We start from the raw sequence: 144,179 nt of genomic DNA, 5'->3' as shown, positions 1-144,179 counted from the left end.
GAATTCATTAGCAGAGGAATTCAGTAACTATTTAAGAGTTGTTCTATTAAAATCATGGTCTAATATTTTAGAACAGTGGAGTCACAACAGTGCTCAGTTTCCAAATGTAGGAAAGCTTGCTAAAAGGTATCTGTGTACCTGCCACATCTGTACCTGCTGGACAGGTGTTCTCTGTAGTAGGGGAACTAATCAACAACTAGTGGTCTAGCTTAAAGCCTAAAATCGTTGACATGATCATTTTTTTGAATTAAAAAAATCTGCTAGGTTCTGCTACAAAGAACACCTGTTCAAGAACTCAGGAGTTTGATTTTGTGATTTTGTTTATTTTATGATATTGTTTAAGTGTGTTTGTGACTACAAACTTTGTAAGTTTGTATGTACTAATGTCAGCAATAATGACTCAGTATTTTATTATGCTTTGAAAAGATTGGAATAACTATCCACAGTTTGTTATACACTTAATTTACTTTCAAATACTACAATTTATATTAATTTCAAAGTTGCTGTTACAGAATGGGCTAAAGAAGAGATAAAGATATTACAGTGGTAGCCGGCATTCCTGTGGTCTGAGGGTACAAGAGAGCTGTGCGATACCACATTAAGTTTGCATATCACAATACCATATTGGGTATCACAATTATACTCTAGGCATCAATACTACATAAGATATGACCTAATGTGCATAGTATAATTTAGCCTGTGGCACATAGACGCAAACTTTATATCATATTAATTCAAAAGTTTGACTCAAACTGTGACCAATTGGAAATAAGATTCAACATTATCAACCATCTGGTTAATATATCATACAGTACAATAGTACTGTATAGTAGGGACCACAGAGGAGTAGGCATCGCCCACGAAATAACATCACCCAAAAACCAGCCTCAATTTTCCCTGACAACGATGAGGCAGTATTGGTGAGGTAAGCACAAACAAGCTTTCAGATCGACTCAAAATGCTTTCAACAAGTTGCTACAGAATTTTTTTTAAAATTATTTAACAGAATTTTCTAGTCACTGACTGACTGACTGACTGAGTAATTGACTGATGCCTTCAGATAAACGTAACTAAGGCTGTGGGCTTGATTTTTTCACTGTTTGACGCCGCTTCGGTCCAACAGGTGCCTTTTGGCACACAGCAGTACATACAATACATTCTTCATGGACTTACCAGTGTCCTCCTTTGTGTCCCATTCATCTTTGCTTACAGCGAAAAGTGTCGATTTGGCGGTAGCACGTGATGGCTTCCTTTCATAACGGAAATCATCTGTATTTTCATAGTGGCTATTTTGATAGCAGCAGTGGCGCACGTGCCCACCCAAATTTCCCTAGGAGAGCGGCACCCGCTCGCTTTTGTTATTACGAACAAGAGACAAATGGTGCATACCTTGGTAGTGCAATATTTTCGTTGTAAATCAGCATTTGCATGATATTAAATAAGTTCAATAATTACATCACGTGATCCGTGTAGTTTCAGTGTTTTCTATTTAATGCACATCATCATGTGATCCAAAATTTAGGCGGGGAAGAGAGGAACACGGGGAAGTATATTTTTTCACATCTGGAATATTGAATTGTGAGCAACAGCACAGATGTTCTTTTGTTGGCGTCCTAAAGTGATACTGATAGACTAAAATGGTATATAGTCGGTTGGAGGAGAATAATTGCAATTGGTGGCTGAATTAAGCCATACGATTATCTCAAGAGTCAGGCTGGAGTATAAAGAGTTGTGTACAACTACAAATGAATTAAAGGAGTCCAGACAAGGAGGTGTAATAAGTTAGTTATATTTCCAGCTTCTATATCATTCATGCAGTAGCATTAGACTAGTGAAATAAGCTGCAGGAACAGCAGTGTAGCGTATTATTAGCTAGCTAGATACATTTATGCACTTTTGAAACAGTTTTTAAACCAAATGTATGAAGAGTCCACTAAGTATGGACTCGCATTTTATGCTAGTTGCATGGGGTGAGTGTGCCCACCCATCCGTGGAGGCTTGGCTACGCCACTGGATAGCAGAGGTGCTTTTCAAACAGTTTTTGATTCGTACTGCTGTGTATCAACGGGTTGAACATAGCCGACAACGAAGTGTAATGTATATTTCACTTTTCAGACTATAATTGATATAACTGGGGTGTGTGGCATCATTTCTTTTGGTATGTGTGGATTGCAGAGGTGCTTTTCAAACAGTTCTTGATTCAAAATGCAGCCTAACAGGTTGAACATAGCTGACAATGAAGCATAATGGATACTTCACTTCTCAGACAATAATTGGGGCGCGCAGCACCAATTCAGATACGGTATGCGTGGGTTCACCAGTCATAATTATTTACAAAAAAAAGTTAACAGACTACACAGAAAAATTTGGAATTTTCAACTAGAGTAGGGACCATAGCACATCGATAAAAAGTACTGAAACAAGCTGGAGTAGTGCATGATATCAAATCACAGTAAAACAATAAGAAGTCATGATGGGGTTGGCTTTTTTTCAGCCCTTCTAGGTATTTGTCCCGTTTCACTTTAGGATATTTAGTTCAAAGATCTTTGCTTAGGCTCCTAGGCTATAGGTAAACACCTTGAACAGGCTCTGCCTTCTGTGTACACCCTCCAGTGCCTAACTGGTAAAGTAGACAACAACAACAAGTGTTATATCTCTACTGTGCATTTCCATTATGGTATCTTGAGCACAGTAGGGATAACACTTTGTATTGTTTTACTGTGATTTAATATCGTGCACTACTCCAACTTGTTTCAGTACTTTTTATTGATGTGCTATGGTCCCTACTCTAGTTGAAAATTCCAAATTTTTCTGTGTACTTGTTTGGCTTTTTTGTAAATAATTATTATGACTGATGAACCCCCGCATCTGAAATGGCACCGTGCGCCCCAATTATCGTCTGAAAAGTGAAGTATCCATTACGCTTTGTTGTCAGCTACTGTTAGGCAGCATTTTGAATCAAAAACTGTTCGAAAAGCACCTCCACGATCCACGCATACTGAAAGAAAGAAATGGTGCCGTGTGCCCCTGTAATATCAATTATCGTCTGAAAAGTGAAATATCCATTACACTTTGTTGTCGGCTATGGTCAACCCTTTAATACACAGCAGTATGAATCAAGAACTGTTTGAAAAGCACCTCTGCTATCAAAATAGCCACTATAAAAAATACGGACGATTTCCATTACGAAGGGAAGCCATCACGTGCTACCGCCAAATCGACACTTTTCGCTGTCAGCAAAGATGAATGGGACACAAAGGAGGACACTGGTAAGTCCATGAAGAATGCATTGTATGTACTGCTGTATGCCAAAAGGCACCTGTCGGGCTGAAGTGACATCAAACAGTGAAAAAATCAAGCCCACAGCCTTAGCCGTTATCGAGTTACGCTTGTCTGAAGGCATCAGTCAGTCGGTCAGATCACTAGAAAATTTTGTTAATTTTTTTAAAAATTCTGTAGCAACTTGTTGAAAGCGCTTCGGGTCGATCTGAAAGCTTGTTTGGGCTTAGTTGTACCTAACCAATACTGCCTCATTGTTGTCAGGGAAAATTGAGGCTACTTTTTGGATGATGTTATTTCATGGGCCACGTCTACTCCTTTGTGGTCCCAACAATACAGTACTATCGTACTGTATGATACTATTGTATTGTATGATATATATATATATATTCGTATATTATATGCAAAATCGATACCTACAATACCAAATCTTGAAGTAGAGTCTTGGTACCAGGTAGTATCAAGGGGACAACCAGTCATCATTGTGAAAGCCTCGACTAAAGTTGTTCAGAAATAATAAGGATAGAAGGCATCCATAAACTTTGTGACCAGGAAACTGGCTCAATGAAAATAGTGCCAGAGACAGACTCATGCACATACTCCAAGAGGAACCTATCTGTTCAAATTTCTCTACATTTCCATGGGTAGCTACCAAAACCAAAACTCAGGAATAAGTGCAACAACCTACATATTCATAACATGAAGAAGTTTGAAGAGATTTGCTCCAGCTGCACTGATTTGTTTCACTATAAAATGAATAGTTTCTATTGTATTGACACTTTGTACTCATATATTTTTTCTATATTACAGATATTTGCAAGTACCTTGAGAAAGAGCAGCTCTTGGTAAACAGGATGATATCAAATGAAGCGTGGTTTGCATAATGTCCTCTTGTCATTATTTCAATACAAGATCTCAATCATCCGCAATACATTTCCTTTATATAGAGCATGCTGATGATCTTATATGTTCATTTATATATCATTACCTGTTGGAGCCATTCTTAAGAGATTTTAACAAGCCATAGTGAGAGCACTGATAACATAAACTATAGCTCGTCAAAATAATGCTGAAGTCAATGGTTGAATATGTGGGCAATTCTAGTGAGATTAATGCTGTGTTTTGGCATGGATTCTATCTGGCTTGATTTGATGAGTCATGCACAGCAATGCTTTAACCATAAATAACTCCCCAGAATTAATCCAGAGCTTTGTTGAGATTTTATTAAAGGAATTCTGTATGCATACAAAGGTTCAATACTCCAATGCACTTGTCATCAATTTTTACTATGCAACATAGCTAGTGTTTGGGTGATGATTCTGACATCATATCAGAAACATCCCAAAACCTAAAATAACAAAAAAATCAGCAACAGTAGTGCAAGTTAAATTATTTGCAGCTGCTTAACTGCTTTGATCTTAATTGGACTAACCACCTGATTTGTCCCTCAAATTTCCGATTTTGAACCAGACTTCCTGATATGACTACTTGCAGAGTCAAGAGAGATGACCATCCTTTACAGTATTATAGACAATGCAGTGGTAGCATTCATTAATATTATTGGGAGGATTAGTCTCCAAGGACATAGTAAATATCTCGAATGTATGCGTATAGAAACAGACACATCATGATCAATCATAATTCAACAATTTCCAAAGAGCACAGAACAAAATAGTCAATATGGAGTCTTGGCTATTGGTATATATACAAGACTGACTGGAAACCGAGTCCTGTAATATTTTAGTTTTTAGCTTATGATCAGTACCCAACTTAGCCATAGGCACTGCTATATCTCGGGATGAAATACTGAGATCAACAACTTTCAGATGATGCTACAACACTCCTCCAATACAGAGGAAACCCCCTTTTGGGAAATGATATCAAGCGTGCGGCCAAGTACAGCTAGTGCGGGTGCGCGACAGACAAGTGTGTATTTTTTTTTTTTTGCAGTGCATAGCAACGTAATTAAAAATAATTATGGACATAACACACGTACATACTGAAAACTACACCATACTACTACTTATTACCTAATTATGTACTTATTACTACCTACATACTTAACTTAACCAATGTCAAAGTCAGGAAATTCGTCCTTAGCAGTGTGTATTTTACAGGAGCCAAGAAAACGCCGTTTTCACGCATCCGTAGCTTGATAAGACCACTCCAAATAAATTCTCTGTTTCCCGTCCACCACCCGCATCTGGTTATTGCCAGCTCTAAATATTCCATTATTCTGTATTCTTCCATTATTTCCGGTTATTCTTGCATATTTATAGATTCAGTAAAAGCTATCTTGAAACAGTGTCAGCTCACGTGTCAGCAGTGCTATCAAGTCAGCAGAAACTTCACATTTGTGTTATTTTTGTGCAACTTACAAGGAAGGAACAAGCTTAAGCATGCTTTTATGCAGCCTTTTTGGCTGTGCCAGGTAAATAATGGCTTGAAAAGCTAGCCAATTTTATAATGAAATAATGGAAATGGACCACCCGCCCGCATGCAAATATGCCTGAGTCCAGGACGGGAAACAGAGAATTTATTTGGAGTGGCCTAAGGCCCCTATTTGGTGATTATTAGTTTCTCATCCACCGCCCGCATCCTTCTTAAGCTACCGCATGGTAAGCCATTATTTACTCTGCACATGCTCGGAAGAACACGTGATACCAAACTGTTATAATTTTTGTTGATGAACGCTACAATGCGCTATATATCACCAGGAGAACTGTTGTTTTCCTTAGCAAATTGCTGCAGTGCCAGTTGCAATCATGCTCTATCGACTTCATCAAAGCAGGCTTTCAGTTGACTGTCGAAAAACAGTTGGCGATCACGAAAAGTAGAATCAGCTGGTGAAGGAAATGTTTGTAGTAAGAAAGAAAGACAATTTGGACAAGGTCTGTACATCAGTGTGTTAATATTATAAAATAATGGCATAATGGTAATACCCTCCCGCCCGCATCATAATAATTAGAAAGGCTGGATGAGAAACTAATAATCACCGAATAAGGGCCTAATGGCTTGGACGGAAATTAACCATTTTTGCTGTGGAAACTTCCACAGGGTGGGGTACCTCCCATTTCAAATTTGAGCTGAATCCGCCAAGCCATTACTGAGATATTCACCTTCAAAGTTCGTCTCAGTTTCTTTTATCTTATTCTTCTTCTTCTTTTCGCACCACTTAGAAAAATTACTATAACTCGCGCATGCTTTAGTCGATTTTCTTCAAATTTGGAAGGCTTTAAGAACGTAATTAAGCACGTTTAGAGTCCAACTTTTGTACACTTTGGATAAGGAACAAGAGAGTTACACGCGATTTTCGAAAAATTCTATAGAGATTTTCGAAACTGAAATTTGATAGTGATTTTTTGTCACGGCCACAGGGTAAACCGTTTGAAGGAATGACTTGAAAATCAGTCTGTACATGGAGTAACCATCGTAGTGCAAACCTGTTGTGGTTTGAAAGAAATCATACTAACAGTCATGGAGTTATAACGAAAACGCCAACCATATGTAAAATGCGCACAATCGAGTTTTGTTAATTAAAAAAAAGCCAAAAAGTAATACTTGCCACACCTACCAGACAAACCAGTTAACGGAATCAGCTGAAACCAGGTAGAGAGGTAGATAAATCATTTTAGAGTGATCTTACAGTGGTTTACAAGGAATCAGATTAAAATCCACTGAGCTACATTATGAAAGTGAGCTAGGTGTATTTTTTTAAAGAAGTGCACGATCGAGATACTCTAATAGTGCAGTCACCCTAATAGAACATTCAGCTCACTCTATTAGAACGTTCAGCTACAATCAAGTCACCATTCAGCTAACAACATAGGTTCAAGTCACCCTTCAACTAGTAGAGAGTTCAGTTACAAACAAGTCACCCTGTAAAGAGTTCAACTACAAACAAGTCACCCTGAAGACAGTTCAGCAGCAAACAAATCACTCTGTAGAGAGTTCAGCTACACTTCAAGTCACCCCGTAAAGAGCTCAGTAGAGATCAGCTAGAAACATATCACCCTGTAGAGAGTTCAGCTGGAAACAAGCCACCCATAGAGAGACCAGCTAGAAACAAGTCATCCTATACAGAATTCAGCTACATTTCGTAGAGTGTTTCAGCTAGAAATAAACAACCATGTGGAGAGTTCAGCTACATTGAAATCACCTTGTAGAGAAGACAGCTAGAAACAAGTACAGCCTTGTAAAGAGATAAGCTACATTTCAAATCACCCTGTAGAGAGATCAGCTCAAAACAAATCACCCTGTAGATCTGGTAGAAACAAGTCAGCCTGTAGAGAGTTCAACCAGCAAGAAGTCGCCCGTAGAGAAATCAGCTAGAAAACTATCCCCTGTAGAAAGATGGCTGTAGGACCAGGTGTCCTACAGACCTTCAGCACTTGTGCTGTAAAGCATTAATAAATAAATAAAAAAAATAAAATAAAGATCAGCTAGAAGCAAGTCACCCTGCAGCGAGATTAGCTACATTTCAATCACCCTGTAGAAAGATCAGCTTGAAACAAATCACCCTATAGAAGGATCAGTTAGAAACAAGTCACCCTGTAGAGAGATCAGCTAGAAATAAATCACCCTGTAGAAAGATCAGCTTGAAACAAACCACACTGTTGAAAGATTAGTCGGAAACAAGTCACCCTGTAGAAAGATCAGATAGAATGAAGTTACCAGAGAACAGTTCCATGAAACACCTATGGACAGTAAAATAATCCCAATTAAGTGCCATGAAAGTCATTTCATTGATATTTCATTGTAATATCCATGCCATGAAATACTCATGATTTCATGGTAATTTTATAGCACTGAAAAATTATTTCATGGCACAAGAAAATCTCATGATTGCAGTGGCCATGAATTGTCAAATTTTCATAGGCAGTGCCCATGGATGGCAGTGTCCTTGAAAACTACATGGAATTTCATGGTTTACCATCACATTTTCATAGGCTTTTCTCTGGGTGTGTAGCTAGAAATATATTAGATCAGCTAGAAAAAAATCACGCTGTAGAGAGATCAACTAGAAAAATCACTCTATAGAGAGATCAGCTGGAAACAAGGCACCCTGTAGAGTGAGGCTGGGGAGGTCAGCGTGATCAAGTCACCCTATAAGAGCCCAACTACTTTTCAAATCACCTAATGGAGAATCCAGCTATGAACAAATCTCTCAGTAGAAAGATCAGCTAGAAATAAATCACCCTGCACAGTATTCAGTTAGAAACAAATTCCCCTGTAGAGAGATCAGTTAGGTAAGTTACCCTGTTGCCTGCAAAGAGTTCAACTATTTTTCAAGTCACCCTGTAGAGAGCTCAGTAGAAACAAGCAGCCCTGTAGAGAGATCAGCTAGAAACAAATAACCTGTGTAGAGAGATCAGCCAGAAGCAAATCACCCTGTAGAGAAATCAGCTGGATCAAGTCACCCAGTAGGGTGTTCAACTACATTTCAAGTCACCCTGTAGAGAGTGTAGCTAGAAGTCACCCTGTAGAGAGTTCAGCTGGAAACAAGTCACCCTGTAGAAAAATCAGCTAGAAACAATTCACCCTGTAGAGATCGGCTAGAAGCAAATCACCCTGTAGAGAGATCAACTGGAAACTGGAGAGAATTCAGCTACATTTTGTAGAGTGTTTCAGCTAGAAATAAGCCACCGTGTGGTGTGTTCAACTACAAACCATTCACCATGTAGTCAAAGAGTACAGTTACATTATGAGGCTCCCTGTAGAAAAGAACTACATACACATTTCCCTGTAGCTGCAAACAGCTTTAACCTGTGTGACTTATTTTTATGATCTATCAACAAAATTAAAAACTATTATTGCCTAAAGAACATGTTGCTAAACAAATCATTAAAATCTTCTTCATAATAATCTTCTCTCTAGATCTGTGCATAGTAAAGAAAAAGACAAGTTAAAAGAAATACCTATAGGCTGGCTTTAGGTGTGAAATTACAAAAAGAAGTGATATCTAATCAAAAACAGCCAAGCTGTAAAACAGGGTGCGGCCTCCAAAAAATCCAGGGTGAAATAGATGTGAAATCAAAGGTGACAGCCAAGTAATGGCTGTGATGGTAGGTTAATGGCAAAAATTTTAATAACAACAATTCAGGTGAATTTGGTGCCGAATCCTAGTGGAGGAGGCAACACAAATTCACCTGAATTGTCATTATTAAAATTTTTTCCGTTAATCTACCATCACAACCATTTCTTGGCTGCCACCTTTGATTTCACATCTTTGTCACCCTGCAGCTGGAGGCTGCACCCTTTTTTTACAGCTTGGCTGTTTTTAATTAGATAAGTGGTTTCCCTAAGGCAAACCTGAATCCTTTTTGGATCCATAGTAAATGTGGCAAATGTTTTGCACTGCTACGATGATGCACAATTAACACCTGCATTTCCAGACAGTTTCAACTACCTTGGCGGGGGAGACAGCCAATGGTGGACCTTTATTACAACCCAATATATCACAATACAGAGACATAGTCTGTTTCCAGTCCAATATCCCCGCCAAGCAATTCAAACTACGTTCATGTGGCCTTGCACCAAATTTCTACTCTTCATGTGTATGAAGAGGGAACGAAATGCTTAAATCCTTGATACACGCTCAGACATGCCTTATCATTCAATGTTCTGAATGCTGGCATAACCACAAATGACATTCTGAAGACATGCAGCCAACTAGCCCTCACGGTAAGTGCTCCACTGGTTTATTGTAAACCATCAAATGACTCAGTCTATTCTCACATCTGGCTGTGGTTACAAACCTTGGATACTAGTATGACCAATCATCCAAGCCAGTGTAGGCTAAAAGCCCACGCCATGGTGGGTGACCACTCACCCCAGCCAGTAAGACTAGGTTCATTTAATAGACATACTTCATGACTTTAATGATGGGTGGCAGCTGGTAACATTGCTCCTATATTTGTTGATATAAACGGACAAGACATTTGGAAATAAAGTCCCACAATCGATTGTGTGTTGTGAACAAACTCAATCACTAGAGGAAGCCTACAAACAACTCTACTATGTCAAACTATACGTGAGTTCCTTTGTTAAGTTAGTTTGTGTGCGTATGGTATGTTAGTGTTTCATGCAGTGTGTGTTAATTACTAGCCATACTAGTCCATGGCTACTTCAGTGTACTGCACGACCCCTCATCCAGAAATTCACTGTTGCAAGCCGAAAAGTAAGTAAACACAAAAGCTATATACAATGCACAAAGTTTCAAGGAGACAACACACAATATATGTAACACTTACTAGTGAAGTTGTTTCCAGGTGTATATCTGTTACCTATATCACTAATATCAACAGCAAACGGCACAGCTCCAGTAGTAGCCATATTGGCAACTGAAATATGCCGAGGTGTAATGTTAGTTCCATCCTCACATGCTTGAATTGGAGCACCAGGAGGATATGCCATTGCAACAGCAGTTGATGTGGTTATCAGCAACACTGTCAGCAGTATTGTGTTCTGTAACAATAGAAGAAACCACAGAATCTATCTATCTATACCAAATTACCAATGCAGCTTTAAGTATGTATAATAATACTAACACTGGTATAGTACTTCTCTGAAGTGTGCAAGGACTTGCCCTATATTGGCCTTGTTATGAGCCAATGGGGATACCCACTGATTGATCTCCTGTGAGGAAGATAAATCAATAATGACCTTGTGGCTTTTTGAGGTCTTTGACATCATGTGAATTTACATGACTGCATTCATAGTTGTCACATGTTCATAACATCTTGTTTATGTAGCAAGTTACATCAACTTTTGTCATGCAGACTAGTAAACTATCAACCATTTCTATAGCATGGGTAAAGTGATTGATGAAAACATAACCAGTTACTATTGATTTCACTTAAATTGCTTGATAATCTAACGTCTAAGTTTTGTGAATTGTTATGTTTGCAAGTTAGCTACGTGTGTAGCTAGCCAGTATTTCATCACTCCTACAAATTAAGAATTCTAGTTGATTGTGCTTGATTTAATTGGATAAATTAAAACTCTACGTATCATTTTAATGTGTTTTACATTATTGGAGAGTGTCACAAGGCCCAAGAAAACCATGGTAATACCAACTTTGGCATTAGTAAATTCCTTTCATCAAACTGTATGTTTTTTAAAAGTTTTAAGGCATTACAACAATGACCTAATAAAATGCTTCTTCCTCTGGAGCACATCAGGGCAAGCAGAGCAGCAACTGTGCCATGGGTCAGCAATGACCAGTACTAGTTGAAGTACCTGCATATGGAGTATCTATGGCTGTAATTGAAACTTGTTAGCCATTTGGCTGAGCCATCTGGCTGAGCCATCTATGTGTTGAAATTCGGACAAACTATGTGATTTTTGCAAACAAATATCACAATGGGTGATGCATCAGTGAAACAGTCTCCAATAGCAAAGATACAATGCTTATATATACTTAACAATGCAGGCATCTCGCCAGAGCAATCCAATCATGAAATCAGCACTTACATGATCAAACCATTGCAAAATATGTATGTATAAGTCCATTCCAATGAAAGACAGCAAGTTTACATTCATTAGATTCCGCATTTCAATTAGCTAAGCACAGCCTATGATTCAGCCAATGATGCCATTACGTATAGCTACAACACACCTGTGATGGTCCAACAGTAACACCGATATTTACAAAAGGAGTGTGCTGCAAAGTTCTTTTTCAAAAATGAAAACGTATAATTTGTTCTGGTTTGAATTTCAATCACATGAGTACCAATTTCATGCATTGGATTGTTCTGTACATTTACTGGGTGACATAGCCGTATTGTTAGGTATTTATAAGGATAGAAGGCAACTAATAGGAAATAGGTAAATTATCACTATCGTTTTACTATCGTCTATCGTGAACAGTATCTTGATATCGTTCGGACAGTGAAAATTTCACTATTGCTCAGCCCTAAATGAATGTGACCAGATTTTGGAAAATCTTCCTTAATGTGACATTTTACAACTGGAATATTTATAATTAAAATAAGAGATTACAAACATCTACTCAGCTTTACAGTGATTAGATCAGTAGTCTGTACCATGAATTACAAGAAATTCTGTGAAATATTCTACTAGGTGGATAAGTGCTTTAGTGGTGACACATATAAGTGTGGATTTCTATACATTTCAAATGTGACATTAAGACTAATTTTCCAAAATTGGGTCATACATGAAAAGGGATTTTCTAGCCTGAGGACAATGCAAATCTTTGAATACTCTATGTAACAGTACAAGCGACTTGTAGGCTTCAGAGGAAATCATTTCATAATGCTTTCTCCACAATAATGAATTAGTGAAAATAATCCCTAGATCTTTGCAACTGGAGGATTCATTAATTATGTGGTCATTTATGATGTACTGAGAGTTGAATTTATGATGCAAGTTCACAAGGACATATACTCACATTGGAATGCATTCAATGCAGGGCAATGAAATTCATATTAAATCATTTAGATACAAATTTAGAGAGGTTAAACAACAGATGATTGTTAATAGTCCAGTTAAATAAAAAGTTAAGATCTTCTTGAAGTTGCTGAATGTCCAGTATAGAAATGATTTGCCAAAAGCACTTAGTATCATCTGCAAATAAATTCAAGTAGTTAAGATATAATGGTAGATGGCAGATCATTTATAAAGATCAGGAAAAGCAAAGGACCTCCCTTGGGAACCCCAGAGATTACAGGTAGGCAATTTGACAGGCAGTTTTCAATAGAGACACACTGGGATCTGTTACTTAAATAGCTGTTAAACCAATTCCATAGTGTGCCTGTGATTCCTGTGATTCCTATGTTCCATAATTTAACCAATAATTCATTGTGTGACACACTATCAAAGGCTTTCCTGAAGTCAATGTAGATGGTGTCTATTTCTTCCCTTGAAGTGATTAGCTGATGAAAGTATAGATGAGAAATTGTTGTGTTGAAGTGTTTCTTTGAAAACCAAATTGATGTGGAGTGACTCGGAGGTAGCTATTGTATCACTTTGTCATAAACTAATCTTTCTAGCACTTTAGAGATGACACAAAGGAGTAAAATTGGTTGATAGTTGGTAACAGAAGTTTTGTCTCCATATTTGAACACAGGAATTATTTTGTGTGTTTTCCATTCAGAGGATAAGTTTCCGCTACGTATGCTGGTTGTGAAGAGGTGGTGGATGGGTAAAGCAAGGGCAAAAGCACGGTTCTTTAAGATGACAGGTGCGATGTTGTCAATTCCTCTAGCCTTGTTCGGGTTGAGGTTGTTGACAGTGTCTATCACTTCTTGCTCTGCGAAGTAAATCGAGTCCAGATGAATTGGAACAAATAGTTGAGTTGTATCAGGTAGACAGTAGTCCCTTGAGGTAAAAATGGAATAAAAGTATTGATTTAAAAGTTTAGCTTTATCAAAGTCAGCATCACTGTAGTAGTGTTATTGTGAAGTTGAGGAGGAAGGACGTGTGACTTGGTGAACTCTCTAATAAATCAAGGATCCTTATTGGTAGAATAAGATCATGTTCATATCTAGACTTGGCTGCAATGCTGGCAGATTAGAAGGATTGTTGAGCTTTTGTTAATCGTTGAAAGTTATTAGATGTTGAATGTTTAGTATATTTGCGCTGAATTGTACCAAGACACTTGAGAGAGTGATGTATCTGAGGAGTAAAACAGGATGGAAATTGACAGGTACGTATCCTTGTCTTAGGGATAAATAGATCCATACCAGACATGATATAACTCCTGAGGGTGTGCCATATTTCTTCAACATCAGATGAATTGTAAAGTGGATTCAGGTCACAGTTAAGTAAGTATTCATTAAATCCGTGATAGTCACCTCTGTTAAAGTTTAATACTTCCTTGATGGTTGAGGATGACACAGGAAGCTTGAAACTAGCCGTGAATATTGTTAAGCTGTAGTCAGATGCCATGCATTGTAAGTCTTGGGGGTGCACTGTCAGTAGTGTCACATATTCAGGACTGTTTTTTAGAACAAAAAGGTCAAGTATGTTGCCACAAGTGTGGGTTAATGATTCCACTAGCTGTGTTAAGTTAGACTCAAACACAAACTCACAAAAGTTATTGCAAACTAATGAGTCACCGGTGAGAGTTGGCCAGTTGATGTCTGGCAAGTTAAAATCTCCAAGGATTAGGACTGGAGTGGACAAGGCAGTAATTGTTGTAAGTAATTGACAAGATCAGTGTGGTGTTCTGGAGCCCAAATAAAACAACATTGAATTTTCTGGCTGAGTCGTGATCAGGCTTGGTACTTGCTACAGGCAATGAAGTACTAGAGTGTGAATAGTTAGAAGGAGCTGCTGCAGCAAAGGAAACACTGTTGCCTGAGGTCAGGGTGTTTGATGTTTTGTGACCTCAGTTGGGAACTGGTTTAGTTTTGATTCAAGTGTGCTGATTTGATCTTTCAGCTCAGCAATGATATTACCATAATGGTTTTGTAAACAAAACAGACAATAAAATGGATCGTCTGACTAGCTTGTTTGGTTGTAGGCACGCTTGGAGAGTCCCACACATTTCCTATGGTACTAGGCCTTGCATTTGCCCTCACAGAAAAGTGCTTTGTCACTGGGATCTTTGCCGTCTTCAGAGGGTCTTTGATAATTTGTTCACAGACGAGACAAGCTACTGGTTCTTCCTGAGAATCTGCTACTGAGTCACTGTTGCTTATAGAGGAGTTATTTTGCATACTTTTGGTATAGGGTTTACCCTTCGTGTGGGGTTTACGCGTTTTTTGTGCATGCTTGGGAATTGCTAGTCTGGCGATGACCTCCAGCATAGATGACGACTCCGCTGCACCGTGGGCAAAGAATCCAGCAAAGAATAAAACACAAACTGAAGCTTTCCCCTGCAAATCAGGAAAGAGCTAATGGCTTTTTAGAGGGCCATTCATGCACTACCCAATTACTTCATGTTATGGATATTTTAACAAAATCACTTGATCGTGGAGTACCTGTTGATGTTATTTACATGGATCTGCAGAAAGCTTTTGATAGTGTGCCACATAAACGTTTATTGTATAAGATTGAACACTATGGAATTACAGGCAACCTTCTTAGATGGATTGATGGATTTCTATCCAATAGGAGACAGCGCGTTGTTTTAAACGGGGAAAAATCATGTTGGCAAGATGTGAAGAGTGGTGTTCCACAAGGATCAATTCTAGGACCTCTTCTCTTCCTTATTTATGTTAATGATATGCCGAAATCCATCTCAAGTCATGTGTTTTTATTTGCAGATGATACCAAGCTTATACAAACCATTTCTACATTGGCAGACCATGTACAACTCCAAACTGATTTAGATAATCTAGCCAAATGGTGTGATGTGTGGCAACTGAAGTTCAATGTTACTAAATGTAAAGTGATTCACTTTGGTCGAGCCACACATAGCTTTGGAGGCTACTATCTTAATGGTGTCTCATTGGACTCAGTTAATTGTCATAAGGACTTGAGTATTATATTTGATGCGAATTTAAAGTTCCACCAACATGCTTCTGAAGTAGCTATGAAAGCGAACAGGGTATTGGCTTGTATGAAAAGAAGCTTTATCGATTTGAATGAATTTGTACTATCACGGTTGTACAAATCAATGGTTCGACCAATATTAGAATACGGAAATGTAATTTGGGGACCCCATTATATATTAGATCAACGTAAACTTGAGGGTGTGCAATGGCGTGCTACAAAACTAGTACCATCTTTAAGAGACAAGTCTTACATAGATCGACTGACATCAATGAATTTACCATCTCTTTTGTACAGGCACAGACGTTGTGACTTAATATTTCTTTTCAAGATGTTGAACGATTACTTCAATCTGGATCACTCCAACTTTTTTACTTTCTCCCACAATACACAAACTAGAGGTCACGCATATAAATTACTTAAGCCCCCTGCCCACCTTTCATGTCGGGTCAACTATTTTGGTACTAGAGTAATTAATGATTGGAACAATCTTACGAGTGATATTGTAGGAAATTCTTTATTAAATAATTTTAAATCAGCTATAGATAATTACTTTTATGACTATAGATTTATGTTAATGTAATAATTATATTCATAGTTAATTTTTGTTCATTGCATCTAATTTATGTATGTGTATGTATGTAATTGAATGGGTGTACAGGCTTCTAAGCCTCAACCCAAATCACATCATAATCATAATCATAATAACGATAGTTCTTTAGTGTTTTTAGGAGCTACGAACACAATCTAACATGTTTACTCTTTATCCAGACAGCTATTTTAGCCTCATATTCCTACCTACTTTCAATCAATCAGGCTGATATTTGGCATGCAAAGTCAGGGGCGGATCCAGACTTTTGGAAAGGGGACTCAAAATGAAATGGCATTACATTGTCTGTAAGGTGAAGACAAAGAAAAGGCCACAGCCAGCTGAAAATAGCTGCCCACCTTGCCATTATACACATTTATCACTGATAAACTACATAAAAATCCTTACATAGTTCACTACACACTGTTCTAATACTGTGACTGCTTTATTAGAGTGACTGCTCTATTAGAGTATCTCGATCTTGGTATACCAAAAATTTTTGGAGGGGGGTCAAGAGCCCGCCTCCCCCCTTCCCTTTATCCGCCACTGTGAAAATTAAGTAGTTTCCTATGCTGCAAATATTAGACTCAGCGGTTCATTCATTTGGCAACTACAGGTGTCCGGAAAAAGAATCATCTGATAATTGATTTATTATTACTTAGTACTGGTCACTGTAAAGCTCTAATAACAATAAATGCTTAGGTTTAAAGGAAGAAAATCCATCCCTCCTGGAGGAGGCTGAGTGTGGTGCCTGACTAGACATTGGGTGGCCTGCAGTTCGAATCCTGGAGTAGGAGGGATTTTTTTTCTTTCCTTTCTTTGTCCCATTTTCTGTTTCACCTTATTGTAGCTACTGTAGGTTAAGTAATGTTTAAGTCTATAGTTCCAGTTTGTTAGGTTAGGTAATCCAAAGGCTGCAGCACATGTTGCTGTCAGACTATGATTATGATTATGATAATTGGAAAGGCAGCACAATGCTGATTACATCCAATAAAAAAAAGTAAAAATAAAAAGAGATTAGGGGAAGTAAAACATAAGGGGGGTAGTTCGTTCCATTTTTTAACAGTTCTGTAAAAATAGCTCTTTTGGTAATTGGAGGTATTAGCTGTTGGCAGTATAAATCTAAGTGGGTGGTATTGATGGATTGTGGCAAAAAATAATTTGGCATTTGTAAAGCTGGTTCCTGGTGGTGGACAATTCTGCTTCAGTGCTGGTCACTGTAAAGCTCTAATAACAATAGCAATCAGGGGCGGTGGAGCAGGCCAAAGAGTGAGGGGGCCAGGCCAGCTGTAAGTTGAAGACCAAAAAAAAAGGTTACAGCCTGCCGACAATAGCTGCTCTCCACCGCTTATTTATAACTACACACACGTAGCTAAGTAACTTGCTACACTGCTTCTCTGAATACTGTGACTGCTCTATCAGAGTATCCAGATCCTGACAGAGAGAACCAACATTATTAAATGAGGAAACGTCTAAATACATTACAGTATGATGAGCACTCGGTCTTGTGCGACCACAGCCAGACTCTTAAAAGAGATCTGTGTGGGCACGGGCCGCACGGCAAGGTTAAACAAACAACCCTAAACCTACATTAGGGTCCGCAATGCGAAAAATCGATATCCTCCAATCAACTACCTAACTATTGTCGTGTGTTAGGCTAAGTGTAACTTGAATAACACCAGCGTGGCAGCCAAGTTTGTCACTTTCTTCTGGTAGAAAACGATACAAATGTCTTAAAATCACGTGATTTTTCGTTGCAGCAGTTCGTAGAGTTATTCGTATGCCACGATATTCACTCTCAACATTGTTCAAGTAGTCTATCATCAACTCAAAGTATTGGTGGTTTGATTTTATTGGTCAGTTTCCGGTGGCAGCACGATCTGTGCAGCTTTTTGGCAACAGACAAAATGTTTCTTGCTCTGGAGCACAGGACAAGCAGAGCAGCAACTGCGCCGTGGGTCAGCAATGACCAGTACTAGGTAAAGTATCTACATGCGGAGTATGGTTATAATTGAAGCTTGTTAGCCATCTGGCTGAGCCATCTATATGCTGAAATTCGGCCAAAATGACGAGATTTTTGCAAACAAATACCAGAATGGTTGATACATCAGTGAGACAATCTCCAACAGCAAGGATACGAAGCTTATAAACACTTAACAATACAGCTATCTCGCCCAGTAAACGCATAGAGCAATCCAATGCATGAAATAGGCACTCACGTGATTGAAATTCAAATCGCGGAAATACCTATGAAATTGCTTTCATTTCTGAATAGGAACCATGCACTGTGCTCATTTTGTAAATAATTGTGTTAATTGTTCACTCAGGCTTGGTCTGGGCCAGTGCAGGTGTGTTTTATGCTCTGATGGAATCATAGGGAGAGTCTCAGACTGCTGGGCATAGGCGGCAGAAAGGGGGGGGGGCTAGGGGGCTTAGCCCCCCTCAGAATGATATCACAACGAAATTATCTTTCTTGGAGTGGGGCTGAAAACCGTGATAAAGATCGAGATACTCTAATAGAGCAATCACTGTAATAAAGTAGTCAGTGTATAGCGAGCTATGTAAGGATTTTTATGTAGTTTATCAGCTAGAAATGGTAGCTGGTGAGGTGGAAAGCTCTTGTCAGTTGGTTGTGACCTTTTTTTTTTTTGGTCTCACCTTACCAAACTATAGAAATAAGTCTGGGTTAGCCCAGCCCCCCCCTCATATCAACTACTTCCTCCGCTGCTGAGCTAGACTGCATATTTTGCCAAACTATTTTTCCTGAAGTTGGCAATAAGGTTCTGACACTCCCTATAGCTATTTAACAAACATTTTATTCATTAGCCTCCTCCTATTAGGATATGACTGTTTGCTGCTAACTTAATACTGTGTAACTACCATATTATACTGACTCTTCCACAAAAAGCAATTCTTGCAGCTACATAAAGAAATAATCCTGCATGAAGCTAAGGATAGGGAGAATGCTAATCATTATGTTTAAAATATTAATTAGCTGTTAGTGACATCAAGAATCCATAATAAAGAGTATTATGGATGCTTGGTAACATCAAATTCGCTATGTGATTAAACCAACCAATACTACTAAAGCATGCACACATGCTTTTTGAGAGGTGGAACGTAAATTCAGTACTGTTAAGGTTAGGTCATCATGACACCATCTGATGTTGATGATTGGGTTACTTTGAGCTCTGACATGATTCTGGTGCCATCAAAATAAACTATCATATAGTTGTGCAGTCTAGGTATTCTTGAGTGAATATTACTACTAATTTCTGCAACCAAGAGTTCATTATTTTTACTATTGTGAACTCTTGCTGCCACTGACAGTACTATTTTTACATAGTGATGTATTCTGCTCTAGTAGTGATCCTCGTTATAGTAGTGAATGTAACTGCATAGTAGTGACGGTCAAGTGACAGTCACTAGAGTTCGAATTGACCATCACATAAAAATAGTGAGTATTGTAGCAGAAATTAAAACTGACTTTCACTGTGACTTACAGTGTGGGAGAGTATATGGGACAATCCATCTGGCTTAGGGGTAGCTATTATGCAGTTTGATAGTTTTCATTGACTAGACCACAAAACTGAGTCTTAATAATTGGGATGACTGATGTGTGAATTACATGTACCATTTCTGCATGTAACACTGTAATGTGTTGACCACAAATTATGCCACACAGAAACAATATTAATCTTTAAGAAGGCTACCATTGCAGCAAATAGTGACCCAATGTTATTGTTATTATTAAATAGTGTGCAAAACCTCTAAAGAGTGTGAGTGCACAACACAAATTACAATGATGCAGTGCATGGTGAGTGCAAAAATACAAAAGTGTAGTGCAGGGGTGTACGCAGGAATTTTGAAAAGGAGTTTCCACTACAGCTAAGTGACTGTTATATTAGAATGGTTTATATTATCTGACTGCTCTATTAGAGTATCTCAATCTTCTCACCAAAATCATAATTCAGAACAATGCCATAAGTGTTGCTATCGTCTTACAAACTATTATTTAACTGAGATAAAAGTTTAAAATGTGTCCTGCTCCGTGACAGATTCCAGATTCTGGAAACCTGAAGTTTCAATTTCTTAATGTTTCAAGTAGTGTGTAAAATCCAAAGGGATTTCCTGAAACCCCCCTCGGTACGCCCCTGTAATGTGTGATATTTAAAATACAATTGCAGTGCATGGTCATGTAGCATAGTCTTAAACTGTTGTAAAGAAGATTCATTAACTAATTCATGATCTAAGCTGTTCCAAAGTCGAATTGTTGATGGAAAAAATGAGTGTAGTTTCTGATTATTGCAGCATATACTGAACTACTTTCCAGTGATTAATATTCATGCAAAATCTGCCAAGCTGTATAAGGCCACTCCAAGAAAATTCCTTGTTTCCCATTTCACTGACCTAAAAAAATACATGCGGGCGGGCGGTTCATTATCCATTATAGAGATTTCCACTTATTTTCGAAATTCATAACTAACTTACAGGTAGCTATATAAGAATACATTAGAAATATTTAAACTAAGAACCTGAACAGTGAAAAGCTAGCTAAATGAGCTTTCTGAATGCTAAACTAGTTACTGCTATGCAATCAAAGGATAAATAATGAATACAATGTTCAGCTGACATATACAGCAATAGTTAATGAATGACAATGCGGGAAGAGAATCCGCATGCGGGCAGGAAATAATGAATTTTCTTGGAGTGGCCTAAAAAGTGCAGCCTTCAAAAAGCCTTGGTAAACCAAGTTGTGAAATCAAAGGTGGCGGCCATGATCTAACTGGTCTCAAGAAATTTCATGCAAGGATGTTTGAGGATTAGTATAAGGGACTTAGGAGACAAATAAATCATTCATTGATTTGTTTCCTTAACTACTTTCCTTTCTTGACATTAACATAGGTGTTAACTGTACACCATATACAGGGGATTAGCCATGATTTTGTTAAGGGGGTCCGGATTTAAAGTGGAATGTCTTAGGGGGAAGGCCTGGGTGCTTCTCCTAGACCATGCATGTTTGAATGAAAATGATGCACACAAAATGTTCCCTTAGGCAATAATATAAAAATGTGCTGTTTGTGCATCTAACTAGCTAAAACCTACACACTGCTGTTTATGCAGCTTATAGAAACTATAAACCTATTGTAAAACTAACTAATCTTCACTTTCAGACAGCATACTGACAACCAACTTCAATTTCCTAGCACATGGAAGCCCTCCACACTCGAGTCCCTTACCGCCCCCGGGCAACACTTCTTTCCAGGTATACATTATTCTCGGCCAGTCCTCCTGTTGATGGTCAATAACTTCACACTTGGCATGTACTCCAATATGTTCAAGACATCACATGCCCACAACATGTAACAAACAAACAAACCATTTACTGAGGATTTCCAAATCTTTGCAACACCAAAGCGCAATGTGTTCACGTGCACGCCTATCATGTGAAATTTAAAATTCTCATAACACGCCATGAGACCAGTGAAACACTGACACACATATCAACAAACAACTTGAATGAATCATTGCCGTTGGTCCAGTCTAAAGGGTCTAAACCGCCGAATGTAGGAAGTGACGTACTGGATCACGTTTTTCCGCTTTGCGTTTCAGACGTGTTGCAAAGATTTGGAAATCTCCAGTACTGTAGATTGTGTGACCATTGTCAAAAAAATTTTTGAGGTCAATGATACCACGTGAAAAGTAACCAATCGCAAGCCATTATAGACTCAGTTTAAAATTAAGTTGCAGCCATCTATCTGATTCACAGTTACTTTTTTTTCCTGGGCTGGATATACTGCCCTTGCCTACCACCCCCAGCACCAAAGAGCAAGTGTGCTGGACAACTGAAAGGGGGACAACTAAAAGTCCCTAGGACCAGCAATATGGCCCATTTCCAGGGAAGCATTGTTGGAATGATGAAGGATGGATCGTGTTCCCCGGATTCACAGATACTCATGCCTGTATCAGTAGACCTGAGGCGGCGAATTGTTTGGCAACACATCAACTTTAATAGCAAAGCCTGCTGAAGAAGCCGGTAGCAAGTATGCTATTCGTCAGTGAAAGAACCATCCATCACAACCTCGAGTCTACTGAATAAGATACAGGCATTATTTATTTAATTTAAAAGCTTTACAGTGCTGCAAGAGCAGCACTGATGGTCCACTGGTATCATGTACCAGTGGCCAGGAGTTACAAGTAATAAAGTAATTACTTAATTAGATAAGTACAATAGAAATTGGTTGTTGCTATAAAAGAAAGTCAAAGTTGGGAGTTCTTGGGTGCTTGTTACAGTTGACACAAGGACACAAGGAGTAGCTACAGTTGTTATCTGAATTGAAGTTTGATAAAAAGTGATTCCAAAGGTGAGTACGTAATTTTTGTTTGATTGTAACAACATTGAGATCTATCTAAATCAATAATGGGGAGGAGATTCCAAACTCTTGGCAGTCTGTTGAAATAGAAATTTTTAGTGATGTTGTCTAAAGATCTGGTTTGATTCAATTTTTGATGAGTGGCAAGTCGAGTGTTTCCAGTAGCAAATGTGATGTAGTTTGTGATGTTGAAGCCTGGATGAGGTGATTTCTAACTCTTGATGAAGAACATAATGTCACTTAAGTCAAATAATTCACATGCAAGTAGTCATGAGTAACTACTTGCATGTTAATCGGATAGACTAGCTGTAACTTAATTTTAAACTCAGTCTATAATGGTTACTTTTCACGTGATAGCTATCACTGACCTAAAAAGCTTATTGATGATGGTCATGCAATCTGCGATATCAGGTAAATATACACAGTTTGTGCTAACCTGACACATGTATAACGCAACCACTCAGTTCCTCCCTTGTAACATGTCTCAACCGACCACTGTACAGTCCTTCGCCATTTCACTCGCTCCATTTCAACCATGTATCACGTGCACAATCGATCACGTGATGCAATAGATATGATTTGCAATGGTTCAGCATTAATGTGATGTGACCCTCAAGAGTAGTACAGAGGAGCGCCAGTGGGCAAGTAGCTACCGGAGAGCTCCAGGGCTGTAAGATTAGGTGTGATTATTAATTTCAAAAAATTCTGCCTGCAACCCTGCATGCCTACGCCCTTGATATTATAAAGTAGACCACTCTCAGTTAAATTGAGTATGCATGCATGTACTATTGCTATATAGCTAGCGAACTATCAAGACTGTCAACTCTATTAAATAGTACTCTATTAGAACATCACTTTTTTTGTAGAGTGCTGAAAGGATAGTATATGCATACTTATAAGCATGCAGCTATATAGCTTAAGATTTATTAATTAATTAATTTATTATTATTACTGTGTCAACTTCGCAAGCGAAGACTTTACACAGGAAGGAGGGGGGGTTATGCAATTACAATTGATTAATTTGATTCTTAAATTGTTCAACAGAGATAAATTCTTTGATGTGATTTAGGTAAGTTATTCCAGATATTACAAGCATTAGGTCCGAACGAGTGCTGATAAGTGTCTGTTCTTGCAAATGAAACTAATATTATTCGCGTGAGATCTTCTTGTGATGGTGGATTCTGCTGTTGTTGTGGTATTAGATGAAATGATGTCACTGAGTGGGACACATGTCAAGTTATGAATGATCTTAAAGGGGAAGCACAAACGGAAGTTATGTCTACGAGTATCTAGTTGTTGCCACCCAAATCATACTTGATACACTGCTAGTATGATAAAAATTGTTTGTAACAAACCTTGCAGCTCTTCGATTAATCTTCTCTAACTTCTCTATGTCTCTTCTTTGCCATGGCGACCAAATGATACTTGCATATTCTAATTGTGGTCGGACTAAGGAATAATAGGCAGTTTCTTTAAGGTGTTGATTATTTAATTTAAGATTTCTTCTTAGGAAGGACAAGGTACGGCTGGCTTTAACAGTAATATTGTGTATATGTTTGGACCACTTAAGGGTGCACTGTACAGTCCGTTTATATGGCTTCCCATGAAATTTAATTTGTTCTATAACTTACAAATGGTTTTAGCAAATGTTCTGTACTTTTTACTGGATATAAACTAACACTAGTACACAGTTTAATCCAAACCCAACTGCTAAATTTGCTTTAGAACATGAGTTACAATTTTTTTATACTAGAACTAGTCATACAGTTTACGCACAAGAGCCTTGATACTTTTATGATACACTATGCAGTGTTGGGAGTAATGCGTTACAAAAGTAACGCGTTACGTAATATTATTACTTTTGTGCTAACTAAGTAATATAACGAAATACGCTATAAAAACAAGTAATATAACTCAAGTTACTTTACTTACAAATGTAATGCGTTACCTAAGTAATATAGTTACTGTAACGAATTTAATATTACGTAATATTATTACTACAAGTAACGAAGTTACTAATCTCGTTTGTAATCCACTGAGTAACGCCTAGCCACAACGAAGTAATGAAGCCTACTGAATGAGGCTTATTCACCAGCTTCTTACTTATAATCAAGATAAGCACATTGTCCAACGACGCAATCATGTCACGTGATAAGGTGGTAGTTTCACACGTGACAGCTTAAGGCTGTGGACACAAAGTAATATAATATGTAATATTATTACAGTTACATTATTTTATGGGTAATATGTAACTGTAACTAAATAGTTCAGCTGCAAGTAATATGTAATATGTAACTAGTTACTTTTAAAATGTAACTAGTTACTTTTAAAAGTAACTTGCCCAACACTGACACTATGCTAAACAACACAAACCATTGTGCATTTTTATTTTTGTCTTTTAGCTTCTCATTCATCACATATTTATCTTTCGGGTTGACACTCCCAGAAATCCTTTTCTTTACTTCCATGTTATTCGTCATCTAAACTTGCTATTTAAAAATGGCAAATGCTCTTCTTTGGCAAAATTACTAAAGTAGCTTGTGTGAAAATTTCATGTCCATTGGATTAAAAATGATGGAGTAGTTCTAATTTAAGTGAGAGGGTGTAGAATAGCAAGATGCGTGCGCTTGTTGCTATGGGATACCTAATTTATGGGTCACAGACTAATTAAGTGACCATAATATTTCTTTTAGTGCAAAACAGACTATGTCTTGGGAAGCCTTGTATGAACTGTACAAAGCACCCTTAAGATCTGATTGTATAGTAATGCCCAGGTACTTACAATTCTCAACTATTTGTAACGGAGTGTCGTGCAGGTAATAGTCAGATATTATCTTGTGCTTTGTGGCTCTAGTGACTTTTAGGACATGACATTTAGGTATGCTAAATTTAAGTAGCCAGATACTTTCCCATAATTGTAAGGATTGCAAGTCTTCTTGGAGTTGTTGTACATCATTTACTGACATGATCTCCTTATATAATATAATGTCATCCGCAAAGAGGCGGATTTTACTGTGCTATGTATTGTCAACAACATCATTCATGTTGATTATAAATAGTATAGGGCCCAATACAGTTCCCTGAGTTACACCAGATGTTACAGCTACCAGATCAGATGAAACATTATCAATAGTCACTCGTTGGTAACGATCTCTTAAAAAAGAAGAAATCTATTAATAGATATTGCCAACAATACCGTACCATTGTAGTTTGTGCCTTAATCTGTTGTAGGGTACTGCATCAAAAGCTTTAGCAATATCCATTAATATAACATCAGTCTGCTTTCCACTATCATAGCTTTTGGCTAGGTCATTAACAAATGACACTAACTGTGTTTCACAGGATCTGTTGTGTCGGAAGCCATGTTGGGACTCATGAAGTAAATTGTTACTTTCTAAATGTTTCATTAGATGAGAAGATATGTTGTGTTCTAGGACTTTACTACCTGTAGACGTGAGCAAGATTGGACGGTAGTTTTGAGGAGCTGATCATTCCCCCTTCTTGTAAATAGTTGCCATGTTAGCCACTCTCCAATATCCCTCCACTTAAAATTAAAAGTAATTGTTACAAAGCGATGGTAAAGCCTATATTAGATTATGCAGCCATTATTTGGTCACCACACACACAAAAGGATATCAATATGATAGAAAGAAGTCAGGCAAGCAGCAAGATTTGTGATGAATAACTTCTCCCATTATGCCAGTGTACACAAATGCTAACAAACCTTAACTGGCCGACCCTTGCTGAATGTAGAGAAGAACAGAAAGCTATTATGATGTTTAAGATCACTAATCACCTCATTGACATCTCAGCAAATTCTTACCTAACACCTGTACCAATGTTACATGATATAAGAGGCCATAGCAAGAGATTTATACAACCAATGACACAAATTGATTCTTATCTATATTCCTTCTTTCCCTCCGCTATCAAACTCTGGAATTCTCTACCCCAACACGTGATTGACTCTAAGGACATTGATCAATTTAAGCAAAGACTAGCTGGTCCAGCAACAATTATTAATATTGAATAAGCTATTTGTTTGATGTTTGTTTGTGATCTGTGTATCATACTCTTTTCCGAGGTCTGCACAGTAATAATATAATAATAATAATCATAGGGGACCTCACCTGTGTCCAGTGATTTCTCAAATATTAACTTTAAGACATGGGCTGTGACTTCCGCAGTTCCCTTTAAAAGTCTTGTACTTATTTCATCTGGACCTGAAACTTTGTGAACATCCAAGTTTTGAAGTAATTTAATTATACCAGAAGTGATTATATTGATATCCTCCATGACTGGATGTGGGCTGGGACCTTGTACATGCTTTCTCTTTTAAAAGCTGTAACTGAAGGGGGAAGGGGAGAAATGGATCTGTCCATGACTGATGCAATACAAGATCACTGAAGAGTAAGCTTGTGGGTATCCCATGCACTATATAGTGGCCATATAATTTAATAAATAGCTCCTAAACGTCAAAAATTCATGACCTCCTTAATAATACCATCTCATTGTAGCGGCCATGTGAGGTAGTTCCCAAACATAGCTAAGGTTTACTTCATGACCTCATTAATAAGACCACCTCATTATAGTGACCATGTGAAGTAGGTCCCAAACAACAAGTTATAATAACCAGAACCAGAAATGGAACGGTCACTCTGATAACTCCACTATCAAGCACACTAGTTGTATGAAGGTAAGTTTTTGGTGAGTTCGAGGTGACCTAGGGTTGGAGCGAGTGTCCTGGCAAAGCTGGGCCAACTCTAGCTTGCCTCGAACTCACCAAAAACTTACCTTCATACAGACAGTGAAAGACATCATTACGCTTAAAAGGCAAACCTCAGGTTAGTGTTAGGTTCAGCTTTGGTTCCTGGTTTAGTCATTCTGTTCTGTTCCATTTCTGATTCCAGTTCCAGTTATTATAACTTGCCGTCCCAAACATAGCTAAGGTTTATTTCATGATCTCATTAATAAGACCACCTCACTATAGTGACCATGTCAAGTAGGTCCCAAACATAGCTAAGGTGTACTTCATGACCTCATTAATAAGACCACCTCATTATAGTGACCATGTCAAGTAGGTCCCAAACATAGCTAAGGTGTACTTCATGACCTCATTAATAAGACCACCTCATTATAGTGACCATGTCAAGTAGGTCCCAAACATAGCTAAGGTGTACTTCATGACCTCACCACCTCATTATAGTGACCATGTCAAGTAGGTCCCAAACATAGCTAAGGTGTACTTCATGACCTCATTAATAAGACCACCTCATTATAGTGACCGTGTCAAGCATAGCTAAGGTGTACTTCATGACCTCACCACCTCATTATAGTGACCATGTCAAGTAGGTCCCAAACATAGCTAAGGTGTACTTCATGACCTCATTAATAAGACCACCTCATTATAGTGACCGTGTCAAGTAGGTCCCAAACATAGCTAAGGTGTACTTCATGACCTCACCACCTCACTATAGTGACCATGTCAAGTAGGTCCCAAACATAGCTAAGGTGTACTTCATGACCTCATTAATAAGACCACCTCATTGTTGAGGTCATATTATCATGGCCCTATTAATGTGACATAACTGTATGAAGTCATGAAGAGTGACTTATATGGAACAGTCACACACACACACATACACATTATATGGAATAGTGTATAATTTTCATAATCTCATCAACTGTAATGATACTGTAGTCACAGGAAGGCCTAGCAAGTATATACTACTAATTTCTAAATCTACATTGGTCAAAATGTTCACAGATCAACATCAGATCAACAACATCAGTAGAGTGGTCAAGATCACCACTAATACGATGGGGGCTATATTGTATTACATCACATGACATTACACAATATTATGATGGTTCTTACCTGTAGCACCATGGCCTGCACCTAAAGGAAAAGGAAACAATATAATTAAATTTTGGAAGCTGTCATAACTTTATGATACTCTGGTAACATATACACAAACGCTCTCTACAAGTACAAGTGGAGCGTGCGTGCGTGCGTGTGTGTGTTAGGGGTGAGAAATATTTCAATAATATCGAGAAATTCAATGTTTACTGATATCAATGTGCAAAAATGATATCAAGATACACTGCAACGAGCACAATGTATTTTAGTTGCTGTTACCTTGGTAAGTATGATGCAACATCTTGTACATACTAGGTATTGACAATCAACTACCATGCAATAAGTCAGCATTCTTGGAATTTGAAAACAAATAGGACAGGCAGGTCAGTTGACATGGAATAGTTATAATTTATTCAAGAGACATATTGCAATACTAGTAGTAGCTATCAAGATAATGTGTCAAAAAAAAAGATATTTGTTTTTGAAGATATTGCCCACCCCTAGTGTGTGTGTGTGTGTGTGTGTGTGTGTGTGTGTGTGTGTGTGTGTGTGTGTGTGTGTGTGTGTGTGTGTGTGTGTGTGTGTGTGTGTGTGTGTGTGTGTGTGCATGTATTTGTTGTGTGCCACACACATGCACATACAGCTAGCTCCAATACAACTTCACCTAACAGCCACCTTCAGTTCATAAAAGATTGTCTTGTTATGATTGACACAGCAAGTATGTCCCAAGTACATGCCACAAGTCATCCTTACCACTTTCCATCACACTGTTGGTATTCAAGTTGGCCCAGTACATGTTCATGTTGTTTGTTGGCTCATATCGATCAACAAATGCATATCTGTTTTTTTCATATGAATAACATTCCCCAACAAGCAGCATACAGTACCTGAAATAAATTGCACCAGTTCCACTAGCTGGAGCGATCCACAATAGCTCTACCATAGTCTTCTCCTCTCTACCAGTATGAGTAGCCGCTGTCTAATTAAAATTTCAAAATTTTTATACGGAAACATGTTCAACTAATTAGTTAGCTAATTAGCCCTTTCACTGCTGAATATCCCAGAACACTATTATATACACAACCCTTACTGTACTAATAAACACTATTGCAGGGGCGGATCCAGGGGGGGGGCTTTGGGGGCTGAAGCCCCCCCCCTTCACATTTAGGCTTTACTTGATCAATATGCTGAGTATTATAATGAAATTTTGTCTTAGCATAATTATATGATCACTAATAATACAAATACTCATAAAACCACCTTATAAACATCTTTCCAAGGTATTATCAGTGGATTTATACTAAAGTTTATGCAACAAGGACCCAGATCAACATTGGAAGTGTACAAGATCGAGGTACTCTAATAGAGCAGTCACCTAACTACTCTAATAGAACATTCACTAGAAACATGTAGTTGGTTCTGTTATGGAATTTTTCCAAATCTGCCTGCACCTATACATACAATGAAGTGCATTGGTCTGTTTAAAGGGCTTCATTCATCTACTTGTGTAGTTAATATGTATGGCAATACTTAATTCAGGTACACAATTTCCATTGAAAATGCTCTCAGATTCAATCTTGTATTGTTAAATTTCAAAATTTTCCACTTTCAACATTATTATTCTAACATGCACCTATTCAGTGTTGTGCAATTGTGAGAGGGTGCATCATGTACTTGGTTGTCTGTACCTATAATCTAAAGGCAGTATATAAAATATCTACAGGTATGAATTTTATATGGAAATGTCTCCAAATTGCAGTATTTTAGCATCTATGTTTCAAAATTATCCTGAGGGGGCATGCCCCGAGACCCACCTATAGTTCCAGCATGCTTCGCATACTGGGAAGTGTGCTTTGCACACCTCTACCCAAGAGATTAGTACCTTGAGTTAGCCCCCCTTTTATAAATCCTAGATCCGCCCCTGTATGCATCCTTTCTTGTGATAGCGTTAAGTTGATGATAGTCAACACAAAAACGGCTAGTGCCATCTTTTTTCTTAACTAAAACTATTGGTGAGGCCCATGGACTATTTGATGGTGAATAATCTTCTTTTCCAACATATCATTTAGAAGTGTGCGCATTGTTGCTTTCTTTTGTGGTGACAATCTATGGGATCTACGAATAGGTGCAACATTTTTGGTAATAATCAAGAGCAGACAATTCATTGCCAAAATCATGTGACACAGTGGAGACAGATATTCCATTATCTAAATTAATATCATTCACCGACTTGTGATTATCAACAATTCCAACAGCTTCAGACAATGTGGCCACGTTGGCTCCTGAATATAAAGTGATAGGCTTCCCGGTTGGATTTAACAGACATATAAATACAGAACTACCATCTTTGATCAGTGCTCTTGCCACAAACAAATCAGAATTCCTTAAATTACTCTCTAACACATAACAACTGTTGAGATTCTGGGTGCACCAATTAACACAAGCTAAAATTTTCATTTCACTGTAGCTAGGAATTCTAACATTATCTTGCACCTTAATAGAGAAGACACACGAAGGCTTCCCAGATTGATCATCCACTTCCTGATTGTGGCAGGTTAAACTATCTTGTTGAAACAACTCGACATCACTCCCTGTTGGGGTGACTCAATGTGTTGGGATGACTCACATTATTACACATAAATCAGGGGCTTCCCTATAGAGTGGTGCAGCACCGCTCTACTTTTCTCAAAATTCTTTTGATGTGGTAAAAAGAATGTATATAATTAACAAATTGACTTTGATGTTAGTAGTAATCTAACAGTTTTACTGCTCTACTTTATTTTTCTGGGGAAAGCTCTGTAAATGATGCTGCATCAATACCACCAGGGTCAGCTTCAATCTGATACACATCAACAAGGTCAGCTGTCAGTTTCATGTTCTGTTGTTGAGAGTGTAAGGTGACAACATGTCCAATACCTGTAATTAATTGTTTATGTAACAGATCAACAGTACATTGTGACAGCATATCAAATCAAGGATGGCCTCTGCTATTAAAGGTTCAATAACTATAACTGACAGCTGGAATTTCTCATCCTGAATATCCAGTCACTTCAGCAGATCCAAGTACCTGCAACTGACTACCCTCAGCATCCACAAGCCTCTTCTGATTCCATGGACTTGAATTCTGTCCAGATTCTTTACACTTCTCCCAAGTGTATCTACCAAAAACACCACTGCACTACCATTTATTGTGGCTGCAACTGAAAGATGTGCTAGGATTAACAATTGACACAGCAAAGTTAAACAAATCAAATGCCCTTGTCATTTCCCTTGGGGCCAGGGCGGCCTCCCCAAGGGTTGTCAGTTTCGGACTTCTTGGGCTGGGCACAGCCCCTAGCAAAATTCCCTTCCTATCCACATCTATAACACACCACTACTCTTTGCTTTGCTGTTGTCTCCAGGGGTTCCTGTACCCTCCTCTTTGGAGCCGAGATGATTGCTCCTCCAGCTTATCCAATCGTGCCATTAACTGTGTCATCATTTCCAACAAAGTGCTATCATTTGATTCAACACGCACTGGTGCCACTGCTCCGGCACTCGCAGGAGTGGACTTAATTAACACACATTCTAAAGTAATATTAATAGCAACCTTAATAGTTTTTGGCTTCCTCTGTTTCACACTAAAAGCCACCTGTTCGTTATCTAGCTGAGACAAATATCTCTGAAGTGCTAGCTGTTGCCGAGCTTCATCATCCAATGAAGGATATGCCTTGTCTACCAGAACTCTCAAGTCCTCACCAAAGTCTGGCCAACTCTCAGTCTTCGCCTTATATCGTGTCTGAAACTCTGCAAGATACAGATCCTTACAACTTTCAGGTTCAAACCTTTCCTGTAAAGCTTCCTTAGCATTCTTAAATGTTGCACGAGCAGTTACAGAAAATTGTAAGCCATCAAAGCCCTCCCCTTAAGACGAACCTTCAGCCACTTCAACTTCTGTTCATCATCCCAGCAGTTTATCTCCGCAATACTCTTGAACTGGTCCATCCAATCTTCATACGACTCTTCTCCCGAGAAACAGTCCGGAACTATTATTGGCCTACTTTCAGGTTTGCTCTCTAACTTTGATATTGCTCTCTAGTTCTCGCTGTCCTGCTAACTACACCATTTGTAACAAGGTTAACCTGCGCCGGACAGCGACCTTCAACAATCATCAATTAAAGCAAAAGTAAAGCGAGTAATGAATACAAAACTAGACAGAGTGAACCACACTCAACTTGGCCTTATATACTAAAAGATTACATCATAGTTATTATGTCACAGTCTATTAATCATCATTACATGGCATTTAGTTTAATGCGCTGGGACAAAGTACCGTTGAGATATGGCCGATCAAAGTGGTTGGTGTAGAGTAATGGCAGATGATAATGGAAAAGCTACTTTGTTTTGGGGGCCTAGCAGTAGAGATTTTCTTCAAATGAAGCAATGCTTAGTACGACTTTGCCAGAAATTTCATGGTGAGTATTGTGGTGTTAGTGAATTCTTTTTACTCTGTTCGGATACAGAGTTATAAAGGTTTCATGTGCTTGCATCCAATACATTGGGCTTTGGTTGTTAATTAAGCAGCTGTGATGGGTAGACTATCCACACACTGATTTTCAACTAGGTCCCTAATGCAATTTATCCTATAGGAACATGGCAAACAATATTGATCTTATGTTTACAAATCTAAATTGCTCACTCATCACCAATGTTTCACATTATTACTCCATGGCCGTTCCTTCAATTACATCCAAACTACAAAAGGTTTGAGCTCCTGTGGTATATCCTATTCATACAGACATATTTTTCAGCTTATTCATATATGCAATTTACCCTGTAGGCATGACAACTGGTCTTTTGCGTGAATAATCAATAATAACTCCATAATTGTTTATTGTATTCAAACTAAAGTTTGTACTGAGCTAATTCACTTTTAAACTCTTCACATATGTCATTTCAAGACAATTGGATATCGCGTTTCTGCTTTATACGGCAAGTGCACAAAAAGGGGAAAAACTACTTGAAGCTTCTACATCATCAATGCCTTGGGTGGTTAAACTCCAGGCTACAAACGAGTGTGGCCTTTAAAAATGCCTAAGATGTGATACCAATCAAGAATTTATTCTGCTATTGATAAAACAATATCACTGCATTGAGTGCCATTAGCCATTTAGTTGAAGCCTGCACCTTTTAAACAGTTTTAATTAGAAGGCTTTAGCTTTCAGGTAACTAATTTCTTCACTATACACAGCACTACCATGTGTCAGATAAGAGTTGAGATGACTATACATTGTACTAACAAAAGACTTACTGCTTGGTTACATCGTATTTGGTAGTCAGGGGCACTTTCATCATCATCAAATGTACCAGCTGGTGAGTCATCAGCCATTACTCTACCTTGTATCATGAACCCTCTGAAGTTAGTGTTGGTGGTCCCTCCTCGTAGTACAACTACATACAAGACATTATATACTAGGATAGCTACAGGAATGGATACTATGAAAACATCATGAAATTTTATCATACGATGTCCTTCAATCAGGTATTAACAATACTACATTGACTGTTTCGAACACTTATTCAGCAATGCTGTTCCACACTGTCTTTGTGAGTTGAATTCCTTATAGTGTCTATTTTGCACATGTGATACACAAATACAAGTGAACGTTATTATAGGGGTTGGAAATATACTGATATAGTTGCGGTGTTAAATATTTATCAATACAGCGTACTGACATACTGAAAATTTATCAGTGTTAAAATTATTTATTCAAACAGTATTATGGCAGAACTTGTTAACAAGAGTGGAGCAAAGAACGTAGCTTGGGAGCACTTAGTAGTAAGGTGCTAATGGGATATGGGAGTGCTATTTGTCACCTTTGTCAACAAAGTTTGTTGGCTAACACTTCCAATTTGTTTTCCTGCTTGAATAGTAAGCATTGTGTAGTCTACAATGAGGTTATTGGTGCAGTGGAAGCTTATACGTGCATATTAATTTAGTGGGTATTTAGTAACACCACAATAGTTATAATTAAAATACCATGGTATGATATTGATCACCTATATGTTATAGACTGTAACATGACCAGAGGACAGTACGGTAGTACTGTTTAAGTAGTCTTTCCTTTTATCATACAGTACAATAGTACTGTATAGTAGAGACCACAAAGGAGTAGGTGTGGCCCACGAAATAATATCACCTAAAATCCAGCCTCAATTTTCCCAGACGTTGATGAGGTAGTATTGGTTAGGTAAAACTAAGCCCAAACAAGCTTTCAGATCGATCCGAAACACTTTCAATAAGTTGCTACGGAATTCTAAAAAAAATTATTTAACGGAATTTTCTACTGACTGACTGAGTAAGTAAGTAACTCACTGATGCCTTCAGATAAGTGTAACTCGATAACAGCTAAGCTACGGGTTTGATTTTTTCACTGTTCAACGTCGCTTTGGCTGGAGAGGTGCCTTTTGGCATACCGCAGTACGTACAATGCATTCTTCATGGATTTACCAGTGTCCTCCTTTGTGTCCCATTCATCTTTGCTGAAGTATTGATTTGGCGGTAGCATGTGATGGCTTCTCTTCGAAATGGAAATTGTCCGTATGTTTCATAGTGGCTACTCTGATTGCAGAGGTGCTTCTCGAACAGTTCTTGATTGATGCTGCTGTGTAACGGGTTGAACATAGCCGACAACGAAGTATAATGGATACTTCACTTTTCAGACGATAATTGATATAACTGGGGCGTGCGGCACCATTTCTTTCTTTCGGTATGCACGGATTGCAGAGGTGCTTTTTGAACAGTTCTTGATCCGAAATGTTGTGTAACAGGTTGGAAATAGCTGACAACGAAGTGTAATGGATACTTCACTTTCCAGATGATAATTGGGGCACGCAGCACCATCATGCATGGGTTCACCAAGTTATAATAATTATTTCCAAAAAAAGTTAACACAAGTACACAGAAAAATTTGGCATTTTCAACTAGAGTAGGGACCATAACACATTGATAAAAAGTACTGAAACAAGTTGGAGTAGTGCACGATATTAATTACAGTAAAACAATAAGAAGTGTAATATCCCTACTGTGCTCAAGATACCATAATGGAAATGCACAGTAGGGATATAACACTTCTTATTGTTTTACTGTGATTTAATATCGTACACTACTCCAACTTGTTTCAGTACTTTTTTATTGATGTGTATGGTCCCTACTCTAGTTGAAAATTCCAAAATCTTTTGTGTACTTGTTTGTTAACTTTGTTTTGTAGAATAAAATTATTATGACTGGTGAACCTATGCATACCGCATCAAAAGAAAAAATTGCGCCATGTACCCCAGCTATCAATTACTGTCTGAAAAGTGGAGTATCCATTACGTTTCATTGTCAGCTATGTTCAACCTGTTACACAGCATTACGAATCAAGAACTATTTGAAAGCACCTCTATAATCAAAATAGCCACTATGAAAAATATGGACGATTTCCATTATAAAGGGAAGCCATCATGTGTTACTGACATTTTGCTGTTAGCAAACATGATTGGGACACAAAGGAGGACACTGGTAAGTCCATGAAGAATGCATTGTATGTATTGTGGTATGCCAAAAGGCATGTGTCCAACTGAAGCAACGTGAAAAAATCAAGCCCGTAGCCTTACCCGTTATCGAGTTATGCTCATCAGTCAGTCAGTCACTAGAAATTCTGTTTATTAAATTTAAAAAAAATCCCATAGCAACTTGTTGAAAGTATTTCAGGTCGATCTGAAGGCTTGTTTGGGCTTAGTTTTACCTAACTAATACTGTCTCATCATCATCATCAGAGAAAACTGAGGCTGGTAATGTTTTCTCATGTGCCACACCCAAACCTTTCTGGTCCCTACTACACAGTACGATAGTACTGTATGATTAATAATTTTTAAATATGTTAGTCTGATGTAGACATTAATGTGGCACTGAACCAATTAAGGGCAGCCATACAAAGTTAATTGGACAGCACATTTGTTATAATACGCAAACAAGTGTGGAAATTCAGACACCTCAATTTTCACGCATTACATTTGAGACACATGCATCGGATTGTCTCACACATGGTTTTCCATCTTATATGCATTGCAATTCCTAATACTCACAAGTACACAAAAAAAATTACTAGAGTAGGGACCATAGCACATCAATAAAAAGTACTGAAACAAGTTGGAGTAGTGCACGATATTAAATCACTGTAAAACAATAAGAAGTGTTATATCCCTACTGTAAGGAATCAGTCAGTTAGTCACTAGAAAATTCCGTTAAATAAATTTTTATTTTAAATTCTGTAGCAACTTGTTGAAAGCATTTTGGGTCAATCTGAACACTTGTTTGGCTTAGTTTTACCTAACCAATACTGCCTCATCGTGTCGTCAGGGAAAATTGAGGCTGGTTTTTGGGTGATGTTACTTCGTGGGCCACGCCTACTCCTTTGTGGTCCCTACTATACAGTACCATCGCATAATGTATGATACTATCATACTGTATGATTAAATCTCTTTGAGACCTGAAAAGTGTTTAAAATAATTTTTGGTTTTGTGGTATTCACTGTATGGTCTAAACACTTCTCCCCAGACACAAGGAAACTTTATAAAGTCAATCTATACATAATGGCTGACTTCTACAATGATTATCAGGTGAATTGTAGGAGTAGAACATGCCATTCAATCCTTAGCCTTTCTTCCAGACTCTACATTGCAATTTTTGACACTTGTTTTGTAAGCATCCATATCTCGGTGATGGTAACTCCCACAATCAAAACCAAAGGACCATTATGTGCAGAATCATGTGGCAAATCCAATGAAGTTTATTTCAAGTCTGTACACTGAACTATGCTTAAGCTCTTACATAATTTAATTTCACTTCAGACCTCTCGGCAAAGCACTAAACAGTGTTCTAATGGGTACAAATGGAAATATATGAAAATAGCCAAAGAAAGTGGCAAATTTTGCAATTTTTATACTACTAAGGTGAGAGCTAGCTCACTTGTAAGTAAGCACATCTCACTCATTTTAACCTCAGGTGGTCTCATTGCACCTTACAGGTTGAAGTCTCTGGGAAATCCATAGAACACAGCAAAGCATCTCAGTGGTCTAACAGAACAAGCTCTTTCAGACTGCCCAGCTACTGTTGATACAAGTAATGTTATTCTCACTTTGCATCGGGTATGCATTACTCTACAATAATATGCTTCGAGTTTTGTGATTCAGGCTTGATGGAGTTGTTGGCCAATTTTGTAGTCCACAGGTGAGCATTTTCACTACCTTCCATGCTATCAGTAGAAAGGAAAGCGTAGAAATAATCTACAAGTTGGGAAATGGTTGCAACCAAAGTGGTTTATGCAAGGTTGTTCGTTGGCCAGGTTATTAAATAAACTTGAAACTTCAGAGTTATATAGGCATGAAATGAAGTGTGCTTTTCATGAAACTTTGTGTGCTAAACTAAAGCATCACAGGCTACCAAACAGCATGTAGGTGTTAAGTTGTACAATAGCAAGATTTTGGGTCACCCTGAAATAGCTCATTAAGTGTGGGGGTTGAAGTAATTTGCTTTGCGTGGCTGAACTTAAGTAAATACATACGTACACTACAACACACAAAGTTCTTTACATATAACACTCACTAGTATAATTGATGCCAGGTCTATAACTGTTTCCTACATCACTAATATCAACAGTGAATGGCACAGCTCCAGTAGCCGTATTGTTGAGTCTATTATGTAGAGGTACAATGTTACTTCCTCCCTCACATGCACCCACAGGGGCTCCATCAGGAAGTGCCAGAACAACAGTAGTTGTCATAGTTATCAGCAACACTGACAGTAGCATTGTGTTCTGTGAGAACAAAAGAAATCATGGGAGTTACAGGTTTGCATTTCTCCAGCTAAAATTATTGACCTAACACCTTATTTATTTCATGACTACATTGTCTAGCTCTAATGTGCCTTCAGGTTAACTGGAAATGCTTCGACAAATTTCTGTGAAATTTTATGAATTAAAAATTTTATGAATTAAATTCATGGCTGAATTTTCTGGTGGATTATATATATATATATATACATATGTCCCTTTTACCACTAAATTTTCTGAGGGAACATACATTCTGCAGTCAGGTATTAAGGAGGTGCTATGTGCACTCGTGCACCTTTTCCAGCTAATAATCTTAACCCACCAGACCAATTTAGAGTATTCAAAAACACAACTATCAACTCAAAGAAACATTTAGCTTTTCAGCGGACTGTAATACGGGTGTGGCGACTTTCCTCAGACTTTGTAAACTACCTTCCCTTTGAGGTTTTCAGGCATTTAACAACTGAAAAACAATGGTGCAGGCCTCATACACTACCAGGAATAGCCTATTGCTTCGAGTTGAAAGGGGGTGTATCCCTTACGTACATAAACAAAAATGAAGCGCAGCTTTGTAATTGTAAATTTTGGATAGAGGCGTATCCTGTACATCCAAATCACACACACAATAAAGTAGCTATACCCATTAAAAATCATACATTTTATTACTATAGTGTCTGTCCAGCAGATTCTTAAATTGATTAGGGGAGTTGGAGTCAATCACTGATTGGGGTAAAGAATTCCAATCATTAATCACTCTAACTGAAAAGAAGGATGATCTTGATAAGCAATTTGTATGTGGCTTGAATAATTTCATGTTGTGTCCTCTTCTTGTTGTGATTGTGGAGAATGACAATAAGTTCTCTGTATTTATGTTATAGAAATTGTTGATAAGTTGGTACAAAAGTAGTAGATCTCCTCTAAGCCTTCGGTACTGTAAGATGGTAAATGTAGATAGTGTAATTGATCAACAAATCACGACAGGTGGTAATCATTCTAGTGGCTCTTCGTTGTATAGCTTCTATCTTATGTTTATCCATGATGTAATATGGCCCCCAAATTGCATTATTATACTCAAGCAGTGGGTGCACTAGGGATTTGTATAGTTCAAGCATAATATCTGAGTCTTTACATTCAAATACTTTAGAAATGAGACCTAAAATACAGTTAGCATTATTTGCAGTAAAATCTGTGTGAGTGTGGAACTTAAGTTTAGAGTCCATGCAAATTCCCAGATCACGTATGTCCTCAAAAAGTTCAAACATAACAACATGTGAATCATCAATATGTAAGATTTTACACTTAGTGACATTAAAAGACAAAAGCCATGTTTCAGACCACTGTTCAAGAACATCTATATCGTGTTGTAACTGCAAACAGTCCTCAGCAGAGCGTAAGCTTAATGTCATCAGCAAACATTAAAAGGGAACTGGAAGCTAGAAATGGCAATTCATTCACATACAGGGCAAACATAAGAGGGCCAAGCACTGATCCATGTGGGACACCACTATTTACTCTTGCCCATGATGACAAAAATCCATTAACATGGACACACGTTGGTGCCTGCCAACAAGGAAACATTGAAACCATTCAAGCAATTGGCCATCCACACCGTATCTTTTGAGCTTGCTCAAGAGTCTACTATGAGGCACACTATCGAAGGCCTTAGAAAAATCAAAATATATGACAGGGAGTCCCTGATCCAAAGCAGAAGTCTAATCATTTAAAACATATAAAAGTTGAGTACAGCATGATCTATGAGCCCATGTTGTTTGTCTGATAATAAATTATGATCGAAGAGGTGAGATAATAGAGTGTCTTTGACTATCGATTCTAATAATTTAATAATTACTGAAGTTAAGACACACAGGGCGATAGTTAATTATTAACTTTAACTTTGCTCCCTTTCTTAGAAATCGGTGTGATGTGTCCAATCCTCCAATCGTTTGGCAACAATCCACTATCAAGGGATCTGGTACACAACATAGCCAAAGGAATACATTACTGGTCAGCACAGTTTTTCAGAATTATAGGAGGCCATCCATCAGGTTCAGGTGATTTGTCACACTTCAGAGACTGCAATTTCTCAGACACTATAGATGGGGTGACTTCAACAGAAGACAAAGAGGGAAGGTCATCTCTGGATGTAGCAAAAGTTGGAACAGTATTAGGATCTTCATCAATAAACACACTAGAAAAGAAACCATTGAAAGTGTTAGCTTTAGTACAGTCAGAATGATGAAGTTGACCATCAATTCCTTCCACGCACCCAATACTTGCGTGAGTTTTAACCCTGCTTTTAACATAACTCCAAAATACCTTAGGATTCTGCTTGACATTGTTGACAATCCTATGTTCAAAGTTCCTACGGAGGATACATGTTAAAGTACACAAAGCATTGCGAGTGCTAGTATATGCAGCATAGTCTGATTGAGAGCGGGATCTAGTGTATTTCCTTCATAAGCAGTTTCTTTTGTTTTTAAGAGATTTGGCCTCATATGTGATATAAATGTTGTTATTTTTGTGCTTAGCAGTAGTTACAGGAACAGTGTCATGCAAGAAACTTTTGAAGGTACAGAGAAATAATCCTATTGCATCATTCCAGTCAATATTACTCATAAGAATCTTGAGTTTGTCATAGTCAACATGGTGGATATTGTATCTAGAGATAAGGTTGTTGGACACACTAGTATAACAAGTGTAGGTGAACTGGATGCAAGTGTGGTCATTAAGAGCAAGCCCAGGTGGTGAAAAATGATCAATCATATGTTCCTCATTAGTTATGACCAGATAGAGAGTATTAGATACTTGACCATGTCTGTATCTGGTTGGTAAATTGATGTGTTGATACAAGAACAGATCTTGTAAGGTGTCAAGAAACTGCTGGGCACAAGGCTCAGAGGTGTGCCCATAACCAGTAGTCCAATCAATGCTTGGGTAATTGAAATCACCACAAACCAAAAGATGTGTACATGAAGAGGCAGCTGATTTAAGTAACTCATTTAGTTGACTAGTGCTAGTTGACATCTGATGATGGGCTATGATAAATGCAGCCCACCGTAAGTGAGTCATTTCCTATAAGTGGGATTGAGAGCCACAATTGTTCATGAAACGGTTCTGGATAATGTATTTCATAAGCATTAATGCTGCTGGAGATAAATATTGCAATACCGCAAGAGCCTGAACTACCAAGATTAGGTAAGCTAGGATCGAAGTTATAATATGCGATGAAACCTGGAAGAGATAATCTAGCTTGATCGATTGGGACAATTTGTGCCTTAGGAATAACTTCTACTAACGTAATAATATCTGTGGGATCATCATATCACGTTTATTTAGAAACTGATGACAATTAGTGTAAAAAATCTTAAGGTTTCTTAAAGTACAAAGATTTGTGCTACCATTAACATGTTTACTGGAATTTAGGAGTGTAACATTAGAAGGGTAATTATCTACAAGTTCTGTATTACTGTATAGTAAAAACTTTGGCAGTAAAAAAGTGTGACGAAACCCCTCTGTTGAAAAAATTGGCAGAAAAAACTTTGGCAATTGAAATAATATTCGCCAAAGCTTTTTACTGTATGATACGTAAGGACAACAACAAGGTGTCAACTCATCAGTTAAGTAGTGTAGTAAGTGTATAGGTAGCTAATGTTGTTTTTGTAGCAGTATTTTTGTAGCTACTAATCTAACAATTTGCTAGCAAAGGTGTGCTTCGCTATCTCCTGCAATGCCGAGAGCAACTGTATTTTACTTTTTTAGTAGCAGAGGTTATCATGTATATCAATTTGGTCAAATCCATCGTGAGACAATGAACTAGCTGACGCACGAATGGGAAGCCAGTTGGAAATGCTATCCCAAGGAGTGCTTACAACTGTGGGACACATTTCGAAGATATCCAAAGTCAGCTCGATCTTTATTGCGTAAGCTGACCTTCATCTTAAGTTCTAGTTACTCAATGTGCTCAGTCGTGTGATCATCTAAAATAATTGGCGAAAAAAACTTTGGTGAATTGAACACTGTTCGCCAAATTTGCCGAAGATTTTTACCACCAAAGTTTTTTACCATACGGTACCTAGTCATTGATGGGAAGCAGTTTCAGTGGATGATTTATCAGAATTTTGTTGGTTTCTAGTAGAGGTTCGTTTGTTATCTTTCCATGTTTAATCATCAGATCCTTTTCACATTTCTCCCTGCGACTTTTAATTCAAGATTGTTTGCTTGTCTTTCTTTTAAAGTTAAATCAGTAAACGTTACAAAATTTTGAGTCATTCCTAAGTTTGGGGGCCTGTTTTAGACATTTCCATTTTGATGTTTCGTCTGCCATCATCACCAGTAAAAGCCTTGGGGAATCTTCATCACGTTTACCCAATCTGGTCACCTTATTGACTTCATCACCAGAGATCGATAAATTGTTTTTAACAAGGCTTTTGATTGTTTTAGTATCAGCACCAGTGTAACGGACCTATCAAATTATTTATTTTTGTATTATAAACACCTTTTGTATAAGCTATTTACATAGTTAAGTATTAATTGGTCCTTGTACATTTGAGTCAGTCTTGTTGTGAATAGTGTATGAGTGGTAGCTTGAATAGTGCTCGTAATCTGCTTTGTTACATTGGCGTAGTTGGCAGGATTCAGCTGGGGCCACACCAGAAGACTCGTGCCTAGACTGACCCGTGACGTTTCATTTGAACCTAAAGTGAAAAACCTGTGGTACCGTGGCATATCAACTCCTTACGTTGAACGGTACCCCGGAAGGTCGAGTCTTGTATTGTAGTGGCCTGTTGTTTTTGTTGTTTGTTGCAGTTCACGTCACGGCTGAGCGATGAACCACCAGATTAATCGGGTGTCTGATGAGGACAGTACTCAGCCGATGGGAAGGCCAATTATTCTTCCTGAGGTGTTTAGCGGTGAGGAGGACTTCTGCGAGTGGATCCAACACTTTGAAAGTGTGGCAGTGGTCAACTGGTGGGACGACATTACAAAATTGCAATGGTTGCACGTGCGCGCAACCGGAAAGGCACGTGTGGCGCTAAGCAGAGCTAAGAGTGAGTCTTACAAACAGGCCAGAGAAGCCCTTCAGGAACATTTCGAGCCCAGTAGTAAAACAGAACATTATAAGAATGAACTGCGGCATAGTACAAAACGAGCAACTAAAAGTTGGAGTGATTTCACGGACAGACTCGGTGTTTTAACAGACAAGGCATATCCAGAGCTTCAAGAGGAAGCCAGAGAATACATAGCTCTGAGTCGTTACTTTGATCAACTGGAAGATCCCAGAATAGCTCTCAGTATGAGACAACGCCGCCCGAAGACCATGTCAGAAGCTGTCTTGAGTACTATAGACCTTGAGTCCTACGTGCTCAGAGAAGCGGCCATACAGGCTGAGCATCAAGGGCCACAGGAATGTACAGTTTCCTCCACACAGCCTAATCTGGTAGCAATGTTAAATACATTAATGGAAAAGCTCAAGAATCTGGAAGATGAGATAAATGAGAGACAAGTAACAACTAAAATGAGGAAACAATACCACCAGCAAAGACAGAAGAGGAGGAAACATCGAGCAATAATTTGTTACAAGTGTGAGCAGCCAGGACATTATGCTAGTGGATGTGCTAATATCCCACCTACAACGTGTGGAGAAGTGTCTTTACCCATGTGTCAGGTATGTAACAGTAACTGTGCCTTGCCTGATAACGACATGTGCACAATTGCTACAAATAGTGTATCAAATTATACTGTGTGTGCACGTGTATTTAGTAATGAGGTATCATTCCTGGTAGACACTGGGGCAGCTGTATCGCTTGTATCTAGTGAGGTATGGGAACGCATTAAGTCACCCACTGCCCCGAGAATGAACCCAGTTGGTTGGTATTGATGGTGCACCTTTGCAGATTCAAGGATCGGTAACTGTTGAGCTAGAGATCTCAGGGAAAACATTTAAACAAGAACTAATTGTTGTTAATGCCCTAACATCAGAAGGAATCCTTGGATTGAATTTCTTGGAGGCTAATGATTGTGTCTTAGACCTGGCACGAGGGGAACTTTGTTCTGGTGGGACCCGAATATCTCTGAATGCAAAGCAGCTACCAGAGAATAGTACAGGGCATGTAGAGGTGGTCATACCAGAAACACTGACCATCGCTGCTGCCAGTGAAATTGAGGTTATGGGAACGATGCCCCTGAACTGTGAAGGGACTTGGATGGTGGAGGACAAGCCAGTTAAGAAACAGCTTGTTCACATAGCAAGAGCCATTGTGGTGCCTCAAAATGGGCTTGTACCACTCCAGATAATTAACCTAGATTATAAGCCAACTACCATTTACAAGGGGACCAAATGGCAAGTGCAGAAGCTATCAGTAATATAGAGGAGATATTATCAGTAGGCAAAACTATTGATTCTGCTTGTACCGACCAGGAATGGAAGAAAGTGGTAGATGATGTACTCAGCACAATGTCGGATACTTTTTCAGACCACCAGCTCACTCAGTTTAGTGCTCTGCTTACTTCTTATGCACACATATTTGCTTATAAGCCTGGTTACCTTGGTCGAACGAATGTGTTGAATCATCGGATTGAAACCAATGGAAACCCTGTCCGTCAAGCAGTAAGGAGAGTTCCTCTACCCCAAAGAGATGAAATTAAGATACTTCTAACTGAAATGCAAGAAAAATACATCATTGCCCCATCAAAAAGCCCTTGGGCATCCCCTATTGTTCTTGTACCAAAGAAGGACGGTTCTCTTCACTTTTGCGTAGATTACTGCAAAGGTGAACGAAATAACTCACAAGGATGCTTATCCCATACCCAGGATTGATGACACTCTGGATACCCTGGCAGGCTCGATGTACTTTTTCACATTAGACTTGAAGAGTGGGTACTAGTTGACCCACAGCACAGAGAAAAGACAGCGTTTTGCACACACGAGAGCCTGTTCCAGTTTAATGTTATGCCGTTTGGAATATGCAACGCTCCTGCAACTTTTCAATGGTTTAATATGGTACTGTTGGGCCTCCAATGGAGTAGTTGCATAGTCTACATTGATGACATAATTGTGGTGGGCAGGAGTTTTGATGAGCACCTTCGCAATTTGAAAAATGCTATACCAGTAAAACTTGGGTTGCAACAGGCTGGAAATAGTGTTGAGCGTTATTCTAGCATAAAAGTTGCAAGATTTGCTTTCTTAAACATTGAACAACTGCTCCTTACTATGTTTGTATGAAAAAGATCAAAATACTCTAATAGAACAGTCACTGTACAATAAAATATTCTAATAGAGCAGTCACACATAGCTACAGTACTGCCCAGAGGTAACGTTACACTCGCAAGCAGTTGACACTCGTGTAGCCAATTTTCGACCCACGATTTCTTTGGCATCTGTGTGCTAACTAACTCACCACGTGTAGCCACGACACGCGAGCTCCCTCAGGTGGCTGCTCCAGTAACCGCGTGCCTTCGCACGTGATGTATTCCAGTCGTGCGTCATGTCGAGTCGTGGCCTGGATTTGAGCACTCGCGAAAGATTGTAACATTTCCTCTGGGCAGTACTGTAACTCGAGAGGTGTGTAAATTGTAAGGAAATTATCGGTATCTGTATCAGTGAAATTTACTGCTAGACATTAGATCATCATTATTATTATTTATCAATACTGTACAAATACTCAACATAAGTATCATGTACATATTAGGGATGCAACAATACGGGTAAATACCATATTGCGTATTGTCTTAAAAAAATATTGCAATATTTGGATTAGGGCCTTTGGTGACGTTAAAATGCTATACTTGTGTAAATAACTCATGGATTTAAGCTTCATAAGATACAACAAATAGCATTAGTCATGTGGTGTACACCCACCAGTCAAAAGCTGCTCATAATGGCCAACAGTTATTAAATAATTACAGTACAGGTAAGCAGTACTACAACCAGTACTGTTTGTTAGGATATGTGGCTTCTAAAACATCAACAATTACATTCTGGTGGCTTTGATTCCCGCCCTCCAGGAGAGTGACAGCTGAATAGGCTAATTATCCACAAGCCACAGCCCATTACAACCCTGCAATATTATGCAATATATTGTAAATTATGCAATATATTGTAACACAGCAATATTATATAGTTATACAACGGCCACGAGTGCTCTGCCTGATATAAACGCACGAGCCTGAGGGCCGTCAGGCCCGAAGGCAAGTGCGTTTATACAGGCAGAGCACGAGTGCACGTTGTATAACTGTTATGTACCATTCACCTAATAGGTGGGGAGAGTCTCACAAGACAGCTGTAACACTTATAAAGGCCAGGTTTCTAACATCGATTGTGGGTAACCAAGCCTGATGTTGCGATGACGTTCCCCTGCAGTACTGCAGCCACCTGAGATATTGAAAACTAGTACGCTATGGGTTATATCACTAACCTGCATTCGCTGTTCGACTCTCATCATGTAGTGCTCAGCATGCCAGCGTGCCATATAGACTAAGCACCAGACTAATCACCATAGTGATTCTCTCAAGCGAAAAAAAGCAGCTAAATAGACGGTTTAAGTAAACAAAACCTAACTACTAAACGATACTAGTCTAATTCTTACTATTTACACTGGCTAAACTCTAATCTGGTGGCATGACAAAACTGGTTACCACAATCGAACGTATAAAGGTTAGTATTATTTAGAATATATTTGTTTTATTGAGTCATTGTCGAAGTGGACTACAGTTTAATCTGGGCTAAGATGGCACCAGACTAGTAAGGTGTATAAGTACGTTTATATATATATGTAGACTAGAGTTGTGGCCACCCGCGTTGGCTTTTTCGATTGCCATTGGCTGCTTGTAAACATTATACGTATTGGTGACGTTATGGCCCACAATCGACCTTTACATGTCAGGCTATAAAAGAATTCGAGTGATCTGTGAAGTGTCTTTCCACCTATTCGGTGAGGTGTCGTAGTGGTCTTCGCCACCGGCACTTGTGCTATGCTGCACAAAACCGCAGCCAGTGCAATATCTGTATATTGCACTGCGGTCGGTGCATTATAACTTATAATGCACTCGTTGTGGTCTACAAAACCGCAACCAGTGCGTTATAAGTTATAATGCACTCGCTGCGGTCTGCAGCAGTGCAATATACAAATTATGGCACTGGCGGTGCCTTTGAACTGCCCACGCAGAGTGGTACATATTGCAATACGCAATATATCAATATGTTTCATCACACATATTGCATTGTATTGTGATAGAAAATATTGCAATATATATTGTTGCACCCCTAGTACATATTGCAATATATATTGTTGCACCCCTAGTACATATTGCAATATATATTGTTGCACCCCTAGTACATATTACAATATATATTGTTGCACCCCTAGTACATATTGCAATATATATTGTTGCACCCCTAGTACATATTACAATATATATTGTTGCACCCCTAGTACATATTACAATATATATTGTTGCACCCCTAGTACATATTACAATAATAATTACAGTTGACCTCTTTTATGTAGTAAATGCAAAATAATGATGATTTAGTCTGTCTTGGAAAATTTCAATGTCAGGTGATAAAACAATGTCTGTTGGTAAACCATTCCACACGACAGTTTGTATGTTTGTAATCTGGCTGATAGAACTTTGAAGTGATGAGTACGGTGGCTATGCATACTACAATTAAGATACACATGTTGTAGTTACTGTTTTTCTTTCTTTAGCTGGTGGTGATTCTCCAGGATGCTGTTTTTATTTAGACATAGAATTTCAAGGCACAAAGTTTCATATGGTGCACGCCAATAGTCAAATTAAATGAAAAACCGAGGGGTTGGTAACAACCTGAAATTTCATAGATCACCTCTGAAATTATTTCTGAAAAATGAAATATTGCCTTAAATTTGTGCAGTTTGAAAGATGAAATTTGACGATCGAAAAGATGTAACAAAAAATTACAGAATTTTACGGAGTCTGAAATTTACGGATTTACTAATTTTAAAATTACTGAATTTTACGGAGATATTTTAACCGAAATTAGTCTTGAAAGATGAAATATGGTCAGTAATATTTCTGAAAGATGAAATATGTGCAGTCATCTTTGAAATTTCGTAGACGATTTGGCTCGTTACTTACCCCTCGTGAAAAACAACAGTAACATACAGCAAATTAGACAAGTATGAGAAAAAATTAGGAATTTAAAAATCAGAGTAGGGACAGTGTATAATGCTGCAATAAAAAGTACCGACACAAGCTGGATCGGAGTAGTACGTAATGTCCAAATAAAACAATAAGAAGTAAATATCCCTACTGTGCTTTTAGTTTATTGTTCTATCACATTACGTACTAGCTACTCTGATCCAGCTTGTTTCAGTACTTTTTATTGCAGTACTATACATTGTCCCTACTCTATTTTAAAATTCCTAATTTTTCTTATACTTCTTTGTGAACTTTTTTTTGCAAGCTCATGACTACTAAATACCCTGGAAACCAGTCACAATATTATTATAGAGTTAATCACAGCTCTAGCTGTATATTATGCAAGCAATCAACTATCATAACACATGTGCACCACGTACTATATAAATTTCTAAACTGTAGTAAGTTGTATTCACGTAACTAAACATAGTGTGAAATGCATTTAGCTTGGCGTTTAGAAACACAAGCAATTTTGCCATTTGTACGATAACTAGCTACCACTCGAATGCAACATCGCTATGTGCAAGCGATTAAGACTTGTCAATTAAGGAGTGTGGAAGCCATTTCCATTGCGAGTCATCATCCCTTACTGTGAGGGATAAAGACTCGCAAACAAAATGGCTGCCATGCCCCTTAATTGGCGAGTTGTTTACTTGCGTGTATACAGTATGTGGTATAGCTACACTCTATCATAGATTATAAAAAAATTCAGGTGAAGCGCTGTTCGCCAAAGTTTTTTTTGCCAATTTTGCAATAGTGGGTTTTTGCCAAAGTTTTTTATTATACAGTATCAACTGCCAACTTCAAAACCACTGAGCCACGTGTGTTCAAATAGTTTGGTGCAACGCCACATGTATTCAAATAGTTTGATGCAGCCATAGATGGAAGCCCTACTGTAGTCTATTAACACTATCAGGAGAGAACCTTGACTGATGGCCATGGTAAAGAAGGATGAAAGGTAATACAATAGCACACTCATTGTATGTTTATCAATATACGAAAGAAACTTTTCTGTGAAAGAATTAGGGCTGTAGCTGTAGCCAGTTTTCTGCTATGCTTGACTGAAGGCGTCAGGCAGGCAGGCAGGCAGGCAGGCAGGCAGGCAGGCAGGCAGGCAGGCAGGCAGGCAGGCAGGCAGGCAGGCAGGCAGGCAGGCAGGCAGGCAGGCAGGCAGGCAGGCAGGCAGGCAGGCAGGCAGGCAGGCAGGCAGGCAGGCAGGCAGGCAGGCAGGCAGGCAGGCAGGCAGGCAGGCAGGCAGGCAGGCAGGCAGGCAGGCAGGCAGTAGAAAATTCTGTTCAATAATTTAAAAAAAAATTCTGTAGCAACTTGACATAAACGTTTCGGGTCGATCTAAAGACACTTTTGGGCTTAATTTTACCCGACCAACACTGTCATGATGTGAGGAAAAATTGAGGCAGGTTTTTGGGTTATATTTTATCACGGCCACACCCACACCTTCGCTGTCTCTATTATACAGTACTATCGTACTGTATGATAACTGGCTTATAGTAGAGCTGCTTCACAGTAGAGTACCAACGTTCTATATTACCGTAAATCAAAAAAATCCATTGTCAAAATTTTTTGTCGCTGGTTGTATCAACGAAAATTAAAATGACGAATTATTTTTAACTATACGAATAATTTGCACATACAAATATTAATGTATAGTTATTTCCGTCAAAATTTTTTTGTCGATTATGCCAGTGACGAAATTATATTGCACCAAAATTTTCCTGATCTAGCTATAGACCCTAGAATTTTACCAACTAAAAACCACAATCACAATTTTCGGTAGGTACTTTTCTGTATTGGTGGAACACTAGAGTACACAACTTCATTGTTTTTCAAAAGCACGCTATGATGATCAGCCTATGTACACCAAATTTCAAGTTATTCCAATATCTGTTTTACCCTGTAAAAGTTTGAGAATAAACAGTCTATATATCTACATATAAAGCTGAAATGCTGTCTGTCTGTCCGTGGTCCAGCTAACTCCCAAACAGTAGCACCGATTGACCTCGGATTTGCTGCATATTAATCACCATCAAGCCAGCACCAAGGAGTTTATTAATAGAAATTTCTAGCATGTCCCGTTTGCTGTACAGTGCTGAAAAATCGCCATTACAGCAATTTTGTAAACAGGTATTTGGAACACAGCTGCTTCCCACTACATGGAATGGCAATCGCAGTCCTATGCTGTTGATCTACGTTATAATACACACCCTTTGGTGGTAGTTACATGGTGAATTCTACCACTACCGTGTCACTATGGAATAAAAGTCTTGAACATTTTCTGACAAGTGCCACGCCCACATTCCCTCAGTAATTAACTTCGAATCTGCAAGCCTACTCTTTACCGCAAATTGTTTATCCAATGGTGGAATTCATGCCTACAACTAATGAACCAACCTTACAATTCAGCAAGAAAGCAAACAGACAGGAAAGTCGAAGTATAATATAACGTGAATTTACGGAAACACGCTTACCTTGAAATCCCTTTGCTAAGTCAATAGTAATGACGTCAGACACGTGTGACGTGTTGAACAATTCTAAACAATGCGCAGTGAAGAAAAGCAAGTTTCTATGCTTCTAGAATGGTAGATAGGTGGATCACAGCGAAGTAGTAGAGTTACAATGAGGCATCTATGCCTGGAGTGACAATTTTACAAAATCCATGCAGAACACTCACGGCTGAAGAGGAAAGATAGTGGCCACCTGGAATATGAACGGTCTGGTGAAGAGTACAAACAGCACAGGACTAAACTGAATGGGATAGGAATACAGTCAAAGTCAAACGGAAGCTAACGGGAGTGGCTGAGGTAACGAGTGAGCCGAGAGACTGGAGTTACCGTAAGTAATCAACTGAGCAACTTCCAAGTGAGTAAGCCATGATGGAAATTATAGTTTGTACTTGGCTGGTAAAGCAGATGGATAACAGTTGTTGACTATGGGTATTTGCAGGCCGGCCTTTAGTCTAGCTTTAATGATCAGCTGGCAACTTTAATCCAACTTCAGTGTGTATTCACTAACTGATCAATCATATGTGTTTGTTTTATTTTTTTACAACGTGTGTGTGTGTGTGTGTGTGTGTGTGTGGTGTGTGTGGTGTGTGTGTGTGTGTGTGTGTGTGTGTGTGGTGTGTGTGGTGTGTGTGTGTGTGTGTGTGTGTGGTGTGTGTGTGTGTGTGTGTGTGTGTGTGGTGTGTGTAGTGTGTGTGTATGTGTGTGTGTGTGTGTGTGTGTGTGGTGTGTGTGGTGTGTGTGTGTGTGTGTGTGTGTGTGTGGTGTGTGTGTGTGTGTGTGTGTGTGGTGTGTGTGTGTGTGTGTGTGTGTGTGTGTGTGGTGTGTGTGTGTGTGTGTGTGTGTGTGTGTGTGTGTGTGTGTGGTGTGTGTGTGTGTGTGTGTGTGTGTGTGTGTGCGTGTGTGTGCGTGTGTGTGCATGTGTGTGCGTGTGTGTGTGTGAATGTCAGAAAGATTACACAAAACTTGAATGTTTGCTGCATCAATAATATTAGTGTTACAGTTGGTGAGCTAAATGTATCACAGACATTTTGATTTTACAACAGTACATGTATGGTGGTTAAGTACAAGCAATACAATATTAGAAGGACAGGCACAATATTATATAATCATTTAGCTCAACCTGCATGAAGGGCAGGTACCGCAGCTAGTATATATATATATATCTAATAGCAAACTAAGACATGAAATTTACCCTTTACACACTGTCTTAGTTAGACCAAAGTTCAACACAACTGAGCTACATATTTGTGTTTTATAGCGTGTGAAAAGAAATCTAAGACCCCATAAGGGTCTTAAACCTTAAAAAAGAGAGGGAAATATGACAAAAGTAACAAAATTTTGAATGCCCATATCTCGCAAATGGCTAGCGCAAATTTGCTGTGTTGCTTGCCCAACAGCTATAATGCAAAAATGGTGCGCTTTGGACAAGGGGCCAAGGAGCTATTCATGTGAGAAAACCATGTTTTATTTCCTTCCTGTCAATATACAATGGTATGGTGCACCGGTTTTCTTGACTGTGTAATAGATGGAACTTGTTAACTTGTACATGCACACATATTATGCCATTGTAATAGGTCACGTGAGTGTAAGATATATAAGTAACTATTCTGTACTTGATAGCCAGTTGTGTTTCTGTGTGGTTGTATGATATATTACATTGCTGCTGTGGTCTAGTATTGTTGCACGTCATGTCAGCTTACCTACAAGGTGCATTACAGTGGTAGCAGAGGATGGTTGAATCGAAGCATATAAGTGTACCGAGGCCTTTCCAATCTGGCGATATAACAGAGTGGTTATTATGTTTTGACATTTGTAGCAAAGCAAATGGCTGGGACGCTGGCAAGAAGGCATTAGAACTTCCTACGCTACTAGAAGGAGAAGCTTTAGCAGCATGAACTGAATTGACAGAGGAACAACAAGCAGATCACACAGTGACTAAGAAAGAACTCAAGAAAAAACTTTTGCTGCTGGAATTCTCATCTTTAGAAGCATTCCACAAACGAAAATTATGGCCAGGAGAGGCATTGTCGATGTTCCTACAGGACTTGAAACAAATGCTACTTCACGCTATGCCAAACATTGATGGAACCTCTAGAAACCAACTCCTGTTGCAGTACTTTTTGGCTGGCCCACTAGTTTCAGTGGTAAACAACTCCATGCAACAGCTGATATTACTAAGGCTCTGGAACGAGCTCGATTGTTGATGGTCATCGACGCTGAACTACAGGAACCTGCTAAAGGGTCGTGCTCTGCAATTGTTCTAGCAGCCAGTAACCAAGAATTTCAGCAGCTCGCTGAGCGAGTTGAAGAACTAACGCTACAAGTTGCAACACTAACCAAACGCCGTTCGCGACAACCACAATCGTTTGCTGCAAGACAATGTTTCTGTTGTAACCAGCTAGGACACTTCCAGTGTAACTGCCAACAGCGATTCCAAGATGAATATGAACAGTGTCATTATTTGTGTGCGGCCAGTGGGGTCATGTGGAACAATATTGTCAGATGCAGTTAAATGACAACGGGGTGCCCAAGTCAGGCCATGGACGCCCCAGGCAGCCATAGGCCCAGATCAGACTATTACAGTAGCTGCAGTTAGAACATGTGCAGCCATCATCACAGGTGAACTAGCTGGTAGACAGGTGGAAATGATGCTAGATTCAGGATCAGCTGTGTCATTAATAATGAGAAATGAAATCATCACCAGTCCACTGCCAATTAGTTGTTGTGTAAGGCTTCCAGTCAAAATTAACCAACTACAAGTAATTCATAACCCTGTATGTGAACGAATTTCCATCCCTAGTTTCCAGTTCCTTTTTAATGTTTGCCGATGACATTAAGCTTTATCGGATTATTCACTCTCCTGAGGACTGTTTGCAGTTACAAAACGATATAGATGTTCTTGAACAGTGGTCTGAAACATGGCTTTTGTCTTTTAATGTCACTAAGTGTAAAATCTTACATATTGATGATTCACATGTTGTTATGTTTGAACTTTTTGAGGACATACGTGATCTGGGAATTTGCATGGACTCTAAACTTAAGTTCCACACTCACACAGATTTTACTGCAAATAATGCTAACTGTATTTTAGGTCTCATTTCTAAAGTATTTGAATGTAAAGACTCAGATATTATGCTTGAACTATACAAATCCCTAGTGCACCCACTGCTTGAGTATAATAATGCAATTTGGGGGCCATATTACATCATGGATAAACATAAGATAGAAGCTATACAACGAAGAGCCACTAGAATGATTACCACCTGTCGTGATTTGTTGATCAATTACACTATCTACATTTACCATCTTTATACAGTACCGAAGGCTTAGAGGAGATCTACTACTTTTGTACCAAATGATCAACAATTTCTATAACATAAATACAGAGAACTTATTGTCATTCTCCACAATCACAACAAGAGGACACAACATGAAATTATTCAAGCCACATACAAATTGCTTATCAAGATCATCCTTCTTTTCAGTTAGAGTGATTAATGATTGGAATTCTTTACCCCAATCAGTGATTGACTCCAACTCCCCTAATCAATTTAAAAATCTGCTGGACAGACACTATAGTAATATAATTTATGATTTTTAATGGGTATAGCTACTTTAATGTGCGTATGATAGGCTATGCCTCTATCCAAAATTTACAATTACAATTATAACTTCATTGTTGTAGACAGGTTAGTTGCCCCAGTAATCTTGGGTTTAGATTTCTTACAGCTACATAATCTTGTACTTAATTTTGCTTTCAGCCCAGTCATGATACAGCCATTTAGAGATGATACTGAACCAGCTGAAACAACACCAACTATGCCAGAGGAACTGCACCCCATATGGGTAGATATCACAAAGGCTAAGATCAAGCTATGTGCAGCCAGCATTGTGAAAGAACCAGGTATTGATGTCATTAATGAGTGTGCAATACCATGTTTTGCCAGTACGACAGCTTACAACATGCCTGAGAGCAGTAGACCATGCTTGCAATCTGTTGTTCAACAGTTTAAGCAACTTTTGTCACCAAGCCAGGCAAGGCTAATGGCACATACCACTACATTACAACCAGCGGCACTCCTGTGAAAGCTCCTCCCAGATGCATTCCTGCACATTATAGAGCTGAGATTGAAGCCCAGCTGCAGCAAATGTTGGATAATCACATTATCAAAGAAAGCAGCAGTCCATGGATGGCCCCTACAGTCTTAGTCAAAAAGAAGTCAGGAGAACTCCGCCTCTGCGTGGACTATAGGGAGCTCAATAAATGCACTTCCTGTAATGTTTATCCCCTCCCATTACCAGACGAGGTTCAAGACTGTTTAGCTGGCTCTTCCATCTTTTCAACATTAGATCTACAAAGTGGATATTGGCAGCTTCAGGTCAACCCAGCAGATAAGGAAGAGACAGCATTTTGTCCTGGTCCGGGAATGGGCTATTCCAGTTTTGCAGGGTGCCATTTGGGTTAACAGGAGCACCAGGATCCTTTCAGCATTTAATGGACACTATCTTTCGAGGTTTGTCATATGTCACTATTTATCTGGATGATATTCTTATTCACTCTGCAACTGAGTAGGCACATCAAGAACATCTATCTGACCACAGTTTTTCAGAGGCTACATGATGCTGGTCTTACCTTGCGTGGTAGAAAGTGCCGAATTGGTATGACTAGTGTAACATATTTGGGGCATGTTTTTTCAGCCAATAGTATGTCAACAGATCCAACTAAGGTTCAGGCAGTTCAAGCTTGGCCAGCTCCTACAGATGTTAAGGGTCTGCGGCAATTTCTAGGCCTTTCATCATATTATCGTCGTTACATTCAGGATTTTTCTAAGGTAGCAGCTCCCTTGCATGCAGTGACACAGAAAAATGCATGCTTGTTAAACAGCATTTTTGACCCTCAAGCAGAAATTGATACAACCACCTGTTTTAACTTATCCCCAGTTCCACACTTCAGCTAGTCCATTTGCTGTCTACACTGATGCTAGCAATGCAATGTTGGTTTAGGTGCAGTGCTGGAGCAAGACCACCATGTTATAGCTTATGCCAGCCGCACACTGTCCAAGTCTGAACAAAATTACAGCGTTCTTCAGAAAGAGTGTCTTGCCATTGTTTACGCCACCAAGCAATTTAGACATTACTTGTTGGGCAGCCAGTTTACTATACACACTGATCATGCACCATTACAATGGCTGTCTGGCCAGGCCTTTTAGCTAGATGGGCACTGGCACTCCAAGCACAAACTTCACATTTCTGTTATTTTTGCAACTTAATTAAAGAAAAGAACAAGCTAAGCATTATTGTATGCAGCTTTTATGATTGTGCCGGGCAAACAATGGTTTGAAAAGCTGCAAGATAATGGAAATGGACCGCCCACCCACAAGAAAATATGCTTGAGTCCAGGATGGGAAACAGAGAATTATTTGGAGATACTACAAGCCATCATTATATTTAATGTATCCAGGAACCATGGTGACAGTCACTGTACAGACAACAGATGGATAGACAGATTAATTAGTATAAATGTTGTTTATTAGTTTATTTACCATTCTGTTGACATGGCAACACACTCGTCACAAAGTGTACTAGCAGAACAGATAAGACTGGTTTCCATATAGCTGCAAACCACCTACTGTATTACTGGGAACTTGATGGGGGCACTTTAATAAACAATATGGGAACATGCCTCGCTGGTATCGCAACATCTGTGCCGCAGCCACTGTAAAAGTTGGGAGAGATTCTATCTTTCTGGCTCTTCCGGCATCACAATTTGTTAATGAAAACAAACACTGCAGGCAAATGCTGACAATGTTCAACACAAAGAAGCCAAGCTGGCCCAAGCATGACGCCTACGAGCATACAATGCTTCGTAGAGTGTTGCTAAACAAGGGGGTGACACACAAGCACTTACAGTAGGTAGATCTGCGACCACAGTCAAAGTCTAAGTCAAAGGTCAAGGACATAAAATTCATGCCAAGTCAACAGTCAAGGGTAAAAATTTCCCACCCAAATCAAAAAGTACTGAAATATTACCACTAAGTCACCAGTCAAAGATTTAAAAAAAGGCATTTAGTCGCGGGTCAAGACTTTGACCTGTATTTTACTTCAGACCCATGGTTGTAGATCTACCTACAGTGCGTATCTACATGACACCCCCTTGGCTAAAACACCTGTAACGTGCCATATTGTAACAAATTAAGGCCACTCCAAGAAAATTCCTTGTTTCCCATTTCATTGACCTTAAAAATACATGCGGGCGGGCGGTTCAATATCTATTATTCATTATAACTATTTTTATGACTTTCTGAATGCTAAACTAGTTACTGCTATGCAATCACAGGATAAATAATGAATAAAATGTTTAGTTGACAGCAATAACGAATGACCATGCAGGAAGAGAATTTGCATGCAGGCGGGAAATGGGAAACAATGAATTTTCTTGGAGTGGCCTAAGGCACACCTTTGTTGCCAGTGCTAAACTTATAAAATACAGAAAAATACCGACGTGTAGTGAACTGTTAATCCATCTATAGCGTTTACAGATAAAACCATTGCTGGCGAGAAGTCGATGTTTAAGTATAGGTTGAATATGCAGAGAAGATCACAGATCCCGGTTGTTGTGACTCCTTTGGCGCATGCCTAGACTGCATGTTGCTGGGGATCAAGTCACCACTGGGTAGCCTTCTCACAGGTCCCTAGTGGTTATCCATTAAGTGGCAGATCTCAGCTACGGTCGCAGGCCAACCGCAGGAAGTCGTAGGCTAACACTCTGATTCAGGAAATAATGCAGGCAGTTTGCGAATAGAGGTTATCTGTTAATATCAAGCTGCGTTATTTTAGGTTAGTAATGATTACTAGACACCATGTTTTTGAGGTAAAAATCAATGGGACCCATGTGAGAAAATAAACTTTTTTTGGGCAATTTTGCACAATTGAAAAAAGACTTGGGGGAATCGCTACACCAAGTGAGTTGCTTATAGAAATAGCCAATTGAAGAGCGGGAATAAAGGGAACCGGGTTAATTCAGCAAGTCAGCGAGCAGCTGGAGTTTAATGGCCCTGTTTCTTCCAGCTGTGACGCAATATTACTAAGCAACGAATAAAACATAACAAATGCACCACAGCTTTCTTATTTTCACTAGCATTCTTCGGCTTGTAACTCACTCTTGCTTTATGCATTCACAAAGATAACCTGTATTTATACACACAAAATATTTAGCATGACGTCAAATGGATAACCTCTATAGACAGTACATGCTGGAATTATGGGTCAGGGGTATTGTGGGTCACATAGCTTAAAATGAATTTAATAGGTTGAATCATGCAGATTGAAAGCTAACACAGATCCAATTAAGAGGTTACACAGGACTTTAAACTATGTCCCTATAGAAATACCATTCCAGAATAGCTATCTGTACCCCTTACCATGTGGTAAGCAGGAAAAAGACATGAAGTCTACGTACTAAGTTAACTAAGGTGTTTTGACAATCTTTAGAGTTGCTGCAAATGTTTCCATAACATTTACCATAATTCGACATGAAATGATGACCTTATGAACGCAGTGACTCATAATACCCCATATGACTCATAATACCCACATATGACTCATAATACCCCCATATGACTCATAATACCCACATATGACTCATAATACCCCCATATGACTCGTAATACCAACACTTACAAGGTTTCAGTGAAAGATCAAACTCCTAATACATGGCAAGTAAATGTTTTGAAATTTTAGGATAATGTAGCATATCGTTACAATGGCGGATCCAGGATGCGGCATTTGGGGCAAATGCCCCCCCCCCCCCAGTGACCTTGTGGAGGAGCCATAGCTACTTCTCATACTATTACAACTTTATGTCAGGCCAAGATCAGCTTATATAACTCATGAAAATATGCACATTTATTACAAATTCACCTGAAACCAAAGCGAACCAAACTAAAACTAGCTATGAAATTGTCACCCTGCACCTTCGTGCGTACTAAGCACCTCTAAAAATAATTATTGTGTTGCTGTTGTTTAAGGTGGCACTGAAGTAATCAAATGAAGCCTTACAAGGTTAATGGGACATCACGTTTGTGGTCATGCACAAAAAAACACGGAAAACTAACACAACAAAGCGAAGCGCTTCGAAATATTGAAAGAACCAGCTCTATCAGACTGTCAGGCTACTATTGCTGATACAAGTAATGATATTCACATACTAACTTCGTCACCTTGTCAAAACTCTGGTAACTTCATAGCGAACAACACCAGCTGTCATCGCATGATTACTGCTTTACGGAGCGCACCCTGTCCAGTTAACTGTCTCACAATTAGTGAAATAACTCCTTATTTACTTACCATAGACTCTCAAAATTTGGCAGAGGCACTGGTGAAGTGTTTCTTTACAGGGCTATGGAAAGATTTTTCGCGATTCGCTGTTGACGGGCGTGATAGCACTTGTTGAAAAATGTGGGTTTGCATTTTAACCAGTTTCCACGTTGTTATCGTTAAAAAGGATTCCATAGAGTTGTTCTACAAGGTGAGAAACCATAAGAGCCAAGGCGGCTTAGCGCTAGGTTGTTTCTGAGGTGAGTTATTTTTAAAATCGGCTCGTAAGTTCAGAGTTTAATAGCCACGAAATTAAAGTGGGTGATTTCACAGAACTTGGCATGCTAAGCTACAACATTAAAGACTATCATAAGAACCCTTTAAATGTAGACTACATGGTTCACAAGTGGAGTTCTCCACCACCCTAAAATAGCTAATTAAGCACGTGGGCTAATTTTAAGTGACAAATGGGCATTGTACGGCTTCACATAATTACATCAGCGCCACCTTAAGACATTCAGAGCTATTTAAATAGTTTTTAAGACTTCACAAAGGCCAAAATGGTAAAAATCAACAGTGAGATACTACTAGGAGGTGTATTATTTGCTGCACAAAAATGCAGCAACTAACAACAGAATCTGACTCTCCCTAACCACCTACAACTTGGCCTGTCTGTGCCCCTCCGGTCCTGGATCCGCCCCTGCGTTACACCTTTCCTTACAAGTAGTGTGAAATAGTGGGGTCACTGTATTAGGTGGTAGCGGTGTTTTTAACTTAATGAATAAGTTTTAACTAGCCAGTCTAGTTACACTTGTGGTCGGAAACGCATTATACGCCAAATACAGTAATAATTTTCAAAAAGGCAGTTCCCTGTAGCAAAGCCTTTCTCCTTTCCCTGTAGTTGTTCTTTCTTTGTTGTTCCCCTTTCCCCGTAGCTAGTTGTATTTTATTCGTTGTGGCTATATGGTTTGTTTTGCAGTACTCCAGCAGTCATATAATAGCCATGGCTAGCAAAGCGGTCTATTGCACCATCTATCGCTCCTCCAAGCATGCGTTCCTCGATCTCTATATGTATATTCAATATTTTGGCCACTCTGAATAATTACGCGCCACTTTGTCACAACTAAAACTGGTTGGCTGGTTTACATCTATACCGGTAGTCTACTGCCTGAAACAGACTAAGGATCGGCGGCCATCTATACAAGCAAAAGAGTACAATTAAATACGTCCCATGACAATAATAAGTAGCTACGCTTCCATGCATGCACAATGCAACGTACCATCGTGGACAGGTTCGTTGACCAGTAGTATCACAGTCTTTACCAACGCTCCAGCTGCAGCTACTTCTCAGTATTGCGGTTTCACGTGATCTTAAATTAGCTCTTAATTATGAAAGACGTGTGGCGGCACACCTGCATACGGAGGGGCGGGCGATCGACGCCAGACTAACTTTAGGACTTTTAAAAGTTAAATATTTGATTATTTCTGTCATTTCAGCTAGGTTTGTGATTTGACTCTGATTTGATTTATGTATAAAATAATTCAACTGCATGGTTTGCAAAGAACTGGTATCGTAATGTTGGTGTAGTCTCGCGTAGCCAGGCCCTTTTCTTTCTTTTGTGTGGGGGCGGGGAAAGAAAAGGGTCTGGTGAACATAGTATAGCATCGTCGTTGGGCTATCCCGAGATTGTGGGGATTCTACTGAGCAGCTTCCGGATTGTTGATTGGCACGAATGACGTGTTTTGCTAATATTTGCGTCATTTGCATCCTGTTACCATAGCTACTACTGAAATATTAGAACACAAATGCAGCAGATTACGTCATTTGCACCAAACAACAATCTGGAAGCTGCGCAGTAGAATCCCCACAATCTCGGGATAGCCCAACGACGATGCTATACTATGTTCACCAGACCCTATTTTCTTTCCCGCCCCCACACCAAAGAAAGAAAAGGGTCTGGCTACGCGAGACTAATGTTGGTGTGTATTTCCAAACTTAACTGGTAGCTCCAAGGGTATACCCCTATAAGCTGATAGTATAATTGACATTTTGCACACAGAGCTGGAAATATGTATAGCTAAATGCTGGTAGTGATCAATTACTTTCTATAGTCACTGTTAGCTATAATGACATGGAAAGAGTTTCAATTTGTCGTGTTTCTGAAAGAATTAGCAGGAATTGTAAGGAATGGACAGTTAGCCTCCAGATTAACTCCTTATTATATAGCTTCACACGTGCATAGGCTTCTATAGCAATAGTGTCATGCTCACTATAGCCCTACAACTGTAGGTCTGTTTGGTGGTCACATGTTGTCCGAGGAATTCACATGCTGTTTTTTTTGTACTCATCTGCATGATGGTCTTAATAAGTTGTGCTAGATTTAAAACTTTCACTTAGTAGATTGTATGCCAACAAACATTAGAATGGTTATCATGATGATGTGTGCTGACAATGATGAAACGGTACAAATCTATTGCAACAAAAATTATAAATAAAGATTTTATTTGTTCCGGCTTTATGTTTTAGAAGAGATGTGAAGCAATGACAGTTAACAGAGCAGATGCTAGCAGAAATACTGGCACCTGGATACCTACATCAGCGTTGAAACCGGGTCGGGTCATCCGGGTCATCCGGGTCATCCGGGTCACATTTTCTCCGGGTCATCCGGGTCTGACCCGGTTTACAATTTATCCGGGTCTGACCCGGATTGGATCACGTGAGAAACGAAATTGTTCGTTTGACGACGTGGAAACTTCTAAACGCTATCGCGTAGCTCTTTCGTGAGCCACGCCCACTTATCACATTACCAACATACGCGAGGGTAGCTATTGTCAGTAGATGAAGACCTTTTTTTTTTTTTTTTTTTTTTTTTTGGTCTTCAACCTACAGATAGGCTGAAGTTGCAATATTTACTCAACACGAATCGAACGCTCAAAATGTAGACTCGTTCGCTCGCTCGAGACTAGCCGAAACACGTCTCGGCTTTAATTAATCCGGGTCAATCCGGGTCACATCCGGGTCTGATCCGGATTGCTATCCGGGTCAGTGGGTCATCCGGGTCAGCAGTAGTGACCCGGTTTCAACGTTGACCTACATGTAACAGAGGGCAGTAAATAAATGCTGTAACCAGTATGCATAATGTTCTCACCTGCAGCAGATCCATTACCATTGTCTGGTATCTGATTATTTATATCATCATCTGGTATCTGATTATTATCATCATCTGGTATCTGATTATTATCATCATCTGGTATCTGATTATCACCACCCACTATACATCACATCATAGATAACACACATGCAGCTATAACTATTGTAAACCTTCTAGTAGAGGCATTGTGCTGATGTCTGCCCAGAATGTGCTGAACCTCCACACAAAAGCATGTCTATTATATAGAGATATACGCTAACAGTAGTTGGACTTAATGGATAACCAACTCACCCAAAGTAGATGGGTCCAGTTCCACTTGATGGTGACATCCAGTAGATAGTGATGTTCTCCTTACCAACGCCACTGTTGTGGGTCACTGAGCCCTATTGCAAGATATCACCACTTTGATCCCACAAATAATAATACTCACATCACTCCTAGCACAACTACTTAGTCGGTACAAGGCTCCAAGTGGGGGTGCCATGAAGGTCCCTACAACTGTATCATCTGCATATGTTCTACCTTGCAACAGAAATCCTCGGAACACATCTGAAAACATTCCCTCGCCAGTTGCTACAAGAGTGACTAAACAGAAAGGCCATTATTGTAATGCATGAAGTATTTAGAATACAACCAAACTTACTGGCATACATGGTGTCTGGAGTATAGTAGATAGTCAAGTTGCCATCCTCATCTTTGGTGATATTGAAGTCAGACAGATCAACCACATGAGGTGAAGGAGTCATTTGTGGCAGATTTCCACCATGTTGAGGGGTTAGTGTGACACAAGCTTCTAGTGGGGCACCTCCACTGCGACCACTAACTCTGTGGACTGCAGCCACTGACAACAAAATGGCCAATACCAAGACCTATAGATACACAGAAAGATGACAGATGTACCTGCTCTAAGACTAATACAGCTGTACTATGGGGCCCACAAGCACTCAGTGCAAGGTGGCACTTTTGGGCTCCTGGTATAGTTACAATGAACACTTTTTTTGTGGTCCAATTACTTTCTAGTGATACCACTTACAAAACACATTAATGTCTGCTCCATAACACACGTACAGACATTACACCAGCTCACCTTCATAACGTATGAACACAAGTACAATGTATACTACTCAAGCAGTAGATGCCAATGGCACTTGGATCATGATAAGTTCTCTTATATGCTGACCAATCAATGAGGGAAGCCAGCTGTGATGATCTCCATATTAGCATTGGTTTAGTGTGATGAATTGCAGATATTCATGAGAACTCAATTCATAGTTAATTCTCTGCTAGTGAGTTCAACTGGTTTTTTCATGACATTAAATAACAACAGCAGCATCACTAAAAGTGCTCTAGTCATGCACAGGATCACCTTGTATGGCATACACAGTGGAACTCAATACCATAGGACCATGTGGCCTTATTAGTAAGGTAACCCATTTCTGGAGGACACAAATGCATCCCACAAAGGGTCTTCGGTGTAGTACAGTAGTTGGTGAATGGACTACCCAACTTCTTGCCATATGCAATTACATGTTTGATAATACACTGTGCATCACAACTTGTTTTAATAATTTTTATAGACAAAAGAACACTTTAGTGTTATTGAAAGGGTAGAGTATTAACCCTGTGACAAATAGTTTGTGTGTGTGTGTGTGTGTGTGTGTGTGTGTGTGTGTGTGTGTGTGTGTGTGTGTGTGTGTGTGTGTGTGTGTGTGTGTGTGTGTGTGTGTGTGTGTGTGTGTGTGTGTCATGTAGTTGAGTTGTGCTGTAAAGTGTGTTCACTAATGAAGGTAGCAACAAGTTCAGGTGATAGAGTCTTAACTGCTCTTCAGTATATACAATTTGCCAACATTAGACAGGTCTCCTCCTGGCAAACTTATCTCACACTCCATGCACCTCAGCCATGTTCCTGCAACAGATTACATGACAATGAACACCTTATGGCCTGCTGTACTGAAGGAACATGATCTGTAGGGGGCTGGGCACATGTAATATGTCTTGAGGGCTCACACTAATGTACCTTAGCTTTCTGTGGCATTCACAAGTATTATCATATCACATGCAGTGGCGGATCCGGGAGGGGGGGCACGTGCCCCCCTCCTTCAATAAAAATTGCATACAAGATCGAGATACTCTAATAAAGCAGTCACTCTAATAAAGCAGTCACTCTAATAAAGCAGTCACAGTGTTCATGAGGCAGTGTAGCTTAACTATGAAGTTATAAATAAGGATCCGATCTCTATATACTTTATAGTAAATATATTTGGTAAAGGGCAGCCATTATTCGGCTGTGACCTTTTTTTTTTGGTCTTCAACTTTTCAGCAAAGTGCACTCCCCCCTTTCCAAACTCTGGATCCGCCCCTGACATGGATACAATTTACGCATTAGAATATTGATACTGAGGTGTTTGGGTTGAACTTTTTTTACATAACTGCAAGATGAGGTTCTCTCTATGGGAGTAATCAATAATGTTATCAAACAAGCAAATTATGTTATTGCTGCCTTTGAATATTATTGCACAAACATTTCACACAAGGCACAACTTCACTTGCTTCATTTAGCAACAGACCTATTAAAGGCTAACAAATGACAGTGTTGCACAATTGTGGTGTACTTGAGCTAGACATTCTTCTCCATAAATAATATTAGCATATATATATACAGAACACAGTAGAAGAAATTTTAATTATAGAACATTACTACTGGATTAGGTGTATGTCAACTAACTATTACCAACTACACTACATAAGGTTTGTGGATACATGGTTATTGTCCATAACAGTATAGAAGCCAGTGAAGATGAACTATGTAAAGACTTATGCCTGACCAACAACACAACAACCTCCTCCACTTACTAACATCACTACTGCCATGAGGCTGACAGTATATACCCCTTCATATAACTGATGAATCATCTTCATGTCTGTACTAGTCTAACATGTAATACAATGTTGTAGGAGTGTTATATTGTACCACATTTACACATATACAACAGTACACTATAAACACTGCCCACACCACACTACAAGTATCTGCATTCCTATACATGGAATACATACAGACACACAGACAAGACACACAATACACAAGCCACACACACACATACACACACACACACACATACACACACACACACACACACACACACACACACACACACACACACTACATGTATGCACTAGTCAACACACCAGATAGAGACACTACACCAAAAGAAACACTATTACAGATATTGCCTATTAATGAAGGGCATAAGATTTATTAAATTCACAACTCTTACCAAGAATCTCTTTCTTGACAGAATTAGTAGGGATAAAATATTTCAAACCTCAAATTATATTTACCATCAACACTTGTGTAACTACGGTAACGGTGATGTAACTAGCAGCAACAGGTTGATAAGTGGTCAGCTAATTAAAGCCACCAAATCCACTTAAAATGCTTACAAATACAATTACCATCCTGGCTGTGGTGTCATTATTCCATTACAATGGCAACCATTAAGATAACCAGCTTATTATTAGACAAGCTAATTTGAAACCATATGCATGGGTGTGTGTGCATGTGTGTGTGTGCAGTGTGTGCATGGTCACCTCTTTCACAAGACCACATTTAACACCTCACTTAATGGTCACCTCTTTTTAATACAAGATCACATTTAATACCTCACTTTATGGTCACCTCTTTTACAAGACCACATTTAACACTTCATTTAGTGGCCACCTCTTTCACAAGACCTCCTCTTGTAGGCCAGGTAGGTATATTTGTAAATGATTCTATGACCTTGCCAACCCTTTATTATGAAGACCATATTTTTGGCATGAATTTGATAATAATGAGGCTTTGCTACGACATCTTATTGTTGATCAAAAGATTATCAAGTTTGAAAAAGTAGGGCTGGCACAAACTAGGAAGTAACTGAATATAATCCAATGAACACAACCATGATGTTTGATGTGGGTTATATGTTCCATATAAGGCAGTGTAAGTTTCAGTAGCCCACCTCAAACAATGCTGCTGTTCAGAGCTATCTTCTTGACTGCCACTACTCCATGTGAGGTAGAGCTGCCATAACCTGATTAGCCTGTCCTGTGAGTAGATCATGTGATGTCATATTACATCATCATACACTAATATACACTGGACAGCTTGAGGACATCGGACATCAGACATCTAGTTAACAAGTGCAAGGAAAAAAAATCATATGGGTACATAGGGATCATAGAAATGAAACAAGTGAGGTCATCCAACCTATACTAGTCCTATTTCAGCCATAAATACAGTATAGCTAGTACGACAGTACTGTATAGTAGAGACCACAAAGGAGTAGGCGTGGCCCACAAAATAACATCACCCAAAAACCAGCCTCAATTTTCCCTGACGACAACAAGCTTTCAGATCGGCCTGAAGTGCTTTCAATAAGTTGCTACGGAGCTTTAGAAAAAAATTATTTAATCGAATTTTCTAGTGACTGACTGACTGACTGATGCCTTCAGACAAGCGTAACTTGATAACGGCTAAGGCTGTGGGCTTGAATTTTTCACTGTTCGACATTGCTTCGGCCCGAGAGGTGCCTTTTGGCATACCGCAGTACCTACAATGCATTCTTCATGGACTTACCAGTGTCCTCCTTTGTGTCCCATGCATCTTTGCTGACAGCGAAAAGTGCTGATTTGGCAGTAGCACGTGATTTTTTAAATTTTTTCCCAGGCTTGATGGGCTGCCCTTGCCTACCACCCCCAGCACAAAGAAAGGCATGTGCTGGACAACTGAAAAAGACAATAGAAAAGTAGAGTAATGCAGCTAGCATGTTACTCTGACAAGCGGGACTCCACTTGCACTAAATCCATTGGTGATGGAGCCCTAGTGTAAGCACCAATGGATGAACGTGCACCTCAAATGCATTGAATAGTTGAACGGAGCAGAGAAAAACCAATACAACACTGAAGCCAACCCAGGACTACGGAGTATTCATCACCCCACTTAGCCGATAGGAGGGAATTTATTTATTATCTAATTCATCCAAATAGGAAGGGGTGGCACCAAAAGGCTAGGCCTGCACGAGGGTGCTTCCCCAAAATAAAGCCAGATGCTTGCAGAAAACTGTGGCCTCATGAGCCAACCCCTGATAGGTGTAAAAGAAACATGCTCAACCTCATGAATTCTCTGACTGTAAGCTCAACGCTTGATATTCTCATGCTTCTTAAAGGTAGAAGAAAGTGATGAAGAAATGTTAGATGGGGCAAGCAGATTAAAAACACGAACATCAATAAAACATCTCTCAGAACAACTACCCCAAAAACCATTCATGGCAATGTCCAAGCAACAATGTTGGGGGTAACACAATAATTATTAGTTTTGTGGTAACAAAGTAATGTAACGAAATATGCTGTAAAAACAGGTTATATAATTCAAGTTGCTTTACTTGCAAATGTAACACATCACCTAAGTAATGAAGTTACTATAACGAGTCTAATATTACATAATATTATTACTTTAAGTAACAAAGTTACAAATCTCATTAGTAATCCACCTAGCCACTACGAAGTAACAAAGCCCACTGAATGAAGCTTATGTTGCATTGCCTTACCATTGATACCATTATCATCCACCACATTGCCAACAGTATCATTATATTACTTTGAATAAAATTTATTTACAGTTTACAAAATAATAATACTAGGTATTGTCAAAATAGTCATATTGATACCTTTTCAGTACACAATAATAACACAAATATATAATAAATTATGGTCCATTATATTTTAGAAGAGATGGGAAGTAATGACAGTCAACAGAGCAGATGCTAGCAGACATACTGGTGCCTGGATACCTACATGTAACATTAGGTAAGTAGTATATGGTGTTAGTATAATGTTCTCACCTGCAGCAGATCCATTACCACCAGGATTACCTGGATTACCAGGATTATCTGGCAACTCATCACCTGCAACACATCATACAGCTAACACAACAGTTCACTGCTGTACGATAACAAACCTTCAAGTAGTGGCATGGTGCTGAGGTCTGCCCAGAATGTGTTGAACCTCCACACAAATGCATGCCTATGTAGCGATGTTGTTAATGGTACTTAATATAGCTATAACTCACCCAAAGTAAATGGGTCCAGTTCCACTTGATGGCGACATCCAATAGACAGTGATGTCCTCCTTACCAACACCACTGTTGTGGGTCACTGAGCCCTATACAAGGTATCATGATAAAACTCAATCCCACAACTGATAATACTCACATCACTCCTAGCACAACTACTTAGTCGGTACAAGGCTCCAAGTGGGGGTGCCATGAAGGTCCCTACAACTGTATCATCTGCATATGTTCTACCTTGTAACAGGAATCCTCGGAACACATCTGAAAACATTCCTTCCCCAGTTGCTACAAGAGTGACTAAACAGAAAGGCCATTGCAATGCATGAAGTATTTAGAATACAACCAAACTTACTGGCATACATGGTGTCTGGAGTATAGTAGATGGTCAAATTGCCATCCTCATCTTCGGTGATGTTGAAGTCAGACAGATCAACCACATGAGGTGAAGGAGTCATTTGTGGCAGATTTCCACCATGTTGAGGAGTTAGTGTGACACAAGCATCTAGTGGGGCACCTCCACTGCGACTGCTAACTCTGTGAACTGCAGCCACTGACAACAAAATGGCCAATACCAAAACCTATAGATACACAGAAAGATGAGATAGACATGCCTGCTCTGAGACTAATACAGCTGTACTGCAGGGCCCATACATACTGCAAAGTGGCACTTTTGAGCTCCTGGTATAGTTACAATGAATAATTTTGTGGTCCAATTACTTTCTAGTGATACCACTTACAAAACACGTCAAGGTCTGTTCCATAATACACGTACAGACATTACACCAGCTCACCTTCATAATGTATGAACACAAGTACAATGTATACTACTCAAGCAGTAGATGCCAATTGCACTTGGATCATGACAAGTTCTCTTATATGCTGACCAATCAATGAGGGAAGCCAGCTGTGATGATCTCCATATTAGCTTCAGTTTAGTGTGATGAATAGCAGATATCCATGAGAACTCCATTCATATATAGTTCTTCCAGTTAATTCTCTGTCAGTGAGTTTAACTCATTTTCATGACATTAAGCAATAACAACAGCATCACTAAAAGTGCTCTAGTCATGCACAGGATCAGCTTATAAGGCATACACACTGAGTGGAGCTCAATACCATGAGACCATGTGGCCTTATTAGTAAGGTGACCCATTTGTGGAGGGCACAAATGTATCCCACATGGACAAGTATGAATAAAGGGTGTTCATTGTACAGTAGTTGGTGATTGGACTACCCAACTTCTTGCCATATGCAATTATATGTTTGATACACCGTACATCACAACTTGTTTTAATAATTGTTATAGACAAAAGAACACAATAGTGTTATTGAAAGGGTAGAGTATTAACCCTGTGACAAATGACAACTACTGTGTGTCATGTTGTTGAGTTGTGTTGTACAGTGTGTTCACTTATGAAGGTAGCAACAAGTTCAGGTGATAGAGTCTTTACTGCTCTCCAGTACAATTTGCCAACATTAGACAGGTCTCCTCCAGGCAAACTAATCTCACACTTCATGTAGCTTAGCCATGTTCCTGCAACAGAGACAGAACACATGACGATGGAACTGCTGTAAGGTACATGACCAGTTGGAGGCTGGGCACAACATGTAATATGGGGTGTTTTTTGCTTGTTCCAAAAGCTGACACTAATGTTGGAAACTTTTCCATGGAATTCACACAAGTAATATGAATAGTACAGGAGTGCTATGTGAAGCCCATATAGACAAAGAAGTGGGAGCAAATGTTCAATAGCCAATGTTATCAAACACAGCGTAACCAAACTATGTTATTTCAGCTGTCTTCATTATTAATGCATGAACATATTACACAAGGCACAACTTCACTAAGTCAACTGCTCCCTTAAGAAGACTTACTAAAGGCTAACAAATGACAGTATTGCACAATCGTGGTGTACTATACACTCTTCTCCATAAATAATATCATTAACTGTTTGTATAACACTCCAGCTTATATAGACACAGTAGTCACATATAACATTACTGGATTAGGTGCATGTCAACTAACTATTACCAACTACAATTTGTGGATACATGGTTACTGTCCATAACAGTAAAGAAGCCAGTGAAGCTGAACCATGTTAAGACTTATCCCTGACCAACAACACAAACTATACAACAACCTCCTCCACTTACTGACATCACTGCTGCCATGGTCTGACAGTACTCCTTCATATAACTGACGAATCATCTTCATGTCTGTACTAGCCTAACATGTAATACAATGTTGTAGGAGTGTTGTATATTGTACCACGTTTACAAATATACAACAGTACACTATAAACACTGCCCACACCACACTACAAGTATCTGCATTCCTACATGACATACATACAGACAGACAAGACACACAATGCACACACACACGCATGCACACACACACGCATGCACGCACACACACGCACGCACACACTACATGTATGCACTAACTGACACACATTACACAAACCAGATAGACACTCCACAGAGATACAAACACAGATTGACACACTACACACAAACAGACAAACCTGGTTCTCCTCAATTTCAATGCACTTGTTACACACGGCCAACCCTACTGGCCTGTCACTGATGATTCTACACATATTATCACATTACTACGCCTCAGTTTAGTGGTGCCGTTACCTTGGATACAGCACTCTCACGTCACCTATCCCCATGGCAACCAGCAGCCAATCAATGTAGTCTATCAACAGCTGCTCTCTAGCACTGCCCATTGTGGAGGCTACAGCTCTCTGCAGTTTGAAAACAACACAACAATAAACACACAACTGATTTTATTCAAGCCAACGTGTAAATTTTATATGTATGTGCACAAACTTGACTTGTATTTGTGTATGCATAGCTGTACATATGTGTGTGGTTGTAATTTGTGTACACAAATAGGCTTGTTTGAATTGCATTATATTCTAGATATGCCTCACCTTCTCACCTTCAAATTTATAAACCTTATCATGTTACCCGCATAACGTCCCCACATCAGAATAAGTATTGTGATGTCACGAAATTGTCAAAGAAACTTCAAACTATTTTCACCATTCTTCTAGTCAACACTTGTAACTATGGCAACAGTGATGTAACTAGCAGCAACAGTGTTGTGCCAACATAGGGTAATGTACTGGTAGAGAAGTTGATAAGTGGTCAGCTAATGTGACTAAAGCCACCAAATCCATTTAAAATCCTTACAAACATCTGGCTGTGGTGTCATTATTCCATTACAGTGGCAACCATAAATAACCAGCTTATTATTAGACAAGCCAATTTGAAACCAAATGTGTGTGTGTGTGTGTGTGTGTGTGTGTGTGTGTGTGTGTGTGTGTGTGTGTGTGTGTGTGTGTGTGTGTGTGTGTGTGTGTGTGTGTGTGTGTGTGTGTGTGTATGTGAGTGTGTGTGTGAACCGCACTCCATGGTCACCTCTTTCACAAGACCACATTTAACACCTTACTTAATGGTCACAAGACCACCTCTTGTAGAGGCCAGGTAGGTATATTGGTAAATGATACCATGACCTTGTCATTCCTTTTTTACTAAGACCATATTTTTGGCTTGAATTTGACCATAATAATAATAATGAGTCTTTGCTGCAACATTTTATTGTTGATCATCAAGGTTGAAAAAGAAGGGAAAAAGTAAAGTGAGTTTGTGGTTTGGTGTGTGTGGTTTGGGAGAATACATACAGTGTCTAGGAAATAATTGAATAACTCCAGAGAACACAACTACAATTGATGCGGGTTATTGTTCCATATGACAATTAAGGTGTAAGATACCAGTAGCCCACCTCAAACAATGCTGCTGTTGTAGGGCTATCTTCTTGACTGCCACTACTCCATGTGAGGTAGAGCTGCCATAACCTGATTAGCCTGTCCTGTGAGTAGATCATGTGATGGCATATTAAAACATTAATATACACTGGAGAACTTGAGTACACCAGACACCTAATTAAGGTCCCAAAGTATCACTTAGCACACAAGTAAAAAAATAATTCATATTAGAGTATATAGGGTCATAGAAATGAAACAAGTGAGGCATACCTGCAGCCATACTAACGTTCCTATTTCAGTCTATAGTCATGACAATTAAATGTCTACTAGTATAGCTGCAGGTGTAGATGACCTCCCTTTCATTGCTTTTTAATAAAAGTTCTAATTTTTCATTATACTTGTTTTTATTTTGTAACATAATTTATCACTAGTGGCTCAACACATACCACATCAAGGGAAAGAACGGCACTGGTAAGACATCAGAGCGAGTTACACGCACCCGACTCCGTTTTCAGCTTTGTTCCACTTGTTATACAAATGAAGCACCTCTACACAGTAGTAGAGAAAGAAATGGGACACAAAGGAGAAGAAAGGTAAGTCCATGATGCATGCACTGTAGCTGCTGCAGCTGGTGATCTTGGGCTGAAGTGACATCGAACAGTGAATAGTATTAATCATTATTATTAATGGGCAAAAATTGCTAGCAGCACAAGAGTGACAAACTAGGCCGCAGGCCTTTGAGAGTGCCCATATCCTGTTGTTCTCCACAAATCATCAAGGTTCTTCTTAAATCATAGTTGAGGTGGTTGGAAGCATCAGTTAGTAGAAATTACACAGGAAAAAAAATTTAAATTCCATAGAAACTTGTTAAAAGGGTTTGGGTTGCTCTGAAGGCATTTTTGGGCTTGGTACATTATGGTTACCGATACCATCAGACTGTTATGAAGGAAACGTGAGGCTGCTGGTTTTTGGCTGAGCTAGAAAGCCAAACCCTCCACAATCTCTACTGTACAATAGTATCATACTACTGTATCACCTTGACAATATTGATCAGTCTGCTCACACTATACAGGTTTCACAACAATATATTCTCAGAAGCTCTATATAGTGTTCATGTACTATAATTTAAGTCACACACAATTATTAACACTAGGAGTAGACAATGCCACTAATGTAGGGCCTCTATTGTCAGAGATGTTCCACTATAAAGGTAACTTGAGCCAATATGGATAATACTAAGATATTGACCATTTGTAGGTGTATTTCTTAGAGGGCTGGCCTCTGATACAATAGCTCAATTGTGATATGATGAATAAGATTATCACTATCTCTCACACCTCTTAGACTCTGTGGCTATTAGTTAGTGTTTGTGAGTGACGGTTGGCAAAACTGTGATAAACACTGCAAAGCACAAATATTACAATTCTTTCTGCTAATGGCAAAACATATTTGGTTTCACCAAGAGTTCATAACAATATAAAGGGAGGGAGAGTATCCAACGCTCAATTACCCCTTCAAAACACACTGCATTTATTACACAATAGTGATCATCACCAACTTGCTAAAAGGGCTATAAGCGCACAATATTGCAGTTAAAGTAGTGCATAACATGCAGAAAAGATGTGGAGGACCTTGGAATATGCCGCTATTCACTCGGCTATATTTGATGAAGAACAGGACAGTGAAGACAGTTTTAGCACAAAGACCATCAGAAAAGATAGGAAAACAGATGACTCAGCTATTGTTGAAGAACACAGTGACAATGCGCTAGCCCCCTACACGAATGAAGCCTGGGACGATACCTGAAAAGGCGCTTCAGACTGCTTCCCGCAAGTAAGTTGTGTTGCATTTTACTGAAATTATACTAGAATATTCGGATATGATGCAACTATATGTAACCATAGATAATATATACCTCTGGACACGGGATTGGAAACAGCAGCACTTCACAATGGATTGTGATATACCGCCATGACTATCAACACCTTCGATAGGTGTTGATAACTGTAACACGGAAATAGTTTCCTGAAATAAAACGGTTGCGCGAATTTATTTATTTCCTCGTGGTGGAGTTCTGTTGCTCTTATCGCTCTGAATCGATGTTTACAGAGGTTATACTTACCCAATAACTACCAGGTAACACTTTTGTTAAGGTTATTTTACTATAGGGATGGTTTTGTAACCGTCTTGTATAAAATTTGTACACTTGTGAACCTGTAACTTTCGCCACGTGATAGCATGGGGTCTATAAGTAAGTTTGCAGCATTATGGTGGCTGATTCTGTATGGTTTTGATGTAAATTTTTTAATTACGTATATTTTATTCAATTCAGGTGGAAAAGAGTCTTTTTTTGAATTAAAGTTCGTGTACCCATATTTGGTGAACTATGTGAGGTAACAAAAAGCTTTCAGTGTTATTGACTAGGGTAAGTATCCCCATATGCAGTTTTGTGTATAAATTTTGCGACAAACTTGTGTATGTTGTAGATTTGCAATAAATGGGACGTAAATTTTTGAAGTATGTGCCTAATTTCAATTGCACAATGTACAGCCCCTTTTGTTTATGCTGACCAAAAAATGTTAATTGTACCCTTTTGTTTTTGTTTATACCATAAAATGTAAATATTATAATGATGTAATAAAATGTAAATTTCAACAACAAACATGTAATGTCAACAAACTATGAAGACAGAGTACTGCATAATGATTTAGATTTACCAGTTCCTTTTTGCGTACTCTGTACATTTCCATGACGTTCTTGGATAACGAGTTTGCTCTGATGGTTATCCATAAGTCAACAATCAAAAAGCTAAGCTTCTGTCAGCTGTATCATCACCCTCGATCTGCCCGGCACGGCACCAATAGAAAAGGACGTCTTCATCTTTCAACAGACTGTTTCTTAATTTCTCCCAGATGTTACTCAATATCCCAGGGTTATCAGTTGACAGGTGTCTCCTCACACACATTTCAATGGCATAAAAAAAACTCTGAATACTTCAGTTGTGATCCTTGTGAGCCCTCCTCTGTCAATAGAGTTAACCCACTCCTGTGCTGGTCCCTCTGAAGTGGTGACACCATCATCCTTCCAGTCACTAAGAAGGTGTTGGACACCGCTGTCCTTGGTTTTCTGCAATAAGTTCGTATGACATAGCCACCCACATAACGTAACGCATTCTCCTCTTCAAAGTTTAATTTTGCTGGCCATCAGACTCTTTGCTTACCCTAGTAGTTTCAGTTGGCATGTTGTTCTTGATACAGAGTTCAAAAACCTTGTCTGTTATATGCTGATACAACAAGGGTTCTGTCACGCTGTAGGTGGTCCCCCACCGCAAGTGGTCCAGCCGGACCAACTACTGCACCTCAAGTAGTCCAGCCAGACCATGTAAAGTTGCTGCAGATGGTCCCCCAATGAAATCTCCACTATCAGCTTCACAGTCAGTACTAGATCAACATCTTGATAAAAACGCACTGCCCTCCACGAAATACAAGTCCTGAACACGGAAGCAGTGAAGCGAAATTTGAGTAATACATGACCTATTCTTAAACATATAATTCTGAACATTGCATTGTTTTGACGTGGTTCTTAATTCGTGTAATGTGTTGTGGGCAATGGTGTCCCTTTCTATGTCAAAATATTAACAAAACATACTCTAATAGAGCAGTCAGTCAAATAGAACAGTCACCACTATGACATGGCTTAGTGTCATGTAGTCATCCACATGCAGTTGCCAGCAGTATGTGACAGGATAACACTTAGATGCATCTCCTAAAGAGACTACAAATAAAGCTTCTGGGAGCCTCCATCACTTCGGTGTAACTTGTAACATTCAATTTACCATCTCCACTTTCCAGAGGCCATGACACACCAACTTATTTATTATTTGCTATCCCACTAGGGACCTGTGAGAAGGCAGTTGGCTATAGTTTCTCAGTTCTATAATAAAACATGATCTAATCTCTATACTCTGATATAGGCTGGAGTATGGGCTAGACAGCTGTTCTACTAATGGTGATAACCATTAATTCACTTGGATATAGGCTTGGACAGTGATCGGGAACTACTAGCTGCATGTTTCACGCCTCATACGCAGCTTCAATAGCTATAAACAATAATTTTTGAACATGCCGGCATGCACTAAAATGTCAGTTTTGTTGAAAATGTATATACACGCAGGCTATAGTTGAAGGGTTCTATTCTAGTCTTAGTGTGTAAACTTTAAACTCTCCATTGATGATACTAGAACTACAGTAATGCAGTATGGTGACCTTCAGTGGCCATATCTTATACCTTATTTACTTGGTTAAACACTGTAGCATTTATATTACTTCAGTTTCAAAAATCGATGTGGTGGCTATTCTAACTTGACCACCTCTTGATGTTCAAAAACAATGTTTAAACTTTGAATTTTGAGCATAGTAGGCTGGATTTTTGAGCACTGCTCTAAAGCATAATAGGCTATTTTCAAAGCATAATTAGCTCAAACCTAGCAGAGAATAACCAAAGCTAATGCAAAAAGACTGTCTTTCTGCAATGAGCCTAAGCAGCATACATCTATAAACCACTACAATAAAATAATGAGCTCTAAATGTGATATAATAATGTGATATGAATATAATGTACTTCGGTGGAGTATGTTATGTGTAGGAGATGATGGTTCACATTTGCTATTTAATGAGGTAAATGTGAACTATCATCTCCTACACATCACATACACCACAGGAGTGCATGCTATGTACAACACATTTAGAGCATACCACATATGCACAAATACACATTTTATTGTAGTGAAACACAACTTGGCTAGTTGAAAATAAGAAATCATTTGTTCAGTTATGTAGATTCTCCATTTAAAATCTTTAATTTAACTTGATGTGCTTTTCAGTCACTTGGAGCAACCGATTGTGACAACCAGCAAGGATTAACACTTTACTTATGTAGAAAATCAGGTACAACTACAGCAGATACTGTATAGCTACTCAGTAATGTTACTTAGCAGTTGTCAGCAGACTTGTGGGACAAAAAGGTGGAATTGGGATTTTATTTTATTTCAAACTACTGTGATAATGAGTCAGTGCTATGTAGTTTCATACTTTCCATTTCTTGAATCCTGTATGTAGTTGAGATTGATACCAGCATTGGCAAAATTTGCAATTAGTGGATTCTCTATAATACCCACTGTTTTACCCGTAAATGTGTGAAAGCATCAGTGATATGACCAGACCACCCTCACTGTTGGCCAGTGTTATGACCAGACCACCTTCACTGTTGGCCAGTGATATGACCAGACCACCCTCACTGATTATCAATCAAGTTAAATAATTGCCAAATCTGAAAGCTCCACTTGATGTCCATGCAACTATTTAAGTTATTGTATATTTTACCATTTTACACAGGGTCGTGGGTGTCACATGGTTATATAGGAAAGGTTTCACCATGTTCACAACAACACTTCACAAAAGCACTGACACACAATTCATTGCGAAGATTGTACTGGCCACTCAAAGTTGTAGGACTCTAAAAGAGTATACATGAAATATAAAATAATATTATTAATTAAGTGCGAGTCAGTGATCACATGATCACTACGAACAATATTATCCTTGAAAACAATATCTGGTATCTTTATTATGACATTCTCTTCTTGTGCATTATACTCCTTGACTGTGCAGGATATGGTCAATAGCTGTAAAGAGCTCAAGTACTTTAATTATAGATGGTGAAATTGCAGTTCCATTTTACAACTGCTACATAGCTATTGATTCAGATGGCACTGACCTTCCTGGTGACTTAATGATTACAATATCAGCTCATCATGGACTGCATTATGGTGCTGTGCATGAGATCAGTGAAGGTGTTACTGTACTTGTATGGAAATCCGGCTCCTAATTTAATCACGCTTCATGTCAACGACATAAGATTACCTTTCCAAGAACCTCTTATAATTGCGTTTATGTGATGTATATTAAGCCATTATACTTTTCATCATCATTTAGATTACTGTAGCTGTAATGCATGGATGTGGGTAACATTATATATGCTCAGGCATCACAGCCGATAAGCCTCTTGTTCTGCCAGTGGATTGTGCCAGTCTTCAATACTGTGAACACTAACAGTTAGCTACTAATAATAGTAATACTAATAACAGTATCAGCTAAAGTTTTGTTATTATTACATTCATCTTGTCGGCATTAAGCTGCAAGTTTAATTGTACATGTACTAGATAGCTATAGTGTTTTTACCCCTAATGTTTATAGCAGCTGATCCAGGGATTATCAAAGGGTGTGCACCAGTATATGGAGTAGGGATCAATGCCCCCCAAAGCTAAAGCTTTTTGCAGGACAAAATATCTTGAATGGTTTAGATCAGTGCTTTCTATGTGGACTACATTGATCAAGAGTTGTATAGGGACATTAAAGTGACAGCAGATTATTATTATAGACCTAAAGAATGGCATACACAAGATCGCATGCATTTCATTTGAAAGATATCCTTAGCAGGCTAAATGTACCAATGCAACTGTAGATGTTAGGTGACTGTTCTATTAGAGTATCTCGATCTTGTATAACACGTCCGCATATATACTAGTAATTATAAGGCCACCTTCAAGGCCACAGTGGAACGGGAAGCTAGGTCGGCTGGTGGGGCACTTTGTGCCTAGCCCTACGCCTTCTCAAAGATCTATGATCGAGTCTATGATAAAGCCAGTGGGGGACCACGTAAGGAAGAGGGGACAAACTGTGGCGGCTTAAGTTGTCCCGGGGGAACAAGTTGCAGCGTTGCAAGTAGTCCGAGGGGAACAAGTTGCAGTGTTGCAAGTAGTCCGGGAGGACCAAGTATGGTTGCACTGCAACTGGTCCGGGGGGACCGATTTTGGGGGGACCGGTTGTAGCATGACAGTTCCTTTGCCAACTTGTGTGTACAAAAATTTTTCCCATGTTTGCTCAAATGAAGCCGAGGTACGCAACTTGTGATAAGTGCTCCAGAGCTTTTCTTTATTAATTAACCTGGACCCTCGCTTTTAAGCATTATTTATAAGTTTATTCAACCGGTCAGCTAACCATTTCACATGACTATGACAGCTGGGCGATGTTTGATGAAACAATTCTTCAAGAGACTTCGCTATCACTAAACATCTCTTACATTCTTCTGTCGGTATTATAAATCCACCATCATTTAAAACGCTCGAAATAATTTTCCGCAGCAAACTAATCGGTTCAGAACTTGGTCCAGTAGCAGCAACACGTGAAACATCCATTTCGTACAGAGTGATTGTGGCGTTCGGTTTCCATCTGCGAGGCGTGAACTGTAGGTGTGAAAAACAGTGGTTACCTATCCCGTGTCCGGAGGTATATATTATCTATGATGTAACATTATAACGCTGTGTGTTCATAAAGGGCAATAGAGGTGTTGGATACTCTCCCTCCCTTTATATTTCTACTCAAAACAAGAACAAAATGTAGATTATCTTCCTTACCTGTTTGGTTGTGCTTTTGATAGCTTCTTCCAACCATGATTCCTTCTCTTTGTCTGTTGCTGTGGGTGATGCTAGCCATAGCTGCCACACCTCCATGCATTCAGGATATTTCTGTGACACTGTCTTACATAATTGTATGGCTTCTGACATCCTCCCCTCATCTAATAACAGAGTCACCTAGCAACCATCACAATCATAGTCAGTTGCTAAGTGATGACACACCCACATAGAGCTTATATGAGTCCAGTGTCATACAGTCTTTATCTACTGCTATTTGTAGGGCTTCTTGTAACTGTTGTAGTATCTAGAAACCATAAATACAACTATTTACAGTAGAACCTCAAGAAATCTAATACCTGCTATATATTCACAACGTATATAAAAATCTTTAAACAATGTATCTATTTGCAAACAATAAAAACTTCATGTACTACACATTTAACTACTCTAATAGAACAATCTTTTCAGGTAGCTTTAAATTATGTAAGGGGGTGGAGATTATATTTCTTAATACCACAATGGAGAAGAACACATCAGAGCCTTCTCTTCTTCTAGCAGAAACTTTTATGATATCAACTTTAATTACACCACTTGAGAAAAAATTCACAGATAACACTGTTAACATAATCATTTCTTCCTCCACCCCCTGCTCTTCAAAAGGTCTTACTGTTTGTTGCCTAGCAACTGAATGTCCGGGTGATGATGAATCCTGAAGTCTTCCTTGACACCAACTAATCATCTTGTCGTACATGTCAGCTGATTAGAGCCAATCAGATTGCACTATACATGGTATCACATGACCCATACCAGTTGGTATTCTAGCAACAGCCTCCCTAAACACAGTCATGGTCTTCTCCTCCATCTGGATCACCTGATCCTCTAGGGAATCACATGATGTGATGGAACATACACACAAACAAACAAACAAATATGCTTTTACCAGTTAACAATGAAGCATCCATGTCTCCCCATTGTCTCCTAGCAACTGCATCCCACATAACAGGCTCATCAGGGAAATCTCCTTTAACACTGCAACAGATTTAACGATACAGGTGAGCAACAAATAGACCCTGTTCACATACCTGCTCCAAATTTGTTCTTGGAGGTGTTCAGTGTTTGTGAAGAGTTTTGTAACAGGAAGGAATGACAAGCAAAACTCTACATCACCTGCACAAGTGTCATCCATACAGTAGATTAATATTACTAGTTAACTGTAGCTTCTGGGTAAAGGGACCAGACTTACATTATATGAAAAGCAGCTAGGGTGAAGAGTACTTCCTTAATAAAAGTTGCTGGATTGGAGCTGGTCACACTATTAGCTACTTATTCTATACTAGCATATAGGTACAAATTTTCAAGGCATGTGGTTAGCAAATTTTGCAATTTGATTTTGAGGATCACTGTTTATAGCTCAAGTTACCAACTATATAGCAGTGGGGAACTTCTGTGTTTTTCATAAAACAAAATTCGTGAACATTTCACCCAATAAAAACTCCCTCCTACATAGTACATATGCAATTTGCATGCCCTACTCACAATAATGCTATATGAGTCCTGTAGGCAGTCCAAGTGCCAGTAACTGTGGTACCCATGAAGTTTGTAAGGACATTTTGAAAAATTGGTTATTGAGAGTGGTAATTTTGGCTGAAATTAAGTTGAAAATTTTACTGAATGTTTCAGATATTACCAAGCTACAAAACAGAATTAGCATAAGGTCCCCTACCCAAGCATCACAAAACAGATATTTCTGGCATGTGGTGTGCAGGTACATGATTTTTCATCTCTAGAGAATTTCTAGTCACTAGGGTGTGGATACAGTCGGTAACATTTAGTTTTTATGCTACTCTTGACTTTTTATTAGAGTAAATGACTGTTCTATTAGAGTGTTTAACTCTCTAACCCACCTTATGTTATGCCTGTAAGGGTAGCAATTTGCCAGAGACAGATTTATTATATTATACATAGTCATCAAAACTGTTTGAATTATGTCTAAGGTGCCTAGCTATGTTCAATGAGCAACACTATAAATCCACCCCTGCTTAAGCTACCCGAGATAGCGTATCCTTCAAATTGACAGGGGCCATTACCTGTACTTATGCGAACGAAACTAGTTTTTTTTTTTTTTTTTTTTTTTTAAACATCTTTTAACACTAGAACAGAGGTCATGGCCTCCTAACTCTTCTTGATATTTTGCAGAGCTGGTAGAAGCTGCAATTTGCAGGTCAGGCAAAGTAATGGGCTATAGTCAGGTTACCACTAAATAGGGTTACTACTAAAGCTGTATGTAACTTGTTTACTATAAGCATGCTTTTTAGGGGCCTGGATTTCCCCCATCTGGGACAAAATTCAAAATAAGCCACTCTAAAAAATTGCATCTGAGAGTGTTTTCAGATAGATATCAGCACTTTATTTGATGACTGTTCTATTAGAGTATTTTATTGTCTGTCTGTTCTATTGGAATATATTGATCTGTACTTTAATCAGCAAAACCTGCTATGGCCACTGCCATAGTGGCTGTATAGTGCTTACACAGGCCTTGTTTTTCCTTCTTTTATCTCAGCTATCTTCTCTTTGTTTTCCGCGTAGTGCTTTTGGTTGTAGCTTTTTCCTTTGTTCCATTCAAAGACATGATTACCTCACCAAAAACTAAACTGGTAAGACCATAAAGCAACTAGAGATAGCGACTCCTTGACTACGTCCCTTCATTCTCATCTTGCAAGGGCACACATGTGACACTTCATTAACATCATGTGCAAAGATCACGTTTATAAGGGAGTAACATGTGCCACAACTCTCCATTATCTTTCGGGAAGAAGGAAGGCCAATGAATGATGAACATGAACAGCATGGTGTAGTGGAAATAACGTAATTGAAACAACAGATTTGTGTATCTGCCATCATTACCTTGGCTGTCTGAAATCTCTGGAGCTGTACACCTAGCACTACTAGATCATATGACAGGCAGGCAGGCAGGCAGGCAGGCAGGCAGGCAGGCAGGCAGGCAGGCAGGCAGGCAGGCAGGCAGGCAGGCAGGCAGGCAGGCAGGCAGGCAGGCAGGCAGGCAGGCAGGCAGGCAGGCAGGCAGGCAGGCAGGCAGGCAGGCAGGCAGGCAGGCAGGCAGGCAGGCAGGCAGGCAGGCAGGCAGGCAGGCAGGCAGGCAGGCAGGCAGGCAGGCAGGCAGGCAGATAAAATGCAGGTGAATTTCAAAATTTTTAAAATTCACTGTACATCAAAACAGTCGACTTTTTCACTTTGTTTAACCAAGGTACAGCATCATTACAGCTATACTAAAAAGTACACAAAAAAAATTGGAATTTTCAACTAGAGTAGGGACCATAGCACATCAATAAAAAGTACTGAAACAAGTTGGAGTAGTGCACAATATTAAATTACAGTAAAACAATAAGAAGTGTTATATCACTACTGTGCATTTCACAGTAGGGATATCAAACAGTATGGTAGTACTGTTTAGGTAGGGATTGCCCCAAAGTGACGTGCGCCACCAATATTACTGCCTTTATAAATCATCCTAGAGAAACATTACGCGACAAAAATCACCTTTGCGGAATAATATTAGTCCATCTAACATGAAATACAGCATTGTAAACAAGAAAACACTTATCGGTGACCGGATAAAGATTTTTTTTAAAATCTCCAAAAAACTCAAAATTTAGCCTGCCCCACTGCCCTCAAGCCTAGAGGCCAAATGAAGTAGCACATGGCACCATTTTACGCCACAACAAGAAGCTCACCAGTGGGATGTGCCTTTGGGATTCCGATGAGTATAGGCCCTCTGTGCCTTGTCTTTTCTTTTATCTTCAGCCAGGCTGCTTGTATTCTTTTTTATCCAACGAAATCATGTTGGGGCTTTAATTTTCCGTATCAACATATATTTCAACACCAAAGAACTATTTCAGAGCTGGATTTCAGAAGCGCTTCAGTCCTGGTGCTACTATAAGAGGTATACTAGCTAGATATCCAACTTCGCAATTGGGATCCCGTTCACGATTGGTTCGTAACCACATCCATCAAATAATAAAGATCTAGGTGAACTTATAGCGATAGAGTATGGAGACCATGCACACCTCTTAGGCTATCATTATTAAATTCCTTGTTTCCCTTCACCACCTGCATCGATTTTTAGGTGTCCACACCAAATTTTAATTATTGGATAATAGATCACATGAATGCATCATTTCATGCTAGAGGAAATCACATAGTAACCAACCAAGTGGAAAGTCCTTCATCTCTTGTTTCACTACTTTTAATTACATAGATCCCTACTTCATTTCTAAACTAGCTGTGGTACCTGCCCTTCATGCAGGTGAGCTGAATTATTTATATAATATTTTGCCTGCCCTTCAAATATTATATTGCTTGTACTTAACCATACATGTACTGCTGTAGAATCAGAATACACTCTAGTGTAAATGTCTGTGATCCATTTAGCTCACCAACTGTAACACGAATATTATTGATGCAGCAGGCATTCAAGTTTTGTATAATCTTTCTGACACACACACACACACACACACACACACACACACACACACACACACACACACACACACACACACACACACACACACACACACACACACACGTTGTAAACAAAAGAAAACAAACAGCAAGTGTACATATGTGACATATATGATTGATTAGTTAAATACAGAATGGTGAAGTAGTATAGCGGCACAACCCAAAAATCGTGCACTTTTTCATAAAGCCATGAAACTTTCCACACAAATAGTAGTCCTCATGACATGTATTTTAGATATAGTGCCATCGCTGATTTGACATTTGGTGACCTTCACTGCCATTTTTGTACAGAAAATTGCTTGATCATTTTTGTCTTTAACTCCCTGAGGCAGTAATTAATTTGTTAAAACATGGTACCAAACAAAAGATCTTGCTGATAGAAACAAATTGGTTTTTATTTGAAGTCAATAGATGATTTCATTCTTAAGTTATGAGTATTTTTATTAGCTGCAAAATCTGATAAATTTATGCATAAATATCTGTCCACAGGTAATTCACACCTCGAGAGCAGGTAAATTTATCAAATTTTGCAGCTAGTAAAAATGATCATAACTTTGTAATGACATTGCCTATTGACTTCAAATAAAAACCAAGTTGTTTCTATCAGCAAGATCTTTTGTTTGGTACCATGTTTTAACAAGTTAATTACTGCCTCAGGGAGTTAAAGACAAAAACGATCAATTTTCTGTACAAAATGGCCGTAAAGGTCACCAAAGGTCAACTCAGCGATGGCACTATATCTAAAATTACATGTCATGAGGATTACTATTTATGTAAAAAGTTTCATGGTTTTATGAAAAAGTACACAATATTGCCAGTTTTTGGGGGCTAAGCCGCTATACTAAAGTTGACTACACACTGAAGTTGCCAGCTGATCATGTGATTCAGGGAATTAAAGCTAGACTAAAGGCCGGTCTGCAAATACCCGTAGTTAACCACTGTTATCCATCTGCTTTGCTGGCCAAGTGCGAGCTATAATTTCATCATGGCCTACTCACTTGGAAGTTGATTTACGTTTGGCCGGTAACTCCAGTCTCTCAGCTCACTCATAGCTTCGACCACTCCCATTTGACTTTGGCCCACTCAAAGCTATATTCCTAACCCATTCAGTTCAGGCCTGTGCTGTTCGTACTCTACTCCAGAGTTCATATTCCAGGAGGTCAAATATATCACTCCTCTTCAGTCGCGAGTTTGTGTTGTTAGGCATGGATTTTGTAAAACTGACGTCACTCCAGGCAGAGATGCCTCATTGTTACTCTTCTACTTTGCTGTGATCCACCTATTTACCATTCTAGACTAAGCACAGAAACTCACTTTCCTTCATAGCGCATTGTTTAGAATAGTTCAACATGTCACATGCGTCTGACATCATTACTATTGACATAGCAACGGAATTCAAGGTAAGCGTGTTTCCGTAAATTCACGTTATATTATTCTTCGAATTTCCTGTCTGTTTGCTTTCTTACTGAATTGTAAGATTAGTTCATTAGTTGTAGGCATGAATTCCATCATTGAATTAACAATTTGGGGTAAAGAGTATGCTTGTAGAGTTTGAAGTTAATTACTGACGAAATTAGGGCGTGGAACTTGTCAGAAAATGTTCAAGACTTTTATTCCATAGTGACACCGTAGCGGTAGAATTCGCCATGTAACTACCACCAAAGGGCGTGTGTTATAACGTAAATCAACAGCATAGGGTTGCAATCACCAATCCATGTAGCGGAAAGTAGCTGTGCTCGAAATACCTGTTTACAAAATTGCGGTAATGGTGATTTTTTAGCCCTGTACAGCAAGCGGGACATGTTAGAAACTTCTATTAATAAATTTCTTGGTGCTGGCTTGATGACAATTAATATACAGCAAATCCGGGGTCAATCGGTACTACTGTTCGGGAGTTAGCTGGACCACGAACAGACAGACAGTGTTTCAGTTTTATATAGTAGATTAGCAATTTTTAAAATACTAGTAACACTTCTTATTGTAATTTAATATCATGAACTACTCCAGCTTGTTTCAGTACTTTTTATCGATGTACTATGGTCCCTACTCTAGTTGAAAATTCCAATTTTTTTAGTGTACTTGTTTGTTAACTTTCTTTGTAAACAATAATTGTGACTGGTGAACCCACGCATACTGCATCTAAAGAAAGTGTCGCGTGCCCCAGGTATATCAATTATTGTCTGAAAAGTGAAGTATCAATTGCACTTCGCTGTCAGCTATGTTTAACCCATTATGCAGCAGTACGAATCAAAAACTGTTCGAAAAGCACCTCTGTAATCGAAGTAGCCACTATGAAAAATACGGACAATTTCTGCTATGAAGAGAATCCATCACATGCTACCGCCAAATTGACACTTTTTGCTGTCAGCAAAGATGAATGGGACACAACGGTAAGTCCATGAAGAATGCATTGTATGTACTGTGATATGCCAAAAAGCACCTCTCGGGCCAAAGCAACGTCGAACAGTGAAAAAAATCAAGCCTATAGCCTTAGCCGAGTTACGCTTGTCTGAAGGCATCAGTCAGTCAGTTATATATACAAAATTCTGTTGAATAAATATTTTTAAAATTCTGTAGCAACTTGTTGAAAGTGATTCAGGTCAATCTGAAAGCCTGTTTAGGCTTACAGTGGAACCTCTCTTATCCGGACAGTCTGGTACATACTACCGTCCGTATCTCAGAATTGCATGCTAATATGCTAAAATAACTAACTTAAATACAAGTAATGTTGTTATTTCTATCAGTTTGTGCTATGTAGTTTATGAGCAGAAGAGGAAGCCACTACAGAGCATTCATGGTCACTCGAGTGGGCTGTAAAGTTATAGTTATTATTAGTAGAATAAACAAGCCACCTAACAGGTAAACAGCAACCTTTAGGTCCTCTCCTTGTGCTTTCATCTAAACCAAACTTCATTATGGTCAATAAACTACAAGCCACATGACTGATTTGGGTTATCTGGACAATGGAAGTGCCTGGATAATGGAGGTCCAGATAAGGAAGGTTCCACCTAATCAATACTGCCTCATGGTTGTCATGAAAAATTGAGGCTGGTTTTGGATGATGTTCTTTCGTGGGCCACACCTACTCCCTTGTGGTCCCTACTATACAGTACTATCACACTGTATGATGCATTCCAGGTATCTTTTCTGAAAAAAATGTATTACAAGGCTGCTTTTTTTTTTAAGTGCAGAAAATTATGAAGCCACATAATTTCCTACCGATCCCTACTTATTAATTACTTAATGATGCAGTCTCTGGGCTTGAATCTCGTGTGAAAAAACACGATAGACACACTATAAAACAATTGAGAAGATACTTCTGTGCATAGTTTGCAGTTTGTTATAGTTGCGTTTCCTTAGCAACATAGTTACTGAATTATAAAATAATTCATGAATGACAAAATATGTTAAATTACAGTACTTACAAATCTAATTATCTAGCTGAATTAATAATAGCAATAGCATTAATATAAATGGTTGATTAATTGCCTATTTAGATAGAATGGGATAGTATTGACTGAATGGGTGCCTGGTTTTATAATAGAAGTAGCATAACTTGTTCCCATTGAAAATTGGATTCAGACTCGAAAAATTCTTACTTAAAAAAAAGAAGCTATACAGTACTCTAATTTAGTCAGCTACACTATTCTAGAATCCTAAAGTATTAATGTTTCCACAGTGTGTATGTACATTAACCATGGATAGGTGTATCACAGTGTCCACCTTTGATATAAGGATAATGTGGCACTTCAGGCCAAAATAAAGTTTGTGAGGGCTCTTGGACATGAAATTGTCTACCAATTGACACAACAGAATGCTCGGTATTGATACTGAGACGTTGGTGTAGATCACATGGTGCTTGATGATACATAACCAATTTCCTCAGGCCATTTAACAGTGGGAGGAGGACGTACCTGCATTTGCAGATGTTGCAGCTTTGTAGACCGCCAGGGCCGTCTTGTTAGCCATAAAATCATCAGTGAGAACCTGTCATATAATGGTAGACCTACACACCACACACACACACCATTCTCACCTCATCATCTTCAGCAACATCCAGCCCTAACAGTGACTGACGTTTCACCATCTGTAGTGAGTGTAGATAATATGATTGTGGGATTAGGTTTATAATGAGCTTACCTGATCAACATGAAGTAGCTCCATTTTGAAATACTGTAACAAAAAAAATATTACCCCAGAAGGTAAAGAAAACACAGTCAGATCTGCAAGAATCTCACATGTTCATACAAGCCTAAATTACACAGAATTCAATGGTTATCATTATTATAGTATCTGTAAATTATTTGAGCACCTGTTTTGCAATGAAGGATAAAACCTGGGTATTGCTGCGTTCGCCAATGCAAAAAGAGTTTGAAAATCTTTGTTTTGTAATAGTGTTCCCAAGATATGAGCATTAGTTTACATTGTGTTGAATGTGTGATTCACTGTTGTCTTTTCTGACAGTTTTTCCTTAGTCCTGTTTGTAGGAAGATCATTCAAGACAAGTTATCCAGCAATGAATTTGCTGAACTCAAAGGTATGGGTTATGTAATAGTCGTATCATGAGCCCGAGTGATTTGCCTGATACGTACACCCAAGCTTGAGAGCATGGGTGTACATACCAGGAAAATTATGAGGGCACAACTGATATGTGCCATGCCAAAGCAGGCTAAGAGTCTGCGGGTGATTAATCACCCAAACCAATATGAGACCGACCACTGAATTCATTACATAGACCACCTTGTGACAATTCGATTATAGGACAGCAGCAACTAACGTTGTGACTATATGAACAGGCAAGTCCTAACAGTATCACGGTTTAAAGACTGTTTACAACATTTGCTAAACATTTATAGGGATAAGTTTTGTTGTAGAGTGGTTATCTCATGTTACTCAAAAAGTGGGTGTGTCCATATTCGAAAATGTGGCAAACCGTTTGTGAATATGCTATAGCACTAGTTCTCACCTTAAACCGTTTCTCAACTCATAGGATGGCAAGGGTGACAAATCGCTTCCATCTGAGTGCTAAATTGAAAGCATGGTTTTCATCACGTGACCAATAGTAAATTCCCACAATCGATTTCAGCTTGAGTTTTTACATAAAGAATTTGTCAGTACTGCTCCCACATCAAGGTCATGGTTTATAAGATACCACAGAGTCTGGTTATTAGGCGCATACGCCTAATAAAAGTTTGCAAAAAAAATTGCGATTAACATCTAGTTGTTAAGCGCATGCGCCTAATAAATAAACCTCGTCGTGATTATTCTCTTGGAGTGGTGTGTGTTGCAGTCATTATGTGTACCAATATTTTAAGTCCAGCTTTTGTGTACTGAATCCTTCATGTGGAACATACTACAGAAGACTGCTTCACTTGGTAAGTATAGTAAAGGCACGTATTAAGGATTTTGTATTTTGTATTTCGCTATACACTATTAGCAAACTTCTAGCATATTTTCTCTTGTACAGCTTCATCATGTTGGAGCTTCGTGTTTGTCCACATGCGCTTATCAACCATGATTAAGTACGAGAAATGGGTATGCACTTAATAGGTAATATGTGCTTAATATACACGTGTGCTTAACACCCAGACTCTACGGTATGTACCCTGAAATCTGTCTTCGAAGTTAGGTGGCTTCATGGTACATACAAAGCTAAATGCCTGTCGTTTATTCTGTTGTTATCACTTCATAGCACTGTAGCTTCTAAAAGTTATCAGTTTCTAAACTTTATTTGACCATTCCTTTGGCTATCTAGTTAAGAGGAAACATAAATAAAACCAAAAAAAAACAAAAAAAAACATTTGGGTTCTTGCAGACCCGGTCACAAATATATCCCTACAACTCTAATTAAAACTAAATCCCAAATCATGCACTGTGTTTCCACATGTACATTACAGACTTGGGATAAAATACAGTGCATAGTATTTAAATACAAATACAATAATTGCAAATCCTTTTGTCTAGACAGTATTTAAATACAAATACTATCCAAAGTATTTAAATACAATTTTGTTGTTATTAGGTTTTCCAACTGACTCGATTACTTAATTGTCTGTACACATGTTATCTTCTCATCTATATGCACCAGTACACAAAAATTTGGAATTTTCAACTAGAGTAGGGACCATAATACATTGATAAAAAGTACTGAAACAAGCTGGAATAGTGCACGATATTAAATCACAGTAAACAATAAGAAGTGTTATATCCCTACTGTGCATTCCTGTTATGGTATCTTGAGCACAGTAGGGATATAACACTTCTTATTGTTTTACTGTGATTTAATATCATGGACTACTCCAGCTTGTTTCAGTAATGTGCTATGGCCTCTACTCTAGTTAAAAATTCCATTTTTTGTGCACTCAAAAGCAAAGATGAAGGAAGACACCGGTAAGTCCTTGAGAATGCATTGTACGCACTGTGATGTGCCAAAAGGCACGTGTTCGACGAGTGGAAAAATCAAGCCAGTACCCTTAACCGTTATCAAGTTACACTTGTCTGAAGGCATCAGTCAATTAGTTTATATATATATATATATATATATTTTTTAATTCATAGCAACTTGTTGAAAGCTTTCAGCAATCTGAAGGTTTGCTTACGCTTAGTTTTAACTAACCAATACTGCTTCATCGTTGTCAGGGAAAAGTGAGGCTGGTTTTTTGGGTGATGTTTTTTCATGGGCCATGCCCAAACCTTTATGGTCCCTACTATACAGTTATAGCACTGTATGATATGTAACAATAACAAAATTAATAGTCATGTATTTGACCCCAAGTCTGGTACAATGGACTGAATCTCCTATCATCACACATTCATGAAAGTATTATAAATGAATGGAGCTACCATTTTGACAAAAACCTTTAGCAGAGTACTGGGAGCCAGTGGGAGACTGCTGGCCATCATAAAATTGTCTATTGGGTAGCAGCCATATTTACTGGTACTCAGAGAATGGCCAGCCAATGTCCACCCAATCTTATTCTAATTCGTACCTCAAGCCACAAATGTTTACACTCTCCATTAGCTCTGATGCCTTGCTGCAGTAGTGCTCTGGCTGCTGCTGGGTTCTTCTCCTCATCAAGCTGGTGCTTGGCAGCCATTATCCACAAACCTGTTACGAGACAAAGTGAATGTGTAGAACAAGCTTGCTGCTGACCTGAGTTACGTGGGTGGAGCGCCAATACTTTGCCATACAACTTGCCAAGAGTGTGATAATGATTCTGTGCAGAGAAATGAAAATGTGTATATAATGTAGACACACACACAACACTTACCACACGCTTGCAGAATTCAATATACTGTAGCCAGAGTCTGATGTTACCCTAAACGCAACACATGCATGACACTATTAACATATTAAGTCCCACTTTAAACTTCTTGAGAGCTCGCTGTAAATAGACAAAGCAATGTAACAAGTACAACAATACAACTAGTAACATTACTTGAAATAACTTGTGAAGACGAGCTGTAATACCACGTTCAGCATCACGCACTTTACTGTCTACACCATATGTCTGGAACAAGCAAACAATAACTAGCATAAACAATATGGCTCATGGAATTACCTTCTTCCTATGTTTCCTCAGCAAGTCTAAGTTGACTTCATACTGGAGTGGTAACATGAAATACTCTAATAGAACAGTCACTAGCGTTTTCCATACCTGAATAGCTCGCAAATAATCAGCGACTCTTGCTGGTCTTCGTAACAACCGGTACTCTAGCCTGCGTCTTTTTCTAACTATCAACCTAGCATGCACTTTAAATAGAATACCCACGTGCTACTTCATATTCCTTACCTTATTTCTTCCCTGCTAAATATGCCCACCTTTTCCAACTCTTCCAGTTCTGGAAGAGTTGACTCCAGTGATTTCTGTACGCGTTCTGCCATGCGTTCACGATTTAAAATTAGGTTATTGGGAAATCAGCTTCAAGCCATGTGCAACAATTAGAATAGCGATTTAATTAGAGCGCGCCATTATTGAAGTACTTTGACCCTATTTTTGAGATGCTTTTGTAGACGGAAGTTGAAGGCTATGAGCCTATTGTGTCATATTTCCTTGAAGCTACTTTTGTAACAGATCGACGCATGGCTACACGCAACAAAAAGCAGGTAGCACAGAGATGGTATCTGGGTGGGATAGCATCAGCTGGAGCAGCCTGTGGTACTCATCCATTGGACTTGTTGAAGGTTAGCATTCACGTGATGTATCACCATCATCACTGATGACCACAGGTGCACCTACAGACACAACAAGTAGCTAAGAAAGGATTCATTCAAATGATAGCACATGTTTTGAGGAATGATGGATTTTTTGCCCTCTATAGTGGCCTCACTGCTTCAATACTAAGACAAGTAAGTGAACACGTGATATTGATGTGCACCAGTTGACATGACATTGTAGTAGGTAAAAAGTTTTGTAGATCCTTTAAATCTGTCCCAGGTTGCAAAACTTTTCCTTGTAGCTCAATTTTTACTAGTTTGGGACTGGAGGGGTGTACAGGAGGCCAAGCATGAATGAGGCTAGCCAAGAGAAGTTGGTCAAACACCTAGAGGGATACAATCCTAGTGTGACTAGCCACTTGGAAGCGTCATACTCCATGGATCCTATGTAGAGTTGTAACACTTAAGAAACACTGTTATCCTTAGTAAATGAGTAACTAACAACTTTGAAAATGAAATCTCTTATCCTTCCCATGGTTACTTATGCATCTATAAAAGAGTTGTGATTTGAATGATTTTGTGTGTACAGGCTCTGTCTTCTGTGTCTGCCCTCTAACTGGTAAAGTTGATAATTTTATTTCTAGATTACCTACTCTGGGGTGAGGTATGGTGTTTATGAATTACTGAAGGGACGAATGTTGAAATCTTCTGAAGGTATGCTCACATTTTCTGCACGAGAAGTACAAATGTGGTGTGGCTTAATTTTAGGACAACCTATCTCCTTATCGGTGAAACTCTGTATGGGTGCCTTCGCAGGTAAGAATTGTTTGTCCCTCAATAACATTGTAATGCATCAAATAATTAGGAGCATGTGGAGGCCTGGTAGGATGCCCTCCAGACTTAGTTAACGTCAGGTCAGGATAAGATGTATTGAGTTGTATATTGTGTAATGCTGGTCTTTGTAGGATGCAGGCTGACATTAAATTACCTATGGAGCTAAGAAGAAAGTAAGTGTACTACTTGTGTAAATTTTTGGTCTTAAACAATAGCATAGTTATATGTAACCATTGGTCACTGGTCATTTTCCAACATTTGACTCATTCGGGTACCTACCTTACCTTGTCATAATAGTTTGACTTGATTTTTAATCTTATTTTCAGCACTCACCAATCACCACATATTACACTTCCACACTATTAATCTTACCATGTCGTTTTGTGTCTAGCTATCGTCATGGGCTGGATGGTATATGGAGGGTGGCCAGAGAAGAAGGTGTTATGGTGTTATGGACTGGAGGGTCAGCAGTTGTCATGAGGTCAATCATGATGACTATTGCTCAGGTGAGTAATGATGTCATCAACTGGATCATGTGATAGTGAAGAACCTCACAGATCGTTGTGTATGAACAAGTCAAACAATTCTTTCTGTATAAATGGTAAGGAAATATGTGGAACTTGTTAATATGGACTTGAACTCAAGGACATCTACAAAATCCAGACACCTAGTTAGTGTCCCAAAGTATCCTTAGTACATAAATTTACCTGTACATCTTGCTATCTTTTTGTACAGTACTGCCTACCTCATAGTAGAGATTGCAGTTGTACTCATGAACTAGGGTTGAATGAAAATGTATTCAAATCTCTAGTGTTAACTATCATGTACTCACAAATACCAACTACTTGTAGCCAAACCTGTGGAACATATTTTACAAAGGCCATGCCAAACAATTTATGTTTTACAGATACAAGAAAATATAAATTACATATGGATCCATAAAAGAGTGTCCTGTGTATTGTACAAGTAGTCACGTTGGTGGGTCATAACATTGGGCACTTTCACTTTGTTCCAGGGAGCAAGATGGAAATACTCTAATAGAGCAGTCATATTTAATACAACAATCAGTTTCTGTTGAAATGATTCCACATGAATTTGTAGCATTTGTTTCAGAACTATACCATAGATCATTGCCATTCAAGTGTTAGTTATCTATACCAAAATAGTCGAGCTGTGAAAAAAGGGTGTAGCCCTAGGGTGAAATGTGAATCCAAGGTGGCAGCCAAGAAATGGAGTGTGGCACCAAATTCACTTGAATTGTCGTTACGAACATTTTTACTGTTAACTTACCATCACAGCCGTTTCTTGGCTACCACCTTGGTTTTCACATCTTTTTTTACGCTGTCTTTGGGGGCCTCACCCTTTTTCACAGCTTGGCTGTTGTAGTTGAAGTTTCCTTTTTACTTGTCTTTTTTCAGGAATGAGAAAGAATGCAGAATTTGTAGTCTATATGTCCTTTAAAACTATTGAAATTTGGTACTGTAAAATTATCACATGAACTCTCTACAGGGTGACTTGTAACGTAGCCAAAGCTATCTACAGAGTGAACGATTTCATAGCCAAGTTCTCTACTGTTTGTAACTGAACTCTCTGAGGGTTATATGATGACTTGCTTATAGCTGAACTCTTTACATAGTGACTTGTAACATAGTTGAATGAGTGCCTTGTTGCAGAGCTGAACACTGTACAAGCTGACTTGTAACCTCTCTTAAGAGACTTGTAACCTCTCTTAAGAGACTTGTAACATCAACAGGGTGACTTTCTTGTAACTGAGGGTGACTTTAATGTAAGAAATTAAGCCAATTTTTGAAGGCTCATATTTCGGGAATGCTTGGAACAATTTTGCTGAAATTTGGTATGTGGACTATTGAAGGTGGAGGGAATTTCCATAGCAAAAATCGTCTCTTTTTTAAGGCAGCACAGAGTTATGTGCGTGTGAAAATTGTTCTTCCTATCAATAACACAACCATGTGGCACAGCCGCTTCTTGGTAATTGTTTTATTCCTCACTAATTTCCTTGCTAGTCCTCTTCACACACCTGCTTGTGGTCACATGTGTCTAACCCAGTACTTTAGTTTGTACAGTTTCTCATTGATTTAACTATCTTCATGGACACTCTTATCTTTTGCATGTCATGAGTACTAGGAGCAGTACTTGCTAACACTTTTAAGTATCAAAGGTTTTGTGCACCATAATTGTCTATAAAGATTCTTGTGGATTTTGCATAAGTAATTACAATCAGGGATCTTTATTCTGTAGGGACTTTGAAGACAACATTCCTACCCACTTCTTGTCAAGTTTCGTAGCGGTAATTATTCCGTGTTCCTTGAGCAATTTAACTGACTGTTCTATTAGGGAGTTGCAGCTACCATCCTTACACAACCTGTTGACGTGCTGAAGACCAGAATGATGGATGCTAAATCTGGACAATACAAGGTGGGCAGTATTTGGAACATGTAGGAGATTTCTGTCCTTACAGAACATGTATTTGTAATTTATGTCTCTCCTTACAGAACATATTAGACTGTGTGTGGTACACAGCTAAGGCTGGTCCTCTAGGTTTCTATAAGGTAACTCATAACTGTTTGCAACTGTGTTTAACCTGGTGGTTGTGCTTGTAGGGGTTTGTACCAGCCTGCATACGACTGACACCTCACACCATTCTGACATGGTTATTATTGGAGCAACTTAGAAGACTGTTCCCACCACCGAGTACATAATTGAATAATGTGTAATTGTAGACGGTATCAAATTTAATTAATTCCGATGAAAATTTTTGTATTTCAAATGTATTTCAAAATTCAAGATTGTGAGATGGACGTGAACAGCACTCCCGAGAGCACAGCCGGTAATGGAGTGTTACGTCTTATCAACGAACTCAGTGAAGTACCTGGTGAAGATACTGGCCTTTTGGGTAAAGAAGACAGAGAGGATTCCATAGACTCCGAAGATGTTGACCGTAGCATACATGGCAATTCACCTCATCCATTCATGGGAGAGTCGCAACGGAAGCGAACTACTATAACTCCAAGCCAAAAGGCGATATTAGAACAGTTTTTTGTTGCCGGTATGGTAGGAAGTGGAGTACTATTCTCTAATTTACACCATCAAGCCGCGGAGAAAACCGGATTAAGTATACACAATATCCAGGTACTGCAGCTGTATAGTGACCACCTCATTATAGTGACCATGTGGTAGGTCCCAAACATAGCTAAAGTGTACTTCACAACTTCACTACTGTAATTAATTATCAAATTGTATGTATGTATGTATTTGATTGTACCATTTGGGGTTTTCACCCCCTGGGGAAACCAGCTGAGCTGACTGCCCAGTACCTAATCTTAAATCTCTCATTAATAAGACCACCTCATTATAGTGACTATGTCAAGTAGGTCCAAAACATAGCTAAGGTGTACTTCATGACCTCATTAATAAGACCACCTCATTATAGTGACCGTGTCAAGTAGGTCCCAAACATAGTTAAGATGTACTTCACGACCTCATTAATAAGACCACCTCATTATAGTGACCACGTGGTAGGTCCCAAACATAGCTAAGATGTACTTCATGACCTCATTAGTAAGACCACCTCATTATAGCATAGATAGTTTAAGTAAGTCCCAAATTAGTCTCGTTCCCCAGACCCTTCCTCAAGCACGCTTATCGACTTTAGATTATAAGTTTGCATCTAAAATTGATGAGCATGCTTGAGGAAGCGTCTGGGGGACAAGACTAGTCCCAAATGATACTCAAATAATCCTGTATGATATTTCAGGTCTTCAAAGATTTCATGGCAAAAGATATCTAGTATCCAGAATAGCTGGATGATATCTGGAAATGTATGGAAATTCTTTCATGTGATAAGATTTTAAAATCACTATAATCTCAAATCTTCAATATTGATGCAATTTTGTATTGATTAAGTTTGCACTATGCTTGCTGCATCTTATTACATTAATTGTTTTTCCCTAGCACTGGGTTCGCAACAGACGTAGACCAATATGCAGATTGAAGGAGAAAGAAGTTGTTAGTACCCAGGGAATTACAATCATCACGGAGTGTCCATCTTCATCAATTACATCACTTTCCAATTACCCTACAACTACCACTACAAGCTCCAGACAATATTACCAATATGACACCTCTCCACCAACTGACATGACAACTACAGGTAATCCTAGTTACGGGTATCTCCCTGCTACTAATTAACTGCTGCAGCATAACATTTTCATTAAGTATTAAATACTGTAATGAGGTTTTGCATGTACTGAAGGCTGTGGTTATTTGAGTGTGAGAACTGTTTTAATAAGTATGGGTGACAACCAGAGATACAAGCTCAACCTGTGGCTTTTATTTGTGTGTGTATGTGGGAAGAGGCGTTATATGGTCACTAAGTGAATGCAGAGATTTTACGTGTGATGTTATCTTTTAGTTATCACTCCAGCCATTATGGTGAAGTGTCGTATAGCTAACTCAATTGAGAAAGATTTTGTAGAAGTTGACGTGCCATCACTGACCTACGTAGAATTGTTACAATCTTGTTGTGAAGAACTTGAGGTGGAACAAGCTGCTGTGGAAAAGATAAGGAAACTACCCAATATTCTAGTGAGGAAAGATAAAGATGTGCTGCGATTAGGTGATCAGCAAGAGCTAGAACTAGTGTTACATTCAGATCAGTAATGATTATCATTATACCCTTCCATAGCATGAGTCGTACTGTAGCTTACTTTTTACTCATTAAATCAACCATTAGTGATCCCACAATTATGTTTATCACAATATTCATTAACATGATATACTCCTCTAGTATCCCATTGAAATAGCAACTAATAGTGACAAGTGATCAGTAGTCAGTTTTGATATCCATGTCACTCCAACTCAACCAAAGCCCGATATAAGATTACAATCACACTACTTGATCACTAACAGTAACAAGAGCTATGTGAAACTTTTGGTAGCTTATAGTGACAAGTGCATTAAAATATTGACATTTGACTTAGTTAGTAATTGTCAAATATTCAAATTTTACTAGCATTAAGTAGTGTTAGATGTTTTGCTAGGTACATGTCTCAGTTCAGAAATCTGAAATTCTTGCACCTATTTAGAAATACAATTTGACAATGACTGCAATACAATCTATAGTTCAATGACATCATCAGTATTATCGTGTTTGATGTGTCAAACCACAGGGGTAGACAACAGTACTCAAAAGTGGAGGGCAAGTCATGTGGGGGTGGCTGTAAGTTTTAAATCATCAACTGTACCTTAGTGCGCTTTTTAGCATGCGAAGCATACCAAACCTAAGGGAATCTGAGAGCATTCCCCCACAGGAAAAATTTGAGATTGATCTGAGAGCATTTTCAGTGGAACATGTATTCTTGAATAGGATACTCCTATAATATTATTACAATGACTATCATTAAGATACTGTATAATTAGATACATCAGTAAATGGTGAAGGCATTTCATATATGTTCTTGATTACATATATGTTTTAATGAAGACATATTGTATGTAGCTTATGATTCCACAGACTGTTCTATTAGTTAGGTGCATGACTGCTCTATTAGAGTATATCGATCTCATGCACTCACTGACTCATGCAGTATTTTCCATTCTTGCATAACCTTTAGCACAAATCCCAGTAAATCAAGGCAAAGTAAGTTGACTGATGATTACAACAGTTTCTTTACTTTGTGAGGGGGGGGGGGGGCAGTTGCCCACCCCTCCTATTTCCTGCCCCTGGGACTCAGACAAGGAAGATATACAATGATTCATTTTCTTTAAGAGTTCTCACTGCTTACTTTGCATTATGAACTCCAGCTCACTATTACCACAAATTATAGACTGTGATACACACTTTAAAAATTCATTCAAGTATTGTTAGCTATTCCATTGTAGTAATGTATTGTTACATATTCAATACTAATTCAATTTCTTGATATGGTACAAATCTCATCACTTCTTTATCACTCCTCACAGCAACATTGGGTAGCTTGCGAACTTTGTTCACACTATCCATGTTGACATATAACTCTTGACAACATGACAGAACAAGGTTAGCAAAAGTGGGTGGGGCTACCTCCACCTCCACAAAGTCATCATCACCACAACCAGCCACTCTACACTTCACCATCAACACATCTGGTGATCTCCTCTTGTTAGCTAGTTCATCCTCACCAGTTATCTTCCTCTTGTGTCCTGAGGTGTATGATAACTCATGATGTGTTAGTAGTTCTCTGTTTAGTAATTCCTCTCTCTGTTGGCTGTAGGGGAATTCCCTGTGCTCAAGGTAATGTGGTACAATGGGTAGGGGGTCATGAGGCTGGAGAACTTCACTACCTATTGTGAAAATAACACAAACTAGTTTCTCATTCCTGCCCTCATCACTGTTTTCCATTGTATTATGGGCAAGACAGCAACATTTTAAACTAGGCCTATTATATTATACTGTAAACTATGTACGTTCTATCTGAAAACTACATCTTACATACTTAGAATGGAAAAGACATAACAGGCAAATCTCAGTGGGTTAATTTCCATTTTGAATTTTGGCTTATACAGCTGGGCTCATTCTAGGTTGGGGGCTGTTACTTGCTAAGCATTTTGGTACTCAAATAGTAAAATTAGTACTCGTTAAGATCACATGATCCAGTTCACATGATGTATTACACAATGAAGGCTGTAGAGTACATTTCTTAGATACTAACATTAGTACTTTAATACAGTGTGTATATCATTGTTGTTACTTGAAAAAGCTGTAAACTGCTTAAAGTCCGGTATAAAACATGTCACATATGGAAGTATTAGTGAGTACTCAATTGTAAACTCTAGAAAGTACTCGAATACTATAAATTCATGATCATTTCAGTCCCAATTGTTACTTATCCAAATTTACATCAATAGCAACAGAGTAAAGAGTATGTGACATAACATGGTCCATAACCATCAGTCAGGGGTCTGGTGACAAGCTAAGCCACAACACATAACCTTACAACATTTTGTGACATTGCATAAATTCCATAAATGCGTCATGATCGCTTGATTTCCAACGGAACAGGATGCTACAGTAAAGGAACGATATTAGAAGACTGTTGACCGATAAAGGAGATTGCAAAGGAATGTATTGAATTTTAGTAATGTGAAAGTAATGTAAATGACTGATGTTAGTGTTCTCTAATCTTCACATCACTGCCAACTGATATTGCATATTACCAGTCCGGGGGTGAGACTTACCATCTGGAGCTAACATTTTCACCACCTCATCATTACATGCCACATCAACTGGCCTCTCTCCTTTATGAGTTAGTAACGTGACGTCACCACCATGATGTAATAGAAGCTCTATGATCACGAGATGTCCTCTACGACATGCCCAATGAAGTGCAGTCCTGTAGATAGATGATTATCCGTAAAACACCTCCGGATATTTTTAGTTGCTCACCAGCCGTTTAGCTTGTTGGCGGAATTGACGTTAACACCAGTTTGGATTAACCTAGTAACCGCCACGAAGTCTCCCACACAAGCTGCTTCACGTAGCGATTCTTCCATACACGCCAAACTGAACTGCTCACAGTCCGATACATGTAAACTAAACTATTGTGGGATTTAGTTTAGTAATTGTCATGGCAACATCCCCTGGAGCTGCTGGTGACGAATGGCTGGCGGCACATTCACTACACACCCTGGAGCTAGCATTGGAGGACGTACTGAAGCGAGCCAAGATTACCAGGTAAGGCGTCTTCTCCAGATAACACCGCTCATTCCATGTTGTCTTGTAGAGACAGTAAAGTGACGTACAGTCGAGATGTCCTAGAAGACAACGAGGCGAAATTAAAAGATTTACGAACAGTTTACAGTGACCGTATCCAGTGGTTAACTAGCGGCAGTAGAAGATGGTTTGGACACGTGAGAGGCGATAATGTAGTGTTACTGGTGGACAACTCTGACGCTGCTTGTGATTTGGGTAGAGTCGAGGAGTATAGCGAGGCGCTGAGGTGTCTGGTAGAGGAACAACTTAGTTACAAGTCACTACTTCATGTTCTACACTATGGAACTGACTTGTACAAGTTTCAACCTGTAGACTTCCCCACCAACAGAGACCAGTGAGCATCTGTCATTGTTTATCATGCACCCCCAGTATGAGGTTAATATGTGTACCAATAGTTTGGTGAATGGAAGTGTTTCATCTCCAGACAATATGCTTGTTTGATGTACAGTAGGAGCTAGAGCTTATTGCTAACAGTATAAGCACTTGCACTGAAAATTGTTCTGGCTAAGGTGCTGTTCAGTCAAACCTGATGCTCAGTGGGAGCATAGATTTTTATAAACCTCAGGTACCTGGGGTTTATAAATCTATGGTGAGAGACATAATTTTCCTGACGTTGGATTGTACAATATTTTGAATTTTGTAGTAAATTCAGTAAATTACAGTTATTTATAAGAAAGAATACACAATATTGTTTACTTAAGCGTCAGGCCTTCTTGCCTCACAAGTGAAAATCTGTGATGAGCTGGCTTCGTTGTCTGCATTCTGCCATCATGTACATCAGGGGTTCCTCCAGTCATTCCCATTCCAGCTTTGCACTTAGGGAGGGATGCCTTGGAGCTGTCTAAGCCCCTTTTCATTCCTCTCTTCTATCCTTTTCTTGTTTTAGTTCTGTAGGTGTATGTACAGGAAAAACCTTTTAAAATAGAACATCTTTGCATAGTGTTACAGTGTGGTGAATGGGTATGCCATTAGGGCCAGTTTTTCTATTCTAAAATCATTATTTAAAATTGGTAGGGGCTATTTGTCTGGTTCCAGATGTTATTTTTAAAAGTTAGACAAAAAAAGTTGCCAAAATAGTACAATAATTCCAGGACTTGAACAGTGGATCACTGGTTTGTGAGGTCAGTGTGGTACCAACTGCTAGCTGTCTACCTCCCCTGTTATAAGTAAGTAAGATTTGCCTGTTAAGCACCATGATATCTTCCAAGATAAGTTTGAGGTGAGCTAGGATTAGCCTGACGAAGTGCTCTCCAGCCTTAGTTGGCTTACCAAATACTTACCTTCATATAACAAGTGTGCTTGATGATACTTGAGTTATGATGGTTGACTGCTGGATACATAGCCAGCTTCCAAGTAGCCACCTTCCAGAAGCGGACGAGTATCCACTATGATTTAAATTTGCACGTATTACAGCTATTTTCTGTTATTTAAAGCTTTAATTGCTCAAAGAAAGTATGTTCTATGTTGTTTTTAGTGCTATTACTCTCTGTTGGATTGCAGAGGTTTAAAGCAATGTATTTCCAATGGAGTAAGTGGTGTCACATTACAGAGGTTGTTTTCTATACAAAGTGTCGGTGAATGACAACTTGGTTGGATAGAGGGGATTCTCCAAATTCGCTGACCCATCTTAATTATTGTTTGTACTGGTAGCAGTAAGGGCCTGTGTGGTAAAGGGTATGGATAGCAAGACTTGTACCCTTAACCAGAATAGTCTTCCTACCATCATGAGTGAATCACGCCTCCTTTGGGTAGTGTAATGATAAAGTGGACAATAAGCATGTATCTGTATAGAATGTGAAATTACACATTTGTAAATGTTTCAAGAAATGTCGGATAATTAATTCTCACCCACTTCCCTTTTCTGAAGGATGAAATGTTGTGTTCCACTCTGTTATGGTTGTGTACACAGGGATGAGGTGTTACTACTATTTTACAGTTTACGGTCCGAGGTGATGGAGTCATCGATGGTACAGCCTATGGCTGGTGGTTGTTGTAATCTTCTGGCTGCCTTGAGGTACAGTCTGATGATGGGGGGTAAGGCTGATGTGGTGGGTGTGGTCCTGTGTGGATCACCTGATCAGGATCATGACATCATCATAGATCATGTGACCCAGAGACTAGTAGGCTGCACGTGTCCAATGCTACATCTTGTTGCATTTGATTGTGAAGAAAATGACATGATGTTGTTGAAGAGATTATCAGAGGAGATTAGTAACTCTTCCTTCCATCATTATCAGGTGACTGGCTCTTATTATCAAGGGTGTGACTTATTCTCCAGTTACAGTCAGGTAGTGTGATATATGATAATGACTTGTCAGCAGTCAAGATGGAACTGTCTAAGTGAGCTATGTATTGTGAGTAGTAAATTTTAAACATTTCAAAGTAGTCCTTTTTGAAAATATATTTCCAAGATATGATGTTTTCTACAACTAAAATTCATAATTTTTGACCTAAAGTGGTCATCCAGAAAACTTTTAAAGTATATTTCAAATGCTTCATTTTGTACTTGAAGTGCTCACTCTTCTGAATTGTATTTGAGCTACTTTGTAAGTGTTTGTGAAAGTAGTGATTTAAACGTTTGGGCACAGCTTGTCCCTTGTCTGAATACAAAAAGGTTTGGAGGAATAGTAATTGCCAGTAATGACATGTCCGAGGTATATGAATATTTCACGTAAAAATATTTTTTACCACACGATGTAGTGTAGACCTGCTGTATAGGAAATCAGCAAAAATTTTGTCCCTAAAAGTGTCCAGCTATTTAGTAGTCTGGTTATAATATTGTTGTAGGTGTGAAAATATTTTGTTTCAAGTACAACGGGCTAAGACTGGCTTGATGAATGCTCCTCTGATTGAAATTTTGAAGGAGGTATGTCCACTACACAGGGGGTGGTGTGTAATGTGTTTTGTTGTGTGTAGTTGTCTTTAGAAACTGATTGGACCAATCAGACTGATGAATGTCTTTCCTTGGACATTGCCATAGCAACAGGAAGATCATGTGATCCAGACATTTGCACATCACATGAGTGGCTGGAGACTAATGGAATTAATGGTGACACCTCTTATTAAAGGACTCTCTAAATATAGGACACTACACTTCCATATAAGGAATAAAATCTACTCTATTCCAACTGAATTAGTTTAACAAAGGACACCGTCTAAGGGTGGAAGTTTGCTGAAGATGTGTTGGGGCTGGGCAAAATATTTGGTGTACCGAGTCCAATGTTTGGAGAGTCCTTTTTGCAGTTCTGGTCTTACAGTAGTACCAATGGTTACATACATTAGGTGCTGGTCTCAACTTGTATCAACTACTGTCACCAGATGCGATCATCCCTCATACCAGTTATGTGCCCGTCCTACACAAAACTGTGACATCGCTAGTGAACAATGTGAGCTCATCTGATGTCATATTAGCAGTGGCTGGTTATGATCACTTTGTACATGAAGTACACCTTAGTGATTTGGTGACCTTATTACACAGTGACTGTATCACAAGTGGCTAGGTCACAAAAATTATACAGTTTTACAAGTTCTTGGTTGGCTGGTTTAGAGTGTTGACCATACTAAACAGGTGGCTACATTACACAGGCCACCTTGTGGCTTAGTCTCAGTATCCTCTTGTTAAATCTCTAATAGAACACTCACCTGTACATCAGTCCCCTAATACTCTAATATGACACTCATTCTTCCCGGGCTGCAGGCTAGTATCATGTTCCCATTTCCTGATGGAAGGATGAGGAAACTTCACGTGGACTTTCCACTGTTGTGTTACTACCAGGTGTAGTGTGCATTAGTTAGGGAAGGAGTGACTATCCTTCCTCCCTACAGACCAGGATGGACCAGTTTATGGTTGACATGGAAAGGAGAATTGACTACATTACTACAGGAAGTAGAAGAATGTTTGGATTATTGGCTGAAAAGAGGTAAAACAAAGTTACTACGTCATAGTGCTAATAACTACACCTACATTCTCTAACACATAGTGGTACACTGATAATACCCACACCAGAGGAATGCTTTATTATCCATCTTGTGATATCAACAAAATGTTGTTATGACCCTTGATTAACTTCTCTCTTGTTACACTACTAAAATACTCTAATAGAACACACACTTAGGATATTGATAATTCCAACATGCTCTATAGGGTGCTGATAATGGTGGACACATCAGCTCCTATCGCTAGTCATATTACCAAATTACAACAAGACCTGAAGGTGTTGATACAGGACCAACTGCCTTTAGTAAATTACTTTAATATGGCAAGGTCTGCTGTTCGTGTGTCTGTGTGTCAATACTATTAGTGTGTTGGTATAGCTTCAACAGTAATTGTGACTTGTGGAAGAATTGTCTTGTTGAACCAACTCCTACCAACTTGAGTGAGGCTTGGATGTGAGTTATTATGTTTGTTCAGTTATTAGCCACTTGACTTGTATTATGTGGTCTTGTTTCAGTGTGGCTTGAGTGTAACATATATGTAGGGATAGGTGATACTGAAAAAATGTGTTACGATATGTGGCCTGCTGAACGAAAACTCAACTTATTTGCGTAGTTGTGTTTTTGAGATAAATGCCATTGAAATACATTGGGTAAAAAACATGTGTTACATAAATAATTTTACGTGTTTTAATTGCTTCAGTAACAGTGAAGAAAGATTCCAATTGAAATATCTAATACTAGACTGGTACATACCCTAAGGTGCAGGACTGATTACAATGTCATGCACTTTACACTAAGTTATAGCTATCTTGTGACTAAAATTCCTACATAGCATTGGAAAGTCAAGTACATCACTTGTCTGTACTTCAACCATATAGATTGTGTAATTGTGTTTCAAGGCACACATTTAGAAAAGAATGTTACACAAATAATGTTCAGAATTAAACTGTAGTAAATTGGGTATACCTATAGTGTTTACCATACAGGTACAAATGGCGCTAGTAGTACCTGTCCTATTATGCACGCTGTGTATGTAACATCATTTGATGACATTTAAAATATTGGCAACAAAAGACATGAATTTGTACATACCATTGTAGCATTTGTACCTGCTTCACAGTGCAGCACTTGCCGTACTGTGTATGTTACGTGCTAAATGTGCAGAGCCATCTCCACGTTAATATCAGTGCCATTCATGTAACTATGCATACTCGCTTTTAAAGAATATGAGCTGTGTGTAGTTAGCTAAGCCTTGTACTATCCCACATGTTTACCACAAGCTGCAAACTATAAATGCAGAACTGTCATACAAGTAATGGTACCATTTCAGAGTCTACATGACATTTGACTTCCTGACTATGTATTTGTAGCATGTAACATCAGTATACACTGCCCTATAGCACTGGTACGGTGCAGGAGTTTCACATGTTATGCATTCAAGTAAGGTGATAGATTGTTGTGACTGATACCTGTGCATTTCTTACATGCCATTAGTTACACTATTAATTTCTGTATACATAACGATATCTTATTGTTATTAAAGTTTTACAGTGACCAGCACTGAAGGTCTACAGCAACATGTGCTGCAGCCTTAGGATTACCTAACCTAATTTCAAGGACTTAGACTTTATGACTTTACTTGGTGACTTGACTTAATGACTGATAAGGTGGAGTTAGTATGCAAGCGTGATAATGTAGTCTAATTCATGCACCTGCCATATTGGTGTCCTTTGTAGAAGGGTTTGAGTGATACTTAGTATGCAGACGAATTCCACAAAAAGTGTAATCTCACTAGAGAACAGCTAAAGGCTAAATACCCAATTGACTTACGCTCAGCTTGTTTTAAGAGGTGAATGGCTGAATACATGTAAACTAACTGACACATATGATGTAAGTGATGTACCACCACTGGGATATCTAAATGACTCTGAAATGTCAGAGATGTTTGAGAATCTTATAGTAGCCCCTTCCATTTACGTTCATTAAGGGCAGGTGAGCAAAGTTCCAGGTGTGATGATGACTTAAAATGTTACGCATGTGATCAATCGTGCCATGTTTTTCCATATGCAGTACTGTATTAAGTGTTGATAAACTACTCTACAAATGACAATCAGCACTGTACAACAAAAAGTTTATTATCGTCACTCACTGCAACAGTATAACTTGGTGGGAAAATCCCAATGCCAATGTAGGAATTTTTCCACCAAGCTATGCTATGATACCATCCAAGCTATGCTATGATACCATCCCATCATTCATAATGTATTTCAGTACTTTTATCACTTGGATTCCTACTTCATTTTTATGCTAGTTTTTTTTTTATAACATACAGCTATACACTATACACTTGTGACTGTTCTATTAGGATGGCTGCTGTATTAGAGTATCTCAAGTCAGCCTTTCACCTACCAGAGGTGTGTCACTATTTCATATTTTCACTGTACTAGCATAATGAATACATACAATTGGACTAATAATAAGGGTGTGTGGTCATCATGATGAGTAATAGATTGTTATGAGGTGTGGTCTCCATGCTCGATCGTTATTAATCAACTAAAATCTTTAATGGGCACAGTCTTGAATCTATCATAAAGTTACAGGTGTCTACTGTACTGAGTGTAATAAGTGCTTTAAACTAGTTTGTGGCATCTAAATATGCAAAGTGTTGACGGAGAAAATTAATGCCTCACTTCATTGCATGGATAAGACAATGACTAGAAGATGAAAGGAAAGACAAGACACAGAGGGCACACACTCTACAGACACAGTTAGCATTAGTATACACAAACTGTATCAAATATGAGGCCCAGAATAGACACAAATTAGATGATAGTGTAATAATAATTATTGCAAAATACAACAAACATTATCTATGTAATAATATCATGAAGGCTGAATATGTGCAGTAATTGTATTGCAGGAAATTTGATTAGGCAATATTGGCAATTATTGAAATATCAAGACACACGGTAGTGTGTTGTGCGGCCCAAGAAGCTGGCGTGCCACCCGTGATTATATTAACAGGAAGAAAGAAAACGCAATTTTCACACCTATGTAGCTCTGTGATCCCTTATCCGATTGGAACCAAATTTGCTAGAGAGGTGCTGGCCAGCTAGGGGAGTCTACACACCAAATTTGAAGAAAATCGCTCCAGCCATTTCCGAGATACGAGCGAACAAAATTTCGTTTTAATTTCTTCGTTTTTTTCTTCTACTTCATTTCGCACACTTCGCAAAATCCGCCATAAAACACGAATGCGTGCTCGGATCGGGCTGAATTTGGCACACTTAAAGGGCTCATTAAGGCGGATCTCTGTACCAACTTTGGTAGGAATCCGATGAACATTCACGGAGTTATGACCGATTATTTGCGTAAAATAAGGTCGAAGGTCTGTCACGCCTACAGGGTAAACTCCTTTGAGGAATCAGTTGAAAATTGATATGTAGATGGAGCAACCATCGTAGGAGTGCCTTTTTGTGATTTGAAAAGAATCGGGATAAAGACCATGGAGATATGACACAAAACCCAACCTGTGTCACAATTACGCGATCGATTTTTATGAATAAAAAAACTATTAGTTTTCGTGTCTACCAGGCAAACCGCTTAGAGCAACGAGCTGAAAATCAGTATGTAGCTGGAATAATCATCATAGAAAGTCCTTGCAGTAGTACAGAAGAATTGGATTACAAACCACTGAGTTATGATTCGAAAAGCAACTACGTGTAGCAAATGCGAGGTCGAGATACTCTAATAGAACAGTCACCCTAATAAAGCATTCAGCTGCATTTATAATTTACTCAATTATATTACATTGCAAGTTATTCTGTAGGGAATTCAGCTACAAACAAGTCACCCTGTAGTCAGATCAGCCAGAAGAAGGTACCAAATAGAGAGTTCAGCTACAAAGAAACCATCATGTAGAGAGTTCAGCTCAAACAAATTGCCCTGTAGAGAGATCAGCTAGAAGAAGTTACCTTGTAGAGAGTTCAGTTACAAAGAAACAATCATGCAAAGAGTTCAGCTGCAAACAAATCACCCAGTAGAAAGTTCCGCTATGAACAGATCACACTGTAGAGAGTTCAGTTAGAAACAAGTCATCTTGTAGAGATCAGCTAGAAGAAGTCACCTTGTAGAGAGTTCAGCTACAAAGAAACCACCATGTAAGAGAGTTCAGCTGCAAACAAATCACCTGTAGAGAGTTCAGCTAGGAACAAGTCACTCTGTACAGAGATCAGCTAGAAACAAGTCACCCTGTAGAGAATTCAGCTACGACAAATCACCCTGTAGAAAGATCAGCTAGAAGAAGTTACCTTGTAGAGAGTTCAGCTACAAACAAATCACCCTGTAGAGAGTTCAGCTAGAAACAAGTCACCCTGTGGAGAGATCAGCTAGAAACAAGTCACCCTGTAGAGAGTTCAGCTAGAAGGAGTTACATTGTAGATAGTTCAGCTACAAAGAAACTACCTTGTAGAGAGTTCAGCTACAAACAAATCACCCTGTAGAGAGTTCAGCTACAAACAAGTCATCCGGTAGAGAGATCAGCTAGAAGGATAACCTTGTAGAGAGGTCAGCTACAAAGAAATCACCCTGCTTCATCTTTTCTTCTTCCTGTGGTAAAGAAAAAATGATAGGTTAAAAAAAGCCCTAAAGCCGGCCATAGGCCGGCTTTGGGGTATACAAATACAAAAAGAAGTGAAATCTAATCCAAAACAGCCAAGCTGTAAAAAAAGTGCGGCCCTCAGACAGGCTATGGTGAAAAAAGATGTGAAATCCAAGGTGGCAGCCAAGAAATGGCTGTGATGGTAGGTTAATGGTAAAAATTTTAATAATGACAATTCAGGTGAATTTTGTGCCAAGACCAAATGGCACCAAATTCACCTGAATTGTCGTTATTAAAATATTTACATAAAACATGAATGCATACTCGGATAGGGCTGAAATTTGGCACACTTGAAGGGCTCATTAAGGCGGATCTCAGTACCAACTTTGGTAGGAATCCGATGAACATACACGGAGTTATGACCGATTATGTGCGTAAAATAAGGTCGAAGGTCTGTCACGCCTACAGGGTAAACCCCTTGGAGGAATGAGTTGAAAATTGATATGTAGATGGAGTAACCATCGTAGGAGTGCCTTTTGTGGTTTGAAAGGAATTGAGATAAAGACCATGGAGATGTGACGCAAAACCCAACCTGTATCAAAATTACGCGATCGATTTTTATGAATAAAAAAACTATTAATTTTCACATCTACCAGGCAAACCACTTAGAGCAATGAGCTGAAAATCCGTATGTAGCTGGAATAATCATCATAAAAAGTCCTTGCAGTAGTACAGAAGAATCGGATTACAAACCACTGAGTTATGATTCGAAAGGAAACTACGTGTAGCAAATGCGAGATCGAGATAATCTAATAGAACAGTCACCCTAATAGAGCATTCAGCTACATTTATAACTTACTACATTACAGAATTATATTACATTGCAGGATATTCTGTATGGAATTCAGCTACAAACAGTTAATCTGATAGACAATTCAGCTACATGCAAGTCACTCTGTAGAGAGTTCATCTAGAAACAAGTCACCTTGTAGAGAGTTCAGCTACAAAGAAACCATCATGTAGAGAGTTCAGCTGCAAACAAATCACCCTGTAGGGAACTCAGCTACAAACAAACATGCCCTGTAAAAAGATCAGCTAGAAGAAGTTACCTTGTAGAGAGTTCAGCTACAAAGAAACCACCATGTAGAGAGTTCAGCTGCAAACAAATCACCCAGTAGAAAGTTCAGCTATGAACAGATCACCCTGTTGAGAGTTCAGTTAGAAACAAGTCATCCTGTAGAGAGATCAGCTAGAAGTATCACCTTGTAGAAAGTTCAGCTACAAACAAATCACCTGTAGAGAGTTCAGCTACAAACAAATCACCCTGTAGAGAGATCAGCTAGAAGAAGTCACCTTGTAGAGAGTTCAGCTATAAAGAAACCACCATGTAGAGAGTTCAGCTGCAAACAAATCCCTTGCAGAGAGTTCAGCTAGAAACAAGTCACCCGTAGAGAGATCAGCTAGAAACAAGTCACCCTGCAGAGAGTTCAGCTAGAAGAAGTCACATTTTAGAGAGTTCAGTTACAAAGAAACTACCATGTAGAGAGTTCAGCTGCAAACAAATCACCCTGTAGAGAACTCAGCTACAAACAAATCACCCTGTAAAAAGATCAGCTAGAAGAAGTTACCTTGTAGGGAGTTCAGCTATGAACAGATCACCCTGTAGAGAGATCAGCTAGAAACAAGTCACCCTGTAGAGAGTTCACCTAGAAGAAATTACCTTGTAGAGAGTTCAGCTACAAAGAAACCACCATGTAGAGAGTTCAGCTGCAAACAAATCACCCTGTAGAGAGTTCGGCTACAAACAAATCACCCTGTAGAGAGATCAGCTACAAACAAATCACCCTGTAGAGAGATCAGCTAGAAGAAGTCATCTTGTAGAGAGTTCAGCTATAAAGAAACCACCATGTAGAGAGTTCAGCTGCAAACAAATCCCCTGTAGAGAGTTCAGCTGGAAACAAGTCACCCTGTTGAGAGTTCAGTTAGAAGCAAATCACCCTGTAGAGAGATCAGCTAGAAGAATTCACCTTGTAGAGAGTTCAGCTACAAACAAATCACCCTGTAGAGAGTTCAGCTACAAACAAATCACCTGTAGAGAGTTCAGCTACAAACAAATCACCCTGTAGAGAGATCAGCTAGAAGAAGTCACCTTGTAGAGAGTTCAGCTATAAAGAAACCACCATGTAGAGAGTTCAGCTGCAAACAAATCCCTTGCAGAGAGTTCAGCTAGAAACAAGTCACCCGTAGAGAGATCAGCTAGAAACAAGTCACCCTGCAGAGAGTTCAGCTAGAAGAAGTCACATTTTAGAGAGTTCAGTTACAAAGAAACTACCATGTAGAGAGTTCAGCTGCAAACAAATCACCCTGTAGAGAACTCAGCTACAAACAAATCACCCTGTAAAAAGATCAGCTAGAAGAAGTTACCTTGTAGGGAGTTCAGCTATGAACAGATCACCCTGTAGAGAGATCAGCTAGAAACAAGTCACCCTGCAGAGAGTTCAGCTAGAAGAAGTCACATTTTAGAGAGTTCAGCTACAAAGAAACCACCATTTAGAGAGTTCAGCTGCAAACAAATCACCCAGTAGAAAGTTCAGCTATGAACAGATCACCCTGTTGAGAGTTCAGTTAGAAACAAGTCATCCTGTAGAGAGATCAGCTAGAAGTATCACCTTGTAGAAAGTTCAGCTACAAACAAATCACCTGTAGAGAGTTCAGCTACAAACAAATCACCCTGTAGAGAGATCAGCTAGAAGAAGTCACCTTGTAGAGAGTTCAGCTATAAAGAAACCACCATGTAGAGAGTTCAGCTGCAAACAAATCCCTTGCAGAGAGTTCAGCTAGAAACAAGTCACCCGTAGAGAGATCAGCTAGAAACAAGTCACCCTGCAGAGAGTTCAGCTAGAAGAAGTCACATTTTAGAGAGTTCAGTTACAAAGAAACTACCATGTAGAGAGTTCAGCTGCAAACAAATCACCCTGTAGAGAACTCAGCTACAAACAAATCACCCTGTAAAAAGATCAGCTAGAAGAAGTTACCTTGTAGGGAGTTCAGCTATGAACAGATCACCCTGTAGAGAGATCAGCTAGAAACAAGTCACCCTGTAGAGAGTTCACCTAGAAGAAATTACCTTGTAGAGAGTTCAGCTACAAAGAAACCACCATGTAGAGAGTTCAGCTGCAAACAAATCACCCTGTAGAGAGTTCGGCTACAAACAAATCACCCTGTAGAGAGATCAGCTACAAACAAATCACCCTGTAGAGAGATCAGCTAGAAGAAGTCATCTTGTAGAGAGTTCAGCTATAAAGAAACCACCATGTAGAGAGTTCAGCTGCAAACAAATCCCCTGTAGAGAGTTCAGCTGGAAACAAGTCACCCTGTTGAGAGTTCAGTTAGAAGCAAATCACCCTGTAGAGAGATCAGCTAGAAGAATTCACCTTGTAGAGAGTTCAGCTACAAACAAATCACCCTGTAGAGAGTTCAGCTACAAACAAATCACCCTGTAGAGAGTTTAGCTACAAACAAATCACCCTGTAGAGAGATCAGCTAGAAGAAGTCACCTTGTAGAGAGTTCAGCTATAAAGAAACCACCATGTAGAGAGTTCAGCTGCAAACAAATCCCCTGTAGAGAGTTCAGCTAGAAACAAGTCACCCTGTAGAGAGTTCAGCTAGAAGAAGTCACATTGTAGAGAGTTCAGCTACAAAGAAACTACCATGTAGAGAGTTCAGCAGCAAACAAATTGCCCTGTAGAGAATTCAGCTACAAACAAATCACCCTGTAGAAAGATCAGCTAGAAGAAGTTACCTTGTAGGGATTTCAGCTACAAACAAATCACCCTGTAGAGAGTTCAGCTACAAAGAAATCATCATGTAGAGAGTTCAGCTGCAAACAAATCATCCTGTAGAGAGTTCAGCTATGAAAAGATCACCCTGTAGAGAGTTCAGCTAGAAGAAGTCACCTTTTAGAGAGTTCAGCTACAAAGCAACCACCATGTAGAGAGTTCAGCTGCAAACACATCACCCTGTAGAGAATTCAGCTACAAACAAATCGCCCTGTAGAGAGAGACCAGCTAGAAACAAGTCACCCTGTAGAGAGTTCAGCTAGAAGAAGTTACCTTGTAGAGAGAGTTCAGCTGCAAACAAATCACCCTGTAGAGAATTCAACTACAAACAGATAACCCTGCAGAGAGTTCAGCTAGAGTCAAGTCACCCTGTAGAGAGAATCCTGTAAAGAGTTCATCTACGTACAAGCAGATCACCCTGTAGAGAGTTCAGCTACATTTCAAGTCACCCAGTAGAGAGATCAGCTGCAAATTATCCTGTGGGGATTAATTGACATGTAATAAATATATGCTCTCTTTTTATATTATGAACTCTTGATATATGCATTATATATATAATTTGTACATTTACTGATAAAATCAGAATAAGTTAAAGTATTTATAAAATCTGCTTCATCTTTTTCTTTTTCCTGTGGTAAAGAAAAAATATATAGGTTAAAAAGCCCCAAAGCTGGCTTTGGGGTATACAAATACAAAAAGAAGTGAAATCTAATCAAAAACAGCCAAGCTGTAAAAAAAAGGAGTGCAGCCCTCAAAAAGGCTATGGTGAAAAAAGATGTGAAATCCAAGGTGGCGGCCAAGAAATGGCTGTGATGGTAGGTTAATGGTAAAAATTTTAATAACGACAATTCAGGTGAATTTTGTGCCAATTGACCCACATCTTTTTTCACCATAGCCTTTTCAAGGGCCGCACTCCTTTTTTTACAGCTTGGCTGTTTTTGATTAGATTGCCTAATTCTAGTGTTGTCTATATACAAATGGTGAAATACAAGCTAGCATAGTACAGTGGAACCCCTCTTATAGGACACCCCTAAATTCTGGACAACCTCTTGATAGAGGACGTCTATCTAGCTCCCTAATTTACAGTATAAGTAGTTTGTACACCTCTTAACTGAGGACACCCCTTAACTGAGGACACCTCTTAACTGAGGACACCCCTTTACAAAGGAAAAATATAAAATTAATTCCCTAATGGTGTTTGTCTTTTGTGGTTTTACTGTATTGTATTTTCATACTCACAGAATGGTACCAGTTGCTGCAAGTATGTAATCTCACCAGATAATATTTCAATTTCTTTGTATAATAAACTGTCAAATGTCTTGGCACATTTTTGGTGCTGATTCAACAATAGCTATTGCTGATGTCCAATTTCTTCATCAATACTGTATAGTTTGCTATAAGAGTTCTACATTGTTTAGTTGTAGTGATATGTGTGTGTTGGATTGTTAGCTGTGTTACTTAGCTCACTATCCTGTTGCTAGGTGGGTTGCTATGCTGAAGTGTGAGGGTACATGTAATGTGATGTCATCGTTGAAGGGTGTCCTTCAACATCACCTTTACAACAGTGATGAGGATGATGATAACACATTGCTAGGTTAGTGCTGTACCTGTACCATGTCAACATGACGCACACCCACCACACCCCCTTCAGGCATATACCTCATCATGGGCAACCAACCTGACCAAGACATGGTGAGTATAGTGATCATGAATAGTGGTGTACTTGTGAAGTAGCCTGTGTAATCCAGACACTTAATTAAGGTCCCTTTAGTACATAAAAAAGAATACTGTTGGTTGGTCCCGACTCCCAAGATATCCATATCTAATCCAAAACAGCCAAGCTGTAAAAAAGAGTGCAGCCCTCAAAAAGGCTATGGTGAAAAAGATGTGAAATCCAAGGTGGCGGCCAAGAAATGACTGTGATGGTAGGTTAATGGTAAAAATTTTAATAACGACTGAATTTGGTGCCGCTTGGTCTTGGTGCCGCTTGGTCTTGGCACAAAATTCACCTGAATTGTCATTTAAAAATTTTTACCATTAACCTACCATCACAGCCATTTCTTGGCCGCCACCTTGGATTTCACGTATTTTTCACCATAGCCTTTTTGAGGGCCGCACACTTTTTTACAGCTTGGCTGTTTTGGATTAGATTTCACTTCTTTTTGTATTGTATACCCCAAAGCCGGCCTATGGCCGGCCAGCTTTGGGGCTTTTTTAACCTATCTTTTTTTCTTTACCACAGGAAGAAGAAAAATATGAAGTAGATTTTAAATACTTTAACTATTTCTGATGTTATCAGTAAATGTACAAAATTATATATAATATACATTTATTACATGTCAGTTATTCCCTATGGATAACTTGTTTGCAGTTGATCTCTCTACTGGGTGGCTTGAAATGTAACTGAAGTCTCTACAGGGTGATTTGCTTGTAGATGAACTCTCTACAGGATTCTCTCTACAGGATTCTTTCTACAGGATTCTTTCTACAGGATTCTTTCTACAGGGTGATGCTGAACTCTCTGCAGGGTTATGTTTGTAGTTGAACTCTCTACAGGGTGATTTGTTGCCAGCTGAACTCTCTACATGATGGTTTCTTCCTAGCTGAATTCTCTACAAAGTAACTTCTTCTAGCAGATCTCTCTACAGGGCGATTTGTCTGTAGCTGAACTCTCTACATGGTGTAGCTGAACTCTCTACAATGTGACTTCTTGTAGCTGAATTCTCTACAGGGTGATCTTTTCATAGCAGAACTCTCTACAAGGTAACTTCTTCTAGCTGATCTCTCTACAGGGTGATTTGTTTCTAGTTGATCTCTATACAGGTTACTTGTTTCTAGCTGATCTCTTGAATTCTCTTCAGGGTGACTGCTCTATTAGGATGACTGCTCTATTAGAGTATCTCGATCTCTCACTTGCTACACCAAGTTGGGTTTCATGTTATAACTCCGTGGCTTTAAGTATGATTCTTCTACACCATTGAAGAGCCTTTCTAAGATGATTACTCCATCTGTACAGCAATTTTCAAAGCAGTGCTCTAAGTGGTTTTTCTGGTAGGCGTGGCAAGTAGTTGTTGTTTATTAGCTAATCTCGATTGCATAATTGTTACACACTGTTAGTTTTATTGTTGTATCTTCCTGGTTTTTAGCTCAATTTCTTTCAAACCACAAAAGGGTTGAGGTTCAATAGTTAACCTATTCACCCACTGATTTTCAGCTTCTTCCCATAAAGGCATGACAACATATTGGTGTTATTTTTTTGTGAATAATTGCTAATGCCTGTTTATCGTATTCCAGCCAAACTTGGTACTAAGATGCACCTTTATGCCCCCTTCTGTGTGCCAAATTTTAAGGCAATCAGATATGGAGTTCACGTTTTATGGCGGTTTTTATAAGTTTACGAAAAGATGAAGAAAAAGAAAAAAACAAAGAAACTAAGCCAATTTTTGAAGTCACATATTTCGGGAACGCTTGAAGCGATTTTGCTCAAATTTGGTATGTGGAGTACTGAAGTTGGCGGGTGTGTCCACAGCAAAATTCGTCATGTTTCGTAAAGGCAGCACAGAGTTACGGAGGTGCTAAAATCGCATTTTCTTTCTTCCTGTCAATATACTCACGGTGTTGCGCGCCGGCTTCTTGGACTGCATGACACACTACCGTGTGTCTTGATTTTACAGCATCCACAATGTAAATTAGGCAGTGGAGCCTGTGAAATAATATGGACACCTTGGGACCACCCAATAGTGTCCTGATGGTCAAGGTGTCCTGATTGTCAAGGTGTCCTGATTATCACACTGTCACTTCTTCACAGTGTGAACTACATTCTTATGTTGAGCAGTGTATTGGCGGTACACATGTACGGCTTCACATCACATTCTATGGAGATTCTCCTACACCCACACTTGCTTATGGTCGCTATGGAGATGAGGACACAGTTGCAAGATGTCTACAACACTTGTCCACGGCTGGACATGGTCGATATCATCGGTATTGTTTATCAGGTGGGTATGTTGCTGGTGTGGTATCCATGGTGATGTGTGATGTGGTTAGGAACAATGACATCAGATGATGTAGAACTGATCAGAAGTGAGATCAATAAGGGAGTGAACTACCAATATCAGGTGGGTGTGGCTCCCTTCTGCATGTTATAGGTGTAGCGCAAGCTGAGACTTGTCATATATATAATATATATATTATATATATCAATTCAGTTATGGCTTATCTTACATTCAGGTTGATCGTATACTCCAACTCTACTACAATGACTGTATTAACCATGAGGTGAGAATCATGTGATCCCTAGCTACTGTTACTATGTTGTTAGCCCCTCCCACTGGAGTCTGCTGCTGTTGCTGATCAACTTCCTATAAAGTGTACCTCACCAACTCCACCTCCTAGACACAACAACGCCTCATTGGCTAGAATGGTATGTGCATATGAACCCTTTCACTAGTATATCATGTGATCTATTAGAATACGGTGAACAAGAAACTCTCCAGTGACCATGGTGATGACTATAGTAAACAGCCTCCAATTGCCACCACAACCACCAGCTTCTACCTAGACTGGGGACTAAGGAAAGGTGTTACATGTTATTCTAATAATAGCACATCATGATCATGTGATAGGTCACATCACATTGCCTGTTGTCAAGTGTAAGGATCATGTGATCCGGGATAATGATTATGTGATGATTCCAGAAATGGCCATTACCATGGCAATACCTTCACAGCAGGTATACCATGATCATGTGATGTTAATGAATATTAGTTGTCTACAGTGGATATCCAAATATGGTAGGGAAGCCACAAAGGTGCAACTAGACAACTATATGGTGACCAGTAATAACCTAATTACTGGTAGGAAAGTATTTCATCTTGCCAACAAGAAGGTAACTAGTAAGATTTCACTGAAGGTGTTAAATTCCTATCAGTAACATATTCAACAGTATTTATAGTGCAATTCTTTCTCATAAGGTAGATGTGTTCATAGTTCATAAGTTTATAATAATGGAATAGGGGGCCTAAGGGCAGATGCTATATAGCTGTAAGGATATATCGCTAGAATTAATAATGTAAACATTTCAGTCTGATCATGAAGTTGCAGTGTAAAGCTATGTTGGAATGAAGCACTCAACAAAGTTATTATAATTTGTCATTGATCAGTTGGTGTATAGTTTCATAAATATAATAGCTCTTACCAGGATTGGAAACAGAAGTTGCACACGTGATAATTTTATATTGAAACTATGCAGTGGGCGGTAAATCTCTTTGAAGTTATCCATGTTTCGCCTTCTCTACTTACAAGTGTGGCAGATGCTTCGTACAGTACATACAGCAGAACTTTCGTGAAAGTATTGCATTACTAGAGTATAGAAATAGCCAGTGTTTTAATATCGTCGCTCAGAGTTGAAACTGTAGTTGTATCGGGCCATGTCACCCGTAACTAAGTGTAAAGCTGCATTGGAACACCCCTAGATGACTAGTGAAGCTTAAGTTAGGCCATATTCAAGCTATTACAAGCTGTAGAAGTGTTTTATGCATTAGTGTAATTGTATTTGGCAGACTGCCAATTTTCGGTAGGTTTTAAGACAAAACTCACTTTGTGTTTTGGTTTCCTTTTTGGTACATGCGTTGCCCAGACAAAGCAACAAGCCATTTTGAAATTCGGTATGGTGACTCGTAATTCCTTCCACTATGCTATTGATACAACAACACGGCACCGTATTTTCAACTTGCAGCAATGATTCTGGACCCTACCAAACGCCATGCATAGTACAATGAGGTGAAATATTATGTCAGGCAAAACACAGATACCTGTAACCGCAACTTCTGTTTCCAATCCTGGTAACCGTTAGTATATCTATGATAGTTTGGCATAATGGTGAGATGACTGTACAGAGGTCAAGAAGAAAAGGGCTCGGAGTTTCAGTTAATAATGTCCTTAGAAGATCTTGTTCTACCTTTCCATTACCTCAAGTTAAGGTACAATTACACCTGTAGCTTGTACTTGCTACCTAGCACCATCTATGCATTATAATTGTTCACTTTATTATTAATATTGTACATCACTTTGATGCTAGCAGGGGAAATGTTATATTGAGTGTTGTACAAAGCTGATTATTTACAAGTTCTATCTTCTTTATATTATGATGATGATTTACTTTATAAATTGTCTTGACCCCACTTAAGGAGTTTGTGTTCTATTAGGGTAGTTTGTTTCGCTACAGGGTGAACTGCTCAAACTGAATATCAACAAGAAGGGAGCCAGGCAATATGTCACCCAACTCAGGGGTGTGGTGGATGTGTACAGGCGACGGCTGGAGTGGCTGTCCTTAGGTGTGTCACAACTACCCCCTACCCCTTGTGATGGTACACCCTACAGGTTCACGTGCAGTGTTCGGGGTAGTATGTGAGTATCGGGTAGCTATACTGCTGGACTGTTCAGCCTCTATGACTAACCATTGGCCAGAATTAACCAATAATATTGAGCTACTGCTGACAGAACAACTAATCCCCAGAGGCATTTAGTGAGGTGATATTACACCACAAACTAATATTGACTTGTCCTCAATTCTAGCTTCACTATCATATCATTTGCTACATCACTCAAATGTTTCACTGATGGCCTAATCACTGTTGGTAATTCAGCAAGTGTTGTTAATTGGATGCAGGGGATTACCCCATCTGGATGTACCAGTATGCTGGAGGCCATTAAGGTGATTCCCCTAACAGTCACTGTTACCATAATTATGTGAATGAGTATCTAGGTTGCTATGGTAATGCAAAATGTGAAGTCCATCATATTGGTATCCGATGGCAACCAGGTGAAGGAGGGAGGTATGAGGTCATATTACATCACCTGTTGTCATAGAATCACACAAGAGAATATTTCATGGACAAGATCTCATCTCATTACTCCAACCTGCCCATCCATACTGTAGCTTATCATTGTGATGATAGGTGGGTCAACATTAGTTGTATACATTAGCGTTCTATATAATACACTAAACATGTGAGCCATTTCCTACACAGAACTTTTCCTGCTACATTCACAAGTTTACAACCCCTGAGTTATTATTGTATATTGAATGTTTGCGGTTTCTGAGGTCGTCTCTACCAATCTTTACCAATGCTTTAAAAAGGACACTTACTGTAGTGAAATGTCAGTGAAATCAGTTGGGCCCAAAGTGTCCATTAGGGATCTGCAATACATATCGATACAGCAATATATCGACAGCAAATAAGTATCACTATACAATACTGTACTTAGAAAATATTGATATATCGAAGTTTCTAGTAGAAAAGTCAGTGATACTCTATTACTGTTAACAGTGATCTAGATGCTCAAATCGAAAGCCTCTCTATTTACCTGTGCTGTAAAATGGAAAGTTACAAGAAGCCATGCAAGTACACGTGTATAAGTGCTACTGTTATGGCTAAAATATTCTTAGCCGGGTCTTCTAAAAACAGTAGCTGTTACACTTTAAGTATAAAGAACTGTGCACCACTAGCAGTAAACCAATCTGCTATATATACTAGCCATCTTGACAAGTAATCATAATGTAATCTGGACAAGCCTTTGTGGGAGCATGTGTTAAAATGTTTGTGGTAGCTAATTGTCTAAGTGGTGTAATAGAGGCAGGTATCCAGGTAGAGATGTGCTTTTAACAGCAACTCTGTTTTCCATACTAAAAATCTTATCAGAGCACACTAGCTATTTGTCACATCAGTATAATACTGTAATTTATCAGCATTTTCTGAATAAAGATGTTTGTATACACAGTGAATATAGAATCAGACTTAATCAGTGTCGCCCCCCCTCTTTACACTTATTAGACCCTTTTGGTGGTGAATTTGGTGAATTTTGGAGGTGTCTAAGTTACTTAGACCCTTTTCATGTTTACTTAGACCCTTTCATGTTTACTTAGACCCTTTTCATGTTTATTACGCGCACCCGGACTGGTAGCTGGTAGCGTTGGCAACGCATCGCCACCTGAAAATTAATTTTAAAGACTTGTTTCTACTAATGAACGCTACATTTCTCTGTTACAAGTAGCTGTCAACAATGTTAAGGTACTACAACTACATAAAGGGTCTAAATAACTTAGACTTCAGACCACAGGGGTCTAAGTAATTTAGTAACCCTCAGGCCCTGTAGTAGCACCTTCGCTTCGCTCAGGCGCCACGACACAGGGCCATCGGGTTACTAAATTACTTAGACCCCTGTGGTCTGAAGTCTAACTATTACTTAGCTAATATGCCAGTTATAACTAGCCATGACCACTTCATTATAGTATCATGATACAGTGTCATATCGAACAGTTTATTGATGGTGATTTGTGATACACAAAATGCTCTGTATCGCAGAACGCTAGTGTCCATTATAAAGATGTTCTAGTCTAGTGGTAACTAATAGGAAATGTCCATACTTATTGTTGTCAGGTGTATATGGGATATGTCACAAAGTTTTTCCTTGCTGGTATTTTGTACAAAACATATACAGAAAATGTTTCATTCATTTACAGCTTTTCCCATTTACAGTAAAACTGTTGGGGCCATAATTAGGGGTCTTGGATGTTTAAATAACAGGACCTACGTAGGTAGTTGCTATTATACTCTAATAGAGCAGTCACTTGTTCACCACCTCTTTCAACACATGTACTCTTCCTCTAGTGATTGTCATCAGCTACTGATGGAGATTGCTACCACTACTGGTGGAAGGTATAGAGCGAATTGTGTTACGATTTTTCAGTTACCACTTTTCTTAGGTTCCATGACTCCAACAATATTGAAATGGTAAGTAGTAGGAGGTGTGGTTTATGATTAGCCACACCCATTCTATAGAGTGATGATTACCAGTTAATGGCTACAGAATTCAAGTTAGCCAATCAGGATTTGTCTGTCATCTCCAGCTTTGTGTAGTCCCTCCCCTACCAGTGAATAAGTCACACCACCAATGAATAAGCCAAAAAGACTATTATTTGAGCTGCTACAGCTATAAACCTCATCATATGTGTTGTTTTGTAATGGTTAGAAATGTTATGTGTTGTTTTCTATAACCTCGTCACTATAACATCCCTCCATTTCTTACAATAACTGTTATTATTTCACAGTTAAGTCTCATGACTGGGGTCTTGTATTTACTGCTGTCACGTGTACATGTGGCCTGGGTCATTACAGGAGATGATGTATACAAGCTCCATGCCACAGTCTGAATAACTTTGATAAAATTTCTTTATAGTTCTGGTTCTAGTTCCAGTTCCAGTTGTGAGGAAAGCAAAATTATAGTTCCAGTTCCAGTCTTAAGGAAGGCAAAATTATTGTTCCAGTTATAGAACTGTATCTGGAATAAAAAGGGCTGGAACTGGAATTGTTTTAGTTCCAGTACTGAGAACTGGAACAACACTACTGGCAGATCAAACTACATGCCAATATTAAATTATTAATACTATTTCTAGATCTAACTGAAACACATCTGCATGGCTTCAGTTGTCAGAGAATTAAGAACTCTATATAGGTATAGTCAACAACAGAAAAATAATGTGTTCTGTCTCTTTTCCTAACTATATACCACAACCACTTGACCATATAAGCTGCTGGATAGTCAATCTTCTGCAGCCTCTCTAGCATGCACTCTGCAACTTTCTGACAAGTATTCTCCTTGCAGTTTATTTCCTTGGCAGCTCATCTCGTGCATTTATCTCAAACTCAGTCAAATTGCCACTAAACTAAAAATATTGTATTCAGATAAAAGCTCTTCAAGTAGTCTCCCCCCTGACAGTTGTCTTTTACTCAGCCGCTGCCATCTCCACACGTTCACTGCTGTTGGTTGTTGGTAAAGAGACAACTAAAATGCATTCTTCTGACAAGACATATGGCTTCACATATAACCAATAACTGTGGACAGTGACTGCTTAGTTAGTGCAGATTCTTGTTGAGACTTCCTACTCCACTACTTAACTAGATCAACTCCATGCCAGTTGCTGTTATTCATAATCACTATATTTTATTATATCCTTGTAGTGTTTGGTCTAAAAAACTGTGCCGGCTTTAACTGCTACTGCATGTAAACAAACAACTTTGATGAGGCTTGCTCTTGTTGTAACACATTTAGTATCACAGATGTTTCTCTGTTGAATTCTTTTCACTGGCTTCTGCTGTCACTGACAACTGCCTGTGCCCTTCTCTCATTGGTTTCTGTCTGTATACAAGTTCATCCTTAACTTTGTTACAGTAATTCCTCTCTCCTTAGTTGTGTAAATGCAGCTCCTGTGTATGTCACAGGTAAGGTACCACCTCTAGTGCTCTGGTACTAAGCAGAACGACATCCCTGCACAGACTGAACACTAGGTGTTAAGAATACATCCCTGCACTCTAGAAAATCAATCTGGGGCTACTAGTTTAACCTACACAGGTACAAATTAGCTACTTTTCACAAAGCTGAATCCCTCCTGCTTAATGAAAGAGCATATATGAGCCTGCAATTAGAGAAAGTTTTGGTTTAGTATTACACTAAAATTAGATTACTGTCTAAAGCAACAAATATGAACCTAATAATTGTTTGAACCAATATCAAGTTCAGTTAAAGACTACAGAAAAGTTTGTATTGAATTTCATTACTATACTTTCTGCCACAACATTTTTAAAGTGACAGTCACTACTTTAACAGTATTGTGGCAGAAATTACAGTACTTTGTTTCTACTAATTATATTAATAACTTATTATAATAACTTAAGGATACTACCATGCATTCATGTACTGGCAGGTGTGGATTTCATGATTAAAATATTATCTAGAATTTGAAATTACAAAAGAACAAAGGACGGTGTCCTATAAGAGTTTGAAGTCATACAACAATGAAAGAATATACTTTTCATCAGAGCACACACACATGTGGGGTATGGAGAATTCTATTGCATATTCTCAACAATAAAATTTAATTCATTGAAATCTGTACTGGTATCATACAGTACAGTAGTACTGTATATTTAGGATCATGTAGTTTTGGGCTTTCTTACCCAAAAATATCACCCTAAAACCAGCCTCAAATTTCCTTCATAACATACTATATATGGTTACAATGACAATGATGCTTTCTTTGTATTGCAGAAAACACACCATATATGGATTGTGTTTCAATTTCATTTGGAAAAAATAAATCTTGGTGTTGGATAAACATATAGTGAGATTCAAAATTGTAAACAGCATCAATCATAAGTTTTTCATAACTAGGCAGTAAATGAAGAAGTGGTTCTTTAAAGTTAAAGTAGTTTGCTATAGCATGGTTAGTTGTATAACTTCTTTGCACACTTATACAAGTGTAAGAAAAAATTAGGAATTTTTCATATGAGTAGGGACTACAGCAATAAAAAGCACTGAAACAAGCCGCTGAGACAAAACACAACTGAATGATTCCCTACTTTAACCATACATCATAGCAGGCTTAAAATGCAATCATTCAGTTGTGTTTTGTCTCAGCGGCTTGTTTCATTGCTGTAGTCCCTACTCATATGGAACTGAAATTCCTAATTTTTTCTTACACTTGTTTGTGTACTTTTTTTATAAACTTTATTGAATAACTGTATTTAGTAATTCATGAATAACCTGCAATTCCCGAAATACGCAACTAAATGTTCCTAGGGATTCGTATTTTTAACAAACCGCTTTAAACAACACATTACCCACAGAAGTATCTTTTCAACTGCTTTATAGTGTGTCTACAGTAATATTTTCCACTAATTCTCTCAACAAAGCCTCAGGGCTGCTCTTACTTTTAGTTTGTGTAGCTAAGTACGAGTCATGCCCACTTTCTAGACGACGAGATATGTGAGCCTATGAGGCCTACTACAGTGTTTTTCAGTTGTAGTATGCCTGAAAAGTGCTCTGGGAAAGCTACCCATAAAGTCTGTAGAGAGGTGCTATATACACCCAGTTTTTAAACTCAGAAAAGAAACCACCTTCGAGCCAAAGTAAACACTCCAATCTTTACATGTGTAGTTTCTCAACCGGCGATGTTGAACAGGCAACATATCCTGAGGTGTATCCCAACATTAAAATCGCGTGCTCATTACAATTATGCTACACGTTTATTCCAATATGTTGGGGCGCTGTGGTGTGTGCACTTTGATGGAAGCTGTACCCATGAGAGATAGCCACGATAAAGAAGGATCAAAGATAAAACAGTAGCGCACACATCATAGGTATTTAATATTGTGAAAGGTTTTTTTTGCCACAAAATTCAAAGCGTTTCCGCCAAAGAAGCAAGGCTGTAGCTGTAGCCAGTTTTCCACTACGCTTTACTGAACGCATCAGTGAGGCAGGCAGTGAAGCAGTAGAAAATTTGCTAAAATAATATTTTTTTAAAATTTTGTAGCACCTCGTTGGAAATGTTTCGGGTCGTTCTGAAGACACATTTGGGCTTGTTTATACCTGACCAATACTGTGAAGTGGCCGTGGAGGATTTCTGAAGATGATTTTTGGTAGATGTTTCTTCGTGGACCACGCCCACACCTACATCGTCCCTACTATACAGTACTATTGTACTGTATGATAAAGTACTAGTACATGTCTAGCCTGTAATGTGTAGTCTTCTCTACGTAGGTGAAGATTGTTTCAATCATTACATTTCTTTGTACTGTTAGTGCACAATCATCACATTTCCTTGTTATGCCAGTGTGAACATTTTTTGCATGTCTGATAGATTACTGTACATGTTGACCACTTGTTGCTAGAGGGAAATATAGTCAACAAGTGCTAGGTGCTTATAATATAATCTCCGATCAATAAGCACCACACAAAGAGTACGAACACACACACCATAGCACTACAATCAAGGTAAATCCACTCTTGTTCTGTTGTACACAGATGACTGTGCACATGCATGATTTAACACACAAAAAGCATGAACTCTTATAAACTCAGTTCATGGACATGTATGTGTGGTAAAAAATAAGCCATTGAGCATGATAATTTGTACATCCTGTGTTACACTATACAAACTTAGTATTTGTTATAATTCAAGCATTAGTGAGAATACAAATATCTGAAAAGTGGTAACATTTTTGGTACAAACAGAGTCAACTGACACATGAAGACAATACAGCAAACAGCAGTACAGTCCAGTATTAATGACACTGTTGCCAGGTTGTAAATACCATTTACTGGAGAAAGCAAAGCTGATAAAGTTAAACAGATTATAGCAATAGGTGCAGTGGCATAGAAGAACATGGCAACATTTTTAGCATCATTAAATTGTTTATGGTGGACGTGACGAATCAAGAAGGCCAACAAGCACAAATTGACAGCCATCACAATATGTGGAATATAGAATAATCCAATCAGATCAGATGGTAGACAATATACTACTACCTTTTGACTAAGTTCATCGTCTTCTACAGGCAGTAACTTTTCCTTTACAATGTTAGTCTTATTAACAAGTGTAAACACAATGTGATAAGTTGTGTTGATTATTATCCAACTAATGGAGGCAATGATAAAAGCATTGTCTGTAATCAACTTTCCTGGTTTTCGTCTGAAAGAGTGAAATATCCGGTAAATCCTCCAACTCTTCAATAGTGTCACATTGAGAACTAGTAACAGTCCAAGATCAAACAGCCATTGTGTTATCTGGCATAGACTAGAGAATGTCACCATGTCGTGTTCTACTATTGTTCTGATCACAAGCAATACTCCACTTAACAGTAGTAAGTTATTACCAGCAAATATCATGTAATTGAGTTGAGGGCTTGATGCTTTGATCGTGTAAAAATGTTGATAAAAGAAGTTGACCAGCATTGAGAAACTGTTCCAAACAAATCCTACTACTAGAAATAGCAACATCAACACACCAGCCCATGTTTGAGCTAACATTGTTTCTGTAGGGAACTCATCTGGTGGAGGATCATCAACTGACCACAACAACACAGAGTTGTTAATAGATAAATTGCCATTGTCTGAACTATTGTCTGGAGGATGGTAGAGACCAAATGCATTGAAAGTTTTGTCTTCATGGACCTGACTAAATGTTATAGTAAGCTGTCGTTTGTGAGCCTCATCAAATGAGACTTTCCCAGAAGCACCTGCAAAATAAATTTTAGATAATTCTTGTATTATTGTTCCAGAAATATTTTGATTTCCTAACACAAAGTCAACTAAACTTGAATTATAATGGGATAATTTTTCTTCAGCTTTGTGTAGTGCCAGACCCAACGTCCACATGGAATCATAAGCTACTGTGGCCCAGTCATTTAGCAGTGATGAGCTATAACTGTCATTTTTCTCCCTAGCATATTTTATTGATTCATCAACATAGGACTCATAGTATTGTACAAATGTTTTGCCAGTGACACTGATGGTATTGTCAGAGGTAGTCAGTTTGTAACCCAGACAAATACTACCTTTTAGTGCTTGTTGAAGTTCATCATTATCATTATCTTTGCAATATTTGTGTGTTGATCTGTTAAGCAAAAGACACACATCAAAGAGAATCCATATAATGCGAGGGTATACAAGCTTTTGACGATAAAGGTAACACATCAAATTACCAGATGCTACAATACCACCATATATTATTCCAATTCTCATACCAGATGAATGGATACCATTTACATCAATAAATTTGACATAATCTTCAAAAGTTTCCCCTCCATCTCTGGGCTGTTCAATACTACCACTGAACACCTCTTCTGCACCATCTATCTCGTACTGTATGCCAGCCCGCAGAGTAGACACAGAATGTTCTATCCAAGCTTGATCTACTCCAATCTTCAGTACACCATAACGTTTCCACTTGAACTTTTTAAGCAAGGCAATTATTGCTTCAGAAGTAGTTCCATCGCTGAATACTGTTCGATAGAAGTAAGGAAATGAGTTGGTGAAAGATAAAAAAGGTGAGGTTGCTCCGTAGGACACTTGTGGAAGGGAAACATCGTCTCTTCCAGCAATAGAGGCAATAGGAATGGTAGCACCAGAACAACCAGCTCCTAGAATTGCCACTGGTTGATGTTCACTGTGCAGGGCATTCCTCACGAACTCGCGGACTCCACGATCACGATCACAACCTGAGTTAGCTTCTATCAACTCCAACACATATCCAGGTAAAATACTATCATTTCTGTTTATCTCGTCTGTAGCCAACCTCGCAGCTGGTATGACATATTCTCCGTCCCAAGGTGACTCTCGATAAGGGAACAAACCAAGTATTTGTAATGATCCATTGGTCCTTATTTCGCGTTCGTCACCACAGGTACACTGCGTAACAAACTGAACAAGCACAGTAGCAACCGTGAATAGAGAGTTAAATCGGATCATCGCTTTTGGCTCTGGAGTGCTGCACTATAGCTAAGTAGCTACTGATGTAGGAAGGAACGAATTAAAGGCTAAGTAATAGTCATTACAAACCGGAAACCAACGGCCGATTGAAATACCTGGAAATACCTGGAAATACCATACAAATTCAACCATGAACTGGAAATATCTTACAAATCCAATCATGACCACGTGAGTTTAGATTGCCTGGTTTTTATTTTATTTTTTTGCCAATATCCTAATAGAACAATTCACGCTTTATTGATTTCACTCAGTCGTCTATTGCCACCAAATCTAACATAAGACAGACTCTAGATGGAGCAGCCAATTGCAACACTTGCATTACATGCTCACAACGAATTTTCTTGGCTAGGAACTGCAGTGAGTGGTCTCCTTAAATTTGTAACTACTAATCACTTTTTTTTTGTTTTCTGTATGTATGTATGTTTGTCAGTTTTGTTCTTGTATTTACCTTGCCGTGCCCACACAGATCTTTTACTACGATCTGATTATGGTCACACGAGGTCGCACATACTGTAAGCTAACTCTACTTATTGTGTTTTCTCATTTATAATAATGATGGTTCTCTCTCACCTAAGCAACACATTAGAATACAAAAGAAGCCTTAGAAGTGAAGTTTAGTGCCAGAAGAATTATAGGTCTACTAGTAAATATTGAGTAAAATATATGTTCAATAGATAGTGTACTGATTGCCACTGTCAAAAAATATAGCTTGTTGCAGGGGCGTAACCAGGATTTTTTGAAGGGGGGTTCCAGCACCAGCATTGAGTTACTAGAAGCAGGGGTCTGGGGGCGCAGCCCCCAGCCGCTGAGAGACTTTCAATATTTTAATAAATCAAAACTCAGCAAATCGCTATATTTTATGCAAAAAGTACATTAATTATGATGCATTAAGTGGCCCTGGGATGAAGGTACTGTAGTACTAGATAAAGTCACCTAGTGGAAGCAGACAGCATAACACATAGAGACACATATAGCTAGTAATCTGTAAGTGATGGTTATATCTCACTGTGGTATAGGAGCCATGAATCCACTGATACAAATGGCGATCAAACAATATAACTATACAAATATGCATAGCATGAATTCATTTTGCATAACACAAGTGATAAATTACTGGAACTCTATATCTTTAAACACTGCATACCAAAGCTATAGCAGTATAAGGTCATGCTAAGTTTTGCATTTAATGTTGGAATGTCTGAAAAACTTCATATGGACATGGATATTTACATGCATGTTCTATTAGAGTATACCTGACTGCTCTATTAGAGTATATACCTGACTGCTCTATTAGAGTATATCGATCTTTTTAACAAGTTTTGAAGAGGGCTCATGTTACCTCTGTAAATCCTTCCCTGAGAGATGAATGTAAGTTTTATCAATTGTTGTGCTGTGCCATTACACTATATTGCTCACTCATTTTGTCCTGCCACACTAAATGGTGTGTTAGGATCCTGCTTGCAGAAGTCTAAATTTTACAGGGGGAGTTCCTGAACCCCCCGGAACCCCCCCTCCCTACGCCCCTGTGTTGGGTTGGAATTAGTTACTGTAATGATGTAATCATAGAAGATTCTAGAACTTTCGAGACTGTGATATATGATGTCATTAAATTGCATAATGCTTTCTCTCTAGTCGCTGTACAATACTCGCTTGTTTGATCTTTGAATAAAGTTGATTAAAGATATAACCGACCTGTTACAGCTACTTTTTAAAAATACATTTTTCTCCAAGGCTCCCCATAAATTTTAAGGAAGCCATCTAGCAACCTGGACTGTCTTGAAACTACATCTGCAACTGAGTTTGTACATGTGATGAGAGTAACTTGGATCTCAGTAATCTTTGTATATGCTTTGTGGTGAGCAAATATGTTTCACCTACTGCACACTTCTCAATACAATGGTATATACCCATAGGCAAGTGGCTATCTCAAGTAAGTAAAAAGATCAAGTTAAAAAACTTTTATATTAATGCAGGCAAACAACTAAAGTGAAGGCAGTGATGTATCTAGACTCTCAGTAGGGCCAAGAGCAAAAATATTGTATCACTGATAAAGTACTTATTTATCATATAGTTTGCTGTTTTAAAGAGAGTGACTGCTCTATTAGAGTATCTCGATCTCACATTCCAAAACACTTTGGTAGGGCACCAGAATTCTATAGTAGGGTACAGACCCACCTAGACCCACTCCTTGATACGCCACTAAGTGGAGGTGTCACAATGATGCAAGGTGGAGTTGTGGTTTCAATTATGGCATTGTTATGCCAACTTTGAAGTGGTTTATACTTTTGAGTTTGTGACACACAACCATCATGCAGCGAATAGCTGTGCAGCTCAATAAATACTTCTACCTGACAGTACATTTTTAAAAAGTTTCAATGTGCTCTGCATGCATTACAAGGTTACAAAATGACACAACTTACCAAAATGTAATGCGCACGATAAAACTAAGATTTCCATGATGATCAGCATGTAAACAAATCCCATACAGCGATTTTCATCCCCATTAGAGCTCTGATGATGGAGTAATCCCAAGTTAAACAAGTGTTGTTATTTTGTGCCAGGGTTCTATTGGGGTATATACAGAGAATTCTTTTTTATAAAAAATGCCTACAAAAGGGACCTGCAGCTACTTTTTAAAACATTATTAATTCTATTCTTATTATTTTTTTCACTAGACTAGCTACAGGAAAATCTGTTCACTCTTTGGGGATAAATCTACACATAACCTTTCTTCCTGCCTATATTGTTCTTCATGTCCAATGTCATGGGCAGATCTGGGATTTCTAACAGAGTGGTAGTAGGACTCAGATGCAGGGTCTGCGTCCCCAGAAGCTGGCAAGGTTTTAATTTTATATTTAATAAAACTTGATCTGCTGATCTTCACTACTACCATCTCATGCCATCACTTCCTGAGTGTTTCTTGGAACTTCTGCAATTCAGAAATACAATGGTGTCTTGACTATATATAGCTTATCAGTTTTACCAGAATCTTAGAAAAGGATACAATGCTTACATTATGTAATTACACTTATCTGGCTAGCTATGTGTGGTGCATTCACACTCATTTTTATTTTATTTATTAATGCTTTACAGCACAAGTGCTGAAGGTCTGTAGGACACCTGGTCCTACAGCCTGCTCAAAGACTTTAGCTACTTAGACTTTAACTACTTAAGGTGTGTTTGAAATGTTGGAGAAAGGAGAAAAAATCCATGACTGGACCTAGGTGGCCTCGAACCTGCAGCCATCCGATTTACGCTCGAACGCTTACAGGAGTATACCAGGTGGTCAGGATGTTTTCTCCTTGTTATTTTCATGTAATTATATCCATAGGAATTCTAGAGAGTAAATTAAACCATGTTCAGTTAAAAGGTCAATTTCTATATAGCAAATCTTGTAGGAAATTTAAAAGTACTAGGTAAAATACAATGGGACTTGATTTAGTGCTTAAAACTTCTTTTCATCTAAATTAACGCCTTCTTCCAATAAAATTACTGATAGAAGTCATTTGCTGCCCTTGTGGCTACTCACTGTACCTGCAAAATAAATTGCAGCCAGCTAGTGCTAGCTGACCAATAGCTAGTTATGTAGTTGGATATCAATATCTAGGATAGGTACAGTAGGTCTATCTATCTACTGAATTTTTACTGTATGGTTAGCTTATTTAGCTAGCTTTACACTAGCTATAACTCACTAGGCTAGCAACATTTTTTGTAATTATCTTGGAACATTTTAATCAGGAAATGCCTAGGAATGCTCTATAGGAGTATTTCACTACAGAGAGGATCGATCTAAGAAGCTAATGAACTCTTTGCTTGACATTTGTCCTTTGTTGTCACTACTTCCATCACCTCTTTTGTTTATTCAAATTCTGCATGTAATCTTGGAAGGCTTACTAATAATGCACAAACTATTAATGATTAAATGATGGGCTTTGGGGTATGATCCTTAGGTTTTGCTATATGAAAAGTGATAGTCAGGGGCGGATCTAGGATTTTTGGGGGGCTAAGCTGGAGAGGGACATAGGTAACTAGCCAAACATTAGAAGATACCAAGCCTTCTCACAAAACCCTATAGTGGTAAGATTCATGTATTATCCATGGTCAAATTAGCTATTTGAAATAATGACTACATTAGTGTGAGCCTAGGGGGGTCTGGGGGCATGCCCCCCAGGAATTTTTTGAAAATTAGGCCCTCTAAAGGTGAATCTGCAAGTGTTTTTAGTAGTTTTTCAGTGGAAAATAATGGAATTTCAGTTTATCAAAACACATTTACTTTTCCATTAAATCAAAACTGATTGCAATATGCATTGAGTAGCTATCATACATGTATGCATGATAATCTTATCATTTGTAGCTACCAAGCATTTAGATATACCTAGCTATATACCATTAGCTCCTCTTTAACAGCCTCAACCGTCTATCTTACTGATAAAATAATGTTGTTGGATCCCACTGGAATTAAGGAGTAAATTATTTCACACATCATGAAGTTGGAAGAATTGTGGAAAATGCTTACCCCAGCCTCAACATCAACAGATTCAAGGCAGCCTCTCTTTATGGAACACTAGACTATCATCTTCTAAAGACCATCTGGGATTCATCAACATTATGGCTACAAACTACACAAGTTTGACTGTGATGATATTGCAGTCTACATGAAGGATGCTGCTTCTAAATAGCTACTCCCATAATCAAACAAAGCCAGACAATAGGGGAAGCCTTTGTGGGATAATGTGTGGAAGAAACATGTATAGCTAAACAGAGGCAGAAACATGTATAGTTTAGTAGTGGTGTTGAACGTCACTATTATTAGTATGCATGCTCCTTAGCCTATGGTGACACTTTGTTAGTCTTAACACCAATAAAGTGTACTGAAAAGCAGAATGCAGTGAAGGGTACTAGTAGCCATTAGCTAGTCCACTGGAAATCCTTAGCAAAGTGCAACTATATTTGCATTTATGGGGTTTCTGAATTTGTTGTTGTGATAGTCAACTTATTTCTAGATCTGCTGGGTTACGAAGACTGATCTATAGCTAGCTACAAATTCCAGCACCATAACCCACAGCATGGGATCATATCAGAAGGTAATTGATACAGATTTTACATTCATAGGCAAAAGTGCTATAGCTGCCTTATAAACTTTTAAAATACCGAGACTACAGTTTGCTAAATGGCTGAGTTGGTTAGTGCCGCCCAGAGAAATTAAGGGGCCCAGGGCAAAGAGTTAAAGTGGGGCCCCAGGGGTAAGGAGGTTTCCATTCTGAATCACAACTTCACCCAAGCTGTACGGTAAGTTGAAGACAAAAAAAAAAAGGTCATTACATGCTGACAATGACAATAGCTACCCCTCACCAACCACATCTCCTTATTTATAAGCTTGCTACACTGCTCCTCTGAAGAGTACTATGAACTGCTCTATTAGAGTGTTTATTTTAGATCTGACTGCTCTATTAGAGTATATCGATCTTTTAAACAGGTATTCAGGGGGCCCCTTTCAGGCTGGGGCCCGGGGCAAAATGCCCCAGTTGCCCCCCCCCCCCTGTGGGCGGCCCTGGAGTTGGTAGCTACATGTTATACTGAAGCTGATAACTCTAACCAATTAAACCAACTAACACTTTTTGAATCATATAATTCTAAACACTATTCACCTCTTATAGCCATAGTGGAAAACACTGCTAAATATCTGAATAAAACAAAACCCACAATTAAAACTTTTGTAACTAAAGATGCAACCCACAATCGAAACCTTTTCTTGTAGAACTTGAGGAAAAGGAAGCTATACTCTCCTAGAACAGAGTTGAGCAATAGGTATAGTTACATAGACATTATTTTTGTGTTGATATTGATGCATAGTTCCTGAAATAAGTCTGCTTGCATAGAAGAGTTAGGGTTTTATTGGCCAAGTACTAACTAAGGAAGGAAGGGGGGGGGGGGGGGCTACAGCCCCCCTAGCCCCCCTGATAGTATCAGTTAGCTGATGAATAGTGAGGAATATGATTCATGTGTTATGCCCTATGGGATGCTTTGGTTGTAATTAAAGGAAGAATCAGTACAATACTCAGTATGGCTAGTTAAATATCTATGGTTGCCTAATAGCTGGACAGCTGTAAGTCAACTTGAACTCAAAGGGGTTTCCAGGAGCCTTGGAAACCCTCCTAAAACTGAATGACCTAGCAAATTTGCTTCTTGTAGGTTCACTTATATTAGCCATTGATCTAAAGAGGATAAAACCTTAATTGCATTGCAAGGAAAACCCTGATGTGTAACTGTTTACAAGTATTCAAGTTAACATTTTCATTTGAAAATCCTATCAAGGGTGTAGTCAAGCAGGAGGGTTCGTATATGAAGTGGAATGTCTTGGGGGATCCCTGAGTGCTTCCCCTTGGACCATCTTGAGCCAAAAACAAAGCAAGGCAGTAAAAACAATGTGTCATTTGTGCATCTAACTAGCTAAAACCTACACACTGCTGCAGCTTATAGACACTATATAAACCTATTGTTAGTATTGTAGTAGCTAAATCTTCACTTCCAGACAACATACTCCACACTTGAGTCCCCTTAGTTGCATGGCTAAGTCCTTAACATTATTCTTGGTCCTCCTATTCAATGAAGCAACTTTAGATCTTTTGACACTTGTGTTCCAGTATATTCGAGATATCACATGCCTACCTGGCACACATTTGTAATGTAAATATACATCATATTCCATTCACAGCATGCACAGTATTTTCAGTACAAACTAAAATTAACAACACCAGTGTATTGTTTCTTTGCAGTTGAGTAGTGTACATCAAAGAATTAATGGTGCTGGTCAGACTTAACATGTGCCCTGCCCCGAACTATCAATTGCTGGAAAGCACTGTTGTCATTTCACTTTGTTTCACGTTACAAATGAAGAACAGTGCAAGAAGTAATCAATCCAGTTACTAGAGAAATTATGGACGATTTTCATAACAGCCAACTTGCACTGAAGCCAGCTCAACATCTTTGAGGCAGTGGAAAAAGAAATGGTACACAAAGGAGGAGGACAAAGGTAAGTTAATGATGTAGCTGCTGTGGTTGGAAAAAAGGCATGAAAGTGATGTTGAACAGTGAAGAAAATTTTAAAATTTTCTATTTAACTGAATTTTCTACTCTGATGTAAGCATAACTCAACTATGGCTAATGCTACGGGCTTAATTCTTCAACTTGTTAGCAGGTTTAGGGTTGCTCTGAAGGCATTTTTGGGTTTGGTTATGCTTAACCAATACCACCAAGTTGTTTTGAAGAAAAGGTGAGGGTGTTTTTAGTGGAGGGAAAGAAAACCCAAACCTCCATGCATGATCCTTACTATGTAGTACTACTATACTGTATGGTGATATTAGATTCATTATCACCATATCCTGCTACAGGTCATGACTTCACTCATGAATATGATTAGAGGTCTGTTACCAAGAATGGTAGCTAAGAAGCCACATGCAGTCATGTGAAAAAACGTTTAAATTTTTGAAAATGCTGTGTGCAATGTCTGATTGATAGCTAATGCATTGATACAGACCAGATCCTCACTCTGTGAGACTAGTGTGAACCAGTATGCAGATAATGTATAGTGTACATAAATTTGCAAGATTCAGCTGAAACCACACTCATCTGTAGCTGTAGTGATTCTATTTTATGTGTTGAAACCACATGCTGTTCTGCTACTGGTATCTGATCGAAGATGTGGTGCAAATAAATGTATTCAGGATATCAAAATCACTAACTAAAGAATGTCTGAAAGAAGACTTCATATTACACAAAAATCTGCCACTAAAGTACCTTTGATTGTTATGAAAATTGTTTGAGATGCAAGCTTTGTAGTAGTTGTCAGTTTTAGTGAAATGTGAATGTGTGTTGTTTTACAGCTAACTTTTCTGTTGTAAGGAAGAATGGCTATAGCCAACTGCTGGAGTCAAAATAATAAATCAACCAATGCTACACTGCATGCTAGTCAGTGGTGTGCACTTCACAAGATACAAATAGTGCATGGGACGTGTTCTTACAAACTGCAGGTATGTGGGAGTTTCATCTTAGCTGGTCATCAAATACAACTTGTCTCAAATACTTTTGGATGGAAATGGGCTTAAGGGAAGCATACACTGCTGGAATTTGTTAAGTGATAAGCACTTTTCACTACTAGATACAGCATATGAAATTGCCATGAGTATTACGAAATACTTATGAAAATCACCATGGTTTTTCCATGAATTGTGGGTACGGCACCCATAAGCCATGAAATTTTGATGTGTATGAAGTATTTCATGGCCTATCAAACAATCCATGGATGCCATGAAATGTACGATGATTTTTTTCATGGAAAAGTCATATAAGCATTTTATACCATATTTCTCTAGTAGTGAATTTGCAAATGTGGCTTATTATGAGGTATCTTTCTCAAGCGTAATTTCTGAAAATTCATGTTGTAGCTGGTTAGAAGGTTACAACTATACTGCATACTTTCTTTATTATACAAGTACGGTACACAAATAAAATTGGAATTTTCAACTAGAGTAGGGACCATAGCACATTGATAAAAAGTACTGAAACAAGCTGGAGTAGTCCATGAATCACAGTAAAACAATAAGAAGTGTTATGCCGTAAATCAGCAAAATTTTGACATAGAAAATTTTTGTCTATTAAATTTTTGACAATGCATATTTTCGTCGTTTGCATAATTTTTTGACGGAATAACTAGCTATAAGTTAATATTTGTATGCGTGAATTATCCCTATAATAGTTAAAAATAATTTGTCGTTATAATTTTTGTCGATACAGCCAGCGACGAAAAATTTTTGACAACAAATTTTTCCTGATTTACGGTATGCTTACTGTGCTCAAGATACCATAACGGAAATGCACAGTATAACACTTGTTGTTGTTTTACTGTGATTTAATATCGTGGACTACTCCAGCTTGTTTCAGTACTTATTATCGATGTGCTATGGTCCCTACCCTAGTTGAAAATTCCAAATTTTTCGTGTACCTGTTTGTTAACTTTTTTGTAAATAATTTTATTATGACCGGTGAACCCATGCATACCATATCTGAAATGGCATTGTGCAACCCAGCTATATCAATTATCGTCTGAAAAGTGAAGTATCCATAATGCTTTGTTATCAGCTATGTTCAACCCATTACACAGCATTTCTAATCAAGAACTGTTCGAAAAGTACCTCTGCAATCCACGCATACCGAAAGAAAGAAATGACACAACATGCCCCAGTTGTATCAATTATCGTCTGAAAAATGAAGTGTCCATTATACTTTGCTGTCAGCTATGTTCAACCTGTTACACAGCAGTACAAATCAAGAACTGTTCGAAAAGCACCATCAAAATAGTCACTATGAAAAAATACAAACGATTTCCATTTTGAAGGGAAACCATCACATGCTACCACCAAATCGACACTTTTCGCTGTCAGCAAAGAGGAATGGGACACAAAGGAGGACACTGGTAAGTCCATGAAAAATACATTGTATGTACTGCGGTATGCCAAAACGCACCTCCCAGGCTGAAGCGACGCCGAACAGCGAAAAAGTCAAGCCCATAGCCTTAGCCGTTATCGAGCTTGTCTGAAGGCATCAGTCAGTTACTTACTTAGTCAGTCAGTAGAAAATTCCATTAAATATATATTTTTAAATTCTGTAGCAACTTGTTGAAAGCTTTTCAGGTCGATCTGAAAGCTTGTTTGGGCTAAGTTTTACCTAAATAATACTGCCTCGTTGTCATCTGGGAAAATTGAGGCTGGTTTTTGGGTGATGTTATTTCATGGACCACGCCTACTCCTTTGTGGTCCCTACTATACAGTACTCTTGTACTGTATGATAAACTCACTTAAAACTTGGCTCAAATCACATCACACTAGTATTTTACTCTGTGTAATGAAGAAAATCCTTGGTTAAACAGTGGTGAAATGGAGTGCCTGAACAGATCAGAGCTGTATCCAACAATTTTTCCTGTCGAATTAGTGAAAGCATCTCTGTTCATTCAAGTACATCAGAAAGAGCAAGGGCACTAGATATCATACAGTACGCGAGGGATCATGAAGTTTTGAGCTTTCTTGCCCAAAAATATCACCCTAAAACCAGCTTCAAATTTCCTTCATAACAGCTTGGAAGTATTGGTTAGTATACAAGCCCAAAAATGCCATCAGAGTGACCCCAAGCCCTTCCCAACAAGTTTCTACAGAAATTTAAAAATTTTCTATTTAACAGAATTTTATTCTGACTAACTAACTAACTAATGCCTTCAGCTAAGCATAACTTGTAAATGGATAAGGCTACAGGCTCGATTTTTTCACTGTTCGACATCGCTTCATCATGAGACATGCCTTTTCGCCAACTGCAGTAGTACAATGCACGTATTATGGACTTACCTTTGTCCTACTTTGTGTTCCAGTTCTTTTCGCTGACAAACACAAAGCAAGGCATCGATTTGCGATAGCGTGATATGCACCCAATATATAACTAATCCAGCTGCAGATGTATTTTTAATGTGGTAGCTGGAGTATCAGTTTCTTCTTCTAGAAGAATCTTCTTGGCAAGAGATAGCCCAGATTGGTTAAGGGAATGTTAAGTGTTGATCTTCTTTATTTAATATTATGAATGTAGTTAAGTTTTTATTTTATTTTTAACTGTATTTCCTTTCCACACCTACTTGTGGAGTAATTAGCTACACCCCTTCTGTGGCTGTGTGTGCCCGAGGACTCACACTTAGACCAACATTTATCAATATCTTGTTTCCTGTCCACCGCCCACATCAATTATTTGCTACAGAAGATGTGACGTAACCTCTACTGATGACTCTACTTACCTACCTATGTGTAATGACTGTAGGGTTAATCCAATCAAAAAGCCTGCTACCAATGACAAGTAAACCATGGATCTTACGCTTTTACAGCTTTATAGCTACTTTTTGTTCAGTTTTATACCTTTTAAGAGAATAATGAATTTTGATTAAATAATAATAATAATAGTAACCTCCCACCCTCCTCTACTTGATGCTAAATAGAGGACAGGAAACAAGGTGTCGGCCTTAGGCCAATGAAACGTGATTACCAGTTTCTCTCTCAGATTTTTGAAAATTTGATGCGGGTGGATGGGTGGTTATTATTCATTATTAATTTTCCAAAAGCACAACACACATCCCAAACATGAATATTTCAGCTATGTGATCACAATTAAGTCAAGTACTCAGTGGTACACAACAACATTGTTGCTCTGGCATGAACTTAATATACTGTGGTTAAATATAGGTAATGATATAAGGTTTCCAAATGAACTTGTTAACGTAAATAGATTGAACACAATTAACACGTTAGTTACCCTTGTAGAAACTAAGTCAAAAGGTCAATGGCAAAGTGAACCTACAAGAAGCAAAATTGCTTGAGAATGGGTGTTGTCATTGTAATAATAGGTCATGGACATGAAGAAAGACATAGGAAGGAACGTTATGTAGTTTTTATTCCCCAAAAAGTAATCACATATTGCTCTAGCCCTGTGAGAAAAAATAAGAACAATAATAATAGTAACAATAAGAAGATGAACAACATAGCTTAAAATGGCAGATTTAAGTTCTTTTTTTATCAAGTCCTTTTGACTTCATATTTGCTAGTGGATCTAAACTTCTTCCAAATTAACTTCTAAGGCTTCTCTTGAGGTTGGAAAAGGTTTATAGGATGGTGTTTAGTTGAGTGTTTTGTTAGGATTTTGGAAGAAACATAGGTGATCTCTATTATGAACCACTACTGTGGTTCATGATAATAAAGGATGAAAGTAATAAGCTGGTACTCCTATAATCACTCTAAAAGCTACTAATACTCTATAAATAGCTAAACTACATTACTAATCCATATAAGAATATTCAGCTATTTCTGTTACTCCTAATCAAATGATTTTTCCACTAGAGTATAGCTGATTGCTCTATTAGAGTAAAAGTGACTGCTCTATTAGAGCATTTCGGTCTGAATTACCAATAATGAAAATTCCATGCGAGTGTATCAAAAGCATGTGGGCGATAACGCGAAACTGCTAATCAAGTTTCATTGGCCTTATGTACATGTATTCATCACTAATAATTTTGGTTTTCATTTCTTTGCATCTTATACAGGCAGGGGTGGATTTAGGGGGGAGAGGAGTTAAGGGGGCTGGCCCCCCATTCCTTTTTAACTAATACTTAGCCACCATAATTTATGTTTAGTCAAAAGCAGACCTATTTCAGGAGCTACACATTACCAGCAACACAAATGCATTGTTTAACACTACTCCAGAGATGGGGTTCCTCCAGAATTCTTCAAGAAATGGTTCAATTGTGGATTGCATCTCCATAGTTACAAAAGTTTTAATTGTGGGTTTTGTTTTATTCAGATAGATTGCAATACTACTGCTATGGCCAGGCTATAAGAGATCTTAATCAAAGAATGGTTCTATTTAACTTGTACTATATATTTTAGAGTGAATTATATGGTTCAAAATGTTAGTTGGCTATAGCTGCTACTGATTACATCATACCAACTCAGCCATCAAAAGTGTAGTCTTAGTAGTCAACAGTCTGATAAAGTAACTATAGTATAATTTATTAAGCCACTGTAATCTACTAATGTTATAATCTGTAACAGGTACCTTCCCCATGATGGCTTTGCAGATGTAACTATGGTTTGCAATCTTGATTGTCCAGCTGTCACAACAGCTATTTCTGAAGCTCATACACAATTACTTTAACCAAGAAGAATGCAGAGAAGCACAAAACATACTGCAGCTACTAGTAGCTACATAGCTATATAAGTAGTCCACTCCAGCACCAGGTGCCTGTTAAAAAGATGCTGCTATGTTTTGGTGCTTAAGGTTATAATTATAACAAAGTGTCTAATCTTTAAAAACGTCAGCATCACTTTTTAACCACTGCTATTTAGTTATACCTGTTTCCACGTCTGAGACAGAAGATGCAAAGAGGAGCACTTTCATCAATGCTGGCAAACTTGACTAATTGTTTCTCATCCCCGCCAGCATCCCTTTTTACCCCCACTGCCTCTAATTTCATTATTGCTGTTATCAATCACTTGGACACATATTTTGATACTAGGAAGGCTGATCATCATTTTACAGCACAGCAAATGTCACTTGCACCTCAGAAACAGTGGTTAGAAACATAAGTACTTGTTCATAAAAGGCTTTAGCTTTATAGTAACAGACAACTTGATTTGGAGTATTTTCTTTAATAATGAAGTATGGAAATTGACCTCCTGCCCGCATGGAAATCCAAATTTTGTGGATGAGAAACAAGTAATCAAGTTTGCCTGGCCTAATGTGTAAAACAGGTGAAAAGATCATGATGCTCACTGAGTCTTAAAAGAAAAATGACATTTTCTGAAAAAACTGCTGAAAATGCTCAGCCTAATTATCAACATTTTTTTGGGTGCATCCCTTTAGTTTCTAGATCGACAGGGGTGGCTCTTGGGGGTTTCTGAGGCTTCCAGAAACCAGTCAAGTGCAGTCAAAATATAATTTTTATTTTGCATTGATTTGCAAAGGCACAAGACGTTCAGATCGAAATACTCTAATAGAACAGTCAATCACTCTAATAAAGCAGTCACAGTATTTAGAGAAGCAGTGTAGCAAGCTTGAGTTAATAAGGTCATATATAGTTAGTGGAGAGAAGTTGTTCACAGCAGGCAGTTACCTTTTTTTTGGTCTTCATCAAAATTCTAGCTATACTCCTGATCAGAAACCAGTCACCAAAAATCATGCAGCCACCTAAATGTTATAATTGTGAAAGCCGTTTTTTTAATCTGATGTTCTAGTACCAGCTGATTGCTTCTTAGCAATTTCTGTTATGACTCCTCTTAAGATGTGTTTAATGGTTGATATGTTAGGGCATCAAATAAGATAATTAGTTAGCCAATTATCATTCATAATATTGTTGGATTAGCCATTAGCCCAGTTGATATCAGTATAGTATTAGAGTAGTTTCATTTCTTTTTCATAGGATTGGTACTAGCAACTTCAAAATAGCTGATTACACTCCACAACAAGATTCATACTACCAAGGGGGGAACAGATGGTGGTCTTCTATCATTTTGGGATCTGAAGTTAATCTAGTTAGCTTGGTATATATAACATGCTGGGTTAGAAATCTATTTTCACAGTCAAGCATTTAAGAACCAGTAGATAATGGATTATTGACTAAATTTTTATATTAATGATTACAATACTCTAATAGAGCAGTCAGTGTGTAAAAAAATTGCCTCAATTTGTTCAGACTTTAAGTAAAGGCATTCTCCTGGAAGGAATTAGATGAAATCAGTATCTGGTTCAATTACTTGGACAAGGTAATCCATAACATCCTAGGCAAACCCAATTTAGGGTGGTTTTTGGACATGTACCAGACAGAAATAATTATACTCATCATTTGTCAAAAGTTATTATAGGTAGTTATTGCCCAAACATAGTTCACTTACTGTAGAGCAAAATACTAACTACAAGTATGTTTCACTCAGTCCTACTAACAAAAGTTATATCTAACTATATAGCATGCACATAAACTACAGTGGAATACAATACCAAAATTCACCAGTACTTTGTGCTGGCTATTTAGAAACGAAATAATTTCATCAGGTAAGTGCAAATGATGTGCCTAAAACATAGACTATTTGCATGAATGTAAGGTAGACAGCAGTGTCAATATGCATTTCTAAACTTGAATTCCTACAGCAAGTAACTCCACCATTTTTCATGCTGAACAACAATGAACTTGAGGTTGTTTATGCTAGCACCTAGTACAGAGACATATGTTTTCATATATGAAAACAGAGCCTAAAAGGATGAGTAAAGCCTAGAATTATTATATTGTTAGAGTATAGGTAGTACGTCAAAGTTTGCAAACTGTGCTGCTTATAGTAACAATAGTTATAGCAATTGGAAAATGATGGGAGTGAACACAACTACAATGATGAGTGTAATTACTTACATGCCTGAAATAGTCATTTCACCCATTCCACCATTCCATTCCAATGGACTGGCCCAAAATTAGGGGGCTCTTTAAGCAATCATATTATGCATTTATTAGTTCTTACTAGTGTTGTTTTAGTTCTAAGGAACTAGAACTAAATCTAGTTTTAGTACAGCAAGTTCTAGTACACTAGAACTAAACTAAAATTGTGGTCTATTTTAGTTCTAAAACTAAACTAAAATTCTTTCAAGTTTTGGT

General features: G+C 38.6%; 10 protein-coding genes across 14 annotated transcripts in view; 3 read left to right on the top strand and 7 right to left on the bottom strand.

Annotated features, from left to right (window-relative positions):
- LOC136251433 (putative defense protein) overlaps window positions 1–10,741 on the bottom strand; it is a 14,648-nt gene extending 3,907 nt beyond the window's left edge. The window contains exon 1 of the mRNA XM_066043887.1: window positions 10,533–10,741. Within this exon, the coding sequence (XP_065899959.1) occupies window positions 10,533–10,695 (163 nt within the window). The 5' untranslated portion in view covers window positions 10,696–10,741. The remainder of the gene's footprint in view (window positions 1–10,532) is intronic.
- Window positions 10,742–28,367: 17,626 nt separating this feature from the next.
- On the bottom strand, window positions 28,368–60,875 carry LOC136251432 (putative defense protein). Its single transcript, XM_066043886.1, has 7 exons — window positions 60,716–60,875; window positions 38,193–38,403; window positions 33,855–33,994; window positions 29,452–29,543; window positions 29,318–29,403; window positions 28,583–28,603; window positions 28,368–28,531 (listed from the first exon to the last, which is right to left on the bottom strand). Exons 1-7 carry the CDS (start codon window positions 60,716–60,718, stop codon window positions 28,479–28,481), a joined length of 606 nt encoding a protein of 201 aa, XP_065899958.1. The 5' UTR covers window positions 60,719–60,875; the 3' UTR covers window positions 28,368–28,478.
- A 520-nt stretch (window positions 60,876–61,395) lies between these two features.
- On the bottom strand, window positions 61,396–63,860 carry LOC136248620 (putative defense protein). The gene is made up of 7 exons (XM_066040380.1): window positions 63,675–63,860; window positions 63,231–63,456; window positions 63,018–63,172; window positions 62,879–62,970; window positions 62,758–62,822; window positions 62,585–62,707; window positions 61,396–62,526 (listed from the first exon to the last, which is right to left on the bottom strand). Exons 1-7 carry the CDS (start codon window positions 63,678–63,680, stop codon window positions 62,516–62,518), a joined length of 678 nt encoding a protein of 225 aa, XP_065896452.1. The 5' UTR covers window positions 63,681–63,860; the 3' UTR covers window positions 61,396–62,515.
- Window positions 63,861–68,201: 4,341 nt separating this feature from the next.
- Window positions 68,202–69,817, bottom strand: LOC136251431 (putative defense protein). Its single transcript, XM_066043885.1, has 7 exons — window positions 69,488–69,817; window positions 69,049–69,274; window positions 68,839–68,993; window positions 68,697–68,788; window positions 68,586–68,650; window positions 68,470–68,532; window positions 68,202–68,418 (listed from the first exon to the last, which is right to left on the bottom strand). The coding sequence occupies exons 1-7, from the start codon at window positions 69,491–69,493 to the stop codon at window positions 68,351–68,353; spliced, it is 675 nt and encodes a 224-aa protein (XP_065899957.1). The 5' UTR covers window positions 69,494–69,817; the 3' UTR covers window positions 68,202–68,350.
- Window positions 69,818–69,965: 148 nt separating this feature from the next.
- On the bottom strand, window positions 69,966–92,458 carry LOC136251426 (U3 small nucleolar RNA-associated protein 6 homolog). The gene is made up of 22 exons (XM_066043878.1): window positions 92,282–92,458; window positions 92,147–92,231; window positions 92,051–92,092; window positions 91,928–91,999; window positions 91,853–91,873; window positions 91,760–91,807; window positions 91,642–91,705; window positions 91,478–91,596; window positions 88,629–88,661; window positions 88,525–88,575; window positions 88,403–88,475; window positions 81,032–81,116; window positions 80,890–80,978; window positions 80,757–80,828; window positions 80,617–80,705; window positions 80,176–80,253; window positions 79,950–80,126; window positions 72,493–72,579; window positions 71,340–71,449; window positions 71,225–71,291; window positions 70,851–70,923; window positions 69,966–70,230 (listed from the first exon to the last, which is right to left on the bottom strand). The coding sequence occupies exons 1-22, from the start codon at window positions 92,371–92,373 to the stop codon at window positions 70,073–70,075; spliced, it is 1,785 nt and encodes a 594-aa protein (XP_065899950.1). The 5' UTR covers window positions 92,374–92,458; the 3' UTR covers window positions 69,966–70,072.
- Window positions 92,413–96,268, top strand: LOC136251428 (mitochondrial dicarboxylate carrier-like). Of its 2 annotated transcripts, XM_066043881.1 has the most exons (12): window positions 92,414–92,673; window positions 92,719–92,838; window positions 93,291–93,360; window positions 93,415–93,462; window positions 93,512–93,560; window positions 93,612–93,653; window positions 93,872–93,986; window positions 94,038–94,081; window positions 95,740–95,788; window positions 95,836–95,916; window positions 95,994–96,050; window positions 96,102–96,268. In XM_066043881.1, the coding sequence occupies exons 1-12, from the start codon at window positions 92,572–92,574 to the stop codon at window positions 96,198–96,200; spliced, it is 876 nt and encodes a 291-aa protein (XP_065899953.1). In that variant the 5' UTR covers window positions 92,414–92,571; the 3' UTR covers window positions 96,201–96,268. The 2 variants fall into 2 exon arrangements, with proteins under 2 accessions (XP_065899952.1, XP_065899953.1); XM_066043880.1 differs by having other exon boundaries at window positions 92,413–92,673; window positions 93,291–93,462.
- On the top strand, window positions 96,248–98,300 carry LOC136251429 (uncharacterized). Its single transcript, XM_066043882.1, has 3 exons — window positions 96,248–96,630; window positions 97,453–97,651; window positions 97,913–98,300. The coding sequence occupies exons 1-3, from the start codon at window positions 96,268–96,270 to the stop codon at window positions 98,158–98,160; spliced, it is 810 nt and encodes a 269-aa protein (XP_065899954.1). The 5' UTR covers window positions 96,248–96,267; the 3' UTR covers window positions 98,161–98,300.
- A 998-nt stretch (window positions 98,301–99,298) lies between these two features.
- LOC136251430 (ankyrin repeat domain-containing protein 40-like) lies at window positions 99,299–101,106 on the bottom strand. Its single transcript, XM_066043884.1, has 3 exons — window positions 100,925–101,106; window positions 100,717–100,871; window positions 99,299–99,822 (listed from the first exon to the last, which is right to left on the bottom strand). The coding sequence occupies exons 1-3, from the start codon at window positions 101,029–101,031 to the stop codon at window positions 99,392–99,394; spliced, it is 693 nt and encodes a 230-aa protein (XP_065899956.1). The 5' UTR covers window positions 101,032–101,106; the 3' UTR covers window positions 99,299–99,391.
- On the top strand, window positions 101,068–122,721 carry LOC136251425 (von Willebrand factor A domain-containing protein 3A-like). Of its 4 annotated transcripts, XM_066043875.1 has the most exons (29): window positions 101,068–101,212; window positions 101,262–101,585; window positions 103,188–103,285; window positions 103,352–103,488; window positions 103,536–103,591; window positions 104,039–104,117; window positions 104,168–104,300; window positions 104,534–104,637; window positions 104,949–105,026; window positions 105,077–105,171; window positions 105,396–105,515; window positions 105,566–105,640; window positions 115,108–115,220; window positions 115,278–115,318; window positions 117,435–117,624; window positions 117,674–117,744; window positions 117,857–117,904; window positions 117,948–118,049; window positions 118,097–118,205; window positions 118,252–118,358; window positions 118,404–118,514; window positions 119,853–119,961; window positions 120,008–120,152; window positions 120,203–120,341; window positions 120,393–120,449; window positions 120,497–120,585; window positions 122,299–122,346; window positions 122,394–122,421; window positions 122,470–122,721. In XM_066043875.1, exons 1-29 carry the CDS (start codon window positions 101,106–101,108, stop codon window positions 122,545–122,547), a joined length of 2,991 nt encoding a protein of 996 aa, XP_065899947.1. In that variant the 5' UTR covers window positions 101,068–101,105; the 3' UTR covers window positions 122,548–122,721. The 4 variants fall into 4 exon arrangements, with proteins under 4 accessions (XP_065899947.1, XP_065899946.1, XP_065899948.1 ...); XM_066043874.1 differs by having other exon boundaries at window positions 103,188–103,488; XM_066043876.1 differs by lacking the exons at window positions 101,068–101,212; window positions 101,262–101,585 and adding an exon at window positions 101,646–101,840 and having other exon boundaries at window positions 103,188–103,488.
- Window positions 122,722–126,631: 3,910 nt separating this feature from the next.
- On the bottom strand, window positions 126,632–129,013 carry LOC136251424 (gamma-aminobutyric acid type B receptor subunit 2-like). Its single transcript, XM_066043873.1, has 2 exons — window positions 127,783–129,013; window positions 126,632–127,704 (listed from the first exon to the last, which is right to left on the bottom strand). The coding sequence occupies exons 1-2, from the start codon at window positions 128,933–128,935 to the stop codon at window positions 126,650–126,652; spliced, it is 2,208 nt and encodes a 735-aa protein (XP_065899945.1). The 5' UTR covers window positions 128,936–129,013; the 3' UTR covers window positions 126,632–126,649.
- Window positions 129,014–144,179: the final 15,166 nt, after the last annotated feature.

The sequence above is a fragment of the Dysidea avara genome, chromosome 3 (assembly GCF_963678975.1).
Source record: "Dysidea avara chromosome 3, odDysAvar1.4, whole genome shotgun sequence".
NCBI lineage: Eukaryota > Metazoa > Porifera > Demospongiae > Dictyoceratida > Dysideidae > Dysidea > Dysidea avara.
Note: the sequence above shows the minus strand (reverse complement) of the source record. Positions and strands in the feature narration are given on the sequence as shown.

Coding starts and splice junctions, on each gene's coding strand:
- LOC136251430 (XM_066043884.1), bottom strand. CDS start 101,031: ATGGAAGAATCGCTACGTGAAGCAGCTTGTGTGGGAGACTTCGTGGCG. Junction 100,872..100,924: donor GCCAACAAGCTAAACGGCTG/GTGAGCAACTAA, acceptor ATCTATCTACAG/GACTGCACTTCATTGGGCAT. Junction 99,823..100,716: donor GAAAATGTTAGCTCCAGATG/GTAAGTCTCACC, acceptor TTTTCACAATAG/GTAGTGAAGTTCTCCAGCCT.
- LOC136248620 (XM_066040380.1), bottom strand. Junction 62,971..63,017: donor GTAGTTGTGCTAGGAGTGAT/GTGAGTATTATT, acceptor ATCTTGCAATAG/GGCTCAGTGACCCACAACAG. Junction 62,708..62,757: donor CACAATGCCTCTACTAGAAG/GTTTACAATAGT, acceptor TGTGATGTATAG/TGGGTGGTGATAATCAGATA.
- LOC136251426 (XM_066043878.1), bottom strand. CDS start 92,373: ATGGCAGAACGCGTACAGAAATCACTGGAGTCAACTCTTCCAGAACTG. Junction 88,662..91,477: donor GTAAACATTTGTGGCTTGAG/GTACGAATTAGA, acceptor TTTTTGTTACAG/TATTTCAAAATGGAGCTACT. Junction 88,576..88,628: donor AGCTACTTCATGTTGATCAG/GTAAGCTCATTA, acceptor CACTCACTACAG/ATGGTGAAACGTCAGTCACT.
- LOC136251432 (XM_066043886.1), bottom strand. Junction 33,995..38,192: donor ACCTGGCATCAATTATACTA/GTGAGTGTTATA, acceptor TCTTGTATGTAG/TTGTACTACGAGGAGGGACC. Junction 28,604..29,317: donor CAACAGTGTGATGGAAAGTG/GTAAGGATGACT, acceptor CTTTTCCTTTAG/GTGCAGGCCATGGTGCTACA.
- LOC136251428 (XM_066043880.1), top strand. CDS start 92,572: ATGGCTACACGCAACAAAAAGCAGGTAGCACAGAGATGGTATCTGGGT. Junction 92,674..92,718: donor ATCCATTGGACTTGTTGAAG/GTTAGCATTCAC, acceptor TGATGACCACAG/GTGCACCTACAGACACAACA. Junction 92,839..93,290: donor CTGCTTCAATACTAAGACAA/GTAAGTGAACAC, acceptor TTTTATTTCTAG/ATTACCTACTCTGGGGTGAG.
- LOC136251425 (XM_066043874.1), top strand. CDS start 101,106: ATGGCAACATCCCCTGGAGCTGCTGGTGACGAATGGCTGGCGGCACAT. Junction 118,515..119,852: donor TTCATCTTGCCAACAAGAAG/GTAACTAGTAAG, acceptor GTTTCGCTACAG/GGTGAACTGCTCAAACTGAA. Junction 120,450..120,496: donor TGGTATCCGATGGCAACCAG/GTGAAGGAGGGA, acceptor CTGTTGTCATAG/AATCACACAAGAGAATATTT.
- LOC136251431 (XM_066043885.1), bottom strand. Junction 68,651..68,696: donor ACTGGACCCATTTACTTTGG/GTGAGTTATAGC, acceptor ATCGCTACATAG/GCATGCATTTGTGTGGAGGT. Junction 68,419..68,469: donor TGGTAATGGATCTGCTGCAG/GTGAGAACATTA, acceptor TGTTACATGTAG/GTATCCAGGCACCAGTATGT.
- LOC136251429 (XM_066043882.1), top strand. CDS start 96,268: ATGTATTTCAAAATTCAAGATTGTGAGATGGACGTGAACAGCACTCCC. Junction 96,631..97,452: donor TAAGTATACACAATATCCAG/GTACTGCAGCTG, acceptor GTTTTTCCCTAG/CACTGGGTTCGCAACAGACG. Junction 97,652..97,912: donor AACTGACATGACAACTACAG/GTAATCCTAGTT, acceptor GTTATCTTTTAG/TTATCACTCCAGCCATTATG.
- LOC136251424 (XM_066043873.1), bottom strand. CDS start 128,935: ATGATCCGATTTAACTCTCTATTCACGGTTGCTACTGTGCTTGTTCAG. Junction 127,705..127,782: donor ATTATCCCATTATAATTCAA/GTTTAGTTGACT, acceptor TTTATTTTGCAG/GTGCTTCTGGGAAAGTCTCA.